Source organism: Rhinoraja longicauda, chromosome 6 (assembly GCF_053455715.1).
Source record: "Rhinoraja longicauda isolate Sanriku21f chromosome 6, sRhiLon1.1, whole genome shotgun sequence".
Taxonomy (NCBI): Eukaryota; Metazoa; Chordata; class Chondrichthyes; order Rajiformes; family Arhynchobatidae; genus Rhinoraja; species Rhinoraja longicauda.
Window position 1 is genome coordinate 50450603 of NC_135958.1, and position 117797 is coordinate 50568399.

The 117797-nt window shown below is 41.5% G+C and overlaps 1 protein-coding gene across 1 annotated transcript; it reads left to right on the forward strand.

Moving 5' to 3' along the window:
• Window positions 1-11762: 11762 nt before the first annotated feature.
• Window positions 11763-96014, forward strand: foxk2b (forkhead box K2b). The gene is made up of 9 exons (XM_078400946.1): window positions 11763-12352; window positions 53977-54171; window positions 58052-58205; window positions 61769-61915; window positions 62434-62624; window positions 70383-70558; window positions 81020-81304; window positions 82271-82480; window positions 92819-96014. The coding sequence occupies exons 1-9, from the start codon at window positions 11871-11873 to the stop codon at window positions 93013-93015; spliced, it is 2037 nt and encodes a 678-aa protein (XP_078257072.1). The 5' UTR covers window positions 11763-11870; the 3' UTR covers window positions 93016-96014.
• The last annotated feature ends 21783 nt before the right edge of the window (window positions 96015-117797 follow it).

Genomic DNA, 117797 nt, shown 5'->3' on the forward strand with positions numbered 1-117797 from the left:
TTAATTGGCTGGGTAAATGTAAAAATTGTCCCTAGTGGGTGTAGGATAGTGTTAATGTACGGGGATCGCTGGGCGGCACGGACTTGGTGGGCCGAAAGGCCTGTTTCCGGCTGTATATATATGATATGATATGATGATATTGGCCATCCATTCAAGTGAATGGATTTGCTTTCTTGATCATCCTTGATGCAACGCTGAGTATCTTGTGACAAAGTTCCTCCTATTCCATTCTGGTTAAAACATTGCAATGGACAGATGAAGAAGTCAGGGATGAGCTGAGCCACGAGGAGGATATTGCCGATAGTTTGGTCCGGTGACTTGTTTTCAGATCTACCTTTGGGTTTTTGTTTCCTTGTTTATTGCTCAACAAGAAACCATTATTGGTCAATGTTCACACAGGGAAGATTGTATGGGATTGGCTACAAATTAGGATGTGTGGAGGATCCTGTAAAGTTTATGGGAGTTAATGGAAAGCCCATGGAATATGTTGTGATAGCCAAACCTGAGGATTACCATGGGATGGATGAAGATTTTAGCAACAGGTAAATTGAACTAGAGCAGAGAAGTGGTTACTTTCTGCTTCATTTTCTTTCTCTCTGATGTGGGAAAGGGCTCCTTTAAAGATTAAACGTCCATTTTATCCAACATCAAAGAAGTTGCTCTGAAACTACGGCAGGATAAAGTATGAGATCTATTTTGTTCTTTTCCGCACTGAATAAAAAATGTATTCAGCAATTCTGTGATGATGAATGTGCCAGTTTTATATTCCCAGAAACAATTCGTATTGGGAACTCAAAAGAAAAAAAATCATCTGGTACTCATACACAGTAATCAATCATTAATAAAAGTATTAAAATCAATATCAAAAAATGTGCACATGATATCACTACAACAGAGCATTTTTACGAACTGCCTTAGAAAAATCAATGTAATCAGTGCATTTACTCATGCTTATCAGTTTTAAAAAGCATGCCACATTAAAAAAAAAGAAACTGTCTATCTAGATTGATATTCCTTATCTTCTATGAAACAACTTTGCTGGTATTTAAACAAGTCTGCATTTTAACTTTGAGAGAGCAAAGATCCCCAAATAAATAATGTCAGAATATGGTTAACAGAAAATGTATTGGCATTATGGCCTGCGTTGTTATCATTGCAGATAGTAGGGTGGATGTAATTTTTCAATTTTGATTGTTACAAGTTTATTTGACTGAATTATGTTGGAATGGTCTTTTTCCTGTGTGACCCATAGTCTTAAAGATAATCAAGAACTAAATGGAGATGGATTCAGAATGTATACATTAGAATAGGTGAATTCAAGGTCACATTATATACTTAGAGAAATAAAGAGAGCGATAGAATGAAACTATTAATATAACAACACACAAAAAAGGAAGCAAGAATTATTTATGGTCCAGAACCAGGGGTCACCGTTTAAGAATAAGGGGTAGGCCATTTAGGACTGAGATGAGGAAAAACGTTTTCAGCCGGAGAGTTGTGAATCTGTGGAATTCTCTGCCACAGAAGGCAGTGGAGGCCAATTCACTGGATGTTTTCAAGAGAGAGCTAGATATAGCTCTTAGGGCTAACGGAATCAAGGGATATGGGGCGAAAGCAGGAACGGGGTACTGATTTAGGATGATCAGCCATGATCATATTGATTAACCCGAAGGGCCGAATGGCCTACTCCTGCACCTATTTTCTATGTTTCTATAAATTTGACTGTTTAAAAACGCCAAACAATACACAGATCCAAGGCATAAAAGTTCAGGTTTATTATGGTTTATTCACAGGGCACAAAAGGTTGGTGGTTGGTGATTATCATCCATTCACTCTGAGTGCATCTCTGATTTTTCCATTCACTTTCTGGGTCTCTCAGTCTCCATACAATGGACTAGTATGCGACAAATGTCCATTTCAAACCAATAGATTTCCACAGCTTTCTTGACAGTACTTCCTCTCACCTTACTCCTCCTGTAAGGACACCTCTCTATTCATCCAATTCCTTCATCTACCTGTCAGACCAAGATTTTCCACAAAGATATCTTGAAGATATCTTCCTTTGTCCTGAATTGTGGCTTTCCCTCTACTATAACTGACTGCATCTTATCTATTTCTTGCATTCCTACTCTCACCTCCTCTCCTCCCCACAGAGGGACCCTCTGGACTTTCCAATTCACCTGCCTCCACATTTAAAATTTCATCCTTCACAATTGCTGTCACCTGCAACAAGATTCTACCACACACATGCTTCCCTCACTTTCCTTTTGCAATTCCCTGGTCCGTACTTTCATCTGCACCGGCTATTCCCCTTCTAGTTTAGTTTAGTTTAGTTTAGAGATACAGTGTGGAAACAGCCCCTTTGGCCCACCGAGTTCACACTGACCAGCGGTCCCCGCACATTAACATTACCCCACACACATTCTGGACAATTTTACATTTATACCAGGCCAAATAACCTGCAAGCCTGTACGTCTCTGGAGTGTGGGAGGAAACCGAGGATCTCGGAGAAAACCTACAAAAGTCTCGGGCAGGGGTTCCAGTTCTGCCGGAGCTCACCCACCGGAGCGCTGCTCCAGCACCTCTGTAAAAAAAAAATTTAAACAGCGGGGAATTTTAACTAGCGGGGAAGTTAACAGCGGCCGCTCCGGCATCAGTGACAGCTCCAGCACCTAAAACATTAGCAACGCAACACTGGTCACGGGGAGAATGTACAAACACCACACAGACCACACCCCGTGGTCAGGATCGAACCTGGGTCTCTGGTGCCGTAAAGCAGTGGCTCTACCGCATAGCCGCCGTGCCGCCCAGAGCATTTTCTCAAGCAGATGTAGAAGATGCAAGACCTGTCCTTTTACGTTTTTACATTGCATCATCTGAGGACCTAAAGAGTCCTTCCAGGCAAAGCAGCATTTCTTCTAATCGAGTACTATCTGGTCACTTCTACATTGGATAAACCAAATGCAAATTGAATCACCATTTTGCAGAGCCTCTGTACTCATTCTGCAGGGCCAAACCAGAGTTTCTTGTTAGCTACCATTTCAATTTTACATCCCATTCCCACTCTGACCTATTGGTCTCTGACTTCTGGGACTGTTGCAAAGAAGCCAATGTAAAATGATCTCCCCTTTGGACACATTGCAGCCTCCCAGACTCAATATTGGATGCAACAGCTTTAGGCAATGCACTCGAACAGAAAATGGGTCTGTTCTGCCTTAGGTCATCTAATTTAACTATTGTCAAAATTTGTCGCTTTCCCTTGTTATGGCCTGAGAATCTTAGTAATCCTTACAGCTCTGTATTCTTCAGTTTTTCAATTTTTTAATTGTTTTTTGTCCCACATATTTCAAGTTTCTTTGCAATATCTGTCTCTAATTACCTACATACATCCATCAACTAGGTTATTTCATCAACAACATATTGCCATGGCAACAACCCTGACCTCAATCTATCAGAGATTCTATCTAACCCTTCCCACGTTCTCTATTATTTCTAACTAACATGCTTTCTCTCTTTCACAGTTATGGTGAAGGGCCTTCAACCTGAAACATTAACTCAATTTTTATTTCTACAAAGTCTGTTTGACCTCCTGAGAGTCTCCAGCATTTTCTGTTTTTATTAATATGTATTACTTTGTTGAAAGGGTGCTTGTGTTGATACTTAATTTTCTATGGCAAGTTTCAAGGACTATCAACATGTAAATTTAACATTCTCATGAAAATCATGTGGAGATTAAGTGGAGGTGCTGTTTTTCCAATGTCAGGAGTGAAGCAACATAAATCAGCGAGCAACCCTTGATGATTCACAGTTGACAAGGTAACTTCTCTGTGCTTCGTGTTCCTGGTTGATTTTTGGACTAATAAGGAGTATGTTGTTGCATACCATTATTTTTCGACAACATCCGGGAAATTGTGTTGAATACAATTGTTAAATTCATGTTCATATAATACACTTTGATAGCGTGCAAAGTCACATCAATTGAATATTTGGAACCAAACAAAACATAGGAAGGAAAGCTTCTTGGGAAACTGTTTTTCCCACCAGTTTTTGTTTCGAGGTCATGTAATTGTTGACTATATTGTAACTGAAAATGATCACTGCATGGCATTAAACTCTGAAACTGGAACAGGAAAAATCAAAATCTATTAATAAGTACCGCATTCTGAGTTTCAAAGTAGAGAGATCCCAAAAATTCAAAGTACAACGGCTCAAGAAAATAGCACAGCTCTGAAATAGAGAGGGGATGGAATTTACCAACAGTTGAAAGCATAATTGAAAATAGAATCAGCAGAGAGTGATCTATAATTACTACATCAGGAGAGCAATCATCATGTATATTGTGCAATATGAGGTACTCTTTTTCTCTGAAAATCATATACGGCACATAATCATAGGAAGAGTGATGTTGAAGCCCTGTATCCGAACACAAGGAATGAGTTGTAACTCTAGGAATGTAGCGGAGCATTTTGCTCAAGAGAGATATTTTAAACTCCTATGAACTTTACTTGCCTCCACAACCATTTTAATAAACTAAAATACCTGTTAAGAATATACAGGTTGAGTTTGAATCAGATATACAGATTGAGATTGAATATACAGGAAGAGTTTAAGAATAATAACATGATAAAAATAATCAGCTGCTAGTGACAATGTAGGATAAACAAGCAAAGACAGCGTGTATTACGGGACTGTGCCCACTGTCCAGAAATGCTGCCCATCGCCACCCCACATGCATAATTATTAGAACTCGGCAAAGAGCCTATCTTGCAGGCAGGATAGCAGAGGTTTCACTAAAGCACTGAGCAATATTTTCTAAAAATATAAACAATAAAGTTATCAAAAAATATTTATAATTAAAAACATCAAGCTAAGATTAAACAATCTTACAAAGGAATGTAACCTCATGAACTAATTTCTCACGAAGATTGATTTGTTCAGCTTCCCTCCCACATTCCTTCTTTCCCCTAGAGCTTAGGAACCCCTCTGAGTCTATCCACTCGAAAATTACATCATTCCAGAGTTTCTCTCCTGTCCGGGCATCTTTCCTTTTCTTATGGATATTGTACATGCTCTGCTTAACAACAATGACAATATACTTATAGAGAGCGATTTATTCAGAAAATGCTGGAGTAACTCAGCAGGTCGGGCAGCATCTCGGGAGAGAAGAAATGGGTGACGTTTCGGGTCGAGACCCTTCTTCAGACTGAAGAAGGGTCTCGACCCGAAACGTCACCCATTTCTTCTCTCCCGAGATGCTGCCCAACCTGCTGAGTTACTCCAGCATTTTGTGAATAAATCGATTTGTAACAGCATCTGCAGTTATTTTCTTATACTACTTATAGAGAGCCTTTGTTAGAAGTCTCAGGATACTTTAAAACTCATGGGTCATGAAACATGCAGAATAAAAAAAGGCCTTTCAGCCCACTGAGTTCATGCTGACCATCGACCCCCCCATTTTTACACTAATCCTATACTGATACAATTTTATTCCCTCCACATTCTCATCAACACCCCCAAATTCGACCACTAGGGGCAATGTAGGGTCTAATTAACTTTCCGATCTGTATATCTATGGGATGTGGGAGAAAACCAGAGCACTCAGAACAAACCCATGCAGTCACAGGGAAAACATGCAAACTCCATACAGACAGCATCCAAGGGCAGGCTTGAACTCTGTCAGATGCCGATCAGCCAATTCCTTAACCAATCAATAATTTTGCATTTAATTCTAATTTTAACCTGGTATTTCATTGGTATTCCTCTTCTTCAGTCACTTCCCAAACAAAATCACAAATCAGTTGTAAAAAGCATCCTCTGTGATAGTGATTTACTAGAGTACTTAATTCATCTCAATCTCTCTGTTGCGTTCAATACATTCAATCACAGCATCACCTGTTTATCTCTGCATGACTACTACCTGATCTATATTTCTGGTATCTTCCGTTAATTGTTAATTTCACAATTTATACAACTTTGGTCTCCCATTTGGCTGAACTGAGATTCCAACCTCACATCCTCTCAATCACTTTGGAAAAATTCTGAGGAATTGGATTAATCTTCAGTTGGGATCAGGGAATGACAAAATGTCTTTGTTCCTGACTGACTGACCTGATTGGATATTTCAAAGGCATGAGCAAGTGTGTCAATAAAGGACGTATGGTTGATGAGGCAATCATGGACTTGGGTCCAAAATGGGAGACTGGTCCAAAACATATAAACACATTGGATCCAGAGCAAATTAGCAAATTGGATCCAAAATTGCATGGTGATAGGAGGCAAAGAATGATGGTTGAGGATTGTTTTTGTGATTGGAAGCCTGTGACTAGTGGTGGACCAGAGGAATCAGTGCTGGGACCTTTGTGATGTACATCAACTATTTGGATGTGAACATGGAAAGTGTGATTAGTAAGTTTGCACACAACATAAAGTTGAGTGAAGTTATTAGCAGTGAGGAAGCTCATCTTCAAAGTGACAAGAATTGGAATATACAAAATTATGAGGGGCAAAGATTGGATAATGAGGAATGTTTCCCCTGAACAGAGATATCTGTCATCAGAGACATAGGGGTGAGGTATGGGGTAGGAGATTCAGTGGGAACTTAATGAAGAATGTTTTTACACCGGTTGTTGGTGCGCGTAATGCACATTCTGAGGAGGTGGTGGAAGCAGGTTCTCTTACCACACCTAATATGAGCACTTTACATGCTGTGCCACTTGCCAAGTACCTTGAAATGGAATTGATATTGGCAGGTATTGGATGGTCAGCACTGCCAAGGTGAGCCAAAAGATCTTTTTCCACACTCCATAATGTGTTTAATTCCACTCGTAATATCACAATCCAATACAAAAACTATTGCCTAAAGATTTAACAGTAAATACACCGATCAGCCAAAACATTATGCCCACTGACAGGCGAAGTGAATAACATTGAATATCTTCTTACAATGGCACCTGTCAAGGGGTGGGATATATTAGGCAGCAAGTGAACATCCAGTTCTTGAAGTTGATGTGTTGGAGACAGGAGAAATGGGCAGAAGTAAAGACCTGAGCGACTTTGACAAGGGCCAAATTGTTATGGCCAGACGACTGGGTCAGAGCATCTCTGAAACGGCAAGGTTTGTGGGGTGCTCCCGGTCAGCAGTGGTGAGTACCTACCGACAGTGGTCCGAGGGTGCCCAAGGCTCATCGATGTGCGAGGGCAACGAAGGCTATCCCGTCTGATCCGAACTGACAGGTCTACTGTGGCACAAGTCACAGAAAATTTTAATGGTGGTCACGGGAGGAATGTGTCACAATACACAGTGCGTCGCACCCTGCTGCGTATGGGGCTGCACACGGAGGACCAACAGCATATTAAGCCGGTGGTCATAATGTTTTGGCTGATTGGTGTATTGTGGCAACAGTCAGGGACATCAAAAATGAGCAGTTTTGTTTTGAAAGAATTATTGTGTATGTATGTGAAAGCATCAAATGCAGCAAACTATTAAATGAATGTTGAAGATAGACACAAAATGTAGGAGTAAGCCAGCAGGACAGGCAGCATCTCTGGAGAGAAGATATGAATGGGAGACGTTTCATTCGAGACCCTTCTTCAGTCTGAAGGGTCTCGACCTGAAATGTCACCCATTCCTTCTCCCCAGATATGCTGCCTGACCTGCTGAGTCACTCCAGTATTTTGTGCCTATCTTCGGTGTGATCCAGCATCTGCAGCTCCTTCCTAAGCGGTTAAATGAATGGCTCTGAATTTTATGTGGTTAGTTTATTTCATTTTAAGAAGAAAAATTTATTTTAGAATTCATCTCAGTGTTGTCGCATTAAAGAGGAATTGATACACCCTAATTTGTTTTTATTATTTTGAATGTGACTTTTCCAAAGCTTGTTATTTATCTCATCTTCAACCCTCCACGTATGTTATTTCCTAAATCAAATGTGTAGTGGTTACTAATGCAACAGCCAAATTGCACCAAGCTGTTTGCCCACTTTATTTCCAAAAATAAACATTATTCATGAAAATATATTCAAGAAATACAAAATTGCACAATTTTCTTGATGTTCAGTCTTGTCCACTTGACCCATTCGCAGTATCATCATGTTGAAACATACCATGTATAAAGTACCGATGTTATTTATGTGTCTTCAGTGAATATCTTTCCAGAAGGCTCGCCTGCCCATTCCTTCCACAGATACTGCCTGACTCGCTGACCAGCACTTTGTATTTTACTCTAGATGCCAACACCTACATGTCCTATATTTTAAGTGTTTGCAGGGCTGAACAGCCAGCCGCCGCCGTGAGCAATTTGTTACACAGTGGCCGGCTTGATTATCTTGTCTTTAGACACAAAAAACTGGAGTAACTCAGCGGAACAGGCAGGCAGCATCTCTGGAGAGAAGGAATGGGTGACATTTCGGGTCGAGACCCTTCTTCACTCTTATCTTTGACTGGTCAGAACCCAAAAGGTTTTTACTGTACATCAGTACACATGACAATAATAAATCAAAATAAATTAATGATGATCAATCAGTTTTATGAAGTTCAATTAAGGATATTGACCAACACTCCGGAGCTCTCTCCCTTAGGTTCATGAAAGTCTTTGTATCCATCCAAGAAATTAATTATGCATCTCATTCCAAGAGCATTGCAGCACCTTGCCAGTATGGCACTTGAAATGTACAAAGGAACAGCAGATACTGGTTTACAAGACTACCGCGGTGAAGTGTCAGCGGAGGTAGTCTCGTCTATATATAAAAAAAGACACAGCGTGCTGGAGTAACTCAGCGGGTCAGACAGCATCCCTGGAAAGCATGCATAGGTTACAATACGATAGCACTTTATTTATAAGAAAATAACTGCAGATGCTGGTACAAATCGAAGGTATTTATTCACAAAATGCTGGAGTAACTCAGCAGGTCAGGCAGCATCTCAGGAGAGAAGGAATGGGTGACGAAACGTCACCCATTCCTTCTCTCCCGAGATGCTGCCTGACCTGCTGAGTTACTCCAGCATTTTGTGAATAAGAACTTTATTTATCCCAGGAGTGAAATTAGTCTCAGGATCCTTCTTCAGACTGCCCGTGTTTCTACTATTGTATAACAAGTCTGTACTCAATGTTCCAGCATCTGCGGTTCCTATAACAAAATGGTCTGTTTCAGCGCTGCAGACTCCCCAGCAACGATACTTCCCTGCTGTGCAATGCTTTTGAACTGCAAGCATCAACATTGAGAGTAGGGAGAGTGGTGCAGCGAGCCATTGGCTGCAGAGTGCGGCGTGCACCGCGCCTCGCCCCTCCCTGGCTGTAGCTCAGTGTTTACAAACACTCCCCGCCTCGGTCACCCGGGCCAGACAGCGCCCGCCTCTCCACCACATGTCTGAGTGTAACCCGCGGAGGGGGAGTGAACGATGCACCAAATACAGACCCCTGCCCTGCATCTCCACACACCAGGTCCCGCTCCCACCCCGTGTCCACAGCACACGAGCCCACAACCTGCGGTCTCACGGTGCTGCTGGAGACTTGGTTTCACATATTTCTGGCCCCAAAGGCGACAGCTCGCCGCAAAACCCGGAGCCGGCCGACCCAGTCGCTTCCACAAACCTCCAGCAGCGTCAATAGACAATAGGTGCAGGAGGAGGCCATTCGGCCCTTCGAGCCAGCACCGCCATTCAATGTGATCATGGCTGATCATTCTCAATCAGTACCCCGTCCCTGCCTTCTCCCCATACCCCCCTGACTCCATTATCCTTAAGAGCTCTATCCAGCTCTCTCTTGAATGCATTCAGAGAATTGGCCTCCACTGCCTTCTGAGGCAGAGAATTCCACAGATTCACAACTCTCTGACTGAAAAAGTTTTTCCTCATCTCAGTTCTAAATGGCCTACCCCTTATTCTTAAACTGTGGCCCCTTGTTCTGGACTCCCCCAACATCAAGTCAATTATATTTGTATAGCACATTTAAAGTCAACCCACATTGACCAAAGTGCTGTACATCAGTTCAGGTACTAAGAACCAACATACAATGGCACACAAACAAAACAGCACATACATAAACAGTTCACAGCTCCCCCTCAGAGGGCCTCAAACGCTAGGGAGTAGAAATAGGTTTTGAGCCTGGACTTAAAGGAGTCGATGGAGGGGGCAGTTCTGATGGGGAGAGGGATGCTGTTCCACAGTCTAGGAGCTGCAACCGCAAAAGCGCAGTCACCCCTGAGCTTAAATCTAGCCCGCGGGATAGTCAGCCTATCCGCTTTGATCTGTCGTTTTCACACCTAACGCGTCCATATTTCTAGTTTCCCTCTCCCCTCACTCTCAGTCTGAAGAAGGATCTCGACCCGAAACGTCACCCATTCCTTCTCTCCAGAGATGATGCCTGTCCCGCTGAGTTACTCCAGCATTTTGTATATCTGCAGTTCCTTCCAACACATTTCGTCTACTTGGCTAATTTGGAACAGTACCTTGAATTAACAACCAAGTGTTTATTTCACTCAATTGAAGGAATTATTTCAAAGGAAAATCTAATAACACATAAGCTTTGTGCATCAGCTAATTTCTTATTCTGTCTGCCACATGTGGAGCTCCATCCTTCATAGATTTAATGTCATGAACATTTCAAATTTAGGCCCAAATGTCTCCTTTCGGTCAGACACCAACAGAGCAAGCTGGCATTTTCTGTTGATTCGTTTTCATTCGTTTTCAAATCAGTGATATGATCCGCTGTCTTTTGGATGCAAAATGCTTTTGCAAAGGCTGCAGTTAGGTGGGATATTATAACTAACATGGAGTCCTGCCCTTGTACATTCAGTGTAGGGAGTGATTGTAGACGCTGGATTATACAGAAGATAGACACAAAATGCTGGAATAACTGAGCGGGACATGCATCATCTCTGGAGAGAAGGAATGGGTGACGTTTCGGGTCAAGACCCTTCTTCAAACACAATGTGGAATATTTTGAAAAATGTATTTCAGTCTGCAGACTGAAGAGTTTTGACCCAAAACATCACCCTCCAAAGTCTCCCTTCCCTCCAGAGATGGTGTCTGTCCCGCTGAATTACTCTAACATCTTATGTCTTTTTGTTTTAAACGAGCATCTGCAGTTCCTACCCATATTGTCTTTTAGAAACATCATCTAAAATCAGTCCCCCTTTTTGACTTTTCCCCCACATCCCTTGATTCCCTTTGCCCCAGAGCTCTTGAAAACATGCAGTGAATTGGCCTCCACTGCCTTCTGTGGCAAAGAATTGCACAGATTCATAACTCTCTGGGTGAAAAAGTTTTTCCTAATTTCAGTCCTAAATGGCCTACCCCTTATTCTTAAACTGTGACCCCTGTTTCTGGACTCCCCCAACATGGGGAACATTTTTCCTGCATCTACACTGCCCAATCCTCTAAGAATTTTATATTTCTATGAGAGTGTCCGGCTAAAGTCTGAAGAAGGGTTTTGACCCGAAGCATCACCTGCTCCTTTTCTCCAGAGATGCTGCCTGTCTGTCCCGTTAAATTAATCCAGCGTCTTGTGTCTATCTTCCTGTGAATCTACTCCAGTCCGGGTTTTCCCGCCTCCTTCTCCTTTGCCCCAGCTCTCCGCAGCCCCGGCTCTCCGCGGCAACCTAACTTGCTGCAGCTGGTAGACCCGCCCCCCTCCCCACCGTTGATTGGCCGGGCGGGCGATCACCCCGCGACGCGGGCGGCCGGTTGAGGCTGTCGATTGGCCCAGCTCGCTGTCGCTCAGACTGACGTCGGGCGTCAAGTTTGGTTGCGCCGTCTCACTCCCCCTCTCGGCCGCCGCCGCCGCCGCCGCTGTTTCTGTTGCGGAGGGAAAAAAAACAAACCCTCCCGTTAATCTCTATAAAGAAAATAATCAAAATAGAATTATCGTTAAGATGGCCGCAGCAACTGCCAGCGCAGCAGGTCCGAGCGAGTCGACACCCGGCGCCGTGAATAACGGCGGCAGCGACTGCGGGGCCCGGGCCCTGCTCGCCCTCAAGTCGGCGCCGTGCAGCCCGTCGCGGGTCCAGGTTCACTGGGACCCCCAGGACGAGCTGAACGGCGGCCGCGGGGCAGGAGGGGCCCCGGGACTCGGGCAGCAGTCGGGGCCCGAGGTGGTGGCGCGGCTGGAGGGCCGCGACCTGGAGTTCTTGATGAAGACGAGGAGTGTGACCATCGGCCGCAACTCCAGCCAGGGCCAGGTGGACGTCAACATGGGCCACTCCAGCTTCATTTCCCGCAAGCACCTGGAGATCTTCCGCGGCGGGGAGGCGGCGGCGGCCAGCGGCTTCTACCTGAAGTGTCTGGGCAAGAACGGGGTGTTCGTGGACGGTGTGTTCCAGCGGAGAGGGGCGCCGCCTCTACAGCTGCCCAGGGTGTGAGTATGGAGCGTGTTGTGAAGAGGGGGATATGCGACGTGGAGAGCCGGCAGCTGTCTTGAGGAATATCTCCCCCTTGTCGGCCACGGCCGCAGAGAGAGAGCAATCGATAGCACATCAGCATTAACCTTGATTTCCCACCCTTAATTCGGCCATGTTCATGCAGTGACAAGGTTTAGATGCACATGTGGTTGCAGAGACCCGTTTTCAAATCATGTACTCCTAACAAAAAATGTAAAGCAGTTTGTTTTCATTCAATCTATCGATGCCTAACTATGATGTTTAACATTTTCTGCTTAATCGTGCCTATTACTACACGTGTGAGCTGTGGCATTCAGACACGTGTTGTGGTTTGTGGGAATCCCGTATGTATATTTTGACCTTTTTTTTGAAAGATTGATTTTCAGGCACAGTTTTACATTTTTTTTCCTGGGTATTTAACCTTGCGAGGTCATTAACCCGAGTCACTATATTCGTAAGACAATATAACGAACTGGGCGAGTTCATATTTGCTAATATATTTCACAGATAAAACAGAATATGTTTTAGGAAGACCTGCAAATAATTTTGATCATCATGCGCACGCAATATTTTTCGCGTGCTATTTCCCAGTAAAACTGTAGTTATCACCCCTGCAGGTGGGTACGTTATAGCAAGGTTATATATTTTATATAAATGCGTTAGAATCAACAAATAGGGGACAAAAGATTCGGTGATCGAAAATATTTCTATTTTTTAATTGTTACTCGTGGTGTGCATACCATTTTTATTTGAAGATTAAAAAAGCCATTTTAGAACTGTCAAACAGACTTGGCAATAACTGAATTGCTAACCTTATTTCTTTCCCATGAGGAAAATAATTCTCAAATCCCAATTGTTTCCTAATACAATATAATAAACACCAACTCACAAGGATTTGTACTTAAGTTTGTTTAGCTTGTACGTACTCTTAAAATAGTGTGGTGTCTGTTAATACATGTTTCTGAATTTAACTCGATTCATTGTTTAATGACCTCTTTTGAACTTGAAAGCAAAGGTGATGTGGGTAAGTTAGTGTTTGCATGAGAGAGTGCCCAGGATCTTCATGTGGAGAAGAAATAAAAGCTGTCGTGTCACTCTGTATGAGATTCAAAATATGATGCAAGCACATTGCAGCCTCTAAGGTGCCCAACAGTTGAATTACTTATGGACTGGCTTTCACTTTTGATTGTCAAGTCAAGGATTAGTAGGTGTCTGTCAATGTATGTGGAAAATCTATGTCATCTATTTGGAGGCTTTTAATGTCAGAATGAAATTGGGTAGAACTTGGAGTGTTTTATCTTCAAATTTTAATTTTCTATGAGGTTGCCGACCTACTGGACGCTGTCTCACACATAGGACCAAGTCCTGAATTCCCTGTGCTCATATTCTACTTTGGATGTTGTTTTGAGGCAGAAGCTATTTTGCACGATTCAAAGAATTTGCAAAGTAATGACCCATTAAAAGATTAGTGAAAACATTGTTTTCTTAAGCCAAATGTGTACTAAATAAAACCTAATATCTGCTTGTTCTTTAGGCTAACCTTTTGAGAATTTCTCAATCTTTCCTGTATATATCATAGCTCCAATTTGGGGCAATTTGCATCTTATGATCTGGAAGCCACTGAACTGAATCTCAGATTTTTTAACTGAACCATTGGGATAAATAACCTCGTCGGGGATCGTAACAGCCAGTTCTACGAATCAATCTAGACAGGTTATGATTGTATAATAATTGTTCTACTTAAGCCTTTGATCAAATTTACAACAGTAATGCTAGAGTGCTAGATAAGGATTTAGCACCCAAATGGACCAATGAAAGCAGCTGAATTAGTCTTTGGGAAAAAAATCTGTATGTTCATAAGTGGATGTTATTGTTTCTTTGGAGCTGTATTACAGTAAATCCTTTGCCAGATTTAAGCCATATGTGATCCAGCACACGTTTGTATTACTGTACAATGAATGTTCTCAAAGTGGCTTGCGTCACCAGTAGAACACTTGTTTGATGTTTTTGGTTGAAAGAGTAAACATATAGCAGACAGAGTACAGTTGAATAGGTTTGCACAATAGAGGCATGGCTTATTAATATGTAATATTGTATTCCATCATCAGATAACTATGCTGTCTGGACTGTTCAAAAGGATTTTTGTTTTTTGGAAATATCTATTTGGTTTGGGCAACTTGGCATACTGGTCTATTTTTATAATTTGTAGGGAGTGGGAGTGCGCAGCATCCACTATTCCACTGGCTTTCCCCAGTTAAAGAGAAGGCACTGGTAAATTTTATAAGGGCCATCACTTTCTCGCATTTTCTGGGAAATATGGTACTGTAGTAACTGACTGGAAGTTGCAACAGCAATGAGCCCAGCCCACCCACAGTCAAAGTGCCTGTACTGGCATGTGACAGGACTTTTACTGCATATATATTTTTAGAAGTGATTAGACTTTGATTTCTCATCCCTCTTCATAGGCTTACAATTGCAGAAAATTGGGAGAAAAATATTAACTTGTGGATAATCCTTTATTTGTAAAAAAAAATAGTATTTGCTTTCAGTTCAGTATATGGTTGCTTTAGGTCCAGAACCTAAAAATATGTTTTTTTTAATATGGTAGATCAGTAACAAAAAATATTACCATCTGTAGTCTTAATGTATCTTTTGTATGAAGAACAGTTTGGTTCAAATATTGATTTATGTTGTGTGACCGATTCTGCAGTACTAAATGTTGGAGTCAATCTCGCATGCAGATGACAAAACTAATTTTCAACAATAGTTACCGAGTGGATGTTCCAGTTCGCCTTATTCGATGACCCGATCATTTGGAAGCTGATCTAATCTAATTTAATGCACTGCAAGTGATATCAATGTGTGCTGAGTACAACAAACTCCCTGCTCAAATACTGAAGACTCTGTGCTCCAAGATCGAAAGAGTTTCTACACAGTACAGAAAACTGGTTCTGGAAAGCTGTCATCTGTCCACAGGAAGCAGGATGAATCCAGTCCCGGCACTGAACTATTTTCCGATGCTTGGGTTTCATTCAGAATCCTTGACTCGGTCCTCATAATGGCCTTATAAATGTGAATATTGGAGATGCATTGCAGAGGTACGGTGGCGAGCTGGTGGAGCTGCTGCCTCAGCGCCAGAGACCCGGGTTTGATCCTGGCCTTGGGCAATTGTGTGGAGCTTATACATTCTCTCTGACCGCGTGGTTTCCTCTGTGTGCTCTGCTTTCCTCTCAAGGTTAATTGCCCCTAGTAGGGAGTGGATGACATTGAACTAGTGTGAGAGGGTGAACGATAGTCGGCATGGATTTGGTGTGCTGAAGTGCCTGTTACCAAGCTGTATCTCTAAATTAATTTAAGGTGCATTGCGAGGGGTATCCTGGATATCAAGGAGTATTGTAAAATTAGAATTGGGGGAAACATTCATTGAGTCAAGTCATATGCTACACTAGGAAAGCTAGTTATGATCATTAGGGTGTTGTAATCTCAGTTTTCTGATAGTGCTGCAAGAGATCAACAGAGAGCTGTTTCAGGACAATTGGCTTTAGTTGGTTTGTATGATCTTTCCTCCATCAAAAATCTGAGCTGAGTGATTCTCTTGTAATAGAACAGTTTATGCCTGTCCATAAGAAGACAAGGATAATATCCATACCAAGACTGTTAAATGCCAAGAAACGTTTGTGTTGTGCCAGGGAATGACATCTACAACAGGAGAGATTCCAACAATTTGCCATGCGATAGTATCTGTTCATGCACATTTTGATGATGGACATTGCAATCTATTGTGGTTGCAAAAGCAAGATCAGAAACATTTTGGGAGAGTTGGAAGGCCATTTCATTGCCTCAACGTTTGATTCTTCTGCACTTGTGTCACTTACACAATACCATTTGAGGTTGAAGTCCCATCTATTGGGAATTTGGATGGGGTACAACCTGTCCCGATTTGTCTTTTATTTCACTGGTATATTTTTAAGCATAATATTGTCAATAGCACTAACAAAAGAAATTAGATCCAACGTACAACCTTTGTAAATAACTTGCAAAATGAGTAGGTTATTCTGGAAATAGTGAAATATGCATGAATTCAAGTAACCCTTTTTGGAGCAGAATCTTTGTATATAGAAAATCATCCATTGTAATGTTTATTCTAAAATCTGTGACAGCAGACAGCCCTCTGTATGGATCAAGGGATCTGTGAAGCTCTAAATGCAGCTGTTGGGTCGCATTTGGAGTATTATGTGCAGTTCTGGTTACCTCATTTACAGGAAGGATGTGAATGCTTTGGATAGGGTGCAGAGGAGGTTTACCAGAATGTTGCCTAGATCAGGAGGTTGCACAAAGTGGGATTGTTTTCTCTGGAGTGTTTGAAGCTGAGGGGAGACCTGAAAGAAGAGTATAAGGTTATACTCTTAGAAGAGGCATAGATGGGGGAGGAGCCTTTATCCGAGGGTGGAATTGCCATAGACTAGAGGGCACAGCTTTAAAATGAGATGGGAAAGTTTAAAGATGTGTAGAGCAAGTGTGTTTTAATCAGAATGGTAAATGCCTGGCTGCCAGGGGTGGTGGTGGAGGTAGACACAATAGTGACATTTAAGAGGCCTTTAGATGGGCACTTGTGTGTGGCGAGAAGTGGATCACGTGCAGGCAGAGGCATCATATTCAGCATGGACATCCTGTGCTGCACTGTTGTATGTTCTATGTTAATAGTGTAAAATACAATTTCTTGAAACAAACAAATCCCAATTTTATGATTTTGTTTTACTTCCAATTTGGTTTAGACTATATGGCAATAACCATTTTGTGCACCAAAGCTGCTCAACGCACTTTTTCAGATTGGCTGTTTTCCAACAGTCTTGATTTTTGCGGTTTTCTTACTAGAATAGCAACTAGTGTACTAATGTGGAAAATACTAACATCCAACTAGATAATTTAAGCAGTAGGCAGAGGGAGGAATTTATTTGAGTCAAACCTTTTTTTGCTCGTGCATTTGGTTAGAAAAGTAGCACAACTAATGCTTTTCAGTAACTCAACAGAAAATTGTTTTCTTGGGAACCACAAACCAAATACATCCTTCATAGAAAAAGCAGAGGTGTGCGATGCTTCATGGTATTGGAAGTAGGTTAAGAAGAACTGCATCAGAAATGTAAGGCATTCTATTTGATGCATTAAAATATAAGATATTATTTGCGATCAAGAAATTTCAGCTTTTGCCATTAGAATAAAAGTTGGCATAGGAACAATTTTTTGGCTGTGTCAATATAATTAATAAGATCCTGTTGATTGCTGTGAAATGTTTTTAAAGATCTTGTGTAAGTGCAAGCTTTTGACAGGGAATTAATGAGAAGTTAGAGTTCACAATAGTGATGTTGCAATTTCTGTTCACTCCACAGGTTCCGTCTGACCTATTATGATTTTAGAATCAGTGTTGTGAGTTGCAATGTGCTTTCTGTAACTATGATTTGTCAATGTAAAAGCACAATTATCTGGGAATAGGAAACTTATGCAGCTCATTTTGATTATTTGAGTGTTTTCCAAGTACCCCTCCTCACGTTAAAACTTGTACCCCTGTTTTTTCTGTGAGTTTATATAGTAATCCAAATCCAAGCATGACGTAATATTGTTAGACAATGGCTACTTTGTGTTCTATCTGCAGTTTCCAAACGGTTATGCAATATGTTTCACTGTTTCTTTCCTGTTTGTCAATGAATTCGAACATTTCTCTTCCTTTATGTTTTGAATGAAAATAGTTTTGCATGCTTGGATTGATTTTATAAGAAGTAGTTTAATTTTTGTTCTATCACTTGGAGCACTCCAGAGTCTTCTGAGTTTCTCCTGGTGCATTAAAGAAACAGTAGCACTCTCTTGAATTATCCTATAACTATGTTTGTGGATTAATTCTGTTGATTTTTGTTGGCCTCGGACAAGTGTTTCATGTTTATTTGTAAATATATCACAATGCTCTATTTGGCTTGGCATCTTGCAAGCAATGATAATTAAGCAAGGATATACCCGAGGGCCTGCGGTATACAGTTGGACCTGTAAATACAATTCCATGTCATTGATTTGGTTCTCCGGGTGTAGTTAAATCACTATTTTACCCTAATTTTTAATACAAATACTACTTTAGGTGACTTAGTTGGTAAATCTGATAGGTTTGAAGTACTTAACTCCTCCATCGTTTCCATGCTAAAAGTAATGTGATTGTTGAGCCTCCACTGTTCATGGTAAAGGCAAATTAAACTAGATTATAGGAAACCGACAACATTTCTTGAGGTTTTATTAAAAAAATCATTTTCATGAGGGTACGGTTGGTTGTTTATATTAAGAATAGGACCCAAATTTCACATTGTACATTTCCATATCTTCTAGTAGATCAAAACATCAGAAGAAATGAAAATATTGGTAAAATCTGTTTTTTAAATAAAAGGAGCATCGTAATCAGTTATAGAATGATGCAATAAACCAGGCAGACCAAACGGAAGTTAGATTACTGTGTATTCTATGGGCTGCCAACATGAATAATCTCATATTGTAGACTTTTGAATCTTTCTCAGTCCCAAGTACGTCATTTAGCTTGTAGATTTTAAATAAAAAATATCATCCAATTATTGTTCTTGTATTGAGGCAATCTTTCAACCCAATGATGAATTCACTTTTGTCACTTGGGGTCCAGAACTATTCACAGTATATGCATAGCCATAATGATGCCATTTTTACTCCTGCAAATCGCCTAAGCTGGTATTCAGATACTGCTACCAACAGAATATAGATCTTTTACATGCGGTTCATATCTGATCCTATCATCTTTATTCCACTGTCTCCTCCTTTGTTTCTGTTTTCTTCGTTGAGTTACCGCTAAAGTGAAAATAACATAATTTCCCTCCCAAGCCACCAAGGTAATTAAAGTTATATTTCCGATTCTATGTGAGACACCCATTCCTTTTTTTCAGAAGTACCTCTTTTCACACTCTCTTTCCAATAATGCAGCATTTCTATTTTTACTTTCCCCAATTTTTTAATATGTTATTGGCTTCTATGTACCCCTCTTTTTCTCCACTCAATACGACAACCTTAATCAAGAGTTACACTCTCCTCCACCATTAAACTAAAGGTAATAACATTCTTAATTCTACCACCATTCCATAATTGCCAGAGCATCTGCAATAGTTGCCTCTTCTCCTTTTTCTATGTGTTCACCTTTGGAACCTCTTGAGGATCAGTCTGTAGCTTTATCTTTATTCTACGCATGCTAACTACACTCCAGCTCTACAACTCCAATCTTGTTCTGACCATTATCTTTGTGCTGCCAATGGTGCTTGGCAGTTTACACACATTCCTTGTCTCTCCTGTGTTGGATTAACAGGACTGTTCAGTTTCAATTCCAAGACTCTGGCACAAACACTCTACCATTTTAAGATCTACTACCATCTCCATCTTTTTGATTCAATTTCTGCCTCCCATTTTGCACATCTTGCCTATTCATCCACAACACTCTCTGTTTCTTATCCCACAAATTAAGTTTACTATCTTTATTGAAAGACCTATCTCTTCATATTGGTACAGTTCTCCAACTACACTGACACTGATTGAATTCTTAATTCTTTGAACTCTGGCCTACTCTTTACTTTTGTTATTATCCTGACTATCCTTGATTGCATTTAGTTTATCTCACAATTCTTTTTAATTATAAATTAAATATTTGGTGCATGTTTGGGGCACAATATAAGTCCAAGCAGTTTTGCTGTTCTAATAAACAGAAATCAATGCAGAAATTTTGAGATTTTGTCCATCCACCTTGCATTACTTTTTATGAAACAGAATGGAAAGAGAAGTGAAATTAACATATTTGTATGCAACTTCCACCGTTGTACAAAATTTGATCTACTTCTCTGGCCAAGAATTACAGAGTGTAGCAATATTATATTGCCATTTATATTCAAAATACTGAAATGAAATAATTTTCAAGTTAGCTAGGATTCTATTCAGTTTTCCTTTTTCTGTCTTGCCAATATCAGAGTAATGCACATCTTGGATTTTTTTTGCACATTAAGTTATATAACATATTCTCTTGCAAAATATTGAATTAGATGGACACCATTAGACAATATTCAGTGGAGCTCTATAATATTTTATCTGGGTGAATAGTGCTTTATCAAATGCATCAATACTTAGACGAAGGGATTAAAAGTACCATTAGCAAATTTGCAGATGATACTAAGTTGGGGGGTAGTGTGAATTGTGAGGAAGATGCAATAAGGCTGCAGGGTGACCTGGACAGGTTGTGTGAGTGGGCGGATACATGGCAGATGCAGTTTAATGTAGATAAGTGTGAGGTTATTCACTTTGGAAGTAAGAATAGAAAGGCAGATTATTATCTGAATGGTGTCAAGTTAGGAGGAGGGGGAGTTCAACGAGATCTGGGTGTCCTAGTGCATCAGTCAATGAAAGGAAGCATGCAGGTTCAGCAGGCAGTGAAGAAAGCCAATGGAATGTTGGCCTTCGTAACAAGAGGAGTTGAGTATAGGAGCAAAGAGGTCCTTCTACAGTTGTACCGGGCCCTGGTGAGACCGCACCTGGAGTACTGTGTGCAGTTTTGGTCTCCAAATTTGAGGAAGGATATTCTTGCTATGGAGGGCGTGCAGCGTAGGTTCACTAGATTAATTCCCGGAATGGCGGGACTGTCGTATGTTGAAAGGCTGGAGCGATTGGGCTTGTATACACTGGAATTTAGAAGGATGAGGGGGGATCTTATTGAAACATATAAGATAATTAGGGGATTGGACACATTAGAGGCAGATAACATGTTCCCAATGTTGGGGGAGTCCAGAACAAGGGGCCACAGTTTGAGAATAAGGGGTAGGCCATTTAGAACGGAGATGAGGAAGAACTTTTTCAGTCAGAGGGTGGTGAAGGTGTGGAATTCTCTGCCTCAGAAGGCAGTGGAGGCCAGTTCGTTGGATGCTTTCAAGAGAGAGCTGGATAGAGCTCTTAAGGATAGCGGAGTGAGGGGGTATGGGGAGAAGGCAGGAACGGGGTACTGATTGATAGTGATCAGCCATGATCGCATTGAATGGCGGTGCTGGCTCGAAGGGCTGAATGGCCTACTCCTGCACCTATTGTCTATTGTCTATTGTCTATTGTCTATTGTCTAATACAATGTATTAGTCTGAAGAAAGGTCTCAAACCGAAACGTCACCCATTCCTTCTCTCCCGAGATGCTGTCTGACCCGCTGAGTTACTCCAGCATTTTGTGTCTACCTTCGATTTTAAACCAGCATCTGCAGGGTTTTTTTCCAATACAATGTATTAAATTGATAATTTCACTGGTCAAGAGTGTTCTATTGTCATATGTCCCAAAAACAGAACCATGATATTCTTACTATGCCCAGATTTATTTTTAAAAGTAGTTTTGGTAACACGGATAGTTCTGCGATAGTGTGAAAGAAACATCTCATGATTATTTGTATTTTATAAACAATTTTGTCAATGAGGAAAAGAGGGTTAGGAGCTCGAGAGATCCAGACTAGTAACAACCAAGACTTTCCCTACAGAATTTTCAAAAACATATGTCTTTTTAATACCACACTTATTTTTGTTACTGCGAGCTAAAAATACTAAAGGTTGTATCCTGCATTGTTTGATAGAGTATTTTTGAACAAGTGTCAACAGAAGCTCTTGTCAATTTCAGTGGCCACCTGCAATTAAATTGACAGACTGTTCTCAAGCGGCAATGATGTCTGATTACTACAGGGAGGTTACATGGAAATATTTTTCCCCAAGACATTTTTTTCCCAGATAACCTTTTTCTACTTGTCAGTTTCCAAAGTAGCTTTAAATGGTTCTCTAGTTCCTGATTATATGGAATGAGCTACCAGAGGAAGTGGTTGAGGCAGGGAAAGTAACATTTAAAAGACATTTGAACAGGTATGTGGATAGGAAAGATTTAGAGCGATGTGGGCAAATCAAAGCTGAAAGAGAGAAGGGGCAGGACAACTTCTGGCAGATATTCACAAAATGCTGGAGTAACTCTGCAGGTCAGGCAGCATCTCGGGAGAGAAGAAATGGGTGACGTTTCGGGTCGAGACCCTTCTTCAGACTGAAGAAGGGTCTCGACCCGAAACGTCACCCATTCCTTCTCTCCCTAGATGCTGCCTGACCTGCTGAGTTACTCCAGTATTTTGTGAATAAATACCTTCGATTTGTACCAGCATCTGCAGTTATTTTCTTATACTCCTGGCAGATAACAGGTTGACTCAGGTGAGGATTGTTGTTTGATAGGTAGATGGTTGGACAAAGGCCAGAGATAAAAAAGACAAAATATGTGATACAAAGAGATTGAAGAGTTGCAAATTGTGCGGCTTGAGGACGTAATGTCGGTGTGAGGGGAAGGGGAGGGAAGAAATAGATGAGAGTCCAGGTGGGGCACATGGGAGGAAGGGGTGGGTTATATGTCAGAAGAAGGGAGATGGGGAGGGCTGTGTAGTTTCCTAAATTGGAAAATTCAATGTTCATACTGTTGGGTTGTAAGATACCTGAGCGGAATGTGAGGTGGTGTTCCCCCAGTTTGCGTGTGGCCTTACTCTAGCAATGGAAGAGGCCTAGGACAAAAGTTCAATGTGGGAATGGGAAGTTAAAGCGGTTAACAACCGGGAGATCTAGTCGGTCCTGGCAGACCGGGCGCAAGTGTTCAGCAAAGCGGTCGCAAGCCTACGTTTTGTCTCCCCAATGTACAGGAGGCCACATCGGGAACACTCCGGATGCAGTAGATGAAGTTGGAGAAGGTGCATGTGAACCTCCATCTCACCTGGAAGGACTTCGGAGGTCCCAAATTTATCCGTTGCAATATATTCAATTTGTGTTATGGGAACTAATGGAACTTATAAAAAGCACATGGGTTTAAGGTGAGAGGGGAAAGATTTAATATGAACCCAAGCTGTAACCTTTTTACCCAAAGGGTGGTGGATGTATGGAACGAGCTGCCGGGGGAAGCAGTTGAGGCAAGAACTAGCGGAATGTTTATGAGACATTTAGGCAGGTACAGAGAAACGTAGAAAATAGGTGCAGGAGTAGGCCATTCAGCCCCTCGAGCCAGCACTGCCATTCAATACCCAAACCGTCTTTCCAGGTGAGGACCCAAACAGTCTTTCCAGGTGAGGCACCTTGTATTTCGCTTGGGCAGCTTACAGCCAAGCGGTATGAACATTGACTTCTCTAACTTTAGATAGCTCCTCTGTCCCTCCCTTCTCCCCTTCCCAGTTCTCCCACTGTCTTCCTGTCTCCACCTAAATCCTTTCTTTGTCCCGCCCCTCTAACATCAGTCTGAAGGCCTCGACCCGAGACGTCACCCATTCCTTCTCTCCAGAGATGCTGCCTGACTCGCTGAGTTATTCCAGCATTTTGTGATGCCTCTGCCATTCAATACGATCATGGGTGATCATCCAAAATCAGTACCCCGTTCCTGATTTCTCCCCATATCCCTTGATTCCATTAGCCCTAAGAGCTATGGAAGGTATATGGACAGGGTAAGTTTCGAGGGAAATGGGCCAAATGCAGGCAGTTGGGACTTGTGTAGATGGGACATGTTGGTCGGTGTGGGCAAGTTGGGAGGGCCTGTTTCTACACTATGACTGAACGCACATGATGGCACTACCGGTAGTAATCTGATTTTCCATTTATACATTTTGATATCTGAATGGAAATGATGCAAAAATAAAATTGAAGAAGCTGTGTAAAAGAAATGATGAAAATTGTCATTTATTGGCCAGCCTAAATAATAATGAGAAATTGCCCCTTTGAGACCATGAATATCATTTAAATGCACTGTCCTTTAAAAAACTTAAAACACTGGACACAAGATGTGTACAGTAGGTAATTCAAATGTTGTTTGTTTTTAAGAGGTTTCTTTAGTCAGCATTCATAGTGACGGGATAGATACAACCCTCCAGAATTGGATATTTGAAAATCTTGGCACTACAATAGGTTTTCCCTGCTGGTATGGATGCTGGGTAAAATGAAAATGTTTCCATTGCTTTAAAAAAGAATGGTAACTGTTAGTTGGAGTTGATGTAAATGAGCAACTGCTGAAATCGCAGAGTTTATGTTAGTGAGAGAGAGGGGAAAATTCTCTGTGGATTGATAGAATATTTTAGCAATTTTGTTTTTCCACTTTAGCTGCCCTTGGTTCATTAGATTATTTGTATTTTAGCTGCTTGCATAAAATCGCTATCTATTGTCTGCCAGAAATTCAATTGCATTTGTATAAGTTGCATGACCTAATGTCATATGGCCGGATGTAACAAGAGATAATGGATGTTCTACTTCAACATCAGGCCCGGCTGAGTTACTCCAGCATTTTGTGTCTATCTTCAGGTGCTAAGCTACTGGTGGCCCGTTGTCCTCCTCAATACTTTTTGAATGCACATCTGGAAATAGCTGACCAAGTTTAACTTGGATCTGTCTCATATTTCAATTGCCATCTGGCTTTATATGGGCTGCCATTATGGCAGATCACCTTTCACCCCCCTCACGGCAAGGGCCAAGATTTAACAAGCTCAATATCAGAAAATGGAGAAACATTCCACTGTCAGATCTTCACAATTGGTGAAAGAAATTATTTGGGAAATGTAACTGTTCATGGAATATTCCTCATGTTTACAGTACATACAATAGCCATATTGAAATTGGCACCTGCAAGTAAAGGCATGAGATGCAACTTGGGGTAATCTTGTTTTACATGTTTCTGTATATTTAGTATTATTTTTTGGAATTGCTGGAAATTCTATTGTCAAATTCATCATTCAAAATCATCAGTCATAGAGGCCTGATCATCTACCACAATGATGGTGACCTGGTGACCTGGTGCAGTGTCTACAGGTGTGTAAATCTGGTAGTATCATTTGTGGGGTGCAAAGGGCAATGGTGAGAGCCAGTTAAATGCCTCTGTTTTAACCAGTTACTAAAACAATGTTTCTGGCATTCCAAAACTTAAAAATAAACCATTAAATTCTAGTTCCAAGAAATGAAATTAAAATTAGTCATATTTATTTGTATGTTTTAAAAAATAGTTTTTTATAAACCAACCCTTGTAGCAATTCTCTCCATTGAAATCAACAGAGGAGATCTCCACACAGCAGGAGCAGGCCGCTTAAACAGCCACAATTTTGCACTCTGTTGCTTGACTCCATGTGGTGTCAATGCTTGAGAGCAGTTGGCAAAATGCCTCTGAGCAGCTGTCAGCAAGTTTGGGATTACTGTGCTTACACATGCTTGTGCATGAATTCCAAACATGGCATTTCCCTGCAAACATAAACAGAAAATAGGTGCAGGACTAGGCCCTTCGAGCCAGCTGATCATAGCTGATCGTCCAAAATCAGAACCCCGTTCCGGCTTTTCCCCCCATATCCCTTGATTCCCAGCCCTAAGAGTTGAATCTAACTCTCTTAAACTCAAAATCATGGCCCATTATTTTATTGCTCTTGGCATTGAGCATGATAAACAAAGTTACTTCAAAAACTTATGTAATTCTATTTACCTATTTGCTTTTTTTGCCAGAAGTTGTTGAAAGGTACAGGGCATTTTATCCCAAAAGCTTATTCTCAGTGTGTTTAGATTATATCTTTATCCCTTTTCATCTTGCTGCAAAACTTTGAGGTGTACATTTCTTCATGCTTCTTTGTCGGGAAATTCCTTGCTCGACACAATTGCATGTCATTTTCTGTCAGGGCTAAATATTGTAGTTATTGAGTGATAATGAAAGCACAAATGCGGTGAAGGGTTAGTCTCTTGTAAAGTAATTGTATCTACAGGCTTTAATCCTTCGTCCTCCTATCTTGTTATATTTATGGGATACAAGGCAACTCCAAGAGAAGTACTAAGAACAAAACTGCAGATTGGTCACCACTTTTGTCAATTTTATGAAAGATTTCAACATCGTTTGTAGTGAGGACCTATGAAAGATCATGGCCAAGTCTGGCTGCACTGAAAAATTCATCTCAGTTGTCTGACAACTCCATGACAGTTTTATGGCCAGAGTAATGGATGATAAAAGTATGACCCATTCCCAGTCACTAATGGTGCGAAACAATATTGCGTTCTTGCCCAGCGCACGGTTTAGTATAATGTTCTCTTCAATATTGTCTGATGTCTACCCTGATGAAAAATATACTCAATCTTAGATGCAGGGCTGATGGTGCTCTTTTAAACCAAAGATTCTCAGCCAAAACCAATGTACAAGAAACCATCATTAGGCTCTTCCTCTTTGTGTACTCACTGTGAGCTCAGAAGGTGATATGCAGGAAAACTTAGACAAATTTGTCAGTGCCTGTGGAAACTTTGGCTTGACAATTAGCACCATGAAAAATCATGCACCAGCCTGTGCCAAAAATCTTTATTGTCAGAGGCTTTCAGTTGTGGACATGCTCACATATCTCAAGCACTCAAGATCAGTCAACATTGATGACAATATAGCTGCTCTACTTGGGAAATTCACATTAAGCAGGAAATGGTGTTGGGTAGACTGAGTCTGAAGGCTGATAAATCCCCAGGGCCTGATGGTCTGCATCCCAGAGTACTTAAGGAAGTGGCTCTAGAAATTGTGGACGCATTGGTGATCATTTTCCAATGTTCTATAGATTCAGGATCAGTTCCTCCGGATTGGAGGGTAGCTAATGTTATCCATTATAGACCAGTTAGCCTGACATCAATGGTCGGGAAGATGCTGGAGTCAATTATAAAAGAAGAAATTGCGGAACATTTGGATAGCGGTAACAGGGTCGTTACGAGTCAGCATGGATTTACGAAGGGGAAATCATGCTTGACTAGTCTCCTGGAATTTTTTGAAGATGTAACTAGGAAAATGGACAAGGGAGAGCCAGTGGATGTAGTGTACCTGGACTTTCAGAAAGCCTTTGATAAGGTCCCACATAGGAGATTAGTGGGCAGGATTAAAGCACATGGTATTGGGGGTAGGATGCTGACATGGATAGAAAATTGGTTGGCAGACAGGAAACAAAGAGTAGGGATTAACGGGTCTCTTTCAGAATGGGAGGCAGTGACTAGTGGGGTACCGCAAGGCTCGGTGCTGGGACCGCAGCTATTTACAATATACATTAACAACTTAGATGAAGGGATTAAAAGTAACAGTAGCAAATTTGCAGATGACACAAAGCTGGGTGGCAGTGTGAACTGTGAGGAGGATGCAGGGTGACTTGGACAGGTTGTGTGAAGAAAGCTAATGGCATATTGGCCTTTATGACAAGAGGAGTTGAGTATAGCAGCAAAGAGGTCCTTCTGCAGTTGTACCGTGGCCTAGTGAGACCGCACCTGGGGTACTGTGTGCAGTTTTGGTCTTCAAATTTGAGGAAGGATATTCTTGCTATTGAGGGGGTGCAGCGTAGGTTCACTAGGTTAATTCCCGGAATGGCGGAACTGTCGTATGTTGAAAGACTGGAGCGACTAAGCTTGTATTCGCTGGAATTTAAAAGGATGAGAGGGGATCTTATTGAAACATATGATTATTAAGGGTTTGGACGCATTAGAGGCAGGAAACATGTTCCCAATGTTGGAGGAATCCAGAACCAGGGGCCACAGTTTAAGAATAAGGGGTAGGCCATTTAGAACGGAGATGAGGAAAAACTTTTTCAGTCAGAGAGTTGTAAATCTGTGGAATTCTCTGCCTCAGAAGGCAGTGGAGGCCAATTCTCTGGATGCTTTCAAGAGAGAGCTAGATTGAGCTCTTAAAGATAGCGGAGTCAGGGGGTATGGGGAGAAGGCAGGAACAGGGTAAATTGTTGTCATACCCACCTTGCTCTATGCTTGCGGGATGTGTAGTGTGCAGCAGATGTGCTATACTGCTTAACCACTTCCATATGACCTGGTTGCACAGAATAATTCACAATGAATGGAAGACAAGATTCCAGGCACACAGATTCTGTCCCAGACAAACCAAACATCCCCACATTGCAGAAAGGATCATGGAGGTGGTGGGTGGGACATGTCACATGAGTGTCTGACAGAATACCAAAGCAAGTACTTCATGGAGAGTGGACTGAGAGTGAACATCATGTGGTAGACATAAAGAGATTCAAAGACTCTTAGAACATCCCTGAAGAGTGTCAATATTGATGCACACCACTGGAAACGGTCCTGTTTGGCATATCCACATAAAAAGAGATGCATACTTGTATGAAGAACCAAGAATGGAGGACGTATAGAGGAGAAAAGAATCTCAAATCTGAAACCTCATGTATTCAATAAGCCACCTTCATTCACATTTCAACACTCAAGCCTAGATGCCTTGTCTTACTCAGGAACATGTGACCATATTAGATACTATATTCTCAAAGAAGGAATGAAGATGTACATTGAACATGTGCTTCCTTTTGTTCTTTCCCGTGAAACTGCACTCCAATAGTTAGTACTTTTTAGTAGATAATGAAAAGTATTGAGAAGTGATTATGTAAAGATTTCTTAGTTGCACTTGTGCTAGTTGGTGTGGTTTTTTAAAATGGTTTTAAAAAATGAAATATTTTTGAAATATATTACTTTGAAAATATCCACGAATAAGGCTTTTGAAGGGATCCATGTTTTTTATTTGAGACATGTGACACTTGATGTTGAGTTCAGATTTTTGTTTAGTTGATCAATTATTGTACTTAAAATTGCCAATAACTTTTCTTATTACTTAAACACAGCTCTACAAAGTTGTTTTTTAAATTGAGGGAAGCTTGCTTTGTTCCCATGTGATCAGTCAATTATGGATTTGTTTTCATGATGGTAAAGCTGCAGTGCAGGTGATCTAAAACTGCAAGTCATTTTTTGAAAACTTTATAAATCTTGGCTTTTTCCTACAAACCTCTCCTACACCCCACCACCACCAACACCACCACCAAGATAACAGTAGCGATAAGTCTGGACCCTGGATGAAGGTGATAAATTGGAGGATGGCTAATTAATGTATTATTAGGCAGGAATTGGGGGGAAAAAATTGGGAGCAGTTATGAAGGACGATGAATGTTTCCCAACTGGAAATCTTGGATGAATCGTGAGGTTCATTCCCAGGTGAAGCTCAAGTCAAATGATCCAGAGTAATATAAGAAATCTATTTACAACCTTCAAAAGACTTCAAGGCTGCCTAGAGGGAATCAAGTCAGAATAACTGCACGGGCGCCTATTGATTGTGACAAGATTTGTCAAGTCAAGTCAACTTTATTTGTCACATACATGGACAAGATGTGCCGTGGAATGAAAGTGGCAACGCCTGCGGATTGTGCTAAAACTACAAAACAGAATAGAATTTTTTTTAACACAAAAAATAAATTAATACAGTAAATTAAATTAGTCCCTGGTGATATGAGAGTTAACAGCCCTGATGGCCTGTGGGAAGAAACTCCGTCTCATCCTCTCTGTTTTCACAACGTGACAGCGGAGGCGTTTGCCTGACTGTAGCAGCTGGAACAGTCCGTTGCTGGGGTGGTAGGGGTCCCCCATAATGTTGCTGGCTCTGAATCTGCACCTCCTGATGTATAGGTCCTGCAGGGGGCAAGTGTAGTTCCCATAGTGCGTTCAGCCGAACGCACTACTCCGCAGAGCCTTCCTGTCCTGGGCAGAGCTGTTCCCAAACCAGATTGTGATGTTTCCGGACAAGATGCTTTCTACAGCCCCAGAGTAGAAGCATTGAAGGATCCTCAGAGAGACACTGAATTTCCTCAACTGTCTGAGGTGGTAAAGGCGCTGCCTTGCCTTACTCACCAGTGCGGCAATGTGTGTTGTCCATGTCAGATCCTCTGATGTGGACTCCCAGGTATTTAAAGCTGCTCACCCTATCCACAGTAATCCCATTTATCTCCAGTGGCGTGTATGTCCTCGGATGTTGAGCCCTTCTAAAGTCTACAATCAGCTCCTTAGTTTTTATGACATTCAAGAGGAGGCTGTTGTCCTGACACCAGAGTGCCAGAGCAGCCACCTCCTCCCGGTAGGCCTTCTCGTTATTGGAGATCAGGCATTTGTTATGCTACAACGGCTATAAAGTGAAGTCGGGCAGTATCGCTGACAATACAGCATCCCTCCCCAACAAGCTCGATGCATATTAAGCTCACTTTGATCCAGTGGAATGACATTATCCGCTCTGACAGCCCCAGATGAACCTGTACACGTGGGTCACTGTTGCATATGTCAGCTTGGCTTTCCTAGGAGTGAACCTGCAGAAAACAACAGGCCCGGTTAGAATCCCCAATCATGTCCCCAGGACTTGTGCTGATCTGGCAAGAGAATTAACGGTCACCCTACTCTGTTCCCAGGTACCCACTTGCTTTACGAGCGCCACTATTCAGTGCCAAAGAGAAACAAGACAATGTTTCCATAAGCAACGTTTAGTGGCTTTGACATCCACTATTATGATGTGCTTTTGGAGGCTGGTCATGACATTAACTCCAACCTCCCAGCCAACCTTGACCCACTGCAGATGCCATATACCTGGCCTACTCGTTGCAGGAGCATCTGGATGCAAGGACACCCATGTTAGATTCCTATTTATTATAGCTCAGATTTCAATGCCCTAATCTCAACCACAATCATCCTCACATCAAGAGGGAACCTGACCCTTGACTTCCTAAGTAGCGGCACGGTAACGCAGCGGTAGAGTTGCTGCTTTACAGCGAATGCAGCGCCGGAGACTCAGGTTCGATCCTGACTACGGGTGCTGCACTGTAAGGAGTTTGCACGTTCTCCCTGATAATTCTCCATGATAATTCTCGCCACAAAGGATGCAAGGATGTGTTCTGAGCCCCTTACTGTAACTTCTGATACACTCGTGATTGGCCAAATTCTGTTCTAACTCCATTTACCTGTTTGCAGATGACAGCTCCTCAATGGACTGGATCTAAAATGAGACAGAGTACAAGAATGAGTCTGAAGAAGGGTCTCAACCCGAAACGTCACCCATTCCTTCTCTCCTGAGATGCTGCCTGACCTGCTGAGTTACTCCAGCATTTTGTGAAATAAATACCGTTGATTTGTACCAGCATCTGCAGTTATTTTCTTACAAGAGTGAGTGAGCTTAGTAGCGTGGTGTCAAGGCAACAACCTCTCAATGACAGCAAGACAAGGGAGCCAGTTATTGACTTTGGGAAACAAGGTAGTGTATAGCATCAGTGCTACTAAAATAAAGATGGTTGAGACCTTTGAGTTCCTAGGTGTAAATATCACCAACAATCTGTGCCAACAAGCACATTGAAGGTATAAGCTCTTTCATTCCTTCCTTCCCCCCCCCCCCCCCCCCCCCACACATCCTACACCTTGAACATTTCTCCCTTCGAACGGGCAGAAAACACAAACACTGGAAACACGTGCCACCTGATTTAGGAGCTCTTTCCCCACTGTCTTCAAACTATTGAATGGACCTCTCATAAACTGAGGGTGTAGTCCTGAACTTCCAACTATCTCGCTTGCACTTTTTAAAATCTGCTCATTTTCTGTAACAAAAACAGTATAATGGTGCTGAGGAAGGGGGTTCACTTGTTGGAGATCTGTGACCAATGCTGTTCCATTGGGATCAGTGCTGCAACCTTTTTTGTGATATAAATGACTTGAATGAAAATAATTAAGTTTGCTAATGATACAAAACTGGTGGTGTTGTGAATAGTGAAGAAAGCTGACAAAGGGGATAGCATGACATCGATCGGTGGTAGATATGGGTGGAGAAACCACAGATGAAGTTTAATCCTGATAACCATGTCGCACCTTCAGCAGTCAAATGCAAGAGGAAAGTATGCAGTAAATAGCAGGACCCTTGCAAGTATGGATGTACAGAGAGATCCTGAGGTGCAGGTCCACAGCTCCCTGAAAATGGCAACTTAAGTAGAAAGTGCAAAGCAAATGGACAGTATGATTGCTGTCATCGGTCAAAGCATTGTGTGAATTAGGAAGTCATGTTACAGCTGTATAAAAAATTTGACGAGGCCATATTTGGAGTATTGTGTGCAGTTCTTGTCATCCCATTCCAGGAAGGATGTGGAGGCTTTAGCGAGGACGCAAAATAGGTACACCAGGAAGTTGAGTAAAAATGCTGGAGTAACTCAGCGGGTCAGACACCTTCTGGAGGGAATGGATCGGTGACGTTTTAGGTTGGGACCCTTCTTCAGACATTGTGGTAAGGGGTTCAAAAGCTGAAATGGAGAGGTAGGATGGGACAAAGCCTGGTAAGTGATAGATAAATACAGGTAGGGGTGGGGGGTTGATTGGTAGATAGGTGGACAAAGGCTAGAGATGAAAACGAGACAAAAGTGTGACAGATTAGGAGGGAACAGTGAAATGTACAACCAAAGGGAGGAAATATGTAAAAGGATAAGTGTGGAAGAAAATATCTAACAAACAACAAAATTTGTTTACTGCCCAGTATAACTGTCGACTAATTCTACTGTGAAGTCAGAGAACTGGTGAGCAGTTTACTGCCGCCATCTCTCCATGATATCATGCAATAAAATCTCGAAACCTGCGAAGTCTGTTGCTTTTCATTTACTTTTAATTTCTTCCACAGTAAAGGAGGTGTAATCAGACTTCACTGGGCTTTATCTTGCACTAAACTTTATTCTCCTTATCCTGTATCTGTACACTGTGGACGGCTTGATTATAATCATATATAGTCTTTCTGCTGACTGGATAGCAAGCAATGAAAAAGCTTTTCACTGCACCTTGATACATGTGACAATAAACTAAACTAAGGAGGGGAATGCTAGTGGGATAGTGGAAATGGCTGCACACTGGGCTCAGGGTGAACACAGGAAAAAAGGAGTTATGGAGTAAATGGTATTACTTGAAATTGGAGAAGTACATGCCATTGGGTTGTAAGCTATTCAAGTGCAATATGAGGTGCAATGCCTCCAGTTTGTATGTGACATTGCTCTGGCAATAGAGGAGACCAAGGATAGAAAAGTAGGTATGGGAATGGGTAGAGGAGTTGAAATTGTTAGGAACCGGGAGATCCAGCAGGCCATGACAGATGGAGAGCAATTGTTCAGCGAAACAGTTGCTTAGTTTCTGGTTGGTCTCTGATATAAAGGTGGCCACATCGGGAGTGCCGAATGCAATAACAGGTTTAAAAATGTGTTAGTGAACCTCTAGGTGGAGGTGAGACAGGAGGTGCAGGGACAGATGTTCTATCCCCTGCAACATAGGAGATGTTACATGGGGAAGGAAACAGGATGGGCAGGGAAAAAATGAGTAAGGATCCAGAGGAAGTGGTCTCTGCGGAAAGGGGTGGGAATGTGAAGATGTAACCAGAGGTTGGGATCACATTGAAGGTGGCCGAAATGTCGGAGGATGATGTGTTGCATGCAGAAGCTGGTTTGGTGAAGGGTAAGGAGACCCCCATCCCCGAACTCTACCTCCGCTACATCAACGACTGCATTGGTGCTACCTCTTGTACCCATGCAGAACTCACTGACTTCATACACTTCACTTCCAATTTCCATCCTGCCCTTAAATATACCTGGACCATCTCCGACATCTCCCTCCCGTTTCTGGACCTCACCATCTCTATCACAGGAGACAGACTAGTGACTGACATGTACTATAAACCCACTGACTCGCACAGCAATCTGGACTACACTTCTTCCCACCCTGTCTCCTGCAAAAAGTCTATCCCCTACTCCCAATTCCTCCGTCTACGCCGCATCTGCGCCCAGGATGAGGTGTTTCACACTAGGGCAACAGAGATGTCCTCATTCTTCGGGAAACGGGGCTTCCCCTCTTCCATTATAGATGAGGCTCTCACTAGGGTCTCTTCTACATCCCGCAGCTCCACTCTTGCTCCCCCTCCCCCCATTCATAACAAGGACAGAATCCCCCTCGTTCTCACCTTTCACCCCACCAGCCAGCGTATCCAACAAATCATCCGCCAACATTTCCGTCACCTACAACGGGACCCCACCACTGGCCATATCTTCCCATCCCCTTACCTTTTTGCGTTCCGCAGAGACCGTTCCCTCCATAACTCCCTGGTCCACTCGTCCCTTCCTACCCAAACCACCCCATCCCCGGGCTCTTTCCCCAGCAACCGCAGGAGATGCAACACCTGTTCCTTTACCTCCCCCCTCAACTCCATCCAAGGACCCAAACAGTCTTTCCAGGTGAGGCAGAGGTTCACCTGCACCTCCTCCAACCACATCTATTGCATCCGCTGCTCTAGATGTCAACTTCTTTACATCGGAGAAACCAAACGCAGGCTCGGCGATTGCTTCGCTCAACACCTGCGCTCCGTCCACCCTAACCAACCTGATCTCCTGGTGGCTGAGCACCTCAACTCCCCCTCCCATTCCCAGCTGACCTTTCTGTCATGGGCCTCCTCCAGTGCCATAGTGAGGCCCACCGGAAATTGGAGGAACAGCACCTCATATTTCGCCTGGGCAGCTTGCAGCCCAGTGGTATGAACATTGACTTCTCCAACTTTAGATAGTTCCTCTGTCCCTCTCTTCCCCTCCCCCTTCCCCGATCTCCCACTGTCTTCCTGTCTCCACCAATATCCTTCCTTTGTCCCGTCCCCCCCTGATATCAGTCTGAAGAAGGGTCTCGACCAGAAACGTCACCCATTCCTTCTCTCCTGAGATGCTGCCTGACCTGCTGAGTTACTCCAGCATTTTGTGAATAAATACCTTCGATTTGTGCCAGCATCTGCAGTGATTTTCTTACATTACTCTATCCTTTTTCTGTTGGGTTGAGATAAGCAAGAGCATAACCTTGGAAAGCAGTGAGGGATTCATCTGCAAAAAAATGGGGGGGGGGGGGAGCTGTGTTTGCTGAATAGAGGTCTTAGAATGGAAAGTCTCATATTGGAAAAGCATGCTGCGGAGACTAAGAAATGGAGAGAGAGATATAGCAACCTTGCATGAATGAGGTAGAGTAGGTTGAGGTGGTTTTCCCATTGCCTTTGATAAATCGTTCACCTATGTCTCGTTTTGTGTTCCACAGTTCTGCTCTTGCTCCCCTTCACCCCAGATGGAACATGGATTTGGTCCCCTGATTCTTGCCTTTTATCCCGCCAGCCACCGCATTCAGCACATTATCGTCTGACATTTCTGCCACCTTCAATGTGATTCCATCATCAGTTCAATCTTCCCATTTTCTAGAGACTCCTTCCTCAACTCCCAGGTTCACTCATCTCTTTCCACCCAACCTGTGCCCACTCCCAGGTACTTTACAACTACAGGAGATGTAACACCTGTCCACACACGGTCTCCCTTGCCTTCATCCAGGGACCCCCAACAGCCTCCTGGGGGTTCACGTGCACCTCTTCAAATAAAGATTCACATGCACCTCTTCAAACCTCGTCTGCTACATTTGGTGTTTCCAATTTGGCTTCCTTTCAATTGGTGAGATCAAGTGTAGACCATGTGACTGTTTTGTCAAATACTTGCATTTTGTTTTCCAAGGCCTGCTGAATTTGTTGGTTTGGTGACTGACCAGTGTGATCTAGTAGGCCTTGGCAGACCGACGCAAGTGTTCAGCGTATTCCTCCCTTATTACAAGGTTAATTGACTATTGCATGTGCGGTAGGAGAGATTGCTGTGAGAGCCAGCATAAGCCTGTTGGGCTGAATGGCTGCCTCCCATGTCATGAGATTATGATCTGTTTCCATGCTATATCTTTTTTATATAATTGGGAGAAAAGTTAGAAAAATCAACATTTTTCACTCTTCATTACTAACGATTACCAACTTGGGGTCGATTGTCCTTTTTATCTTACTAGAAAGGCTGGTGACTAACCAGTTAGTAAGGAAACATTTGTCTGTGCTGAATATTTTCCATATGGAGCTTCAGGCATTGTTCATTGTGGTATAAAACAAAGGGTTGTTAAACATTGTGGTTAAATAATGCATCACACACTTCCTGTGACTTGCATCTGAGTAATGGTTCGTTTTAATTAAAACTTGGCTTGTTTTGGGAATCAACACAAAGTTCTTACTATTTGGCCTGGGAAAAGAAGGAAATGCTGCAGCTCAAAGCTGCAATCATTCATAAAATTGATCTAAGAGAAACAAAGACTGCAACTTTCTTTCCTGTGGTATCATTATGCATATTCTGCAGATGCAGCTAGTTTCAAGAAATTGAACTGACTGAGAGGAAATGCACGTGGATTTTTTTTTAAAAACAGCTTTTTTCTTATATTTTAAGATTTTGTTTTATTATGTTGGCCATTAAATCGACGAATTGCACATACAAAGACATACAAGCAATAAGTAAAGTTGGACACAAAATGCTGGAGTAACTCACGGGACAAGAGCATCGCTGGAGAGAAGGTATGTTTTGGGTTAAGACCCTTCTTCAGAGATCTAGAAATGGTGCCTGTCCCGCTGTGTTATTCCAGCATTTTGTGTTTTCGGTTTAAACCAGCCTCTGCAGTTCCTTCCTACACAGTAAAGTTGGACAGCTTGACTAAATTAGAGGTGTTATTGCTACTAACCAGTCTTGATTTCAGTGTATTCCCAGGTGAACTCGTGGGCTAAAGGTAAGCGTTGTTTTAAGAATGAGACGTTCCAAAGTGTGTTGGAAACAAAATGCATCACAAATCATTTGGCAACAGAAAGTAAAATTCAGAATAATTCCACCCAAAGCTTAAAGAACTTTCAACTTGAGTGAGACACACCTATTTGTGCATGACAAGTTCCTATTTCTCGACAGTCTTGGATGTTAATAAGAGGCTTGGGTTTTTAATATATTTTAATATATTTTAATCTAAAAGGATTGCTTACCAGGCAAGAGTTTATTTCAATATGATTCTTGTAACATATTTTAAAATAATAGGAATGAATGAAAATATATTTAGTCAAGAATCTTTCTGGAATGATTTGGTTCACGAATGCCTTAATGTGTGAAGTTTTAGAGGCACAAAGCACGGAAAGGGGCCCTTTGGCCCATCTTCCCCAAGCCTACCGATATGCCCCATCCACACTAGTCTTGCCCACTCGCTCAGGTTTGGCCCATATCCCTTTAAATCTACCCTCTATGTACCTGTCCAAATTTATTTTGTTGTTTGGGTTATATAAGTTAACTAGCTCCATTGAGATTTGGCCTTTATTGTGAATAGAGAAGGAGGAAGTACAACGAGAGTTAGATTTAGCTCATAGGGCTAAGGGAATCAAGGGATATGGGGGGAAAAAGCCGGAACAGGGTACTGATTTTGGATGATCATATTGAAGGGCCGAATGGCCTACTCCTACACCTATTTTCTATGATAACCACCACCTCTTTTTCTGCAGTTGACTATTATTATATTACATGTTTAAGGCGGCTGTACTTTTTGCACTAGAAGACAATGTTCTAAGTTGAATAATACATGTCTTCAGAATGTTTGGCTCTAACTTGGGTATTATTGACATATTAAATTTGTTGGCCTCATAGCAGTCCATTTTTAGTCCACTGCTGCTAAGATAAATATTTCCACAATGCACACGTGGGCCAGAGAACATTTAAGTGGGAATTGAAATTAAAGTTAAATATTTTATAAATGCATCCAAAATTCTGGAAATTTTAACAAGCCTTGTGTTTTAACGTGCCAGGTACAGCAGGTAGTGAAGAAAGCTAATGGCATGTTGGCCTTCATGACAAGAGGAGTTGAGCATAGAAGCAGAGGTCCTTCTGCAGTTGTACAGGCCCTAGTGAGACCACACCTGGAGTACTGTGTGCAGTTTTGGTCTCCAAATTTGAGGAAGGACATTCTTGCTATTGAGGGAGTGCAGGGTAGGTTCACTAGGTTAATTCCCGGAATGGCGGGACTGTCGTATGTTGAAAGACTGGAGCGACTGGGCTTGTATACTGGAATTTAGAAGGATGAGAGGGGATCTTATTGAAACATATTATTAAGGAATTGGACACGCTAGAGGCAGGAAACATGTTCCCAATGTTGGGGGAGTTCAGAACCAGGGGCCACAGTTAAGAATAAGGGGTAGGCCATTTAGAACGGAGATGAGGAAAAACTTTTTCACTCAGAGTTGTAAATCTGTGGAATTCTCTGCCTCAAAGCAGTAGAGGCCAATTCTCTGGATGCTTTCAAGAGAGAGTTAGATAGAGCTCTTAATGATGGTGGATTCAGGGGATATGGGGAGAGCGCAAGAACAGAGTACTGATTGTGGATGATCAGCCATGATTACATTCAATGCCGATGCTGGCTCGAAGGGCCGAATGGCCTACTCCTGCACCTATTGTTTATTGTCTATTTGGCAGTCATGCTTTTGCAGCTTCTGCAAAAATAATCTCACTATCACTTGTGAAAAGTATTTTTGAGTTAGGAAGCTTTAAAGCTTTTTCTTGTTATGTTATGAGTATGGGACCAATTGTCAACTTTGATTAATATTTCCATGTCACAAAATGCAAATTATTAGTGTTAATTTTTGAGGATCTTGTAAAATCCTGCATCATTCAAAATACTCAATAACCTTGGTTGTTTTGCTCTTCCTTGTCAGTTGTCCCTTTTCCATATGTCTTCACTCCTTTTTGCCAATCAGTGTTATTTATTGTGAGGGTGTAATGTTTAAGGCTGCTTTGTTGTTGCTGGTATGTGATCTCACAATTCTAACTTCAATTTCTGCAGACTTGTACTTTGATGTGAAAAAAGGATTCAGTTATAGTCCGGTTAAACCAGCTTGTTTCACTTTATTAACTTTCTTCTTGGAACATAGAACATTATAATACAAGAACAGGCACTTATGTCCACAATCTCTGTGCCAAACATGGTGCCAAGACCATCCCTTAACTACCCACATATAACACAAATCCCTCCATTCCCTGCATATCCATATGTTTATCCAAAAGTCTTTGAAATGCCACCAAAGTATCTGCTTCAATTATCACCTCGCAGCACCTTCAGGCATTCACCACCTTCTATGTAAAAAATAAACATTCCTCCACACATTTCCTTTAAACTTTGCCCTCTCACCTTAAAGCTATACCTTCTAGTATTTGATTTTTTTTATTTCGGGGGGGGGGGGGGGAGAGGGAATGAGACTGCCCACACTATCGATGCCTCTCATCATTTTACATGCTTTTGCCAGGTCTCCTCCCTGCAACCTTGGGTGTTCCAGAGAAAACAATCCAATTTTGGTCAACCTCTGCCCGTACTTAGCTAATGGCCTCTAACCTAGGTATCATTCTGGTAAACCTCCCCTGCACCCTTTCCAAAGCGTCCACATCCTTCCTGTTATGGGGAGGCCAGAACGGAACATAATACTCCAAATGCAGCCTAACCAAAGTTCCTATAAAACTGTATCATGACTTCCTGACTCTTATACTCCATGCCCTGACCTATGAAAGCAAGCATTCCATATGCCGCCTTTACCACTATGCCACGCACATTGTCACTTTCAGGGAGTTATGGGCGGACCCCAAGATCCCTCTGTGTATCCTTTTGTTGTCACGCAAATTGCTTTCTATGATGCACAGCATACCTCAAACTAGTAATTCTTGCAAAGTGAAGGTATTGACATTCAGCAATTGTAACTTCGATGGAAACTTCAAAATTCACCGCATGTGTGGAAATCTCAATGATTTAAAACACCTCCCAATCTTTGCAGACAATGCTGTGTTATTTTATAGCTTTCTTAAAGGTAATCGAGGAAAATATTTGAGTTTGTGCTTTCAAGCTCTTCATGTCTTAAATGATGTACTTTGAAAGTTTGTAATGACATTTGAAGTCACAGCCACTGCTTCGTCAACTCAGGAGGCCCTTTTTTCCCTATGTAGATTGTATTGGCCTCCATGCAGCATTTCAAAAGATAACTGGCTTGTATCGGTGTTTTTAGCACTAGTGTTGGCATTAAGCTCTTACATGGCTGTCGGAGTTGCTGACAGGTTTGGAACACTGAATGGAAACTAATGAAGAAGGCATGCCTTGCTAAGATTTTCCAGCATTTGCAGGAACTGCCTCATGGGATCACAAGAGGAGTCATTCAACCTATCACATCCAGACCAGCTCTGAGAACGAACCTGGCATAGATCTGGGACTCCTCGCTGTGGTTTAGATTGTGTGCTTATGGATTGGGTCTAAAAAGATTATTTTATTAATTAACCAGTTTTAGTTTTAAAATGTTCAAATTAGATTTAACAACTATTCAATATCCCACAATTGGCATCTAGAAAACTGGATTTGTTTTTGGGGGGGTGGGGGGGCTTGTCAGCTCTCAAAGCTTTTTTTTCATCACTAATCAAACTGGAGTCAGTTGGTGCTCTGTAAAATGGGCTCTCCATATCCATACATGGTAATTATGGGCATGGGGAGAGCAGGGAATCTGGACATCAAAGTTTGTCCCAACTGCTGTGTTTTTGTTAAATGTTTCATCTTATTTTTATATGTGTGTTCCAGTACTGATATCCTAGTCTGAATTTTGTCTGAAAATTGTGCTTTTGCCGTTCTGGTATGCTGCTTGACAATTTTGGGCAAATCAAAGAAATGTTAATGTTATTGTTTGGATATCTTGACTATGCTCTTGACAACAGCTTGGTTAGGGCATAATTCATGTTGCAGCTCATGAAATGTCTTTAGTTGTCTTCAGATTCAAGATGAGCAGCGTGCCAATATTTTACCCATGTTGTGCAGACTTCTATATCTGAAACATTTACACAACGCCTAATATGGGAGTGCAATCAGGGAACCACAACACTAATTTCTCAGGCATGAGCTTATTGTTAAGGCTATTTTTCTGTTGTTTAACTGTTTCAGGTTAGTCTTTAATGAGAATTTAAATTTATCGTTATTAGTTTTGAAATCAAAACTTACAATGAAATATGAAATAAAAAATCACATTTAGCAGAAATTTAGCTGATTTCATTTATTACTACCAAATGAATACAGGTAGTTGCATCTGCTCCTTCAACGTCTGCAAGGATGCTGCAGATGTTCTATCAATAGGTGGCAGCCAGTGCCATCTTAGCTGCCGTGTGCTAGGCAGCAGGGCGAAGACTGCGGACGCCAATGGGATCAACAAACTCATCAAGAAGGCTAGCTCCGTCCTGGGGGTGGAGGTGGGATTCATGGGAGGTGGTCTTGGAGGGGAGGATGCTCCTCAAACTGCGGAGCATCCTGAACAATAAAGCTCACCCCCTCCATGACACACTGGTCAACCTGAGGAGCATCTTCAGCAAAATGGACAAGGGAGAGCCAGTGGATGTAGTGTACCTGGATTTTCAGAAAGCTTTTGATAAGATCCCGCACAGGAGATTAGTGGGCAAAATTAGAGCACATGGTATTGGGGGTAGGGTATTGACATGGATATAAAATTGGTTGGCAGACAGGAAACAAAGAATAGGGATTAACGGGTCCCTTTCAGAATGGCAGGCAGTGGGGTGCAGCAAGGCTCGGTGCTGGGACCGCAGCTATTCACAATATATATTAATGATTTAGATGAAGGGATTAAAAGTAACATTAGCAAATTTGCAGATGACACAAAGCTGAGTGGCAGTGTGAACTGTGAATAGAATGCTATGAGGATGCAGGGTGATTTGGACAGGTTGGGTGATTGGGCAGATGCAGTATAATGTGGATAAATGTGAGGTTATTCACTTTGGAGGCAAGAACGGAAAGGCAGATTATTATCTGAATGGCGTCAGGTTAGGAAAAGGGGAAGTACAACGAGACCTCGGTGTCCTTGTACATCAGTCACTGAAAGTAAGTATGCAGGTAAAACAGGCAGTGAAGAAAGCTAATGGCATGTTGGCCTTCATAACGATAGGAGTTGAGTATAGGAGCAAAGAGGTCCTTCTGCAGTTGTACAGGGCCCTGGTGAGACCACACCTGAAGAATTGTGTGCAGTTTTGGTCTCCTAATTTGAGGAAGTACATTCTTCCTCTGAGGAGGGAGTGCAGCATAGGTTCATGAGGCTAATTCTCGGGATGGTGGGACTGTCATATGATGAAAGAATGGAATGACTGGGCTTGTATTCACTGGAATTTAGAAGGATGAGAGGGGATCTTATAGAAACATATAAAATTATTATGGGATTGGACACGCTAGATGCAGGAAACATGTTCCCGATGTTGGGGGAGTCCAGAACCAGGGGCCACAGTTTAAGAATAAGGGGTAGGCCATTTAGAACTGAGATGAGGAAAAACTTTTCAGAGAGTTGTGAATTTGTGGAATTCTCTGCCTCAGAAGGCAGTGGAAGATGATTCACTGAATACATTCAAAAGAGAGTTAGATAGAGCTCTTGGGGCTAGCGGAATCAAGAGGTATGGGGAGAAGGCAGGAACGCGGTACTGATTGTAAATGATCAGCTCCTGCACTTATTGTCTATGTATCTAACAGACTGGTTCCGCCCAGATGCAGGACAGAACGCCACAGGAGATCCTTCTTCCCTGTGGCTCTCAAGCATTACAACTCCTCATCCTTCTGTCGTGGGGTAGACTGCGACTGACTCCCCCTCCCCAATCTGAACATTCCTCAAGCTTTTCCACTCATTATAATTTAATTTTTTGTGTATTTTGTTTTTTTGACTGTTGGCAGATCAATTTCCCTCCTAGGATAAAGAAAGTTCCATCGTATCGTAAACCTGCCTTTGATTTACTTTTTTAGATAAACTAATTATTTTCTTGCAGTTCAGGAATTTGGTTTGGCCACAAGATATTTTGTAGCATTGATACTGTGATCACTGTTTTCACATCATGAATAGTGTTCCATGTACAGAATTACTTGCATTACAATAGTGTCATTTTATTGCACAAAATTCTAAGATTTTACTTAAGTTTTATCTAGCTTTCATTTTATACTTGATGATTTGTTAATATGCTTCATTGGTAACCATATTGCCAAAGAGCTCTACTGTTTCACCAACATTTAAACTCTCATGAAAATTCAATATTTGGTGTATCACTACCTGCATGATTGCTAATGCGGAATGCATAGATGAATCATAATTTTAAAAGAGCACACAATACCTGTTGAAAATATGAGGATTTAAAGATTTGTTCTTCAACATTGATTTGGCATTGTTGTAAGTGTTATGCAGTACTGGTTTCTTTTACAAAGTGGTAATGTTCCAGGATAATGTTTTATTAAGCTAAAAATCATAAATCATGAATTGTAAAGGCATTTCCTATTGGTTTTGATAGAAGATCAAGAATTTCAGTCAAACAAACCTAAACACTTGCAAATTATTTTATGGAACAATCTGTAACGGGTTTGCCTCAGAAAGGTCACCTTATTAAGTGTGATGTCTTGAGAGGTTGGGAGCTTTTCTCTTGAAGGTTGGGAGGTGTGGGTGCCGGAAATGAAGACAGAAAAGTTCTTGGTTTCAAAGTTAAATTCCATATATTTAGTCTTTTCCAAAAACAGGTAAACTTAATTGTTTGCAGACAGGTACACAAAACCAAAACAGGTAGTTAAATCAAAACTGTAGCTTGCTGCCTTCTTACAAAATATAACTCAAAACACTGCTTCTCTCCCTCTCTGCTCCAGTCGTTGTCCCTCTCTGCTCCAGTCGTTGTCCCTCTCTGCTCCAGTCGTTGTCCCTCTCTGCTCCCGTCGTTGTCCCTCTCTGCTCCAGTCGTTGTCCCTCTCTGCTCCAGTCGTTGTCCCTCTCTGCTCCAGTCGTTGTCCCTCTCTGCTCCAGTCGTTGTCCCTCTCTGCTCCAGTCGTTGTCCCTCTCTTTAAATACACTGCTTCCCTTCCCTTTTAGCTCTCTCACTGAGGCAATCAGCTCAGCTGGTTCAGCTGGGCAGCAATCAGTGTCAGCAGCAATCAGGCAGGCAGCCCTGCTGACTATGGGTTTTGTAGTCTTTTGCTGGCAGCCATGATGGTTTGTAGTCCTTGTTGCATCCACTGGGAAGAAATGTATCTCCCCTCTATGACTCTACCTCTCATGATATCACATAAGTTTGAGTTGAAACATGTTCAAGGGATGTGTCTTCAGAACTGTCACATTCAAAGGCTAGCAGAATCATATTTAAAGCTGATCCTTGATAAGGGGATGAAAGATTTCTGTGAAAAGTTGAAAACGCAGAATGGACTGAATCACCACATGGAATCGACCAATATCAGCAATGTTTTGTACAGAATGACAGCAACAACATCCGCCATGTTCTTGTGGAATCTCTGTTCCAAACATGCTCAAAGAGCTGAGTGATCTTCTAACTCATGATAGCTTTTCATGCTGAAGATGTGTTTTCTTGACTGGTTTCTTGATAGCTAGCTGATGCATGTGGCTTAAGATGTTGATGGCATCCGGATTGTTATCCTATTCTTCATCCGCTAATGCCCCTTTTGGCAAAGCATGGCATTTTTCCATCATGTAGCCCCATGTAATGATATACTCCATTTGTGTGATCTTTTTAAAGATGACTATCATTTACTAAACATGGCATAAAGCCTCCAATAGCTTTGTTTTATGGAGAGTTGTTTTGATTCTGAGGGTGGTGTATTGGTGGTGATAGATCTTAATTTGTGAATTCTTCAATATGCAACCCACCCACATTCCACACATCCTGGTCTTCATCAAAAGCACCCTCATTTGCCAAATTGAGAGTCACACTGAGAAGCTTGGGAGTAGACTACGCCTGCCGTCAACCCCTGGATTTCCTCAATTGTGAATTTATCATTGTGATTCGACATAGAGCACCACACAGGAGCAAGTCCTTGGTCCCATGATTACTGTTCTGAACATGCTACCAAATTTAAACTCAGCCCGCATATGATCCATATCACTCCATTCCCTGCATAACCATGTGGCTATCTAAAAGTCTCTTGAACAGCAATATTGTACCTGCTTCCACCAGCACCCCTGGTAGTGAATTCCAGGCACCTATCGTTCTCTGTATGTAAAGAGAGAAACCTTTGCATCTGCACATCTCCTTTAAACTTTTCCCCTCTAATCATAAAGCTCTGCCCTCTAATATTTGACATTTCCAGTCTGGCTATATCATTCAACAGGCTTCTTTCCTGTCTGCAACTCCTCCATTTTGTTCAGTTGTGTTCAATTGACCCATCAACATTTTAATCACAAACAAAGGGTCACAGACCACAAGGCATAATGATACCCTTCCACCATTACTCTTTGCACTCTGAGATCTCACTATCATTATGTTACTTGTTTTTCTATCTCCTTCCTGTACTCTTTCTCCTCATTATTCATGAACTGACCCAATCACAGTGGTGTCATCTACAAACTTGCAGATGGAGTTAGAGCCGAATTTGGCCATACGGCCGTGAGCCCATAGGGTGTATAGTCGGCGACCATGCGCATCGTTAGGACACAGTTATTGAGACGTATTGTGGAAGAGGTGCTGTCGCTTGTTCTCACTGTCTATGGGTCAAAAGTTGCAAATCAAGTAGCTGAGGTGGGTGCTGATTGCTGTGTCCAGGAGTTTGGAAATTAGTTTAGATAGATTGAGGTGTTGAAGGTAGAGCCACACTGGATAAACAGGAGTCCTTGTATTGATGTTCCAGAGATGAGTTTAGGGTCGGGAAGACGACGTTTAATATGGACAGGTTGCTCCACTGCAGTTTGTTTACCATCGCAACACGTCCATATTAAACGTCGTCTTCCCTACCCTAAACTCATCTCTGGAACATCAAGACAAGGACTCCTGTTTATCCAGTGTGGCTCTACCTTCAACACCTCAATCTATCTAAACTAATTCATCGGTACTATGAGAATTTGTGAGAGATTGTGGGCACACCCATGATCACTGCTACGCAACCATCAAAGATGCCTACTGCTCTATCTCCTGCCTACATTTTCTTGTTATGGTGAAGCAAATATGTTCTTGTTGCAATATGTACTGACAACCTAAAAGTGGAAAATTAAAATGATAAGCTAGAGAGAATGTGCCAGGGAAAACTCTTCCTGGAAAGTGTGGACGATTAATAACAGCTTTCAAGGAGGAATTGAATATTTACTTTAAAATGTGGTGGGTGGGGGGGGGGGATGGGGCGGTGGGAGAGATGTAGATCTGTGAAGAAAGAATAGGAATTGTGAAGATCTGTGAAGAAAGAGGGCGGCACGGGGCGCCGCGGTAAAGTTGCTGCCTTGCATCAACAGAGACCAGGATTCAATCCTGACTGTGTGCTTGACTGTACAGAGTTTGTACACTCCCCATGACCCGTGTGGGTTTTCTCCGGGATCTACGGTTTCCTCCCACACTCCAAAGAAGTATAGGTTTGTAGGCTAATTGGCCTGGTATAATTGTAAATTGTCCCTAGGATAGTGTAAGTGTGTAGAGATCGCTGGTCGGAGCGGACTCGGTGGGCTGAAGGGCTCTGTATCTCCAAAACTAAAACTAAAGAATAATTGTGCTGCTGTTTTCAAAGACCTGGCACAAGCACAATAAACATAATAGCTGCTACCTTGCTCTAAGCATTTTTAAAACTTTTTTAAATATAATTATATTTGTACAATAAAATTCAATCTATTTCTGATAATGTAAACATTGTTAATCTGCAATATGGTGCTATTTTTATTGCTGAAATTGTGCTTTTTTTTACTCCTTCACTACTCTGAAGAATACATTTCCACACATCGTGAGTGGAAATCAATGAGCCAAAGGAACATTATTTCTAGTTTTGGCAAGCAGCACATCCTGTATCTCTAATCTCTTATTGTTTCTGTGTTTTTCTGCTTTTGCTTTTGTCCCTGACACATTTAATGTAAAGGAGTTTGGGGAGAAAAGACTTGATAAATGAGCCCACATACTTAATCATTGATGCAAATGCTGAATTTTGAATGGTCTTTTACAATAACTTTTTAAAAACTAGACAATTTAAATTAGCATGTATTAAGCAGCATGAAATCTAATTACAAATCTAATGCCTTGGAAACTGGACAGTTTAAATCAAAGGATCATTTGAGATGTTATCATGTTGTTGGTGGGTGGGATAGAGAGAGAACCTCAGGAAAAATAGTGCCTGCTGAAATTACACATGTGGCTTTAGTCCATAGAGGCTGCCTAAGTGGGATTTGTGCAGTGAAAGCTTGGTTTATTTTGATTACATTGCCTGCATGCAGATTACAGCGTTAATGTCTGTGAATCCGTAATGGTGATTACTTTTCTTAATGGAATTTTTACTTTTGTGTATGCAGCGAGTTAGAGTAAGAATTCTTCATCTCTTATCCCCCCCCCCCCCAAATTCCAAGTTTGCCATAGACATTGTCAGTGAAAGAAAAGGTAAGAAAGAAGCTGTATTTCCCTGGTTTTGTCTTTGTCTTCAGAGTCTGGAAAGACGTGAATTCCAAAGGCATTACATGAGCAGCTTTAATGAATTAATGTCTAGCTTTTGAACAACAGATGTGACGTGTAGCTTTATAAGCAGCTTCCTATTGATTGCTTTCAACATTTCTGTTCATTCAAGAAGAAGCAAGAGGAGCTTCTTTAGACAAAAACTGTTGGCAAAAAAAGCAATTTTGGTGGGCTTGGAGAAGAATGATAATATAAAATTGCTTTTTTGTAAGCCTACCACCACAAATTATATGCCGTCTGTACAGAAAATATTTTTATTGATTGGAGATCTTTGTGGTAGACTCAGTCTCTGCTAAATTATTCTGATGAATCCCTTCTTGAAATATTCCAGAGTAGTTTTCTTTACTTTGTACATGATTCTTTTGTTATTTTTAGTACAGTTGTTTCTGAAACCACCTTAAAGTTCTCTGTGACTAATATTACCTGGAAGCAGGGAAAGGTTGTATGAACCTTTTTTTGGCAAGGTTGCATTTATCTTAAGCCTTTGTTTATTTGACTTTTTAAAAAATCATTCAAACTTAATGTACCACAGTTTTACAAGAGAAGAGAAATATTCTATTCCGTTGAGAGGTCTGAATATTTGGGTTGGGTATTTGTGACTTGTTAAATTGTAGTTCACTCATCTAATGGTATTTTAACTTTTTTTGAATGGTGACTATTTTGAAGTTCATTTCTTTTATGGTTCTTTTGCTTCCCTGTCCTGCAGTCCACTTTGCATCAGGAAGGAGGATGCAGATTGATCATTTATGTTTTCTAAATGACAATCTCGAGTTGCTAGATTAGAGCCAGATTGTTGCAGCCTTTCTGCAGGAAAAATCAACAACAATGCAACAAGTTGAGTGCTCCGCCAAATTGTCATAGGAACTATCGAGACAATACTAAAAAGGGTAAAATTGCAAGTGTTTAGGTATTTTATTTGAAAAAGATATAGAAATTTCCTAACAACAATATTATCAAATAATGGTTCGTGCAATGTCCATAGGAAAAGATTTGCCTCGAGGCTGCGTGTTTAGCCCCCTACTCTGCTCTTTTCATACCCATGACTGCGGCTAAGTACCAATGTAATCATTAAATCAGCCAACAACACTGCTGTGGTGATGAGTGTTGAGGAATGGAAAACCATTCGATAGACATGGAGTTAGGGTCTTCCCAATATTTATCCCTCCAACATCACCTAAAATAAATGATCCGTACATTTATTTCATTGCTCTGTTGAAACTTCTGGCTGTGTCTTTTTACTTTGTACTTGAAAATGCATCAGCAACAAAGCACCTTGTGACACCTTGACTTCCCAAAATCATGTAGTCTATTTTTTCTAGAATATGCTGTGTTTGCATATTATACATTCATATATGGGAATACAGTAAATTAAAATTGTTTTACCTTTTTAATCAGTTGTGCAGCACAGTGGATGTATTTTGACCAGTTCTATTCAGTAGTCAATCATAAATATTTGCTTGTTAGGAGGGCTATAATTACTTGCCAAATTCGCTCTAAAAATTCCAGTAAGTTTTAATTAGTAATACAAGTTACTAATTAGTCATTATGTAAGGTCAAAAGCATGCTAGATATGTTTTTGTGATCAGTTTGGGTCTCTTTGCAAAGAACACTCACTCCACTACTAGAAATTCACATTGCACCTTAAAATTTGTTTAAGAAGGAACTGCAGATGTTGGTTTAAACCGAAGATAGACACAAAAAGCTGGAGTAACTCAGAGGGACAGGCAGCATCCCTGGAGAGAAGGAATGGGTGACGTTTTGGGTCGAGACCCTTCTTCCGGCTAAAATTTGTTGTTTGTGGAATGTAACGCCTTTTAATTTGGCAAAATGGTTGTGATTCACAGGAGCAGTAGCAAATAAATTTGACACTTGAACATCTTGTCCCAAGGTAGGTTTTAAGGAAATTTAACAGTGTTGGATGAATGATACACTGAGAGTTGGGATGTTATATGGCAATATATAAAATGAGAAAGACCTGACAGCTATCTGTTGGAATACTTGGAAATACCAAAGCCATGAATGAGGGCTTAACAGCAGAGGAGGCCAGGCTAAAGCAGCTTGTTTCATTACGAACGGCCTTACTCAATTTTGAACATTTGCTGGGGAGGGAAATTATCATTGGTTAGGAAGTAGTTTGTGACAGGAACCAACGATAATGTTTGTGTTCTGAATATTTATTTGGCGATAATTTCTCTCGTCTAGGACTAATGTCACACAATGTACGGCTTTAAAAAAAAAAAGATCAAGAAAGCAACGTGGTGCTGATGCGGTGTACATTCAGCAACGGTCTCCATATTGTTGTATGATGTGACCAATGGATAACGTTGAGAGAATGGAGTCCAAAGAAAGATCTTGGTGGCTACCTATGGTAGTGGTGTCATAAGAAGGGAAGTTATTTGAGGAGGTTTTCTGACTGCGGCTGGATAAATAAAAATAGTGAGCATTTAATTATTTTGTTCTGAAAGGTTTTTCTCATGGTCAGGAATGACATGTGAAAGAGCAATGGCATAAAAGTAATTCTGGCATTGCTTAGGCCTAACTGCCTCATTTAAAAACATTTTATTTTTTCATTCTAACTCTTGTCTTTGCCTTTTGACTCTGCACAATAATATAAAGGTATGGACATTAAACTGACATTTTGAATGGACTAAAGTGTCAGTGTTCTGACTCGTTACATCCTACAGCATAGATGCATGAGGAAATTAATAAGAACAGTATTTGGAATGTGAGCCCATTCAGTTCCGGGAATTGGTCCTAACTTGTTCAGTGCCAAAATGTTTCTGACTACGAATGTGATTAATAAGGTCATGCATTCAAATATTGCGGATTATAATTTTTCAGATCTTTCTATTGAAATTTGAAAACTGGTTTATAAACGATACATTTTTTTTAACCAAGCAGCACATATTTAGAATCCTTGACTTGAACAGTTGGTTATGATGACAGAGTTCTAACTCTACTAATTTGTATTTATTAAAAATTCTGCATAAGGGTTCTATTTGGCTTTGGTAGCATGGTAGCCATCAGATTAAAAGTGATCTCTTTCCAAAGTGAAATGATCACAAATTTTTACATGGCTGAACTATCTATCATGCCCTGTACGTGTCCATAAGACATGCCAGCTTTTGAACCAGTGAGACGGGCAACAGTAAGGGAAAAAGGAGAGATATTCTGCTGGGAAGAACAGGAGTTTGTACTTTGGCAAATTACTTAAGGGCAGATGCAGATAGGGCTTTAAACATACAGTATTATGAGTGTATTTGTGGAGAGCTGGGGTGATCAAATGAGGGAAATTTGCATTTTATAGAGAAAAGGCACCATTGAACACATCAGTCGTTTGGATAGTGATCAGAATGTGACAGGATTTTATTTCACAAAATGCTGGGGTAACTCAGCAGGTCAGGCAGCATCTCAGGAGAGAAAGAATGGGTGATGTTTTGGGTCGAGACCCTTCTTCAGACACAGAATGTGTTTGTTACACAGAATGTGACGGGATGTGGTAATGACTTTTAACAATAATGGGGCACTGGTGAATATTGTACACTGTGAAATTAGACTTAAAGATTTGTTGGGAGGTGATTTGCACACATTTAAATAAGAATATAATATTCTATTGAGAAATCAGTTCAAAGGAAAAGTGATCCAATGAAGTTGTTAGGATGTCACAAAATTAAACAAAGCCACTTAAAATGTTGAAAAAAAGTAGTAAGTTTGAAGATAGACACAAAATGCTGAAGTAACTCAACGGGACAGTAAGTTTGAAGCTTGTGGTTTTATGAGAAGCCAACAGAAGGTGACAGAATTGATGAGGTGAAAATGAAAGAGTAGCCTAACTATAAATATTTTTTAAATGAGAACTCCTAGATGTGTGTATTAGCAAAATGGGGTGGGGGAATTTTCGTGTCCTTTTCGGACACATCAGGTTTCCCTTGTACACTAATGATGAAAACTCTTAGCTTCTTCCCTTTTGAGCCCCTCTTATTTTGTTGTTCTTAGCTTGCCTTAAACCAAGTTCGTAGTCATTTATCATCTTTATGTGATCGTTAGTATGTGCTTAATGATGCATGAAATACCTTGCAATGTTCTATTCTGTTGAAGATGCTAACTAAAGATTTTATGAAAAAATGATGATCTAGTGACAAAATACTTGAGGGCATGACAGAATCTTTTGCTAACGATACAAAATAGCCATCTATTTGGAACCCTTTTATCATACTTTAAAACAATTTGATCAAATGTGGATGAATTTTAATTTTGCAATACAAGGCTCAAGAGCGTGTAAGCTGATGTTGTACACTTTAAAATCTGAGTCTGGTCAAGAAGTTCATTTGGAAAATGCTTTCATTCGTCCTATGAACTACATTTGCTCAAGGAAAAGGCAGAGGGCCTTCAACAGGATGGAGATGTAAAGAGATTGTCCATCCATGGTAAAGATAACACACACGTTGGGGCCAGGGAACAAACTTTCAGGGCTTCTAATATTTCAACATGTTGAAATAATTGTCATTTAGGCACTTGGACTGCTGCAGTTATGTTTGTTTTTAAATGCTCACCTGGGAAACGCATTTATTTCAATTATTTTTTTGCAAAACCAGTTTTATTTTTAAAGACGGCAAGCATTGTGAAAATGGGATGGTTGCATTCTGTGAAATATTTTGGTTGACAGATGGAGATTGTTTCAGGAATGAATTGTATAAACAGCACTGCAGAGTTGTTGCTTTGTGAAGATGAAACACAACCAAGAAAAACTGCACCTGCTGATCTGCGCAAGGGACAAGGTAGCTAGTAACAAATGGGTGTGATACTTGAAGTTGTTTATGCAGCAGTCCCTATGTTGTGTGCAGTGCTGGCTGCCAGGGAGTTCTTAGTGAGTTTGTTTATCTCTGATATCATCTATAAATAGCCATTTGCTCTTTATAGACCAGTTTCTAAAATGAATTTTATTTTTGGCGAACTTTTGTAGTCACAACTACTGTACCAAACTGACTTCTGATTAAAGTTGAAGGACATGCACGAAATAATGCGTTAGTCGAAGAGAGCTTTGCAGGTTATATTCCAGAAAAGCCGGGGTTGCTTTCTTTTAAATATTCTCAAAAAAAACTCTCTGTTTGTGTCGTACTTTTCAGCTGGTCCAAGTGGCAGACCTTTGCAAATACTCTGTCAAACATGGAAATCCAAGGTTTCCTGGCTGCTTTAAAGGATGGGGTCTGTCCATTACTGAAAATATCGTGTGGAATCAGAATTGCAAAATTGTTGCAGGGAAAGAAGAGACCACCTCATTCCATACCACTACCCTGTTTTTTTTGTAGCTCTGCAAGTTTGTTTTTAGATACTTGTCTGGATCATTTTTGAACACTGGAAAATGAATCTGCCTCCTCTCCTACTCTTGGAATGTATTCCAGACATTTGTGCTTAATATTTATAAATGTTCCTCGTATTCTTTGCTCTTTTGCCACTCAGTTTCTTTTCCTGTTCATTAATCTCACCACCAATGGAACAGTTTCTCCCCCTCTACCTTTCGTGATTTTTAACATCTCGACTTGAAGAGAGTCAAGTGTGGTGATTGCCATGTGTCCCACAACAACACAGCAGCAGCACAACAGGTTCCTTTTCAACCTCCTCGGTTCCGTGGAGAACACCCCAGCCTCACCAGCCTAGCCACGTAACTAAAACCAGTTTCTCAGCCTGTGCTACCAAATTCAATGTACATTTACCCTGGATCTTTCTATTCTTGTATCCTGAGAACTGTGCCTTCTAGTTTACTTTGGCTCTTTATCTTATTACAACGTCCAACAGCGAGGACCAATCTTGCTGGGTTTCCCCAGCATCATGCTGGGGAATTGATGTTTGGATGCCTACGTTCTGAGACTCCATTAATTTTGATGGTGGTAGGGCAAAGAGTTAGAAGCTAAGCTTAATTATTTTGCTTCAAGATTTTAATTATGTGTTTTCTTAGCTACTTTCAATTTCCAAATTTTTATTTCAGTTTTAATTTTGTATCTCATGGAAACTGAAAAAGAATGTTAATATAAATCTATCCAGATGGATGATAGGTGGATGGGGCCTCTAGACAGGTGGATGGGGCCTCCATCCATCTTGGATGCCAGCAAGATAGCCCCTATCACATGACGTGGTCAGTTTGAGCTTGGTGAACCACCAGGGATGATTCTGGGTGGCATTAGGCCCCAGTTCTCTCCAGGTCTACATGGTTGTGTGTATGTACAGCACATGCGAATGCAGACAACTGTATATAAGCACAGAATCCATCACATGTCAAATGACTAATATTAGCTCTCATTAGAGAAATTCCAAAATGAGTGTGTTCATTAACATTTAAGAGTATCTTAAGGCCAAGAAATAACATGCCTATTGAAAACTGCCCTTGTATTTTCCAGATGTACCTTCAGGTTCCCCAGCACAAATATCAAGATCTCGTTTACCGCACTGTGCAGTGAAAGAAAAGAAAAACAGGAGGCCCCAGAATCCCCAGTGAGGCCAGTGCAACCACAAATCTCCCCTTTGAAGATAAACATTCCAGACAACATAGCTCATCTGATCAGTCCCCTGCCTTCTCCTACTGGAACAATCAGGTAAGATACTGGATAGTAGCATTCTGGCATATGCGTTCGTTTATTACATCATAAAGATGGATTTTGAGCTATTGTTGATGAAAGGAGAAATGTAACATAATTCAGTTAGATTATTATTGTGTACACCAAGTTGCAATGAAATTCCGTACTCACTTGAAGCTCAGCGTAAACAGTAATAATATGGCAACGAGTTCAAACAGCAGAATGGTGCAGGATTGCAGAGCAATCTGAGGTAATGCAAAAAAATATTGAAGTACAATAACATTAACTGAATGAGGTAAAGTTGAGTAAGAGTTTGTGACAGCACCACTCAGAAGGGGATGTGAAAGAGGTGATTGGTTCAAGAGTCTGATTGCAGTGGGGAAGAAGCTATTCTCTAGTCTGAACGTCTAGGCTTTCAAACTTCTAAGTTCTTCCCAGTCAGGAGAAGAATAGGGAATGACCAGGGTGGCAGGCCAGTCTGATCATCTGTCAGTGCTGCTCCTGCCATCTTCAGGCAGAGATTGATGCACAAGGCACCAATGAAAGGAGTAATACAGCTGTGGTTTGAAGAGAAGGAGAACTATTTCAGGGCAGCCTTGAGTTGGTGGATGTTCAAGATCACTTCATCCAGCCTGAATAATCATCTCTCTTATTACTAGTTTCACCAACTTGGCCATGTAGCCGTTGGTGTACAGGCAGTAGAGCAAGGCACTGAGCTCACAAACCTGAAGGGCAGTAGTGTTGAGGGCCAGGGCAGAGGAAATGCTATGACCAATTGTAACTGAGGTCTGCCAGTTAAAGTCCAGAAGCAAGTTGCAGACGGTGGTCCCAAGGCTAAGGTCCAGAAGGTTAAGGATTAGCTTATTTAGTAATATGCTATTGAAGGCTGGGCTGTAGTCAGTGAATGGCATCCTGACATAGGTGTTCTTATTGTCAAGCTAATCCAGAACTGAATGTAGTGCAAGAGAGGTGGGGTAACCCATAAACCTATTTTCCTCTACACAATTTGCATATAGTTGAGAAAGGAAGCGGAATAATAATCGGGACTAATCACAGTCTAAGTGCTTCCAGTTTCTTGTGTAAGCACTCAGATTCTGGACTCATAGACTGATTATGAATATATTTACTGATCAGCTGCTCTTTTGTAGATTTCCTTGTTTTTGTATGAACTATAACTCCCAGTCACCTACTTTGTCCACCATATTCAAAACCATATCTTTTCATCTCTCCGTTTTCAGTTTGCATGTGTGATGCAGTGTGCATCTATCCTGCTTTTTTCTCAACTCTTAAGTTATATTCCACTAAATCCAACACAACTTGCATGATTCACCCTATTTACCTCTACTCCGATCTTGAACTAGCCACTGGTTTTTGCATCTGCCTTGTTCATTGGCAAGCCCTCTTCAGTGTTGTATTCAGTGCTGAAGTAACTTCTTGCGTTTGAGGCAGCAGAAATTATGTAACACCCTCCAGGCGCTGTAGCCAGTGCAATGTGCTGTTGTCGAGGGCCGTGAGGTCTACCCCTCCACCAGGGGGACGGAGGACAGTGCAGTCGAAAATGCCGTGCTGCGCTGTTTGCTGGTCTGCTCCACACACGCAGGCTGCTGATGAACGCAACCCCCAACGATGCATGTTGGCGTTGAACCGACCCACTCTTTGCGGGGCGTGTCCGAGCCGGGTGGGGCTGTGGTGTTCGGTGCGACAGTGAATTGAGGAGGTGGCGATGTCTGTTCCCAGCTTGTTCTCCATGCTCCTAGTCTGTTGAAACCGGAGCCACAGAGGGTCGCTGCATGACGGGAGAAAGAGTGACGAGATGACAGGCGTTGAGGTCCCAGTTGCTGTGAATCCTGGTGGTGCAAAGGATGTTTGGCGTCCGATGGGGCCTTGCACACAGTCTATGAGTGAAGAACTCTCTGTGAAGCTTGGCGGGTGCGATACCTGCGAGGTCCGGCAGGAGATCCGTCGGAGCAGGGCGTAGGCAGCCAGTGATGATCCGCATGCCTGGGTGGCATCTAGCTTGCTGGTATGAGCGCTGCGGCACCATACTGGGGCGGCGTACTCAGCGGCGCTGTACACGAGTGCAAGAGCACTGGTTCGAAGAGTAGATGTCCTGGCGACCCATGACGATCCGGCCAAGCAATGCAAGAGACTTCCTTGCCGAGACTTTAGCACGGAGAGCTTCAAGGTGTTGCTTGTAGGTCAGCTGCCGATCTAGTTTCACCCCGAGGAATGTAGGAAATGGGTTGTAGGGTAGGGGTGACCCATTGAGGGTGACGGTTAGCTGGCGTTGAGCTTCCTTGTTGCTCAGGTGAAAGGCCGTTGTGGTTTTTGCCACACTCAGTTTTAGTCTCCAGGTCTTAAGGTAGCCTGTGACAAGTTCCATATCCGCCGAGAGCACATCCTCAACATTTGACCAACTCCTGTCCGAGTGCAGTAGGGCCAAGTCATCTGCGTATCCATACTGGCGTGAGGTCGTGCGTGGCAGATCGATGATATAGAGATTGAAGAGCCTGGGGGCCAGTACAGAGTATTGGGGGACTCCGTTTCTTAGGCGTCGCAGTCGGCTAGATTGTCCGTCGCTGGTCTTGAGTACAAAACTGCGGTTGGCAAGGATGTTGGCAAGGAACCGCACTAAATGATGGTTAGGGATGGTGCGGAGGAGCTTCAAGATCAGGCCCTGGTGCCACACTGTATCATAGGCGGCGGTGAGGTCCACCAGTGTGATGCCCGCCTTGTCACCCTTTTTGAAACTGTCTTCGATGTCATTGGTCAGCTTGACTATTTGGTTTGGTAACCCTATTGTGCAGCGTCCACGCTGAAATCCGGCTTGTTCAGCGGGTAGTTGGGGGTCGACGATTGGATTGAGCCGGGCCAGGAGAAGCCGTTCGAGGAGCTTGTACAGGACACAGAGGAGTGAAATGGGCCGATAGTTCCTTGGGTCGTCGGCAGGCTTGTTTGGTTTTGGTAGCGCAATGATGGTGGCTTTCCGCCAGATCTTCGGAATGGACTGACCAATGAGACAAGAGGAGTAGAACTCACGGAGCCAGACCAGGCATTTAGAACCGCAGTGTTTCAGGAATTCTGGGGGGGTTATCAGGACCCTGGGCTTTTCCACATTTCAGTTGGGAGATGACAGAAGAAGGTTCTGCAGAGGAAAAGGGTGCTGACAGGTGCCCATCAGCACCTGGAGCTTTCCAAAGATTAGTGGTTTCCTGTTTGACAGAACGAGTATGGTTCTTGTCCGCGTGTTTGGAGTGGCCATTGACCAGGAACTGGTGGGCGATGGAATTGACCATGACAGGGCAATGCTTTGGGCGGGTACTTCGACCGGTGAGGCGATTGAAGGTCTTCCACGCCACCCTACTGGAGTGTGTAAAGTCGATTCCTTGGACTGTCTCTTCCCACCGCTCTCTGCGCTTCTTGTCGAGGCAATTTGTCAGTTCCACAGCCTTGGAGGCAGCTTCTTGAAGTAACTCGGAGGGTCAGGCAGCATCTCTGGAGAAAAAGGATTGATGACGTTTCGGGTCAGTATCCTTCTTCAGTCTGAGTTACTCCAGCACTTTGTGTATATCTTTGGTACAAACCAGCATCTGCAATTCTTTATTTCTCCTCTTTTCTACTCTCCATCTTCCACCTCGTTACTCTAATCTCAAAGTCTCTTTTAAGGTCCCTCTAATGGGTCACCCACAGTTAATCCATCTATCATACTCTTAACTTAATGATCTGCAGCTGATAGGATCCCAAGTTAAGGTCTGGAATTTAAATCATCCTTGTATTGAAACTGTTTTGCCAGTGTCTTCAATATCTGTGTAATTAGCTAATCCTTATTTTTGCTTTTAATCCCGTTTAACTGGTTTGTTGCCTTTCTGCTTCAATGTTTGAATTGTTTTGTGTACAGCGCTGCAAACTCCTGTCCTTCCAGCCCAAGAGGTGCAGGTTCCTCAGGCTATCGAATAAGTCGTGGACTTCATTCTGACCTGCAGCTAATGTCTGACCACGTACAAAATAATTCGGAGAATGACAAGGAAACATCAGATGGAGATAGTCCAAAGGTCAGTTTAAAACCACATGCAGATGATGGGCTCAGTACTGCACTAAGTTGTCAGATCAAGTACTGGAGTGAGGTAGCAATCTTGTAAGTTTGAGCCATGCCTGACTGCTGTTAATGAATTATTATAGCAGCAAGCTGTAGCATACACTTGTCCATGAAGTGAACTTCTATCCATGAAGTGAACTTCGATTACAAATTACTGATAAAGAGAGAACTCAACAGAAGTGGTACATTTTATGCCCATGGCACATTCTGAAGCCCCACTGAAGTACTTCTGACATGTATTTGCATATTGAGATAAATTTAGCCATAATATCCTTGTGCAAAGAGGAATTAAACAAATGACCAATGTTTTTTAAATTGTGGTTGTATAATATTTAATGACTTGGACACTTTAATGACATAAAACCTCATACATTAACTAAATTTAGTGTTGTTTTAAAAAAAAGAATTGTTGTACAACATCAGTGCATTGCTAGTTTCAATTTTTTTTTACCGGCGCAAACCCAAATTATTTGGCTACCTCATGCAGATCTACTCTTACATTTGGACATATTATTTTTAGCAATGAAGCAGCAGTGACAGATCCTTTTAGTGCTTTCTCCTCAGAGCACCAGGGATACAGGCCTGATTCTGGCATCTGTTTTTAGTTTAGAGATACAGCGTGGAAACAGGCCCCTTCGGCCCACCAGGTCCGCGCCAATCAGTAATCCCCGCATATTAACACTATCCAACACCCACTAGGGACAATATTTACATTTACCAAGCCAATTAACCTACAAACCTCTTTGGAGTGTGGAAGGAAACCGAAGATCTCGGAGAAAACCCATGCGGTCATGGGGAGAACGTACAAACTCCGTACACACAGCACCCGTAGTCAGGATCTTACCTGGATATCCGGCGCTGCATTCACTGTAAGGCAGCAACTCTACCACTGCGCCATCGTGTCTGTTTTGTGGTGTGTGATCATTTTACTTGTAACTACATAGGTTTTAGCTGGATCATCCCACTTCCCAAAGACGTAGGGAGGTTAGGTTAATTGGCTATTGTAAATTAGTGGAAGTGTCATTAGACTGCAAAGTTGATAGGTATCTGAAGGGGAATAGATTGGAGGGATATAGCACCCCTCCCAAGCCTTCCGAATTTGGCGGAAAGTTTCCGCTTTCTTATTTCATTTCCACCATTCCGATTTCGCCTCTCATTTTTCTGCAAAACAGTCGGTAATTGCAATTTGTCCATTCGGATGGGCAAGGCAGCCAATCTCGACCCAATCGGGACTTCCATGGTCATTTTGTCAATTCAGCCATTAGAGGTCACTGGGGGTTCCGCGAGAAATCCCCCCGCCCTGGAAGTCTCCCCGAAAATGTGGCACCCAGGCTGGGCAAGACAGTCAATCTCAACCTCATCGGGAATTCCATGGCCGATCGGTGGGTTAAATTTGCAACCTGCGGCCGGGACACTGGAACTCCAGCCCAGCTGGAGCCAGCACATCTATCCCCGTAGTCGACTTCCGGCTGGATAAACCAGCAAAGCTCTGGAACCAAGAGTGCCAGAAAATCAGTGGTGGGACTGTAATGAGTAAATATTAAATTTAAGTACAAGATTTATTATCAACAGTTCTCTGGCCACTGGCACTGTTCCAACCTGTTTCAAGCACGCGGACCTGCGTGGGTTTTCTCCGAGATCTTTGGTTTCCTCCCACACTCCAAAGACATACAGGTATGTAGGTTAATTGGCTGGGTAAATGTAAAAATTGTCCCTAGTGTGTGTAGGATAGTGTTAATGTGCGGGGATCGCTGGGCGGCACGGACTTGGTGGGCCGAAAAGGCCTGTTTCCGGCTGTATATATATGATATGATATGATATAACTATATTTATTAATTAATTAAGGTGGGGTTAAAATATAAAACACAGCAGAAAAGCCAATTACCACCTTTTTGGGCTGATTATCAATGTGCGAATTTATTTCAAGTACTTCCGTATGCTTAGTCGACTCTTTCAATATATCAACTCTTTCTTCATAACTTAGTCATACATTTTATGACCATTCTTCTTTTATTCAATACCAAGAGAATTGGGATGGGCAAGGAAAAAGCAAAATAGAAAAAACAAAACAAAACAATTTTTTTCTTTGTGTTGCAAAAAGTATCTCTGTTCAATAACCTTTCTATAAATAGCAGAATATACTCATGATAGGCCTGACATTGTACATGTAGTCCAAGAACTACAGACTGTTGGAACTAATAGTCGTTTTTCACACATGAATGTAGCGCAACGTGGCGTGCATTTAGCATTTGGCGTGCATACCTTTTTTTGTTTAAAAGTTGCATTAGGTGTCATATTATGAATTTTTATGTAAAATTCTGAATTTTGGACATAAATTATGAATTTGTAAAATCAAATGTTGGGACGTCTGGATACAGGCAAAATAAAAAGGGGGAATCGACGGGATTGCTAAACTGATAACCAATATATCAAATGTTCTTAATTTAATATTTCAGATGAAAATGACCTCTTAAGCAATTAAAAAACAGCTAATTTGATTTTCAATAAGGGTAGATTTATTTTCAATCCACTTTGGTGAATTTGTTTACATTGAGCATTGCCGGGGTATCTAAAAAAGATTAGGTCCAGGATCAAGATCTGTCTGCCCTGGCTGAGCAGCATATCATGTCTTGCACCAGTGTCATTATTTAAATAAACCATCTATTTCTTCTGAAGAAAGTCAAAGCTGGATCAGTAACTCTTTTGCTGCACGTGTTAAGTGATACAGTGTTAAATCGCGTGTTAAGTCACACAGATCCTGGCCCTCCGAAGAATCATCGAGAAGGTGAAGAATAACAACCTGCCAGCCGTCCAAACCTTCATTGACTTCAAGAAGGCGTTTGACTCGATTCACCGATGCAAAATGATGAGGATTTTGAAGGCTTATGGTATTCCTCTTCGTCTCCTGAGAGCCATTGAGGATATGCACTTGGGCACCACAGCCAAGGTTGTCATGCCGGATGGCAAGAGCAAAGTGTTCTAAATCCTCGCGGGGGAACTGTGGGAACCCACCCATGGAAGACGAAACCTGGGACGACCAAACAAGACCATGCTGAAGACGTTGATGGAAGACGCATATGTAGAGACAAAAGAGGAGCTGGCCAGCTGTATGGAGGACAGAGATGTGTGGTCCATCCGTCACCGTGCCCATTGCACCACTGCGTCGTTAATGTTTTCAATGATTTTAACTTAAATTAAATTAATTAAGTGATACCAAGTTAATTAAAATCATGAGTATATTGATTAAAGGAGGTTTTCACTATAACAGAAGACACACAGTGTTGGGAGTAACTCATTGAGTCATGTAGCGTTTCGGGAGAACATGGATAGGCAACGTTTTGGGTCGGGACCCTTCAGACTACATTACACTATTACAGAATGTGTTCATTCAAACTGAAGTATTTGAGTGTTTTGTGATGTGTGAAAACATTTGGTTTTGAACAAAATTCAGTGACAGATTTTTTTTCTTAACTCAAAGTTCTTAATTCTTCGAGAAGTAACAATGTTCTTTGATAACAGGATGATGCAAAACCACCTTACTCCTATGCACAATTAATAGTTCAAGCCATCACAACAGCACCAGATAAGCAGCTTACATTAAGTGGAATCTACACACACATCACAAAGAATTATCCATATTACAGGACAGCAGACAAAGGCTGGCAGGTAAATATCACAATTTGCATCATCAAAACATTGCATGGACTTGCTAATGGAAAGTCATGTCTGCTTAATGTAATTGAATATTCAGAGGTGGTAACGGGGAGGATTAATGGGGGTAATGTTTTTCATATCCCTTACCTAGGTTTTGGCATGACTTTGACAAGATCCCACATAGTAGGGTGATTTGTGGGGGGGGGGGGGGGGTGGGAAGGGAGGAGAGAGTAAAAACTTATAGAATTCAAGGAAAAGTGTTAAAGGGGACCACTCATCATCATCTTTTTAGAAAGTAATTAAACGTGCAATTGAAGGGCCAAGGAATTGGGAAGATGGAATTGGGTTTGGTGGCACTTTTTTCAAATAGCATAACATGGTGGGCCAAATTGGCTCCTGTGTCTTAAGTGGTTCATGAATCTACATGCTTTACTGGCAACATTTTCTTTTGGTATTTTAGTCTTAATGCAGTTCATAGAATCAAGTCTGTTTTATTTGGACAATCTCAACCTTTCTCTCATTTCCTACAGAATTCCATCCGACACAATCTTTCACTCAACCGCTACTTCATTAAGGTACCACGTTCCCAAGAGGAGCCAGGAAAAGGCTCGTTCTGGAGGATAGACCCCGCTTCTGAAAGCAAACTAACAGAGCAGGCTTTCAGGAAAAGAAGGCCAAGGGGTGTGTGCTTCAGAACTCCCTTGGGACCCCTTTCCTCCAGGTGTGTAAATGGCATGGAATTAGTTATGTAATATTTGCCTTAGTTACTTATGCCAGTGATATGTTTCTGGATGTGAGGTTTTGTACTAAAGAAATAATTATAACAGCATTTGTCTTAAAAAAATACATTTAGCTGGCTATTGTAAATGTATCCATTTACCTCCACGTGTTAATTATATTAGTCTTATTTTTGTCCAGTGGATCAAATGCTTATGCCTGGAATTGAGGGTATTAACTATATGGAACAGTTGGACAAACTTGAATTGTTTTGTCTGGAGCGTTGGGGTTTGTGGGGAGACCTGATAGAAGTGTATAAAATGTATGTGAGACACAGCTGGGATAGACAATCAATAGACAATAGGTGCAGGAGGAGGCCATTCGGCCCTTCGAGCCAGCACCGACCGCCATTCAATGTGATCATGGCTGATCATTCTCAATCAGTACCCCGTTCCCGGAAGACACAAAATGCTGGAGTAACTCAGCGGGACAGGCAGCGTCAAGGAATGAGTGATGTTTCGGGTCGAGACCCATTTTCAGTCTGAAGAAATGACTCGATCCGAAACGTCACTCATTCCTTCTCTCCAGAGACGCTGCCTGCCCTGCTGTGTCACTCCAGCATTTTGTGTCTACCTTCGATTTAAACCAGCATCTGCAGTTCTTTCCCAGACAATCAGACCATTTTTAGCAGGGTGGAAAAGTCCAGGAGTAGAGGACATAGCTTTCATCAAAGGGGAAAATTTAAAGGAGATGTGTGTTGCAAGTATTTTACACAGAGGGTTGTGTGTGCCTGCAAAGTGCCGCCAGAGGTGGTGATGGAGGCTGATACGACGGTGGATTTAAGAGGTTTTTAAATGGGTACGTGGATATGCAGGAAATGGAGGGATATAGATCATGTGCAACCAAAGGCATAATGTTCGGCACAGACATTGTGGGCTGAAGCACCGGTTTATGTGCTGTACTGTTCAATGTTCTATGATATGTAGAATGCACTCAATTGTTTTTTTTTAAATATTCCACAAAATGCGTTACAAAATGATTCTAATTTGACATAGTCCATACTTGTGTGAGATTATTGACAACATCTAAAAAAATTTAATCTGAATGAATTCTGTATTATTTTATATCACACATACATATACACATACACACTCTTTGGCAAATGTAACTGGACGACTGATCTTTAACAAAAAGATGGTTATAAAATTCTCATACTGTTATAAAATGTTGCTGCCAACAAATGTGTTTCAAATTAATTGAATTATTTTTAGTAAACTTCTGTACATTATTTTATTGTATGCATGCATGGTCATATTTTGCCTCGTTGTTATAATGAAAATTAGAACCGTTTTTTACTGCTGCCTCCGCAATGAAAGAAATGAAGAATCTAATTGATAGAGCCAATGTAATTAATTCTCACGTTGGACATTTTGCCAAGTCAGCATTTCGTGTTGTATAACTCTTCTTTCTAAATATAAAGTACTCTTAAATGGCAGGAAGGCGTATCCATTTATAATAAGAAAATTAACTAGAGTGCCACCTGCTGGAATGCTGAGGAACCATGAGAAATATCTACACAGCAAATGACCATTTAAGGTGTAAAAATGATAATTTAAAAACACTGGAGCCTAAAAACAATTCTGTGCTGGCATGGTAGGTTCTCTTGTGAAAATCTTAGTATATTTGTGTATATTGCAAGTGTGTGACATAGTCAACACAACTTATCTAACCTTTTGACCTGAAAATTTTGAGGAAATATGGAATTTTAAGGAGTGTATAAAGCAAAGGCTTATAATTTTGCCGAAAAAAGAACAGTAACCCTGAGGATTGGAAACATATCGGAATTTAAAAGAGGAAATCTGAGATCTTCAGGAAAGTACAATGTATGCATCGTGTAACGAGAAATACAAAAATGGACTGTTTAAAAACGTTGTGTAAAAAGGAAAAGATTGGTGAAATGTAATGTGGGTTCCTAAGAGAAAAATTGCACTGGGCAATAAGGGAAAAAGGCAACAAAATTAAATGTGTTGTATTTATGGAAGAAGACAAAGAAAATTTCAAAACAAAATTGATGAGGCAAATGTCCAGAGCAGATGAAGAACTTGAAGAAAATAGATTAAATTAAAAGCATTTTGGAGCAATTAATGGAACTGAAAAGCAATACATTTCCAGGACCTCGTGACCCATATCTTACGGTTTGGGAAAATGTGGCTTTCAGATGGTAGATTCATTAGATGTTGTCATCATCCAAAAATCTGTAGGCTTTAGATCAATTGCCATGATCACAATGAATGGCGGTGCTGGCTCGAAGGGCCAAATGGCCTCCTTCTGCACCTATTTTCTATGTTTCTATGCCACGGATTAGAAGGTGGCAAGTATAACCCCACATTGAAGAGGGAGGAAGAAAAAAGTGTTGGACTGATATCATTGGTGAGGAAAATGGTAGAAACTAAAGTGGCCCAGCAGTGGTAGAATCTCTAAAGTGCACAGCAGTAGAATTACTGCCTTACCACCAGAGACCCAGGTTCGATCCTAACTATGCCTGCTATCTATGGAGTTTGTACCTTCTCCTCGTGACCATGTGGGTTTTCTCTAGGGTACTCCGGTTTCCTCCCACATTCCAAAGGTGTACAGGTTTGATTATTTGGCTTCTGTAAATTGGCCCTAGTGTGTAGGATAGTACTGCTCTACGGGGTGATCGCTGGTAGGCGTGGACTCGATGGGGCAAAGGGTCCGTTACCACGCTGCATCTCTAAAGTCTAAAGTAGGAACAGGGCACTTAGGGGGGGAAAAATAGGATTGTCCAAGGTCCACATGAATTTATGCAGAAATTATATTTTTCTTGTATTGATAAAAAGCTTTTTGAGATTGTAACTGTAGATAAAGTTAGACCACTTGATGCACAATAGTTTGGACTTTCATAATGTCTTCAGTAAAGTGCCACACGGATTCTTAAAGTTAGAGTGCATGGCTTTGGGGGAAAATATGGGTGTGCACTGGTAGAGAGAGTGATGGAAGCAGAGTTGCTAACAACATTTGAGGTGTCTAGATGAGCACTTGGATTACCTAGGCATTGAAAACTGGGCCAAGTGCTGGAAGATGTTAGTGACAGGGCTTGGTGCCCACTGAATGAACATGGCAGCTTTGGATTGGGTAGCTGTAACAAGTTGGTTCCAGTTCTGGGCTCCAAATATTCAATCTGTATTTGTGACTGAGAGTTAAACATCCATCCACATTTGATTTATCCAAAGCTGGAAGGAAGTATAAATCACGAGGAGAAAAGAAAGACTTCAGGGAGATGCAATCAAGTGCATGAGCAAAAACATGGCTGATGGAATATAACATGGAAAAATAGGTTATCCGCTTTGATTGTAAAAAAATGTGGATAATTTCTTAAATGTCGAGAGATTAGAAGGCTTTGTTGTTTGGAAGGACCTCCGTTTCCATGTAATGAATTGCAACGGATGTGTGCACCTTTCATGCAAGAAGATTTGAGTTCAAGTTGAATTGTTTTGTTCCGATTATATAAAGTACCGGTGACAGCACATCAGGTATACGTCTCTTACAAAGGAAACATACACTTGCAAAAGAAGGGGTGCACCCTTCCTAACTTTAATTCCAGAGTTGGCAAGTTTGCCAAACACATAGAAATAAAACATGGGCCACAGGTTCACAATTTGGAAGAATGCAAGGCTTGAGGAGGGGGGGGGGGGGGGGGGGGGTTGTTCTAAACACCCCAATCTGAGAAAACGAGAAGTTATTGTCTCAAAAATACCATCAATTGTTAGCCATTCAAGAGAGATGAGAAGAATTTTCTTCTATAGGTCAGGGAATCTTGGAATTCTCTTCCCAGATGGGCTTTCGAGGATGTCACTGAGTATATTAAACAAAAGTAAATAGATTCGATTTTTGAGAATCTAGAGAATCAAAGGATATAGGCTAAATGTAGAAAAGTGATTTTGAGCTATTATGGAATGGTGGAGTATAACACATGGTTGAATGCCCTACTGTTGCTGTTATTTATATTCCGGTTAGTATATTGATGAGTCAACAAAATATAGTTAAAATAGCTACTCTTGGGTATGGCATCCGTAAGTACAAGGTACTCGCCTCATTTTACAGAGTGGCTCTTGAGCGATCACAGCCGTCATCAACACTTTAATCTCGATCAAAAGATGTTACCTATTGTCAAAAGAGAACAGGTTGATTTTGGTTTGTTTTAGTATGTTTCTTAACTGGCACAGGTAGTATATCTAAACTATTATTGATGGAGTAGACATGAAAGTTTCTGTAATGCAAACTTATTTCCTACCTACAGCTTGCCACCTCTGCTGCAGGGTAGCAAGTAAGTGTAATATTGACAGTCTCTCTCCATTATCAAACACTGCCTGACCAGGTGTGCATTTCCTGTAGCTTTACATTTCACTGATTATATTTCATATTCTTCCTCGGGTAATTCCCCTTGCGCTTTCCCCATCTAATTCCCTCTTAAGCTTAACCAGATGACATTATTTACCAGACCGCATATCAACATGGCAACTCGGATCTTGCACTATTGGAGATCTTTCCATTGTCTTATCCATCCTTCCCCTGCCTTCTCTTCATCTTATAACTAACTTGTTTTCTCTTTCCTAGTTCTGCCAAAGGGTTTTGACCTGAAATATTAACTCTCGTTTGTTCCCTTCTTAGAGAAATGGCTTGATTTTTGGAGTGTTTCCTACATTTTCTGTTGCATTTTCAGAAGCTACAGTTTCTTCAATTTTCATTTCCTTTATGTTTACCACTGTGCACTTTTCTGTTATCAAATGTACTGTTCCCTGTCAGGAGTATTGTTGGATCATCCCAGTAATGAAATATTTTTTATTAATGCAGAATGTGATCGGCCATGGGGGGGGGGTTAGTGGCGTAAAAAAGATGTGCATCTGAGGTGAGAATAATAAATATGTGGGAGGTCAACTCAAACTAAGTGTATCGAGAAGTATTCCAATATTGTGCCAGGGGTTATGGGGAGAAGGTAGAATTGAGTTTGGAGAGAGAGATTAATCGGATCATGGTAATCTGGGTAAAGCATGAAGTACATTTAATGGAGGAATTGGTAGCCAAGCTGTAAATTTTTATTATCCTTTACGCTTCAACAAATCTTTAACATGAATGTGCTTCCGATTGCCATGCTAACTGAGAGTGGAACCATGGGGAAAATAAATGGTGTGTGCAGATTTGTTGTAGAGTGAACTTTTGAACTGGTAACATTTGTTCAGCTAAGGTAGATTTTCTTTAAAAATAGGGATGTCTTATTAAAGGAAGAATATGTGAAGTGCTTTGGCCATAATCCTATATGTCCCCCTCTGATGTTGAAGATGCTGCCAACTAACCCTGAAATAAATTGGTTATACAGTTCCCTAGGGTACCCATGGGTTTGATTAGTGCTAGGTTTAAGAGCAATAATGGGTTTTCTGTGTATTACTAAACGCTCGTATTGTGGCAGAGTGACAAACTCCAGCTATTTTTGATCATTTCCTTTCTCAGCTAATTTGTTATTTGTTTACGACATAGCTGAGATCCACAACTAGTCAACCTCTTTGTTGTGGCATTGTGTTCTAGGTCTTAATGTTTTGGTGTTTGAATAATATCAGGGACAGATCTCCTCTGGGAAATCTAGGCAAATAACTGTTTGTCAGCAGAAGCATCATTTTTGTATATCCATTAGTAATAACATGAGCATATAACAGAGCTTTATTTGTCGTTCAGTACCGAAGTACCGAACGAAACTACATAGCAGTCATAGAAAAAAAAAAGAACACAAGACACATAACCCCAACACAAACGTCCATCACAGTGACTCCAAACACCCCCTCACTGTGATGGAGGCAACAAAACTTCCACTCTCTTCCCCACGCCCACGGACAGACAGCTCGTCCCCGACCGACCCGCACAGTCCCCGCACCGGGCGCTGAAACGTCTCGCGGCTGAACCGGGCGATGAAAGGCCCGCGACCAAGCCTTGCGCAGCTAAGTCCCGTGGTCGAGCCGCACCGGGCGATGTCAAGTCCGCAGCCGAGCTGTACCAGCGATGAAAAGCCCCGCAGCCGAGCTGCACCGGGCGATGTTAAGCCCCGCGGCCGAGCCGCACCGGGCGATGTTAAGTCCCGCAGCCGAGCCGCACCAGCGGTGAAAAGCCCCGCAGCCGAGCTGCACCGGGCGATGTTAAGCCCCGCGGCCGAGCTGCACCGGGCGATGTTAAGTCCCGTGGTCGAGCCGCACCAGCGGTGAAAAGTCCCGCAGCCGAGCTGCACCGGGCGATGTTAAGCCCCGCAGCCGAGCTGCACCGGGCACTGTTAAGTCCAGCGGCCAAGCCGCACCGGGATGTAAAGTCCAGCGGCCAAGCCGCAGCGGGCGATGTTAGGCCCCGCAGCCGAGCCGCACCCCGCGCCGTGAGGAAGAGAAAAGTTCCCCCACACCCACCCACCCACACCACCACCCCCTCCCACACATACACAACCAAAAAAATTATATATAAAAACCATCCCAACACCGACACACAACAAAAAAAAGGGGAAAAAAAAGACGGACAGACTGCTAGTCAGCCGCTGCCGTTAGGAAGTTAACAATTCTTCACAATGGTCAACAGTGTAGGAAAAATTGCTTCTGGTTTTCTATTACCATCCACTTGTTCCCTCTTCCTGGATGACTTGTTTCCACTCGAATTCTGAGGTTACAGATAACTATTGTGTGCAATAAGTATTGCAAGGCATGCTTGAGGGAGCGGGCAGGTAGGTAGCTTGAGAGGTGATGTGTTTCTTCTCTTTTTGTTGGCCCTCTATATACTTCCAACAAATGTTCCATAAGCCATCCCAAATGTTGGACTTGATACTTCAACTATGCTCAAATGTTGGAACGGACTTTCTAGTTCCAGCAATCCCCGCACACTAACACTGTCCTACTCACACTTGGGTCAATTTATAATTACATCAAGCCAATTAACCTACTAACCTGTATGTCTTTAGAGTTTAGGAGGAAACTGGAGATTCCGAAGAAAACCCCTGCAGGTCACAGTGAGAACGTACGAACTCCGTACAGATAAGCACCCGTGGACAGGATCGAACCCGGGTCTCTAGCGCTGCACCACAGTGCCACCCTGTGCAAAACGGATGATAGATTCCGATTTCCACCACCCGAGTTAACCTGCTTTTAATAAGATATTCCTCTAAACAGGCGGTTAAGTCTCCTTTCTTAGTTCACAGGAATTGTATAAATGCAGTGTGAAATTATTAAAAAGTTCAGATGATAAGGTTTTCATTTTTTCCAGGGCCCTTAACAACAAAATTCTGTTTAGTTATTCTCAATTGTCATTTTCAGTGTGGTGAAGAAAATTGAATGGTTCCATCTTTGTGCTGAATGTAATCTTGATTCAATAAAGATATACTACTGTTTGCAGAACGCAAACTTTGAGCTTGTGTTCTAGTTGACTTATTCTAATATTATTTGAATAAAGTTTGAAATAATTCTCTCTCTACACTCTGTATTCAACTCAAAATGCCTGAAGTAAATAATGAACTAATAATTAATTATTATTAATTATGTTATATTAAATAAAAATAATGAAGTAGATAAATAAGTAAATAAATAAGTTGATAATTTCAAGACCATGGATTTCAGATATAATTGACAGATTGTTGGTTAAAATTAAAGTTCAAATATATTATTGTCCTAGTATATATTTAAGTGATGCTGATGTTTTGCTTTTTCTCCCCCTTTTACCACAGAAGTGCACCAGCTTCTCCAAGTCACCCCGGTGTGTTTTCGTCTCACTCCAGTGGTGTTCAAACCCCAGAGAGCCTGTCCAGAGAAGGTTCTCCAGTTCCCACAGACCATGAATCTAACACTGTGCAACCTAAGTTAGCAGTAATACAAGAGGCAAGATATGCTCAAAGTGCACCAGGTGAATGTTCTACACATCCAAATTTATAGACACGCGTCAGTGGCTGTTTAAGCCATTGGCCAGGACTGTGATTTTTGGTTGTGCTTTTATTTACCTACTTGTAATTTAGAATTGAAATATTTTAATTGTTGGTTTTTAGCACAGACAATATGATGAATTTTGGTCATTTTAAATGGCCATGTCATCTAAACACTAAAATCATTGATATGAGGTATAATTCATAAAGAGTTGAAAAACTTATTTTTTGGGGAGACAAAAATGGAATTTAATGTGGTAAAGCCTTAATTTCATATGCCATCAAATATCTTACACTTATATGCAGGATAAAGCTTGATGATTGTATTTGTTCTGGAATGTATTAGTAGTAGAAGTTTTTGAGGTTAAATTATTATATCACATCTAAGTGCCTCTGAGCTCTGCTTAAATCTGGTACTTGACAGTAAAAATAAATACATTTTCCCTTTAACGCAAGTGCCTTTTCCTTCATTATGACAAATCTTCAATTAAACAGAAGTAATGCATTGAAACCTGATTTCAGATTGAATGCTATCACTATTTTATCTCCCCAAAAATAACATTGTTTTGTTACTTTGAGATCAAACTTTCTGTAATTTTGTGAGGAAAAATACATTGCCCTCCATAATGTTTGGGACAAAGACCCATCATTTTTTTTCTTTTGCCTCTGTACTCCACAATTTGAGATTTGTAATAGAAAAAAACATGTGGTTAAAGTGCACATTGTCAGATTTTAATAAAGTGTATTTTCATGCATTTTGGTTTCACCATGTAGAAATTACAGCAGTGTTTATACATAGTCCCCCCATTTCAGGGCACCATGATGTTTCGGACACAGCAATGTCATGTAAATGAAAGTAGTTATGTTTAGTATTTTGTTGCATATCCTTTGCATGCAATGACTGCTTGAAGTCTGCGATTCATGGACATCACCAGTTGCTGGGTGTCTTCTCTGGTGATGCTCTGCCAGGCCTGTATCGCAGCCATCTTTAGCTTATGTTTTGGGGCTAGTACCCTTCAATTTTCTCTTCAGCATATAAAAGGTATGCTCAATTGGGTTCAGATCGGGTGATTAATTTGGCCACTCTAGAATTGACCATTTTTTAGCTTTGAAAAACTCCTTTGTTGCTTTAGCAGTATGTTTGGGATCATTGTCTTGCTGTAGAATGAACTGCCGACCAATGAGTTTTGAGGCATTTGTTTGAACTTGAGCAGATAGGATCTGTCTATACACCAGAATTCTTTATGCTACTACTATCAGCAGTTGTATCAGCAATGAAGATAAGTTAGCCAGTACCTTCAGCAGCCATACATGCCCAGGCCATAACACCCCCACCACCGTGCTTCACAGATGAGGTCGTATGCTTTGGATTTTGGGCAGTTCCTCTCTCCTCCATACTTTGCTATTGCCATCACTCTGATATAAGTGAATCTTCGTCTCATCTGTCCACAAGACCTTTTTCCAGAACTGCAGTTCCTCTTTTAAGTGCTTCTTGGCAAACTAACCTGGCCATCCTATTTTTGCAGCTAACCAGTGGTTTGCATCTTGCAGTGTAGCCTCTGTATTTCTGTTCATGAAGTATTCTGCGGACAGTGGTCATTGACAAATCCACACCTGACTCCTGAAGAGTGTTTCTGATCTGTCGGACAGGTGTTTAGGGATTTTTCTTTATTATAGAGAGAATTCTGTCATCAGCTGTGGAGGTCTTCCTTGGCCTGCCAGTCCCTTTGCGATTAGTAAGCTCATCTGTGCTCTCTTTCTTCTTAATGATGTTCCAAACAGTTGATTTTGGTAAGCCTAACGTTTTGGCTGATGTCTCTTAACAGTTTTATTCTTGTTTCTCAGTCTCATAATGGCTTCTTTGGCTTTCAATGGCACAACTTTGGTCCTCATGTTGTTAAACAGCAATTCCAAAAGTGTTGGAAAGACTGGAGGAAAGGTGCTGTGAGCTCTCTTATACCTGCATTAAGGAGGCATTTAAACACACCTGAGCAATTACAAACACTTGTGAAGCCATGTGTCCCAAACATTATAGTGCCATAAAATGGGGGGACTATGTATAAACAGCTGTAATTTCTACATGGTGTAACCAAAATGTATAAAAATATCCTTTAACAAAATATGACAATATGTACTTTAACCACATGTGATTTTTTTGTTTCTGTTACAAATCTCAAATTGTGGAGTACAGAGGCAAATAAATAAATGATGGGTCCTTGTCCCAAAAATTATGGAGGGCACCGTAGCTATCTAGCTATAAATGACGGAAACATGAATAGAACTGTGGAAGTATGAATCAGCTTCAGAAATCAAGAAAGTCAGAATATGCAAACTTGTTTGATTCCACTTAAATAAATCTGCTTTTGCAGTGTTACTGAATCAGTAAGCAGGGAATCAAAGATTCATCAACTAACGGAAAAATCTGTTTAGAGAGGAATTGTTCGTTTTCGGAAAATGGAAAAGGTTGATTTCGACAAATTGAGTAAATGATCGCATAATCGTTAGAATGCTTTCTTCGTGAAATAGATCTTTACTTCACAATTGGTCACAGAAATGTGGGTTATATTACAATTATCTGAAAAATGGTGAAGAAATGAAGAATGTAATGATTCTTGAGAGAGGAGGTCAGCCTTCCTAGATTGTTTTATGGAAATCTACTCTCGTTGATAAATCATTATCAATACTGTCATCAACAGTTAAAGGACTCGTTTGTTGTGAATGCTGACAGGAAGCGAGCAGAAAATCATGTATGCTTGAGCATGTGAAGTAATAGATATTTGGAACATAAAAATTAAACACCCTCGAGTCATGATTTGGAGAGGCTGTTGCTTGCCTTGATTCCTGTGGTATAATTCAGACAATTACAGTTTGTGTTTACATGTGATTACCCCCATGTAAAAATCTTTTCATGGAAACATGCTCTTTCTTGTAAAACTTTTAATTTGTGATAAGCGGCTGCACTTTGTTGTTGTCTAGAGAGCGTTTTGCATACTTAGCCGAGTTCCTGAAGATTTAAGTTTGCTGAATCTGAAACAAATGTCAAATGGTTTTGAAACAAATGTCAAATGGTTAACAATTTCATTGACTATTCAGTAGTTTTATTGTGCCAACAAGTCATTTTGTTCTGGGGTTGTTGTGAATATTACATGTTTTTCAACCTTCGTAAATAAGCTTGATTTATATCGCACCAGTACCACTGATCAATTCTGGACTGGTGCTTCTTTCGGTACGCTTGGTGATCTCAGTAGTGGTGTTTCTTTATCTGTATCCAAGGAATCTGTGTGGTCCTGCAACTTGTAGAATTCAATAACTAGGTTTACATATGTGATTTGTTAATAATACACATCTTATGGGGATTCTGTTCTCCATTTGCTTTTGTATACTTCTTTTGGTGGAATAGGAAGCTGGATTTGGGCACGAGCCCACTCTCACTGCTGTGTGGATGCGTGATTGTCGCTTTTTCAGCTCAGCGGTAAACACATTTTGGGTAGTCCAGAATCAGGGGTCACAGTTTAAGAATAAGGAGTCGGCCATTTAGGACTGAGATGCGGAGAAACAATGCCAGAGAGTTGTGAATCTGTGGAATTCTCTGCCATAGAGGGCAGTGGAGGCCAATTCACTGGATGTATTCAATAGAGAGTTAGATATAGCTCTGAGAGCTAACGGAATCAAGGGATATGGAGAAAAAGCAGGAACTACGTACTGATTCTGGATGATCTTGTTTCCCTTTCCCCTGACTAGTCTGAAAAGGGTCTTGACACAAAATATCACCCATTCCTTCTCTCCAGAGATGCTGCCTGTCCCGCTGAGTTATTTCAGCATGTTGTATCTATCTTCGGTTTAAACCAGCATCTGCAGTTCCTTCCTACGCATTTTGTGTGATCCATATCCAAGTGCTTATCTAAAAACTTAAATGCCTATATTGTATCTGCCTCCACCACCACCCCTGGTAGCACCCGCCACTGTGTAAAAGTAAATTTGCCATACACACCTTTTTGGAGGAGAATAGGCGCAGGGGATGCCTGCACATCGACATCCTGCTGTACCCTTTGGAAGCCATCTTCACTGTTCGCAATTCCACCAAATTTTGTGTTATTCGAAAGCCTACTAAAAACTCGGTCCTCAACCTCGTACGTAAACAAAAAAAAACATCAAATCTCTATCACAGGAGATAGATTATCGACTGACTATTACAAACCTACTGATTCCCACAGCTATCAAGACTAACCGTCTTCCCACTTTGCCTCCCTCAAATACTCTACCCCCCACTCCCAATTCCTCCGTCTTTGTCACATTTGCTGCCAAGATGAGGTTCCATACTAGGACATTCGGGATGTCCTGTCTTTAGGGAACGGGGGTTTCCTCCTATCACAGACGAGGCCCGCGCATGTGGCTCATCTGTATCCCATAGTTCTATTCTTGTTCTTCCACACCCCCGTGCCAACTGGGACAGTATCCCCCTTGTCCTCACCTTTCACCCATCAGCCGTCGCATACAACACATCAACATTTTCGCCTCCTTCAATGGGATCCCACCACTAGTCTCAGCTTCCCATCTCCAACTCTTTCTGCACAGACAGCTCCCTCTGCAGCTCCCAGGTTCACTCATCCTTCCCACCCATCCATCCCCAGGAACTTTCCCCAGCAACTGCAGGGATGCAACTCCTGTCCTTGGACCTCCTCCCTCGACTCAATCCAGGGACCCTGGTAGTCCTTTCCGGTGAGGCAGAGGTTCACTTGCACCTCCTCCAATCTCATCGACTGAATCTGTTGTTCTCAGTGTGGGCTCCTATATATTGGTGAGACCAAGCCAGACTCGACGATCGTTTCATGTAGGCTGAGATCTGCTTCGGCCTACATGATCTTCCAGTTGCTAAACATTTTAATTATTCTTCCCATTCCCATACTGACCTTTGTGTCCTGGGCCGCCTCCACTGTCAGAATGAGGCCACACACAAATTGCAACTCTTATTTTGCTTTGGGAGCTTACAACCCACCAGTATGAACATTAATTTATCAAATTTCAAGTAAGCCCTGCATTTCCTGTCTCTTCACCCCCACCCCCCTCCCCACCCTAGTCATCCCATTAGTTCCAATGTTCACATCCCTGTACACCTTCGTTATCACTTCTTCCCGAGCCAACAAAGGGCCACCCTGATTTGGTCATCTGTTGCAGGCCAGGATTTGATCTTGCCTTTTCCTACCTCTAGTCGTCCCCCCCCCCCCCCCCCCCTACTTTCAGTGTAAAGAAGGTTTCCGATCCAAAATGTCGCCCATCCTTCTTTCTCCAGAGATACTGCATGACCTTCTGAGTTACTCCAACACTTTGTATCTATCTTTGGTTATAAACCAGCATCTGCAGTTCCTTCCTACACAACAACCCCATCTACATTTCCAACCGACCAAGTTATCCTGGATCCTGTGCACCTTAATCTTCTGAATCAGCCTACAATGCGGGATCTTGTCAAATGCTTTAAAGTCCGTGTAGAAAAAAAATCTACTGCCCTGCAATCATTGATCTCGTTCATCACCTTTCAAAAAACTCAATCGTACATACATTTACCCAACACAAAGCTGTGCTGATTGTCCCTAATTAACGCGTTCTCTTCCAAATGTGAATACTGTAAAACATCCCTAAGAATCCTCTTCAAAAGCACCCCTACCACCAATGTGTAGCTTTACCACTGTAAGCTTTAAGGTAGCTGAACTGCCGATAATTTCAAGGATTATTTGCATATTTCTTCTTAAACAAAGTAACATTAATTACTCTCCAGTGCTTCAGGAGCTCACTTGCGGTGAGAAAGGATACGAAGATCTTCGCCAAGGCACCATCAATTTCCTTTCCTGGTCTCTTATATCCTGGGATAGATCAGGCCCTGGTTCAGGTTTTCCACCTTAATACTTTTCTAGAGACCCAACACCACCACCTCCTTGTTCTCAAAATGCCCTAGCATATTTGATCCCACTTTCCTCTATTTCCTTCTCCTTGGTGAATACCAATGTACTCTTTTGGTACCTTGCTTGCATCCTCCGACTACAAGCTTAAAATTCGTGTTTTAGTGGCAAATTTCAGCAAGTTGAATGGATTGTGATTTTCCCTAAAATAAGTTAAATACAGTTCACAGATAGAAGTTTACGATTTGGCTTTAACTTTGATCAATTTCTTTCATAGTGTGTGCTATTTATTTACTCTGGTTACAGGGTAATGATTTACAGTATTGCTGCACTCCATACTTACAAATATTAATTGTTGGTTATCAATTTGATAGTTTAGTGTTGCTAAAACTTCAAGTGAAGCCATATTGTGTGTTCAGTTATGCATAAGGACAGGTCCTTATGCGAAGGATGTTTAATAAAAATATAGTCAAGTTAGAGGCATGGTTGCACACAAATAGAAGTACTACAGTTTTGTATTTTGAGGGTTCTCTTGCTTCCTCTTCTACTTGGTTCTTCTTCAGAAGAACAGAAGAAATGTTCTTCTTGAAGAACAAGAAGACTTGCTTCTTCTACTAAGGAAACAAGCTTCCTTTTGCAAGACAAGTTTTGCAGTGAAATCACTTTTATAGAAATGAGGAAGTTGAGTGCTTCAAAACAGTTTCCAGTTCACAGTTCTTTAGCAGTGTTTGCCAAAGTTTGCTTTGACCTGTCACAGAATTCGTTGATACCATTTAAACGTTTTTGTCAGTGATTAGTTTCTGCTGCCAATTTCAGGTCAGCAATAAATATTTATGAAACTTGGGCTCATTTATATCAGTTGAGAATTGCAAATTTCCTATTAACTATATTTACTTTTTAACCATTTAGTTGGGGTAAGTTTGTAAGTGTAGTCATTCCTCTGGCTTAGATTTGATTACTGTACTTTTAACTTGCAAGGGGATGTTTATGGTATTTCTAAACCAATATCAAACAGAAAACTGATTGCATGTTATAATCAAGAACAGCCTCTTGAGATTTGGTTTGCTTTATGACTGCACTAGTTTTTAATTGCATCACAAAATGTGAACATTCTTGATTTCTTACCTGAACAAAATAATGTTTCCTGAATAGAATAATTCTCTCAACATCAAATTTTCAGCAATATTTTTAATCCATTTCACTTTCTGTGAGCTTCCTATTTATGTGAGGAAATAAATTTGGTAGTTTGTGACCTAAGAGTGAGCATTTATGTCTATTGAAATACCATAAAAATGTAAATGCAACATAACAAATGTGTGTTCATATTAAGTTGAAATTCATAAGCCAAGCTTTTGATCAAGATTCAACTTTAGCCCTTCTATAACTACAATATAGGTATAATTTTATCTAACTTCTGTTAGACGTACCATTTTCAGAGCATGCTCTATGCAAACTTTACTTTCAACTGGTAATAGAACATTTAAAAATGTTGTGCCAAGTTGCGTCCTCTTGCCTCGTCTGTGTTACTTTCAACTGCAGAAAAGTTGTAAACTGAAAGTTTTCGTGTCAGTTTTGAAAAGGCTTCTCATTGCCCAGTTTTCTATTCAGTGAAAAACTGAAGTTTAGGCTACAATACTAAGATCGATCTGTTCATGGTATTTTACTTGTGTGAGGATATGTGCAGAGAAATACGAAGCATGACTGGATGAAGTGAAGGGCAAGAGACAGGAGTGACGATGCCAAGGATATTAAAAGGTGTTCAGAAACGCGAGGCTTATTTAGGTGAAGCTTTCTAAACTACACAAAAACTATTTTCCCTTCATTCAAATGTTGTTTCAATTTTAAAATGTCGTGTCGAGATTATAGTGTTTTATTCCAAATTCTTTGGTATTTGCTACATATTAAATGTCTGTTTTATTCAATCGTAAAGGGAAATAACCCTTGAAGTATCTCAGAAACTACCCACTTCTGGTGGTCAGAGATTATTAGTAAAGTCACAAAGATTTTGCATCAGCATAAATGACAGCGTCTTCAATCATTTCATATTGCAGGGTAGAATTTTGACAACAGTAATTTACATATGCCTCTGTTTCATGTAGTTTAGTGAACTTTTTAAAACTTTTTTAAATTTCATCTTTATTTTAGGCACTCCTGACCTCCCTTGTACAACAGAATCTGAAATGGGGACATGATTTTGATTGACCAGCAGTTGTACAGGGGATTATCCTTAATAGTCTTAAGGCTTTTTAGAAACTGCTTTGGGATTTCAAATTAACTTGCAATGTATTTTTTCTTTATACATGAGAAACGGTTTATACATGAGTCACGGTTAGTGTTTTTTAATGTATTCAAGAGGGAGTTATATATAGGTCTTAGGGCTAACGGAATCAAGGGATATGGGGAGAAAGTAGGAACGGGGTTCTGATTTTGGATGATCAGTCTTGATCGCTTTGAATGGCGGTGCTGGCTCGAAGGGCCAAATGGCCTACTCCTGCACCTATTTTCTATGTTTCTATGACTAGTTAAGGCAATTCTGTGCTTAATGTGCAAGATGGATAAAACTGAATAAAGACAGCACACTCTTTGCAGAGGCAGATTTTTAATAAAAATGAAGACATTTAGAATGTGCATGTCCAAAATTAATTTGGAACTACATTATCTGAATAATAATCGCTTTAAAATTATTTGGTAAGTAATATTTGAAAGTGGTCAACTTTTCAATACCTTGGTGAAGCCTAGAATTATGTGATGACACACTGACGTGTCATTAATTAAAACTCAATGTATAGAGCTTTTCAAAAAGGATGCAAAAGTATGTCACATTTCATATTTAATGAAAAATACACCTCCTCTCTTGGTACAGAGTGGAAAGCATACAAGGCCTTTGTTAGAGGAAGGATAATATATTAATCACCCACGCAGAAAAAGGTGAGCAAGGCTAAGTTAGATCAGTTAGAAAATACTTGAATGAAGCGTAAACTGAAATTTGCCAGAGAATCACGATCTGCAGGTTGTGGAAATACTACCAACAGAACGCACAATTGCTCCAAAAGTCAATTGTGTCCTTCGCCATACGTGATCCAGATCAATGGTTTTCAAACTTTTGTGCACACAAAAAAAGTCCTGAAAATGCTAAGTTTTGGTGACCCCCCCTTCTTTGGCTTTTAAACATGTTCACTGGTCTAGGCTCCCCAGTTAAAATCTTGTTTTGCAGAAAATGTTTGTAATGCGATAGTTCCACATTTGCAAACAAAATATAAATTTTGAAGATTCCTTGTAACATAGATGATATTTGCAATCCCCATGGGATCCTATCCTGGACCCCAGTTTGAAAACCTATGATCTAGATGTCATGAGCATAAAAGGATGGGACTGGGAAGTGAATTAAAAATGCTGCTAAATCAAAACTGCCTGTTGAGGAAAGGGGGAGACAAGTGCCTCCAGATCCTGCAATTGACTATTCCTTTTCTCTTGTTGATGGTTGTTCTGTGGCTTTTAAGGAGAGTTGCGTCTGTGATCTTTAAAACTATGGCTTTGCTGCCATAAATGAGATGCTTTGGAGGACTGGGCAGAAGGTATTCCCAATGTACTCCTGTCTAATATCTATGAAGATAGTGTTGTGCTCTTATATATTTATTAATATCAAAGAGCATATATTTACACATTATAACTTGTTAATGAGCAAGCTGGTCAGTACTGAGTAAAGCATTTGTTTTCCAATATTACTTAGATATTGTTCACATTAAAATATTTTTCTAACTTTGATGCAGTTTACCAAATGTTAATTCACCAGGAAATCTTGTTGGCTCCAGATTTGATATCTATAAAAATAACTGTAATACTCATTCATCTTTGATACTGGCAATCTCATCTTTTCGAAAAATAGAACATACTTAAAACCTAGAAGGCTAATCAGAATGTATGGAGAAGTATCATAGATTTTATGTAGCTAATTTATTTTGTACCAATACTTTTAACTCTTAGAAATGTTAGGATTTGGTCGAAATCAGTTCAATGAAACATGTTTGTCGATAGGTAGAATTTGAACCACCGAAATATGTCATTTTTGTCTTCTAAATGAATAAACATACCTTGTAGTCTTAGTGTATTATAAAGAGATACGTAGTAGTTTTTCAGCATGTTTCTGACATGTGGAAGTATTTACCAAAACAAAGTTATGCAGGGCTGTGCTATGGGACTGAGCAAAGTTGCCGAAATATGACATGCTTTAACACATCAATTTGCATTGGATAAAATGCTCTGGCTTTAATCAAAATGCCGTTCTACAGTCAATAAAAGTTATGCTTAAATTAATCTGTGAGCCATTTGGAAAAATAGCTTTTTTATTGAAATGTTTTGGTATTTTTAGCCAAATTTTGAGTAAGAATGCGCTACCTGGAAAGATCTTTTTATAAAGATGCAATTTAATTTGTGGAAGAAGAGTGGGAATAGGTTGCCATTTTTTTGTATAATTTTATACACAGCATACACATCTTTATTTCAATAAGTGTAACAGTTGGATTAATTGTGTTCCCTTTCTCTAATTTGCAGGATCACCTATGTCAGGTCAGCCAGTTTTAATCACTGTGCAGCGTCAAATTTCACAGTCTATGAAACCAGTTACGTATACGGTGGCCACCCCAGTTACTTCAACATCCCAGCAGTCTATGTTGCAAACAGTTCATGTTGTTCATCAGATACCAGCTGTGTCGGTTACTATGGCTAGTCTGCCAGCAAACAGCTACACTGTAGCAAACCAGTCACTTGTGACACAGGCGATGATCAGCCAAGCCAAAATGGAACGCCCAGAAAATGGAGAACAAAAAGAAGTCAAAGGTAATGTGAGTCTGAATTTTCAAACACTACACCTTGAAGCCTTTAACCAAATTATTATTACTGTATGGTAGCACAGGACTTACATTATATTTACAAATTACCATTTAATTTAATAACTTAATGAATAAGAACAGGTTACACAAAATGCTGGAGTAATTCAGCAGGTCAGGCAGCATCTCGGGAGAGAAGGAATGGGTGACGTTTCGGGTCGAGACCCTTCTTCAGACTGATGTCGGGGGCGGGACAAAGAAAGGATATAGGTGGAGACAGGGAGAACTGGTTACGATAAATTATGGCAGGGAATGAAGCCGTGATATCATCGTTAGTATAGAGTACAAGAAAGATTAAAAGTGTTCTGACATTTTCATCCATATGTGCAATCGCAGCAGTGAAACTTGCATTGCCCGTGTGGAATGCATGGCTGTCACATAAAACAAAATACTTCTATTTTCGTATTCAAAAAATGTTTTTGGGAGAGGAGACGAATTAGATCATGGTCTGAAGAAGGGTCTCAACCTGAAACATCACCTATGCATATTCCCCAGAATGCTGCCTGATTTGCTGAGTTATTCCAGCACTTTGTGTACTTCCAGGACTACCACTAGTTTTTAATACTAAATGACAAATTATCATTTTATAATTGGAGATACCTTGGTGCAATTTTCAACGTGTACTGCAGTGCAAGCCATTTTTCGGAAACCAAATGAGATAAAGAAAATTCCCTTATTCAGTCCAAACATGGGCATATGACAGCCCCTGATTATTGAGCATTACAAGTCAAGGTCACCAGCTTAGTCCAGGTTTTTGTGTTTATTAACATTGCTTACGGTGGTCATATTTTCCATTATCTCATTTTTGGTAATCTTTATGGAAAAACAAAAGCTGTTCTGAATAAATCAGAAGTTGAAAATTGGAGACTTACCATCTTAAACTTTGTTTACTCATATTTCTACTTCTGTTTCGCAGTCAAAGTGGAGCCTATTTCAGCAATTACACCAGCCTCAATAGGCACTGCCAGTCGCTTCATTCAGACTTCGCAAGGTACACCCATACAGACAGTTACTATACTACAACAGGCTCCACTGGGCCAGCACCAGTTACCCCTCAAAACAATTGCACAGAATGGAATGCATGTCGTACCCATCTCCTCGATAACACATGGACAAGTTAATACTGGTAAAACTAATTTTGTGCTTTCTTTGTCGGGTTGCTTAAATATGGAAATGTTTTCCCTCATTTGCTTTCAATGTAAATACTTGCAGTTGAATTTTTATGACTTGTCTTTACCAGTACAAATCCCCTTACCCGATATTGCCCACCCCACGCTGATATTCCTTCATTCAAAATTAGGAGGGGAAATTTATACCTCGGTCCTGAATAGATTGATGCCTTTCATCTGTGTATCATGAGATTTATTTAAACATATCTGAGAAGTCAGATGTCTTATTTCAAGTAATTTCATTGTAGTTAACCCTCAATTTTCTTCCACTCGTTCTTTTGAAATATATAGGATTTCAGTTTGGGGTCAATTCTGACATTTCAATGCGGGTGGTTCTGCTATACCGCATGTTTCCATATCAATTGGATAATAATACGACTGATATGGGTGGCACGGTGGCGCAGCAATAGAGTTGCTACACTTACAGCACCAGAGTCCCGGGTTCGATCCTGACTATGGGTGCTGTCTTTACGGAGTTTGTATGTTCTCCCTGTAACCTGCGTAGGTTTCCTCCCATACTCCAAAGACATACAGGTTTGTAGGCTAGTTGGCTTGGTAAAATTGTAAATTGTCCCTATGTGTGTAGGATACTGTTAGTGTTCAGGGATCACTTGTCAGTGCGGACTGGGTGGGCCGAAGGGCCTGTTTTCGCGAGGTAACTCTAAACTAAACTTTAAAAAAGGATGAATTCGGGAAAACTATTGGAGCATTGCATGGGCCAAATTGGTTACAACATTATTTTTTCGATCGAGAACTAGAATATCACTAGTCATCTTGGAAATTGACGAGCAGAAAATAAGAAAATATGTATTTAAACAGTATAGGTTAAAATGAAACCCTGATTCCATGTAACCTCTCTGCAGAAATGGGACATCATGATCTCAAGAACATAGCCGCTACTTTTATCACGATGGTCATTGAAACTGACAAGCACTCACTTCTGTAGACACTTGTGCAATGATACTCTTTATTGCTGGAAATCCTGCAGGAAAAATTACTTTGTGATTGTGTCTGAAACATTCTAGTCCCTAACACCCATTTTCCCCATTGACACAATTGTCTTTATAACACATTTTTCCATAACACATGGTCTCTTAGGAACGCAACTGTTTAATTATAGCATAATGGATAAAGTACAAGGATTAAGTGAGCTTTTTTTGTGTAAACAGGAGCCAAAACTGTATGACTAAATTGTTTAACTATAACGATTGTTCGATTAGGTTTATGATGGTTATGCATCGGGACAGGGGTGGCACACGAGTTAAAATTCTAAATTGGGACAAGTCCATCTTTGAAGGTTTTAGACAGGAACTCGCTCAAGTTGATTGCAGCAGGTTGTTTGAAGGAAAAAGAACGTCAGGAAAGTGTAGGAAAGAACTGCAGATGACAGTGGTAAGGGACCCTAGCAGTGATGACGGTGGAATAGCAATGGCAGGTGTTTCTGGGAATAATCCAGAAGAGACAGGATCATTTCATTCCACCAAAGAGGAAAAAAGATTTTAAGGGGAGTAAGAGGCGACTGTGGCTGACAAGGGAAGTCAAGGACAGTATAAAAATAAAAGAGAAGACGTATAACATAGCAAAGATGAGCGGGAAGCCAGAAGATTGGGTAACTTTTAAAGATCAACAGAAGGTAACTAAAAAGGCAATACCGGAGAAATGAAGAAGTATCAAGGTAAGCTAGCCAAGAATATAAAGGAGGATAGTTAAAGCTTCTTTAGGTATGTGAAGAGGAAAAAATTAGTTAAGATAAATGTGGGTCCCTTGAAGACAGAAACAGGTGAATTTATTATGGGGAACAAGGAAATGGCAGATGAGTTGGACAGTTACTTTGGTTCTGTCTTCACTAAGGAAGACACAAACAATCTCCCAGATGTACCAGGGGACAGAGGACCTAGGGTGATGGAGGCACTGAAGGAAATTCACATTAGTAAGGAAATGATGTTGGGTAGACTGATGGGACTGAAGGTTGATAAATCCCCAGGGCCTGGTGGTCTGCACCCAGAGAACTCAAGGACATGGCTCTAGAAATCGTTGACGCATTGGTGATCATTTTCCAAAGTTCTATAGATTCTGGATCAGTTGCTGTTATCACACTTTTCGAGAAAGCAGGGAATTATAGACCAGTTAGCCTGACATCGGTGGCGGGGAAGATACTGGAGTCAATAATCAGAGATGTAATAGCGGCGCATTTGGATAGCAGTAACAGGATCGGTCCAAGTCAGCATGGATTTACGAAGGGGAAATCATGCTTGACAAATCTTCTGGAATTTTTTGAGGATGTAACAAGTAAAATGGACGTGGGAGAGCCAGTGGATGTAGTGTACCTGGACTTTCAGAAAGCCTTTGATAAGGTCCCACACAGGAGATTAGTGGGCAAAATTAGAGCACATGGTATTGGGTGTAGGGTATTGACATGGATAGAAAATTGGTGAGCAGACAGTAAACAAAGAGTAGGGATTAACGGGTCACTTTCAGAATGGCAGGCATTGACTAGTGGGTGCCGCAAGGCTCGGTGCTGGGACCACAGGTATTTACAATAAACATTAATGATTTAGATGAAGGAATTAAAAGTAACATTAGCAAATTTGCAGATGACACAAAGCTGGGTGACAGTGTGAACTGTGAAGAGGATGCAATGAGGATGCAGGGTGACTTGGACAGGTTGAGTGAGTGGGCAGCTGCATGACAGATGCAGTATAATGTGGATAAAAGTGTCTACCCTCAGGAAAGTGTGATGTCTTTAAAAGTGTGCTGACAAGAGTCCAGGACATGTTCTTGTTAGAATGAGGGGCAAGGCAGGTGGACATAAGGAAACTTTGATGACGAGATAAATTGAGGTTCTGGCCAAGAGTAAGAAGGAGGCATGGGGCAGGTGTAAGCAGCTGGGATCAAGTGTATCCCTGGAGGAGTTCAGGAACTGGGGAGCAAGCTAAAAATGGAAATCAGGTGACAGGAGATGGCTCTGGCAGATAATATTAAGGATAATCCCAAAAGGTTTTATGATACATTAAGGGGAAAAGGGTAACCAGAGAAAGAATGGGACCTCTCGGGAATCAAAGCGGTCAACTGTGTGAAGCTACAGGTGGTGGGCAAGGTCCTCGATGAATATTTCTCCTCTGTTTTCATTGTGGAGAATGACATGATGACCGGGGAACTTGGGGCACTCAATGGAAGTGTCTTTAGGGCAGTCAGTATTACGGTTGAGGAGGTAATCCGGGTTCTGATGCATATGAAGGCAAACAAATCTCCCAGGACTGATCAGATGTATATGAGGACGCTGGGAAGCTAGAGAGGAAATTGCGAGTAGATAAGGTGGTCAAAAAGGCTTTTGGCACATTGGCCTTCATCAATCAGTATTGAGTATAGAAATGGGAGGTCATTTTTCAGTTGTATAAGATATTGGTGAAGCCACATATAGAGTACTGTGTTCAGTTTTGGTCACCAAGTTATAGAAAACATGTTGTCAAGTTGGATAGGGTGCAAAGAAGATTTACGAAGATGTTGCGTGGACTTGAGGGCCTGAGCGATATACAGAGGTTGAGCAGGCTAGGACTATTCCGTGGATTGCAGCCGAATGAGTAGAGGTGTACAAAATCATGAGAGGAATAGATCGGGTAAATGCACAGTGTCTTGCCTAGAGTTGGGGAATTCAGAGCCAGAGAGATAAGAGTGAGGGGAAAAACATTTAATAGGAACCTGCGGGTAGCTTTTTTACACAAAGGGTGGTGGGTATATGGAATAGCTACTGGAGGAGGTAGTTGAAGCATTTAAGAATGCCTCAGGGTTTGGTGCCTGTTACTGTTTGTCATCTAAATCAATGATTTGGATGAGAACATACAGGGCAAGATTAGCAAGTGTGCTGATGATACAAAAGTGGGAGATTTTGCAGATAGTGAGAATGGTTGTGAAAGATTGCAGCAGGATCTGGATTGATTGGCCAGGTGGGCTGAGGAAGGGTTGATGGAATTTAAAACAGAGAAGTGTGAGATGTTGCACTTTGGGACGTCGAACATGGGCAGGACCTACACAATGAATGGTAGGCCTCTGGGGAGTGTTATAGAGCAGAGGGATCTAGGAGTGCAGGTGCATTATTCCTTGAAGGTGGTCGCAGGTAGATAAGGTGGTCAAAAAGGCTTTTGGCACATTGGTCTGCACCAGTCAGAGTATTGAGTATAGAAGTTGGGAGGTCATGTTGCAGTTGCATAAGGTGTTGGCGAGACTGCATTTAGAATATTGTGTTCAGTTCTGGGCACCATGTTATAGGAAAGATATTGTCAAGCTTGAAAGAGTTCAGAGAAGATTTATGAGGATGTTGCCAGGACTAGAGGGTGTGAGCTATAGGGAGAGGTTGAGTAGGCTGGGACTCCCTAGAGCGCAGGAGGATGAGGGGTTATCTTATAGGGATGTATAAAATCATGAGAGGAATAGATCGGGTAAATGCACAGTGTCTCTTGCCCAGAGTAGATGAATCGAGCACCAGAGGACATTGATTCAAGGTGAAGGGGAAAAGATTTAATAGGAATCTGAGGGGTAACTTTTTCTCACAAAGGGTGGTGCGTGTAAGGAACAAGCTGCCAGAAGAGGTAGTTGAGGCTGGGACTATCCCAATGATTAAGAAACAGTTAGACAAGTACATGGATAGGACAGGTTTGGAGGGATACGGACCAAGCACAGGCAGGTGGGACTAGCAGACCTCCCAACCCTTCCGAATTTGGCGGAAAGTTTCCGCTTTCTTATTTCATTTCTGACATTCCAATTTCACCTCACATTTTTCCGCAAAACACATACCTCGCCGCCGGCCCCGACTCGCCTCGCCATGCAAGGCCCGTTGATGTTGAGAGGGGAGGGGAGTGGGGGTCAGGGGGGGTGGAGGAAGAGAGGGTGGGGGTGGGAGAGGGTTGGGGGAGGGTGGGGGGGAGTGGAGGTGGGGGGAAAGGTGGGTAGGGCGGGAGTGGAGGAGGGAGGGGAGTAGGGGGCTAGGTGGGAGTGGGGGGGCGGGAGTCGGGAGTGGGGGGAAGGGGAGGGGAGTGGGGGGGAGGGGAGTGGGGGGAAGGGGAGTGGGGGGGAAGGGGAGTGGGGGGAAGGGGAGGGGAGTAGGGGGAGTCAGGAGTGGGGGTGGGTAGTGGATGGTTGGGTGTAGTGGGGAGGGGTGGGGGGGACACACAACTGTTGTGATTTGCTGTTGAAGACCACTGGAGCAAGTATGTCTTCAATGAAATTAGGTATGTGCAGTTTTAAATGAAGCTCTTTCTTCATAACTTAGTCATACATTTTGTGTAAGGAAAAAGCAAAATAGGGAAAACAAAACAAAATAATTTTTTCTTTATGTTGTAAGAAGTATTTCTGTTCAATATCCTTTCTATAAATAGCAGAATATACTCATGATAGGCCTGACATTGTACATGTAGTCCAAGAACTACAGACTGTTGGAAATAATAGTCGTTTTTCACACATGAATGTAGCGCAACGTGTATGCGCATTTGGCGTGCATCCTTTTTTTTTTTTCCCCTCTCTTTTGTAATGTAAAGACACAACATCTGCACATTGATCCAGAAATGTGATTTTTTTCGGGGGGGGGGGGGGAGCGTTTTTATTCCTCCTATATAAATTCCGTGAGAATGCATTTTATTCAATATCACAAAATTTGGGTGGTGATTTGTAAATTTTTGAAGGATGAATTTCAATTACCCATAAGGTGGGGTGGGGGGAATCTCCAGTACTGGATCAGATTGGGAGGAGAGTGAATTTAGCTAGACGGGGAAAAATATGCTCATGTGCATAATTAGGCAGTTATGTTCAGTATTTAAAAGATGGTCACTCTGTGAAATATAATGAGGTTGTAAATAAAAACAAAATGCTGAAAGTATTCAGCGGGCTAGGCAACATCTGTGGCAAGACACAAAGTTAATGTTTTGGTTTGAGCTTTCTCAGAACTAGGAAAGTTGGAAATCAAACATTTTAAGTGGTGAAAGGCTAGTGAAAAGAACCAAGGAAATTCCTGTGGTAAGCTGGAGGCCAGAAGAGACTGAGACATGGTGGTGCTGATGTTGGCCGAGAGTCAGTGGGAACGCTTGTTAATCACAGCTGAGCTGACTGGAGGAGATCTAAATAGAACGGATAGGAACAATGTGGAAGTGTGAGTGCAATTGCTGGAAATCTGATACAAGTGCAGGAAATAATTAGCATGTCTGATAGTTTCTGTGGACGAAGGAAAATACCTGATTTAATGTTAAAGGTGAAAGATTGATAGTTCATCAAAACTGTACAGTCGCATATGATGGAAGCCTAGTAGTACCTGTCTTCTAGGAGGAGTAATAATGGGAAATAGAAATAGTGGCAGGCAACTTTGGGTTTGCATGGTGGTGCAGCGGTAGAGTTGCTGCCTTATTTACAGTGCCAGAGACCCGGGTTGTACCCTGACTACGGGTGCTGTTTGTAAATTGTAACTCCATAACCTGTGGGTTTTCTCCAGGAGTGCTGGTTTCCTCCCACACTCCAAAGACGTACAGGTTTGTAGGCAAATTGTCCCTAGTGTATGTAGGATAGTGTTAGTGTGCGGGGATCATTGGTCAGTGCGGACTCGGTGGGCCAAAGGGCCTGTTTCCGCGCTGTATCTCTAAACTAAACTGGAAACTTGGAGTTCCACGGAGGAGGCAATCTGTATTTGGGTTTTGCCAATTGCAGAAACGACCACATCTTGAGCACTGAAGATATTTATTCACAAAATGCTGGAGTAACTCAGCAGGTCAGGTCCAGCATTTTGTGAATAAATACCTTCGATTTGTACCAGCATCTGCAGTTATTTTCTTATAACACCTTGAGCACTGAATTTGGAAGTAAAAATACAAGAGAATTGCTACTTTGCATGGATGGTTTGGAGAACACTTTAATGCAAGATCTGCCCTTTTACAGTTTCTCTTCCCACACTTTTGAGACATGTGGGAAGGGAAGAGGTCCAGGTGCTCCTCAGCTTCTGATGGAGTTCCGTTCCGAGAAACCCATCGGAAACCAAAAGTATTGTAAGTCGAAATGCATTGTAATACATGCGATCACGTGGCCGGAAGCGAGCAGCAGCTCGCTACGGCTCGCTGCCGTTTGCACCATCGCAAAGTGGAACTGTCGCAAGTCGAAACATCATAAAGGTAAATGTTGCATGGGAAAATGTGACAAGTTACTCAATAATATATAATAATAATAATAATAAGCATTTATTTTATATAGCGCCTTTCCAGAAGCTCAAAGCGCTTTACATAAACAATCATAACATAAAAACAAACAGACAGAATATGCAAGACAGAACCAACAAAGTGCTGAGTGAATGGTTACAGAATGTTGGAAAGTAAGAGGAGGATTTGAATGTTGGAATCGCATTGAAGCTGATGAAAATTGCGCCCTTGAAAATAAGTGCTCATGGAATGTAAGCAAACGTGTCAGGGGCCCAGTGCCGGTAAAATCAAATCTTGAAGCGGGAGGTTATCACATTAAGGAATATAAAATTGAAAGGCCTTATTGGAGTGAATATGAAATACCTATTTTCCTTGGAGATCAATAATTCTGGCATACTTTTGAAGTAATTGGTGGAAAGATTAAAGATTGTTTCTGGTGATGTTAGTTCAGCATTGTGTCTCAAACTCATTGCATTTATGTTGAATCACTGTCGGATGTAGGCTTCCTATTGGAATAATTATTGATAATCACTTTTTTTTTGTAAAGTGTACAAAATCGTGAGGAATAGATCAGGTAGGCAAACAGGGTCTTTTGCCCAGAGTAGGGAATCCAGAACCAAAGGACAAAGGACTAAGGTGAGGGGAGAAAGATTCAATAGGAACCTGGTAAACACATAGGGTGGTGGGTATATGGAACTGCCAGAGGATGTAGTTGAGGCAGGTACTAGCGTAACGTTCACGAAACATTTAGACAGGTAGATGGTTAGGATAGGTTTAGAGTGATATGGGCCAAACGCAGGCAGGTGGGACGAGTGTAGATGGGGCATGTTGGGCCGAAATGCCTGTTTCCACACTCTATGACTTTAATGGTATAAATGATTTGTCTAACCAGTGTACAAATGGCTAAGAATGGTTCTTTTCAAAAAAATATATGGAGAATTGCAGTCAGTCCATCGCCACGAGAAATAATATCTGCATTTTAGAAAATTTGCTCCGGGCAGTTTTCTGCTGAATGCAGCTTCGTCCTCTGCAATTGGAGCCAGCAAGATCTACATGGAAATCTCATTTGTGGAAGTGGATTGAGAGACCACCAGTGTATTTGAAAAGTTCCTGTGTTAGAGCATGTCAATTATTCATCCACGAGGCTTCAATCTGAGAGCTGAAACCTAGTGTAATCTGGGCAGCTTTTTCTGGCGGGCATGGACATAATGGGTTTATGAAATGTTATGAAATTACTATTTAATTTGTTTCTGCTGATGTTAGTTGAGAAGATCAATATTGTCCAGGGCATCTGGTGAATTCCTTTGCTTTTTAAATCTTGCCCATGAGATCTTTAATTTACACCTTTGGCAGTCAGATATAGCTATTACTGACCCAAGGTTGAAAATTACGTTGCAAGTATTTCCCAAAGGAGTTGTATATGAAGTTAAAAGGCTTTGTTAAATATTAACTGCATCTAGTGACTTTTGCCGATACCATTGTTTTTCCTTCCACTTATGTGAACTTAGTCCCCTGAATATTGGTCAAACATTTACATAATGCCTTCATTACATGCCATGAAACTTTGCATAATGGAAAAGTCTCAATTATTTTCTTTAAATCAGGCATGCAGCGTGAAAGCTTCAAACCATTTTTAAGAGTACAACATCTCACATAATGTTAATTATCATAAGAACCAAAGTAAATTGATGAGCGGTTTCTTTAGCTAAAAGTTTATCAAAGACACTTTCCCCATAATGACTGAAGAGAATAGTTTTAATTGTGTAGAAGGGCATTGGTATTCCAGTTAGATTCTTGCAATCATCCCAATTCCTTCTCTATCACTCATTCTAATATTGACTGAATACAGCTGTAATCCAATTAATTGTTCCGTTGTTGACAATTCAAGTTCATGTATCTTGCCTTCAGTTCCTTTATATTTGGGCTTCCTATTATCTTATTTTGTGCCAGATTGGAATATAAGGCTTTAGTTTTTCTGATTGAAACTTGGATAATAACACTCTGCAGAAAAAGGTACACCTGGATACTCCACGTCCATTAGCTCTGTCATTGATTCAACTTGTGCACTTGTGTATCTGTGGAATTATTTGCCACAAAAGGCGGTGGAGGTCAAGTCATTTATGGCAGAGATACATAGATTCTTGAGTAGTACAGGTGTCAGAGGTTATGGGGAGAAGGCAGGTGAATGGAGTTGGGAGGGAGAGATAGATCAGCTATGATTGAATGGTGGAGTAGACTTGATGGGCTGAATGGCCTATGTGCTCCTACCACATAATCTTATGAACTTAAATTGTTTGCTGAGAAGGATCACAAGCATTTTCAGCTTTTAAATCAGAAAGGTTCAAAACTATCTGAGATTGGAGCTTATGGTTAACATATTTGTAATTGTCTTCAGTTGAAAGGCATAATTCAGCATATCAGTTAGTTTTGTAGAATGCAGGTAAAAGTGACCAAAACACTTTTACAGTATCAACAAAAAAATCAAGTAAGACACTTATTGCAATGCCTTCCAGAATGCCTCCATTATGATCTACACTGTGGCTGCTTTACATATGTCACGGTCCCATTGGTCCACACCTAATTGTTGTAAAGGAAACTGAAGTATCATTTTGATATGAATATTTCTTTTTATTATTGGATAAGTTGAAGCTGTGGAAATTTAGCTGAAATCTTGTTTAACAATTTTCGGGTGACAATTTATCTCTGGAGGTTGGGTTTTTTGAGCAGAATAGTTGTGAGAAAACTGGAATGTCAAGATAGCTGCTGTTTCACTAATTCACTAGCTCAAGAATATTCTAAATTGAAATATTATGATTGCACATGCTTGACCAGTCAAAGTCTGAACGAAAACGTAGTTCAATCCATTGTAGTCTTGGTTAAAATTAGATCTGTATAGAAATGACCATTTTCAAAATTCTGCTTGAATCTATTGTCTGCATTGTTGCTTAATATTAAGCATTTGGAATAGCAAATGTGTAACAAGTTGCTTTGTAACTTTTCAATAGTTTTGAAATAAATATTTACAGTTAAAGTATATAGGTTTAAATTAAAGGTAATAATATGATTAAGAAGGATTTTGTGAGCTCATGTAATGCTGTAAATATTTGTACTCTCCTGTTCTTCCAGCTGCTGCAAGCCCATTGCATATGTTGGCAACCCATGCGTCTGCGTCAGCATCCCTTCCTACAAAACGCCAAAATGGAGACCAAGGAGAGCAGCCAGAGATTAAACGTATCAAAACAGAAGATGGAGAAAGCATATTTGTTGCTGTCAAAGTGGAAGCCCCAACTAAGGCTGCAAATGCACAGAGGAGCCAGAATTAAAGATTAGGGGATGGGAATGCAGCTAACTTTTTATCAATTGCAAGGTGCCAAAAGGACAAGCCTAACTCAATATCCAGAACTCCAGCATGTGTTGACTCGTTGGGGGTTATGGGGCCCTGTATGAGCGACTGTGAACTGCAGCACTGAGAAATGGGAAGCCTTAAAACACAATAAGTTAAAGAAACTGAACAAATTTAAAACGTGACACCCCTCAAGAGAGGCTGTTCCTCCTGCTCATCTACCTCAGTGCTCACTGGGAAAGGGAGAGATGGAGAGGGCCTCAGCTAGCCACACACATCTGACGTTCTCCATCAGATACTTACAGACTTGAGCACACCAGTGTGACGGCAGCATGGCGAGTGCTTTAAAGTACACCAATTACACAAGATTGTATGTTACATAAAGGGAACAAAGGTGTGGACCCATTTCCTACATCTGGCAGCTAGCCTTTAATGACCTACCTAATGCAGTTGTTAGTAAATATGCAGTATTTTGTTCATATGTGGAATTAGGATATTTTTGGGTGTTTTTCATTCTGTAGATGAAAATGGGGTCCCTATCATTTCAGATCACTCCATTTTATATTTCAGAAGCTTTGAAACTGCAACTGTTTTCGTACGTAAATTTATGTTCAGTGAAATCGAATGTAGTTATGTTTTTTTAAATAACCATCAGAATGGTTAAAAGTTTACTTCAGTTTTATTTGAATCCAGATAAAGCTAATTTACACCTGCAAATTTTCATATTTTAACAGATTCCTGATGAATTTAATCAATTTTTAATATTTAGTGAGCAAATGCTTCTGGTTTGCATGTGTTGGGCAAGAAGACAATGTAACTGAGCCGTTGCCAGACCTAAATGAACAGCTGTTAATTTGACCAGTGCTGCACTTAACTACTGCTTATTTGCTTTATTCGCTTATATGTTACTTTGTGTTGACGTTGACTATTCCTGGCTTGGTTTTGCAGGCTATATTTCAAACTAAAAGAAGAAAAACACATTGCTGCATATTGTTTATTTAAAAGAATGGGAGAAAACTTGCATATCTGTTCTGGGCTATTGGAACCTAGTAACTGTTACTAAAAGTCAAACTGAAGAATAAAAACATTTAAATATGATGTCCATGTACTGAAAATTACACATCCTGAAAATGATCATATGAAGAAAACGAATTTGTGTCCTGTTAGGATCTGCTCAACGCATGCACGCACAGTTTTATCCTCAACGTAGCCAAGAAAGTAAAATCCTTAGTCCAGTTAATTAGATGGCCTCTGCTGTAATGGGTTTCATCAGTTTCTTGCTCCAACTGATTACCCTATAGATTCCAGGAATGGGATTTGGGATCGTGCTTGTGATGCCTCAAAGTTGAATAACCAAAGTTCATGGCTGATTGGCTAAGCAAAAAATATTTCTGTGACATCAAAGTTTGTAATTTTGTGTCCAATTTCATCATTGGGATTTAAGGAAACTAATAGAAGCCAGGATTAAAATTTAACCAAACTTAAAAATGAAGTAGCATTATGCTGGTAGAATAATCAAAGCTTTGCACCTTAAATTCTCAATCACTTTATTCATTGGTTTAGGTCAAGTGCCTCTTGTCTTTAATGGTAAGATTGGATGGAATAGAAAAGTAGCCAAGAAAGACTTCTTTCCCTGGTGCCATTTGCCGTTAAGAAAACGTAGCAGTCATTGCTGTAAGTGACCCTTGAACCCCGGGAGAACCAAAACACACATGACGGGTAGCTGTACGATATAACAATGGAAAACCACTGTTCCAGAGCAGAAATTTGACTGATATTTCACCGGCTTGATAAGCTGCATTAATTCAAACTCATTTTGTCATAATGAAGTTTTCTTTAAATTGAATAGAAAATGTGATTGGTGAGACCATTGCTTTTGTGCACCGTTTTAAATAATGTTGAATCATGGAATCTGGAAAAACTAGTGCAAGACCTATGGCTTCATTTGTTCTTTCTTTGCCAAAAGTTGATGTATTTCAAAGTAATTCACTGACATGATGCACTTTCAGGGAAATGTAGAAATATATAATATGAATGCAAATCTTCTCAATAGAATGCATTGCCTTCAGCAACATTAGTCCAAACCAAGTGAGCTGGAATAGCCAAGTCTGAAGTATTTTGAGCATATCAATAAATGAGGCTTAATGCTTTTGAAATTATTGCAATATTGTTAATTTTCCATCCATTCTGTGGAGGTTTTACTGGAGTAGTAACTTTTCCAGATTGGGATCTGAAGCAGTCTAAGATCGATGGGAGGATTTGAACCCATTTTACTGTGGTGGTTATACTGGAGAGTTGACTTTTCCAGATTGGGATCTGAAGCAGTCTAAGATCGATGGGAGGATTTGAAACCATTATTCCAGGAGTTGTACCACTTATTCCTCTTCTACTAAATTCATGAGATTAAACAGAGGGGTGTTTTTCTTTAAATCCAAAATTACTTATAAAACACTAAAATATTTGGCTGCAGTTAACTGTCATTTATTTTAACAGTCTAAAAGTGTCTGCTTTTGCTATGTGATCTTGTAACTAACTACATCTTTTGGAACAGAATGAAAAAGTTGCCTTGTTGCAACTGAGCTTTATAAGTTGTACAGCATTAAGAAGCAAGGAAATTGCAATATTAATGGAATTTGGGAATGTTGTTTGGGAATGTTCTGGTGCAGAAGTGAGAATTTCAGTTCCTTCTCTGTATATTGGAAAACAAACTCTTTAATTGCTGCTATGCAAATAAATGTACTATGTTGTGAGGGTTGTAAAAGGGATTTTATAAAACAAGTTTGTGTGGCATGAAACATTTGCTACCACAGATAAAATTCCACAACTAATGAGAACAAATAAAGATTGGAAAGCACAAATCAAATCAGTTGAAATCAAAAAAATATTTCTAATTCTAACTACAGTATTCATATGGAGGGCAAAGGGGAAAAAAAATTATGTAATGGCATTCTCTGCTGTCGTAACATTGAAAAGGTAAGTTTGTATCACTCAATGTCTGAAGCGTGTCTGTATGTCATTTAGCGGCATCCTTATTTTGTTAAAAATGTATATTGATGCAGTCCAAACTGTAAAAGAATACTTTGATATTTTGGTGTGTTTCAAAAAATTGTTGGCCATCAAACTAGAATGCAGATTGGGAGGTGGATTGGTCTTTATGAAAATGCTATTTAGCACAGCACAGTGTGGCTTTTGAGATTTTTGTATGCTTACTTTCACTTGCTCCACCTTGAGATTTTGTTACCAGTCTAAAATGTTGTAGATTCAAGGTAAGCATCAGTCCTATTACACAAACATCGTTAAAACTAAGTTGATCTTTGTAGAAATGTGGATGTGACAATAGCATATTCAAATGATCATACCTATGTTTCTGTACGGTGGCTGAGCACTTCAACTCCCCATCCCAGTCTGACCTTTCTGTCATGGGCCTCCTCCAGTGCCATAGTGAGGCCCACCGGAAATCGGAGGAACAGCACCTCATATTTCGCTTGGGCGGCTTGCAGCCCAGCGGTATGAACATTGACTTCTCCAACTTTAGATAGTTCCTCTGTCCCTCTCTCTCTCGCCTTCCCAGTTCTCCCACTGTCTTCCTGTCTCCATCTATATCCTTCCTTTGTCCCGCCCCCCCCCTGACATCAGTCTGAAGAAGGGTCTCGACCCGAAACGTCACCCATTCCCTCTCTCCTAGATGCTGCCTGACCTGCTGTTACTCCAGTATTTTGTGATACCTATGTTTCTGGCATTCCATCTGCAGCTTTCAGAAAGGATGTTTGGAGTTTGCCTCTTTCTTCTTTGTTGCCTTCCCTATCAAGCACACGCATAATACCTATCATTCCACACTTTATCAGACCAAATCTTTGGTGATCTACACACAAATGCAACATTATGCAAGCAAATTCCAGACTTATGCAGTACCACTTATTTCAGTCTTCAATGGATGATTTAATATATTCTTTTGTATTTGTGCTTGGGTGCTAAATCTATTTACTGTATCACTTAACGCTGTCAAAGTTCTTAATGTTATGCATGTTCAGTCAGATTTTAAACTCAACAATGTATGTGAATCTCACATTCTTCATCATTCAGGATTCTTCATGGGTAATAACAATGGGAAATAGGGAGAAATTAAACGGTAATGATGCTGCAGTGCTACATAGATAAGATTTATTCTTGCTTAGCATACACCGATCAGCCAAAACATGACCACTGACAGGCGAAGTGAATAACTGATTATCTTGTTACAATGGCACCTGTCAAGGGGTGGGATATATTAGGCAGCAAGTGAACAGTCAGTTCTTGAAGTTGATGAGTTGGATGGATGCAGGATAAATGGGCATGAGTAAAGACCTGAGCGACTTTGACAAGGGCCAAATTGTTATGGCCAGACGACTGGGTCAGAGCATCTCTGAAACGGCAAGGCTTGTGGGGTGCTCCTGGTCAGCAGTGGTGAGTACCTACCAACAGTGGTCCGAGGAGGGACAAACCACAAACCGGCGTCAGGATGTTGGGTGCCCAAGGCTCATCGATGCGCGAGGGCAACGAAGGCTATCCCGTCTGGTCCGATACGACAGGAGAAATGGGCTGGAGAAATGCAGGGGAAATGGGCGACGTTGACAAGGCCAAATAGTTATGGCCAGACGACTGGGTCAGAGCCTCTCTGAAACGACAAGGCTTGTGGGGTGCTCCCGGTCAGCAGTGGTGAGTACCTACCGACAGTGGTCCGAGGAGGGACAAACCGGCGACAGGGTGTTGGGCGCCCAAGGCTCATCGATGCACGAGAGCAACGAAGGCTATTGCGTCTGGTCCAAACCGACTGTGGGGTGTGATGCTCTGGGCAATGTTCTGCTGGGAAACCCTGGCTCTGACAATTCATGTGGACGTCAATTTGGCACGTGTCACCTATCTAAACATCGTTGCGGACCAGGTACACCCCTTCATGGCAATGGTATTCCCTAATGCCAGTGGCCTCTTTCAGCAGGATAATACGTCCTGCCAGACTGCACACGTTCGGGAATGGTTTGAGGAACATGATGAAGTGTTCACGGTGTTGCCCTGGCCTCCAAATTCTCCAGATCTTAATCTGATTGAGCATCTGTGGGATGTGCTGGATCGACAAGTCCGATCCACGGCGGCTCCACCTCACAACTTACAGGACTTGAAGGATCTGCTGCTAATGTTTTGGTGCCAGATACCACAGGACACCTTCAGGGTCTTGTAGAGTCCATACCTCGGCTGGGCCGGCACTGTTTTGGCGGCACACGGAGGACCAACGGCATATTAGGCAGGTGGTCATAATGTTTTGGCTGATCGGTGTATATTAAATCTATTAAATGTAGGTGCTCAATTTCTAGCTATTCAATGATGATGTAATACAGTTCCATAAATCCTTGTAATGATTCTTTTAGGTTTCATTAACCATTTTGGAGAGTTAATAAACATGTGCTGGACAGGATAAAGAGTTAACGTCTTTGTCCAGACCAACATGAATGTACTCCAAGATGTATCGCAGCTTAACGTCTGAAGCATGTTTGTGTGTTGCTTTAACAGCATCTTTATTTATTTTGTTAAAAATGTACATTGATGCAGTCCAGGCTGTAAAAGAACACTTTGATTTTTTGGTGTGTCACAAAAAATTGTTGGCCATTAAACTAGAATGCAGATTGGGAGGTAGATTTACCATTAAGATATTTAGTGCAGTGCGAAGTGGCTTTTGAGATTTTTGTATGCTTACTTGCCCCACTTTGAGATTTAGTTACCAGTCTAAAATGGTGTTGATTTGGTACTCTCAACAAAAATGAATTAATGAATAGGTGATGTTTCTGGTCGAGAGTCAGTTCTGTTCAGAGTCTGTAGAAGGTCTCGACCAGAAACATCACCTGTTCCTTTTCTCCAGAGATGCTGTCTGACCTGCTGAATTCCTCCAGCTTTTTGTGTTTATCTTTGGTTTGAACCAGCATCTGCAGTTCCTTCCAACACAAAGAGAATTAAGGAAGGAATAATCCCAAGTCATTCTTGGCACAGCTACATGGTTGCACATTGTCCATTTCCAATCATATAGGATTATGTTAAGAGATGAAATCAAGGCAGTGTTTATGATTGTGAATGTACAGTAGAACATTGTGGCCAATGGATCAGGATATTCCACCTCTGGTCTGGTTCTGAATCTGGCTCAGACTGAACAAAGTTCCAGCATGATTAGTCAAAGGGAATTATGATCTTCCTGAAGAATGTAAGCCCAGAGCTCAATCCAAAAATTGCCACAAAACATAAACTCCTTTAAGCTGAAATATAGGAATGCTTTTTGCACTGGACATTGGAGACACTTTTTTACAATTGAGATACTGGCAGAGTAGAGGATTCAATTTATTCATAACTTGGTTCATCCTTGACTTGTAATATCAACAAGCACCCAAATGTGTTTGCTCAGTGTTGCACAGATCCATGAGTATGTGGTCATTAAATATGAGGGTGATGTTTTCTGAAACGTAAACAAGATATCTGCACATTTACTTCTGTAACTGAATGTTTTGTATTTACTAGCACTGAGTAGATGCCACCTGGAAATGGATGTTTTGTAAAGTGAGTGGAATGTTCAGTTCTGTAAAATATGACTCAAACCTGGAGACTTTTCCACTTTGATCCTACAGTCTGAACAGTCAGGCTTGGCTACATTGATGCATATGGAGCTACATTTGGATATTTGCGTGTTCTTGCAGAAGTGAGAGGGTACCTTTGCTTCACGGAGAAGGCATTGTTGAGAACAAGAAGGCAGTCCCAGCCATGGTTACTTTCAAGTTACTGGAGACTCCAGGTGAAATCCGTAATGCTCTTAGATATGAAAATGGTCTTCAAATGTGATTTAATACACATGGTGCTTAAAATTGTGACAATACAACTGAATATGCTGCCTCTTTCAACTGGACTCCACAACAAACATTAACAAGATTATAGCTCTCATTGGATTCCTCCCATAAAAAGTCATAACTTCCTCTTGTAATAGCTGTAAATAGTCTCATTTCAATGACTTATGGCAAGCTCAATTTTTCAAAGGTAAATGCATTTGCAAGATTAAAGAAATATATGATATATCAAATTGTACAATTTGCCATTGTTTAGCGGTATGTTGAAACAAATCAGGAATCTATTTTCATTGTTTCCTTTGTCGGGAGAACAGAGTTTTGACTGAAAGATCTGTTTACAGTGCATGTAGTTGGTTTGACCAGTCAACTTCTAAACACACAAAAAAGATAAAATGTCACGATTATAATGGGACTCTGCATGAACAGCAGAACTGATCTTTGCAGCAGGGGCAGGGTAGCGTTAGCTGCTGATCTTAACGTCAGAATTTACAGTCAATTGTTAGCAGTCAAATCTGTGGTATGTTGAGTATCTGAATTAATTTGCACTGGGGGGCTATTTTACATAGTTTTAACTTGATGCATCTGGGATGTACCGATTAATGACAAATACACCAATTAATTCTGCCTGGGGAAGTTGAACCTTTTAAGTCAACTTTCTGGTGCATCTGAATTTGATCCCAACTCCTTGATCCCCCACTATATGTGAATTGCTCATTTGAGTATTTATATGAATCTGATGCAGTAAAATGGCAAACCATTGAATCTGAATAAAAAGATGTGCATTCTGTTTCTGTTGCAATAACTACTCTGCATGAGTTTGTTTTTCAGGTGCTCATCTGTTTGCAAAGAATAGTACATGTCACTATTCCACCTTCCTTCATTGGGTGAGTTTGAGAAATTGCATTATGGCCACAACCATTTCATACATTTTTCATAATATAATAATGATAATATATTCCTTTATTCGTCACACACCGGGGAAATTTACAAAATTTACATCTGTAATTATTACATTATTTCTCCAGAAAAAAAAGATTCTCTTTGTCGATTTTGTTTCTGCCATCCACGTTGCTTCTTATTTATGCAATTGTTTTTAATTCTTTGGAATTGTATATTTACTCAATTGTTCATTCATTGATTCAATGGTTATACTTGCCAGAAGATAGACACAGAGTGCTGGAGTGACTCAGCGGGACAGGCAGCATCTCTGGAGAGAAGGAATGGGTGACGTTTCAGGCCGGGACCCTTCTTCAGTCATCTCCTTGAAATATTTTTAAGATAACCTGTGTTTCCCACCTGACCATTGATGTAAAACTTGAGCTACTCTACACAAACATTAGTGTTTTAGCAGTCATGGGAGCCATTTTGTTCATGTATTGCTTTGAAGCGTGTTTTTGAGATGGCAGCAGTCCCTTTTACTTTTTGCTCATTTGTTTTCTAGGTAGTGAATGAGTTGTAGTTAAATAAGCACTGGTCTTGGTAACTGCCTGGGTGTTATTGCAGGATGCACCTCGAGGACATTGGCACATATTCCACCACACACCTGATTGATACTTTGTCGATTATGAAGGCTTGCTGGGGTTAAAGAGTGAATTTCACAGAATTCCAAATCTCTGCCCTGTTTTTACATGACTGGCCCAGTTCAGTTTCAGGTCACTTTAACCTGAGGATATTGATGGTCGGGAATTCAGTAATGGTAACGCTGATAAATATTGTGCAGGTCTATGGCGCACATTGCTTCATTATTTGTCAATTTGCAAATGGAATTGATTAGTTTCTAAAAATTTGCAGTCATCCCGAGGAAGGAAGGTTACTGCGGAAGCTGGTGAAGCTGACTTGGGGCATGGGAATTTCTGCAGGGATGCCTCAGGAGTTGAGGTAATTTGGCTCCAACAATCTCGTCATCGTTTAGTGGTTGATTGGGAGATACAACATGAAAACTTGACTCTTCACCCCACTGAGACTACGCTGACCATTGATCATCCGCACACACTAGTTCCATTGTCCCACTTTCACATCCTCGCCCTACATACCCGGGGCAATTTTCAGAGGCCAATTAACCTACAAACCTGCATGTTTTTGGGTTGCGGGAGGAAACTAGTGTAAACACACGGACAGTGATTGATGTCAGGGTCGAGCCCAGGTCTGTGGCGTTGTAAGACTGCTGCTGTGCCATTAATACCTGTTTATGCTATTTTATGAGTTTAGCTAATGGAATGTTTTCTTATTTTCCATTGATCAGTTTTATTACAATTCCTTTGATCTCATGCAATGTCGAGGATTATCATTCTTCATCTCGGGAGTTTTCACTTGCTAGTGTTTGGACCACACTAGGAATGAATTCTGGAACTGAGTGTTCCTGGCGGAACCCAAACAGCAAGTTATATTAATGATTAACTATCCTTTGAAAACTCCTACCATTTCCTTCACTTGCTGAAGATGGACTCTTGTTGTATTTATGGAGACACAAGGAATTGCAGATGCTGGAACCTGGAGGAAAACACAAAGTACTCCAACACTTAGTGTTTTAAGGGCCTGTCCATCCTTCCATCAGGCATTGTTAATTGCACAATGTTTAATTCTATTTATTACACTCAGTAGATTAAGCTGTCCATGCTTGTATACAGCAAGACAAAGAAAGCATACAGGGGAGGGCTGATGAGGCAGATAACATTCGAACCAAAGTGCCAGGCTCTAAGAGTCTGATCACCCACGCTCAGCATTAATTGGCACCATCGCTGTCAACTCTTCCATTGTCAATATTGTGGGAATCATCACTAACGGATGTGTAAATGAATGAAATGCATATAGTGTGGCTACAATAGGTGGTCAGAAGCTCAATATCCTCTAACAAATGACACTCCAAAGTCATTACGATACAATACGACAGAACTTTATTTATCCCAGGAGGGAAATTGATCTGCCAACAGTCATAAAATGCAAGATACATGAAACATGAAATTAAAGTGACAAGTGGAAAGGATTGGGGATGTGCAAAGGTTGGGGGGGGGGGGGGGGAGAGGAGAGTCAGTCTGCCCTACGACCAAAGAGGGGAGGAGTTGTAGTTTGATAGCCTCCAGGAAAAAGGATCTACTGTGGTGTTCTGCACTGCATCTTGGTGGAACAAGTCTGTTGCTTAAGGGCCTGTCCCACTTAGGCGATTTTTTAGGCGACTGCCGGCGACTGTTAAAGTCGTAGCAGATCGCCAAAATTTTCTTTTATCCGACGATAATGACCACGACAATGCCGAGTCAGATCGAGATTACACCGTCTTCGGAAACATTGCGAAATTCCCAAGCTGTCAATGCTTCTCCGGCGTCCTAATTTTCGCTGAAATCACTGACAAGTCGTTAAGTACTTGAAAGTTTTGAAATATAACATCTTGCCCGGGTTACTTGAGAACCAAGCTTCATGGTAACAAGGCATAAACTGGATTGACTTCCAGTTTACTAATAGCAGTATTAAGAAATTTGATTTTAAAAGTGGTTAAATGGATTTTTATGCAGAGTGTGGGCATTCTTTGAAAATGTACGGGAGATGCATATCTGGTTTCTGGGTTGCATATCTGGGTTGGGAGCCTACTTTAAATGTAATCGCTGATGGACATAAACATCGCGAAAATTCCCACGACTTACCTGACCGTCAAACTGTCGCCTCCAATCTACCTGTCAAATGTCCTGATGGTAAATAACATCAAATCGATAACAGGCAGTCTTGGAAGTCTATCCTGCCTAGTCAAACCGCATGTCAAAAACCTCGGCATGATATTTGACTCTGCATTAAAATTTGATAAGCAAGTCAACGCTGTGGTAAAAGCCAGCTTCTTCCAACTTCGAACCATAGCTAAAATCAAACCTTTCCTCCAATTCGACGACACAGAAAAAATCATTCACGCTTTCATTTCCTCCCGCCTAGACTACTGCAACTCCCTATACACTGGGATCAGCCAATCTTCCCTGTCCCGCCTGCAACTGGTCCAAAACGCCGCAGCGAGACTCCTGACGGGTACCCGTAAAAGGGACCACATCACCCCGATTCTGGCCTCCACTGGCTCCCTGTACGGTACAGAATCAACTTCAAGCTCCTCCTATTCACGTATAAAGCCCTAAATGGATATTCCCCCCCCTACATCAAAAATCTTCTAACCCCCCTCTCAAACTCCAGGTCCCTCAGGTCGGCCGACTTGGGGCTACTCACTATCCCGCGGTCTAGGCTTAAGCTCAGGGGTGACCGCGCTTTTGCGGTTGCAGCTCCTAGACTGTGGAACAGCATCCCTCTCCCCATCAGAACTGCCCCCTCCATCGACTCCTTTAAGTCCAGGCTCAAAACCTATTTCTACTCCCTAGCGTTTGAGGCTCATTGAGGAGGCGCTGTGAACTGTTTGCGTGCTACTGTATGTTTCATTTTTTTTCCTTAGTACCTAATCAGATGTACAGCACTTTGGTCAACGTGGGTTGTTTTTAAATGTGCTATACAAATAAAATTGACTTGACTTGACTTGACTAAATAAAAGAGAACCTAGCAAACCTGGGGACAGCATGCGACTGTGCCGGAATAAGCAACGATACCTGGCGACAAGCCAGCTGTCACCGAGAAATTTCACTGGTAGATTTCTCAGCGACACGCTGAGATCCACTACGATTCTTTGAAGACTCCTCACGATCATGCCCGCGACACCCCGGCGAACTGTCGGCGACAGCCTAGTCGCCGGCAGCCGCCTTAAAATCGCTTAAGTGGGACAGGCCCTTTATTCTCTTGTATTTATTCTTTTTGTGGACAAAAGTACTCAAATGGTTTCCACCCTGGTTAAATGCCAGTGCTGTAAAAATCAATTTGGCCATGAGCACGGTTGGACTTGGCACCGACGTCTTCAGTAATGCAGTCAGGATGATGTTGGGACTCATAAACTTGCTGCACTCAGTGCTCAAAGGCAGTTTTGATATTACACGGAGTGAAGCAAACCAGATGGAAATGAGCCTCCATGACCAAGACTGGTTTACTCACGCAACACTTCTGGCTGGAAATTATTTTAAATGTTTCAGCTTTACTGACATATTGGTCGCTGCAGTAATTAATGGGGGCATTAGTGAAATTTCCGATTATCAGTGGTTTAATTTTCCCTACCATTCAAATCCTGCGGTGAATAGACTATGTTGAATTGGTTCTGTGGTTCACTATTTGGCACCGTTCTTACAATGTTTAGCCTGTGCTATTTCCCCAGCATTGAATTCAAAAGTTGTCATTAAGCCAAGATTGGTCTATTTTGATAAGGGGTTTGTTGGTTTGAGAGATCATGATTGAGGTTGTATTATTCTACCAATGTATTGAGTGTTTAATGGATGCCCAGTTTTGAGCTGCTGGATTTATCGTATGTGGTCCAATTCCCCGGGTTCAAATGTCAAATATATTTAATAGAGAATATGGGTTTAAGGTGAAAGAAGGAAAGTTTGCAGAAGATTTGTGGAGTTTTTTTAAAGAGTGGTGTCTGGAACGTGCTACCAGGAGAGCTAGTAGAACCAGATACAATAGTGATATTTAAGAGGCATTTAAACACACATGGGAATGGAGGGACAAATGCCATATGTTGGAAGATGGGACTGGTTAGATTGGCATTGTTGTTGGTGCAAACATACACAGTCAAAGGGTCTGACCCTGTGCTGTACTGTTCTAAGTCCTTTGCATTGTTCAGTGTCAATATGACCCTGCAGAAATCACCATTTTGTTAATTCTTTTCATTGTTGAATCAAATGTTCTCCAGTATTTTCTATCTACAATATTAAAATTCAAAATATATTTATTTAGTCATTTGTTTTGGAAGTTGAATCGAAATGAATTTTTGTTTCTTATAAATTGGATTGGTGTAAACGAGTAAAGACCGATTATCGGATGAGAGCCCATTCATGTTTGCAGACAAGTGGCCATTGAGTCAGATAAGCTGTATGCAAAATCATTGTCATCTGGCTGACTGCCAGATTTTTCTGAGCTTTAAATTTTAGTCGTGAGGTCATACAGTGTGGAAATAGGCCCTTCGGCCCAACTAACCCACACCGACCAACATGTCCCATCTACGCTAGTCTCACCTGCCTGCGTTTGGACCATGTACCTATATCATTTTTTCTTAAACATTGAGATGGTACCTGCCTGAACTACCTCCTTCGGCAGCTTGTTCCACTCATCCACCACCCTTTGTGCGAAAAAGTTACTTCTGAGGTCCCTATTAAGTCTTTCCCCTTCACCTCAAACCTATGTCCTCTGGTTCTTGATTCCACTACTATTGGCAAGAGACACTGTGTGGTACCCGATCTATTCCCCTCATGATTTTGTACACTATAAAATCACCCCTCATCCTTCTGCGCTCCGAAGAATAGAGTCCTAGCCTGCTCAACCTCTCCCTATAGCTCAGATCCTCGAGTCCTGGCAACTCTGCACCCTTTCCAGCTTGACAACATCTTTCCTGTAATATGGTGCCCAGAACTGAACACAATTCTCTAAATGCGACCTCACCGACTTCTTGGATAAATGCAAAATGAACTCGCTGCTCTGATTGATGAAGGCCAAGTTGTCAAATTTGTTTTATTTTAACTGATTTGGGATTTTATTCGATGGGGAAGACCCGGGGGGGGGGGGGGGGGGGGGGTGGGCTGTTTGTGAGTTAGCAACCTAACATTGGAGAAATCAATGCTCATACTGTTGGGTTGTAAGCTATCCAAGTGGAATACATGGTCCTGTTCCTCCAGTTAGTGTGTGGCCTCACTCTGGCAATAGAGGAGGCCTAGGACAGCAAGGTTAGTATGGGAGTTAAAATTGTTCATAACCAGGAGATCCAGTAGGTCTTGGCAGACTGAGTGCAAGTGTTTGGCAAAGCAGTCTCTGAGTCTATTCTTACTCTAGACGATGTCGCGGACGCCACATCGGGAATACTGGATGCATTAGATGAGGTTAGAGGAGGTGCATGTGAACCTCTGTCTCACCTGGAAGGGCTGCTGGGTCCCTGGATGGAGGTGCGAGAGGAGATATAGGAACATCTGCAGTTGCACGGGAATGTACCTAGGGAAAAACGCACGGTTTGAGACGGGTAACACCACCAGCTCGCCGTCTAAAAACAGCACCGAAGGGGCGCTGGCTAGCGAGGCTGGAGGGGGATCCACCGCCGGGGATGTGCACACATTCTCGGTGTCCGAGCATGAGGTGAGGTGGGCTCTGACGCGGGTGAACACGAGGAAAGCTGGAGGCCCAGATGGTATATCTGGGCGAGTACTAAAGTCTTGTGCTACTCAGCTTGCTCCAGTGCTCACCACAATATTCAACCTCTCCTTGGCAAAGTCCGTGGTCCCTGCATGCTTCAAAAGATCCATCATTGTACCGGTGCCAAAGAATGCCTCTCCAGCGTGTTTAAATGACTACCGACCGGTGGCCCTCACCTCGGTTGTCATGAAATGCTTTGAGAGGCTAGTCAAGAAGCACATCTGCGCCCTCCTTCCTCGCAACATGGACCCACTACAGTTCGCATACCGTCCGAACAGGTCCACAGATGATGCGTTCTCCCAGATTCTACACACCGCTCTCTCTCTTCTGGACAGCCAGGGGGGCTATGTGAGGATGCTGTTCATTGACTTTAGTTCAGCATTCAACACAATAGTCCCCAGCAGACTGGTTGAGAAGCTGCTGGAACTGGGGCTTAGCACCCCTCTGTGTGCCTGGGTCCTGGACTTTCTCACTGCCAGGCCCCAAGTGGTCAGGATGGGGGAACACACATCTAGCTCCCTCACCCTGAACAAAGGATCCCCCCAGGGCTGCGTCCTTAGCCCCCTACTGTACTCCCTGTACACACATGACTGTGGGGCCAGGTTCAGCTCAAACTCCATCATCTAGTTTGCTGATGACACTGTGGTGGTGGGCCGGATCTCCAACAACGATGAGAAGGCCTACCGGGAGGAGGTGGCTGATCTGGCACTCTGGTGTCAGGACAATAGCCTCCTCTTGAATGTCACTAAAACAAATGAGCTGATTGTGGACTTCAGAAAGGCTAAACATCCAAGGACGTACACGCCACTGGAGATAAATGGGTCTATTGTGGATAGGGTGAGCAGTTTCAAATACTTGGGAGTCCGCATCGCAGAGGATCTGACATGGGCAACGCACATTGCCGCACTGGTGGGTAAGGCTAAGCAGCGCCTTTACCACCTTAGACAACTGAGGAAATTCAGAGTCTCTCTGAGGATCCTTCATTGCTTCTACTCTGGGGCTGTAGAGAGCATCCTGTCCGGCAACATTACAGTCTGGTTTGGGAACAGCTCTGCCCAGGACAGGATGGCCCTGCAGAGAGTAGTGCGTTCGGCAGAACGCACCATGGGAACTACACTCGTCCCCCTGCAGGACCTATACATCAGGAGGTGCAGATCCAGAGCAAGCAAGATCATGAGGGACCCCTGCCACCCCAGTAACGGACTGTTCCAGATGCTACGATCAGGCAAACGCCTCCGCTGTCACGCTGTGAAAACGGAGAGGATGAGACGGAGCTTCTTCCCACAGGCCATCAGGACTGTCAACTTTTATAACCCCAGAGACTAAAGTTTTGTCGACACTTTTTGTGCTATGTTTAGTAACTTATTAACTTTATTTATATGCTGTAACTGTAATTCTTTTTGTGCACAACCCGCAGGCATTGCCACTTTCATTTCACTGCACATCGAGTATGTGTATGTGACAAATAAATTTGATTTGATTTGATTTGATTTGAAAAGGGGTGGTTTGGGTGGGAAGAGATAAGAGAACCAAGGAGTTGCGGAGGGAGTGATCTCTGAGGCGAAAAGAGGTGGAAATGGGAAGATGTAACTGGTGGTGGGTTCATGTTGGAGGTGATGGATGATGTTGGATGCGGAGACTGGTGTGATAGGTGAGGACCATTGTTATTGCACCTAGGGGAGGGGTGGGGAGAGAACAACTACAGGACAAAGAGGAGAGGTGAGTGAGGGGTCCATTTATGACAACTGGGGGGGAACCATGTTTCTTTACTCCTTGCTGTCAGATGGATCCTGAGATTTGTGAGTTGTGATGGAAGTTAGAAGGGATGCAGTAGGAGAAGTTAGAGGCTTATTTTACAGTATTGCCCAATGCTCAATGTTGGTCTGGAGATTCCGGAAATGTAAAAACGATTCTCCAAGGCATAGCTCTGAGTAGCTCCGCAAAGAGAAACCATTTAAGACAATCGGGGGGAAAATATGGTTAGTGTGTTTCCCAATTTGCAAGGATAATGGGACAACTGGGATACGGTGGTAGGGTAGGTTAGACAATTGGAGCAAGAGTGGTGGCCATTTGTTATACCATCGATTCATCCCTATTCATAGCCAGCACCACTTTACATGATCTGTAGTTTTGATTCACAGGCAGACTAATTTTTTAATGTTATATAATATAGAGTGAAAATAATATGCTCCAATGAGGCAAAAAAATTAAGCCCGAGTTCAGCTGTGTAAGAAATGACTGTTCATCAAACTACTGTTCAGAAGTTCATCAAACTACTGTTGTCGACAGTCATTTGAAATGTACAAACCAGGGCAGGTAAGTATATAGCCTGGCAGAAAGACATCTGATCTATTTAATAGCTTTAAAACCAGTAAGTGTTATTTTACCCAATTCAAACTATTTATTTATACCATAAATTGTTGACCGCTGAGGGAATAACTGAGTTACCAAGACAATGTCCCTGGGGTTTGCGGAACATATTTAACATGTTCTCAAGATTGATTTTTGGTAGAATTGGCTTTGTTAAGCAGCAATTTGATTAAGATTTCCATGTCCGTCAGAGATGCTGCCCTACCTGCTGAGTTATAGACAATAGACAATAGGTGCAGGAGTAGGCCATTCGGCCCTTCGAGCCAGCACCGCCATTCAATGTGATCATGGCTGATCATTCTCAATCAGTACCCCGTTCCTGCTTTCTCCCCATACCCCCTGACTCCGCTATCCTTAAGAGCTCTATTTAGCTCTCTCTTGAATGTATTCAGAGAATTGGCCTCCACTGCCCTCTGAGGCAGAGAATTCCACAGATTCACAACTCTGACTAAAAAAGTTTTTCCTCATCTCTGTTCTAAATGGCCTACCCCTTATTCTTAAACTGTGGCCCCTGGTTCTGGACTCCCCCAACATTGGGAACATGTTTCCTGCCTCTAACATGTCCAACCCCTTAATGATCTTATACGTTTCGATAAGATCCCCTCTCATCCTTCTAAATTCCAGTGTATACAAACCTAGTCGCTCCAGTCTTTCAACGTATGACAGTCCCGCCATTCCGGGAATTAACCTAGTAAACCTACGCTGCACGCCCTCAATAGCAAGAATATCCTTCCTCAAATTTGGAGACCAAAACTGCACACAGTACTCCAGGTGCGGTCTCACTAGGGCCCTGTACAACTGCAGAAGGACCTCTTTGCTCCTATACTCAACTCCTCTTGTTATGAATGCCAACATTCCATTGGCTTTCTTCACTGCCTGCTGTACCTGCATGCTTCCTTTCAGTGACTGATGCACTAAGACACCCAGATCACGTTGTACGTCCCCTTTTCCTAACTTGACACCATTCAAATAATAATCTGCCTTCCTATTCTACCACCAAAGTGGATAACCTCACACTTATCCACATTAAACTGCATCTGCCATGCATCCGCCCACTCACACAACCTGTCCAAGTCACCCTGCAACCTCATAGCATCTTCCTCACAGTTCACACTGCCACCTAGCTTTGTATCATCGGCAAATTTGCTTATGGTACTTTTATTCCCTTCATCCAAGTCATTGATGTATATTGTAAATAGCTGCGGTCCCAACACCGAGCCTTGCGGTACCCCACTAGTCACTGCCTGCCATTCTGAAAGGGACCCATTTATCCCCACTCTTTGCTTTCTGTCTGTCAACCAACTTTCTATCCATGTCAGTACCCTACCTCCAATACCATGCTCTCTAATTTTGCCCACCAATTTCCTATGTGGGACCTTGTCGAAGGCTTTCTGAAAGTCGAGGTACACCACATCCACCGGCTCTCCCCTGTCAATTTTCCTAGTTACATCCTCAAAAAATTCCAGTAGATTAGTCAAGCACGATTTCCCCTTCGTAAATCCATGCTGACTCGGAACGATCCTGTTACTGCGATCCAAATGCTCCGCAATTTCGTCTTTTATAATTGACTCCAGCATCTTCCCCACCACTGATGTCAGACTAACTGGTCTATAATTTCCCGTTTTCTCTCTCCCTCCTTTCTTGAAAAGTGGGATAACATTAGCTACCCTCCAATCCACAGGAACTGACCCGGAATCTATAGAACATTGGAAAATCATTACTAATGCGTCCACAATTTCTAGAGCCACCTCCTTAAGCACCCTGAGATGCAGACCATCAGGCCCTGGGGATTTATCAGCCTTGAGTCCCATTAGTCTACCCAAAACTTTTTCCTGCCTAATGTGGATTTCCTCCAGTTCCTCTGTCACTCTAGGATCTCTGGCCACTAGAACACCTGGGAGATTGTTTGTATCCTCCTCAGTGAAGACAGATCCAAAGTACCGGTTCAACTCTTCTGCCATTTCCTTGTTCCCCATAATAAATTCCCCTACTTCTGTCTTCAAGGGACCCACATTTGCCTTGACTATTTTTTTCCTCTTCACATACCTAAAAAAGCTTTTACTATCCTCCTTTATATTATTGGCTAGTTTACCCTCATACCTCATCTTTTCTCCCCGTATTGCCTTTTTAGTTATCTTCTGTTGCTCTTTAAAAGAGTCCCAATCCTCTGGCTTCCCACTCTTCTTTGCTATGTTATACTTCTTCCCTTTCTTCTTCTTCTACTTCTCTATACATGCTCCCCCTTGGCCAAATCATTCAAAGGCACGGCATTTCTTTCCACTGCTATGCCGATGACACTCAGCTTTACCTCCCCCTGAAACCCAACAACCAGTCAAATTTAAACAGCCTCTTACACTGCCTTGAGGACATAAAATGTTGGATGGCACAGAACTTCCTCCAATTAAATGAGAGCAAGTCTGAGGTCATCCTATTCGGCCCCCCCGACTCCATCAAATCGATAACAGGCAGTCTTGGAAGTCTATCCTGCCTCGTCAAACTGCATGTCAAAAATCTCGGCATGATATTTGACTCTGCATTAAAATTTGATAAGCAAGTCAACGCTGGTAAAAGCCAGCTTCTTCCAACTTCGAACCATAGCTAAAATCAAACCTTTCCTCCAATTCGACGACACAGAAAAAATCATTCACGCTTTCATTTCCTCCCGCCTAGACTACTGCAACTCCCTATACACTGGGATCAGCCAATCTTCCCTGTCCCGCCTGCAACTGGTCCAAAACGCCGCAGCGAGACTCCTGACGGGTACCCGTAAAAGGGACCACATCACCCCGATTCTGGCCTCTCTCCACTGGCTCCCTGCAAGGTACAGAATCAACTTCAAGCTCCTCCTATTCACGTATAAAGCCCTAAATGGACATTCCCCCCCCTACATCAAAAATCTTCTAACCCCCCTCTCTAACTCCAGGTCCCTCAGGTCGGCCGACTTGGGGCTACTCACTATCCCGCGGTCTAGGCTTAAGCTCAGGGGTGACTGCGCTTTTGCGGTTGCAGCTCCTAGACTGTGGAACAGCATCCCTCTCCCCATCAGAACTGCCCCCTCCATCGACTCCTTTAAGTCCAAGCTCAAAACCTATTTCTACTCCCTAGCGTTTGAGGCTCATTGAGGAGGCGCTGTGAACTGTTTGCGTGCTACTGTATGTTTCATTTTTTTTCATTCAGATGTACAGCACTTTGGTCAACGTGGGTTGTTTTTAAATGTGCTATACAAATAAAATTGACTTGACTTTTATTTTTATGTTGTCCTTGACTTCCCTTGTCAGCCACGGGTGCCTCTTACTCCCCTTAGAATCTTTCCTCCTCTTTGGGATAAATTGATCCTGCAACTTCTGCATTATTCCCAGGAATACCTGCCATTGCTGTTCCACAGTCTTCCCTGCTAGGGCCTCCTTCCAGTCAATTTTGGCCAACTCCTGCCTCATGCCTCTGTAATCCCCTTTGCTATACTGTAATACTGACACCTCCGATTTTCCCTTCTCCCTCTCCATTTGTAGAGTAAAACTAATCATATTGTGGTCACTGCCTCCTAATGGCTCATTTACCTCGAGTCCCCTTATCAGGTCAGGTTCATTACATAACACTAAATCCAGAATTGCCTTCTCCCTGGTAGGGAGTTACTCCTGCACTGAGTTTTAAGCAATTTGATTAGTTTTGTTGATTTTGTACTGCTTGGAAACTTTAGCCAATTCTATTTGAGTCTTCCTTTAATCAAAAGAAAACATTGTTTCTTGTCACAGTCCTTCTGTAATCTAGCAATCTCACTCCCGGACTACAATAAGAGTATCATGAATATGATTAATTCCTGCATGCCAACAATATCCAGTGTTGGGATGTAGTAATTGGTACACCCAAAAATATACTTTGAGGGAAAAGTTTCCTCGAAGGAAATAATGTTACTATCTCATTGGGGTTTAATCTGAACAAGTAAAACAAACAGTGTATTGAATTATACATTAGCTGATGAGTTTGCTGAACTTGCAGTCAGATCACGAGAAGTGCATTGCATGAGCAAAACAACATTACCAAAGCTGTTAAATAGAACACCAAGGACATCTTCTAGTTTGTAGAGCATGCTAATAAAGTATCCATTATAACTAGAGCCAGGATTTTGCCATAAGTGCCTTTTTTGATGATTTCAGCAAGATAATGCCCTTTTCACGATCGAGTGCCTAAATCAGCCTTTTTTTGTCGTGTTAATGTAACTTACAAGATAATTTCCACCACCGGGGCGAAACCGGGGGCACCACCATCGGTCATTCATTCGTGGGTAGTGGACGAGGCCCCAGTCTTTTGCAGTCAGGCTGTAAGTGGGTGTTAAGTGGTGATTGGAGAGGGGTGGCTGGGGAAGAGTCGTCTTTTCAGGCTGGGAGTAGGTGTGAAGTGTTGTTTGGGGAGGGGGTACTAGGGTTCAGTAGAACGTGTTCAGGTCGTTGGTTAGTTGACGATTGTCCAAGGTGCTTGTAGCTTGTGATTGCTTGCAAGCCCTTCCAAACTGAAGAAGTCATTAGCTGAGAACTTGCTCCTCAACTTCTCAGAGTACCTTTCCTTGGCAGCACTGATTCCTCTTCTCAGCTTGTACTTGGCCTGCCTGTAGAGGTCTGCATCCCCGCTCCTGTAGGATCTACCCTTGCAAGTGTCAAAATGTCTAAAGTCAAGTCAACGCCTTGTAAAAAAATGAACGATTTGGTGAGTGCACCGGAGTGATATATTCTCTACAGCCAACTGTGTGCTGTTTTGCAAAGCATGTGAGAAAGCAGCAAATCATGATAAGAAATATTTTGTCTCCCAGCATGTAGACAGCTAAACACAAGTCGGCGGTAGAGAAACTGAAGGTGGGAAATGCGCAAGCTTGTCTCCTCACTACATTTACTGCTGGCTCCAGTCACAAATCTGAGTTTTCGAGTGATCTGTGCAAGGCATTCATTGATGCTGGAATTCCACTGTGGAAATTGGAAAACAAATCTGAGGTTTTTTAGAGAAACACAGAGGAACATACACCGAGCGAGTCATCATTACGGAAATAGTATGTTGACAGCAACTTCAACATTTTGTGCAGAAAATTAGAGATGAAGTTGCATGCAACAAAATATGGATCTCAATAGATGAGACAACCTATGCTGTGGGGAGATATGTTGCCAATGTGGTCATCGGTACACTGGATGCAGGTCAACAATCAAAGTATATCGACATGAATATAGAGTGCAGCTTGTTTCGGGTATGCACCAGTGACCTCTGCTGGGGTAGAAATAAGTTTTTCAGAACTGAAGCATATTCTGTCTGGCAGACGGCATAGTTTAATACCAGATAATTTGAAAGAAATGCTAGTAATTATGTGTAACCCGGCAACTTTGGTCATTTAATGTAGTATACCTTTATATTATCATTGTTAACCATATTTTGGTGGTGGAAATACATGCCTTTTATCGTCAATAAATGCCTTTTTCGTGCCTTTTTTGTGATTGTATTCTGCCCATTTCAGAGATTTTTAGTGCCTAAACATTCTGGCTCTAATTATAACACAAGTGGTGTGTCACAATTAGTGTCTGTGGTGTCATTAAAATGAAATATGCTCCACTGTAGTACTTCTAGTGGAAATAGTACAGTGTGTACATGGTGCATGACTATAACTATGGAAAAAACAGGCCGAGTCACAAAACATTGAGTGGAGTAGCCAAGCATACCATCAGAAATTTAGTTTTGAGAGGATCTTTAAAGAACGAGCAGTTAAACAGCCTCAAAATGCTACCAGTAGTGTTGAAAGTCAGACCAGGTGAGAGGGTTGGAGGCTAGTGCATAGAGATTGAAGGGCAGTAGGAATTTAGGAGATGGAAGAGTTGAGATGATGAGATTTCAATTTTAAATGGCAGGCACCAAATTTTTAAATAAGTGTCAAGTAATCTGAGCACTTTTGGAGCTGGGCCAGAATGTTGAGTAGGCAGTAGGTTATGGGGATGGTTTGAATTGGCTAAAAGTGAATAGACAACAATGAGATGACCAAGGATTCGAAGGGTTAAATCCTTTGGGTGTTGGCAGCAGAATAAGTGAGAAACGTGCTCACACATTCTATAAAATCATTACTGACCTGAATCTTGATCACTAATCTTGATCCATATCTCTTGAAACACCTCGCAAACTTAATATCAGTGTTGTTCTTGAATTTCAATGAACTGAGAACTTTACACAACCTGTATTTGAGTTATATAATAAAATAACTGCAGATGCTGGTACAAATCGATTTATTCACAAAATGCTGGAGTAACTCAGCAGGTCAGGCCGCATCTTGGGAGAGAAGGAATGGGCGACGTTTCGGGTCGAGACCCTTCTTCAGTCTGAAGAAGGGTCTCGACCTGAAACGTCGCCCATTCCTTCTCTCCCAAGATGCTGTATTTGAGTTATCTATTGAAAGTATGAATTGGTCAATCTATACCAAGGCTTTTTGCTCTTCCAAGCCTTTAACCATTAAGAAAATGGCTCTAGTTGTCTGTCTTGGATTCCACGAGGATAATCCCACACTTGCCCTGTTTAACAATGTCAGCTATTGTTCTTTCAAATAAATTCATTTAATATCTTTTCTTTTAACAGGAAAAAAGTTTTGAACATTCCATGTCTGGTATGTATGGGGAACTGCCAATTGCTACATTTCCCCAATCAGTGAAGATTCTCTTTATCCCCACTGCATTCTGTCTTCCAGCCAACGTGCAACATGGACTTGTATTTCTTTTTTTTTAAATTGCAAAATCTTGGTTTGTTAACGCCAACATTTATTAGAATCTCTTACCAATGATTGTAAGAAGTGTCCTGACCCAAAAGTTTGAGATGAGGGGGAACAGATGCATTCAATCTTTTCAATGAATGAATAATGCTAATCATCCAAGATTGGATGTTGAGCAGGTGTTATCTATCCAAGATTATTAATGATACAAAACTAGGAGGCTGAGGTTTGAGGATATAGAGGCTTCGTTACATCTTAATTGTGCCTGTACCAGCCACATTGGAGACAGACTTTAGCAAGGGTAAGGAGATTGCACATGAAATGGGAGTAAATGTGAAGTCAACCACTGCAATAGGGATAAAAATGTGGATTTTTTTTAAAATGGAGAGTAAAATACTTTAAGGAAGACAGTTCTAGTGTAACTCTGGAGAACATGGATGGGTGATGTTTCAGGTTAGGACCCTTCAGACTAATAGTGGGGGAAGAAAAGCTGAAAGAGATGGGCAGGACAAGGCCTGGCAGGTAATAGGCTGACACAGATCAGAATCCTTTTTGGTATAGTGTGGAAACAGCTACTAGTTCCACCTGCCTGCATTTGGCCCATATCCCTCTAAACCTGTCCTATCCCTGTCTAATTGTTTCTTAAATGTTGCAATAGTCCCTGCCTTAACTTCCTCCTCTGGCAGCTCGTCCCTTTGCCTGAAAAGGCTACCCCTCAGATTCCTATTAAATGTTTTCACCTTAAACCAATGTCCTCCGGTCCCCAATTCCTGTACTCTGAGCAAGAGTAGAGATGAGGAAGATTATCTGATAGGCAACTGGTTGGATGTTAGAGATGCAAAGACAGAAGGTGAGACGAAAATGTTGAGTTGCAAATTGTGAAGCTAGGAGAATGTAGATGAAAGGAGAAATGAATCCCACCCAAATGGCTCCCAGGGGGAGAAGAGGAGGGCTATGGTAAGTATGGATTCAGTGGACCTAATGCCCTGTATGCTGTCTTTAAACTAACCTGGACTTCTATGTGAAGCACAGGTGGTGAGAGTACTCATTGAATATTTGGGGGGGGGGGTTCCATTGGGGGGGGGGGCAGGAGGAGAGAAGAAAAGAAAATCTAGGGAATAGGAATGTCTTGGATAGTCTCTATTGCAGTGGAGAAAGTTTGGGACGATAGAGCTGTTTTGGTGCTTTGTAATTTCAGAGCATTCCCAAACACAAGCCTTCAAGGACAGCAGTAGATAATGGGGGGAATGCTACACAGGGCAGAGAGATGTGGAAATGAGAAATTGAAATTTTTAGAATTTGTCAGAAACTGGTATCTGAAGTCCTAGTTTCTTTTCATTAACATAGCATTGTGTGAATTGTTACCTTAGCAGGGCAGTGCCATCAAGGTCTGCCTTAAGATTCTGAAAATAAGTCCACAAACTATATTAGCAACCACAGGGAAATTGCAACATTTTGTTCCAGCAATTATAATAGACTACAGCATATTTAACATTCTAGTTGGAGATTGAGCCTGGTGTTAAACTGATGAAGCAGCAGTTGCAGGCTAACGGCACAAATTTA

Excerpts from the sequence above, each read along its gene's own strand:
- foxk2b (XM_078400946.1), top strand. The coding sequence starts at position 11,871 with ATGGCCGCAGCAACTGCCAGCGCAGCAGGTCCGAGCGAGTCGACACCC. Across the intron at positions 54,172-58,051 it reads TCTCCTACTGGAACAATCAG|CGCTGCAAACTCCTGTCCTT; the intron begins GTAAGATACTGG and ends TTTTGTGTACAG. Across the intron at positions 81,305-82,270 it reads AGAACAAAAAGAAGTCAAAG|TCAAAGTGGAGCCTATTTCA; the intron begins GTAATGTGAGTC and ends TCTGTTTCGCAG.